Raw genomic sequence first — 144179 nt, 5'->3', positions numbered from 1 at the left:
TATTATCCACCAATATATCAATATGTGGTAGAGGGAAATTGTCATTGGGACTAGCTTTGTTGAGGTCCCTAAAGTCGACACACATGCGAACTCGTCCATCCTTTTTAGGGGCTGGGACAATGTTCTCTACCCTTTCTGGGTAATTACATATGCGAATGACACCTGCGTCCAACTGTTTTTGTACTTCTTCTTTTATTTTTAAAGCAACGTCAGATGTCATTCGTTGAATTTTTTGTTTACTGGTTTAGAGATAGGGTTCAAGGGAATGGTATTTTCCGCAATTTCCCTATCTATTCCAGGCAAGTCCTTGTATGACCAAGCAAACACGTCTTCGAATTCTTTAAGCGTCGATATGAGATTCGATCGCTGTTCTGGAGTTATGGTTAAGCCAATTTACACTTCTTTCTTTTTTCATTTGTTCCTATATTGATCGTTTCAGTTTCTTCGATCACATGATTCTTTTGTTCTTGTTCATTCTTTAATTCATTCAACTTATTAATGTCATCATCCTTGTTAGATTGATTATTGTAGCATTCAAAAGATTCAAGAGAAGGCATATACTCGGAAATAGAGCTCATATTATTGAAATCAAAAGAAAGTACATCAAGTGAGGAATCCTTTTTGGGATCCTCGTCCTTGGAACTAGAAAGTAAAGACTCAGTAATGGCCACAAGGCCTAAATTCTTAGCTTCCTTAAAATATAAACAAGACTCGTCGTCAGATTCTTCAAACATTTGTCCTTCACCTGTGGTGATTTCTAGCTTATCACCCTTGTGGTTAGTCCACTTGAAGGTCTTTCTCCATCCATGCTCGAAAGTATTATTGGAAGGGGTGATTAGTGAAGTAGGGTCGAAAGCTTCGTCTTGGATGGCATTTTGATTGGTTATGATAGCAATATGGTTTTGCTATAGTCCAAATAGCAAGTTAAAGGCTTGCCTATCATAGCACCCTAGAGTTGAGTGTTTTTATTGAGTGATGTTTAAGTCATCATTAAAGAAGTAGCAATCGTGAAACATCTCGAATCCAGGCTTCTTGATACCTTCCAATAGTGGTTTTGGAAAGTCGTAGCATGGGTAATTATCCCCCTCCCTAATGAATTGCCCATTAAGGGTTTGATTGTAAGATGGGAGTAAGGAAATTATCCCTTTCTTATTGTTGTTCCTACGTGCCCTTACTTTGGCATAGTGAGCTTCGAGTTCTTCCTTGGTTGGTTTATATCCCAATCTAAAGGAGAAGCTTTTGTTTGGGATAGGATGTAAGATAGATTTCTTCATTCCTATTCCCAAAGGCATCCCAAGAAAGTAACTACTCTTGAATAAGATGTTTACTATTGGGGTGGAATATGGATCAAGTTCGAAAGGTACTTTAAGATCTTCATCCATTTCTAGTGTGCATATTGCCTCTATGGCAAATCCCCACACATCTTCTTCATCATTGTCATGATTTATCTCAAAAAGAGATTAATCGTTTATTGTGACTTTTAGAGGAGAAGCATGTATAGTCATAGGAAGACCTTGATAGTTCAACCTAATCATTTGATGGAGCGAAGATGGTATTGCTCCAAGTTCATGTATCCAAGGACGTCCAAGAAGAAGGTTGAATGTAGGTTTTATTTCCATGACATGGAATTCAACCATCCTTTGTATTGGGCCTGTGGTAATTGGTAGCTTAACAATTCCACACACCGATCTCCTTGATTATTGTAGGCCCTAATGCTATGTGTTGTTGCAAGAAAATCTTTTTCTAGGTCTAGGCATAGATATTTTGCGGTTCGTAATGGGAACACATTGACGATGAAACCATTGTCAACTAAAGTAACGGGGATGTTGTATCCCTTGAACCCTACAGTTAGATATAATAAAGTATTGTGAGTACTATGGTGGCGCAGCAGCAACGACACCACCATCGCACAACAACAACAACAACAACAACAACAACAACAACAACAACAACAACAACAACAACAACAACAACGACACCACCAAGTTAATCTTCTCAAGGTTTTTATTTTGTAGATCTTGTAATTTAGGTTAGAATGTATATCTAGTTAATTTTGTATGTAATTGTAATGTTAGTTTATAAATTTTATTACACAATTGTATATTTATATATTTCTTTTATTTTTTGTTGGTTAATTATCGTTTTTTTTAAAAAAATTTTAATGAAATTCTGATTAATATGTAAATCTACTGGTTTTGTTTTTTTATGTGGTATTTTTTTTTATTCTGTTGTGTTAATTTTCGTATTTTTAGGGTTAATTTTTTATTTTTGGGGCTTTTCGTTTTTTTGGGGTTGATTTTCCTTTTTATGGGTTAATTTCGGTTTTTTGGGTTAATTTTTGGAATGGTGGTGGTGTGTGGTGGTGTCGGTGATGGTGGGGTGGGGGCTGGTGTTAGTTTGGTGTTGGGTAAGTTAATGGTTGGGGTCGATGTGCAGTTTGGTGCTGGGTAAGTTAATGGTTGGGGTGGTTTCGGTTTGGTGTGGGTGGGGTTTTGGTTGGGGTGGTTTCGGTTATGGGTTATGGGTTTTGGTGGTGGATCTGGGTGGTGGGGGGGGTTTTGATAGTGATGGGGTGAATTTAGGCAGCCGTGGTGGTGGGTGAATTGCAGTGTTAGTGAGGTGAATTTTGATGGTAGCTTAGGAGCGGAGGGGGTACGGTTTAAAGGTGGGGCTGTTTTTTTTTTATTATTGACTTTTTCGACGGAAATTTGGTCGGAAATTTTCGACGGACTTTTCCAGGCCAGAAAATCTGTCCCGACACCTGAATTTTGTTGGAAAGTGTTTCCGACGGAATTTCCATCGGAAAAGGTGGTTTTTCCTACAAAATCTTTTCCGACAACCGGTTCCAACGGAAATTCCGTCAAAAACGCGTTTTCTGACGAAAAACAGGGTGTTTTCGATGGAATATAGCCTATTTTCTAGTAGTGAGTGGTGTCTTTTGATGGCAAATCTTCACTAGGAAAGATGATTGGTTTGTCGGATTTTTCGCTAGTAAGCAACCTAACGAGATTCTGAGGAGTTATGTCAGTACTTACAGACAAAGCAGTTAGAGCATTCATTAGAGAATTCCTATGTTCTTTAGAGTTCTCAAATGCAAACGTTCGCCTTAGATTGACGAAGTTGTTTGACCAAATGGATCTTCTACCTCAGGTGGTGATGGTATTGGATTTTGAGTTTGACCTTGATTGGTTGTAGATCCATTTGGTTGTGTTTGATAGACTCGCCCAGAACGAGTTAGGTGATCAATCTCGTTTGGATTAGTCTTAGTACTCGTGAACCAGTTTTCTTCTAGAGACGTTGAATGTGCCTCCATTTCTAAATGTTCCATGAGTTATGCTTGATGCCATTGTTCATCTAGGAAAGGTTTGACAAATCTTGTGATTTTCCCAAAAAAAGATCCCAATCAAGCGATCCACTTGTTTCAACTTGGAGACAAGGTGGAGGTGGGACGGCGGCATATTTTGAGACATATAGGTCTTTAAAGTCATCGTCCCATAATCCACACACATCATTATTTGCCCCTATAAGTGTTGTGGCTAGAGGTTTCCCTATGGAAGTTATGTAATCCAAAGGATTGAACTCATCACTCCTCACGTGGTCCTCATCGATATAAAATATTCCCAATGGAGAAACATTATTATTAGGCTTAGGCGTGTGAATTTTCCCATCGTCCACTGGATCTTGAATCTTGTGTTTCAAAACAAAGTAACGTTCGGTACCATACCCAGCACCCCTATGATAAGTACAATAAGCATTGCCATCCCATTGAAGATTTCTTCTTTCTATGGGAGGAGGAGGCATTGGCCCAGTTGGTCAGAGTAATCCTTTTTCATTTACTTTTTTCCAAAAATCTTTATAAGCTAAAGGGTATTGCGTGAATTTTCTTGTCCACCTTTTTCGAGGATCTTGTTATTATATTGTGTGGATGTTGAAAAAATATCAATAGAGGATGAAGTGTTATCATTCCCCTTCTTGTGGTTGTTCTTAGGTTGATGATGATGAGGCTTGTTTGCCTTTTCTTTGGCAAGATCATCTTCAATCCTAGTGGCCACGGAATAGACCTTTTGAAAAGTGTCTAGACCAAGGTAGCGTACGTAGATGTTTGTTGTACTTTTCATGACAATTGTTAATGAATTTTTGTACTAACTCGAGTTCGGGCAGCCTTTGGGAAAGGTGAGCCGCCTTTTCACCCCATCTACCATAGAAAGCAAGGAAACCTTCATCGTCGCTTTGCTTAAGCATTTCAAGTTCACGCAAAGTTGATTTGAACTCTACGTTACTCTCATATTGGGTGATGAAGGCCAAAACTACATCTTCCCATGTGTTTTTGCATTTGGCATCTAGCCCATAGTACCACTCTCTTGCGGCTGGGTCTAGAGATAAAGGGGATGTCAAAGCATAGAGCTTAGGATCAACTCCCTTTAGAGCCATGGTGCCAGTAAAACTCATTAGATGATTTTTTGGATTATTGGTCACCTTAAATATTGGTAAGTTTGTAGCTGCAAACCTTTCAGGTAAAGTAAGCCCCATAAGAGGAGCAAACTTTTTCTGCGTCAAAGTACTTGTTCCCCATAGTGGAGCAAAGAACAAGTTTCTCCAACGTCTTCTCTCGTTTGGCTAAAGCATCCATTTTTTGTTTTAGGATTAATACCATTTTTTAATCCTAACTTTCACCAATTTATTTTTATTAATCCCAACTTTCGATTATTCCTCAATAATCCCAACTTTAAGGTGGGTTATCATTCTTCATACCCAAACCGGTCAACAAAAGTCAATGACCTCTTATTCTAGGTCACTTGACACGTGTCAAGTTGTAATTGGTTCAAAAAAAATATTAAAAAAATTAAAGAAAAATTCAATAAAAATATAGGAAAAAAAAAACCCAACCAAGCCACCACCAGCCCACAAACGCTGGCGGTGGCCACTCACCCAAAACCACCATCTCCATAGCCCCAGCCCAAAAACCTCCCTAGGTTCGCCCTACCCCCGCGAAATCGGCCCACCTTTACCTTCCTCCATCCCCTGAACTAGCCATAGCCAGAACCCTTGCCTTGAAACCGCCACCCATAAAACCTGAAACCACCATAACCAAAGCCCACGACCTCGAAACCGCCACCCATAACCCCCGATACCACCTGTAACAACAACCCTGACCTTCGAAATCACTTCTCCAACCCCCAAAACCACCAAAAATACAGCCCCCTCACTTTCTTTCTCCTCCAATTGTCGGAAAACGCAAACGATGGTAAGTTGAGGGGTGGCCGATTTTGGGTTGTCATTGTTGGTGGTGGGTTGAGGGGGAGGCTTGGTGGCCGATTGTGGGTTGTTGGTGGTGGTTGGTTGAGGGGGTGGCTTTGTTGTGTGGGTCGAAAATGATGGTCGGATTCAGGGGTGGTGGTTTCAGGGTTTCAAGGGTGGTTAGAGTTTCAGGGTTGCTGGTTTTAGGTGGGTATGTATGGGAGAAGGGAAGGGGAGGGTTGGTCTGAAAAGGGTGAAGGGGGTGGTCGGAAGGTAAGGGGAAGGGGGAGGGGAGGGGCGGTCAGGAAAGGAAGGGGAAGGGGAGGGGTGCTGTGGTGGGGTGATGGTGAGGGGAGGTAGGTTGATTGGTGGTGGTTGCCATGGCAGCTAATAGCCATGGATGAACAACAAAGGGGAGGAGAGAGAAAATGGGTCTTTGGGTTTTTTTTCTTTTTTTTTTATAAGTTTATTTTAATTAATTTATTTTTATTTTGATAAACCAATTAGCATGCAACACGTGTCAAATAAATGGTTTTAAATTTTTTTTAACCCTTTCTTCAAGTAACCGGTAATCCGGACCGAAGAATGAAAACGTACCCTAAAGTTGGGATTATTGCGGAATAATCGAAAGTTGGGATTAATAAAAATAACTTGGTAAAAGTTGGGATTAAAAAATGGTATTAATCCTTTGTTTTATAGATAAAGCCTCGGCCTCTTTCCTTTCTGCCTTTTCAATTTTCTTGATTCTTCTAGCCTCGGCTTCTTGAGCCTTTTCCTCACTCATGCGAATAATCTCTTCTTGGAGTTGTTCGATGGTTGACATTGTTGGACTAGGATAAGTTGACAAAAGGAGATGGTTTGAAAGGGGTGGATTGTTTGATGGTAAACGTAGAACGTGAGTGTCCGGGTGTCTTTGTTCCCAAGCTTGGTAACCAACCCTAAAGGAAGTATGAGACGTTAAGAAAACTCACACGCTTGTTTAAAAAAGAAAGAAAAGGAAAGAAAGTGAAAAGAAGAAAAAAGACGCAAATTACGTTCAAAGAGACAACATCGCCTTACAACAATTCATAAATAACGATATTGTTTGGACGAGAAAATAGTTCACGAAGAATCTAAATGGTCTCGCAGCAGAAGGCGCGCGCAAGCTACTGGGTCTCGCGCGATAGGTGTGCGCGGCCCCAAACTTGCACTGGGCGTGGTTGCGCAACTCATTGAGTTGCGCGCGCCACCTGTTCGAGCAGGATTTTTTTTTCAAACGATGGTATTTTCTTTATTATGTTTTTTTTTATTGTTTTTTTTAATCATATGGTATCCATTGAACGTGACTCAAAACTACGAAGGGAACCTAAGTTAAGACTAAAAAGGAGGAAAAAACTATCCTATACACGTGGCAAATAGTCATGTAATCAAATAAGCATACGAGAATACCATTAAATCACATAATGTCATTCTAAGGTCAAGGTTTTAGGTGTCCAAGGGTACCATATCTTAAGAAACGATACACAAATCAATCACTCAAGGTGTTGACCCATGACATAGCTCTCCCAACATTTTGTTGGCGATATGGGTGGGATGATTGTTATTGATTTTCGGATAGAAGCCTGGTGTTGGTGACCCCCAGTCAATGAGCCAATCCCCAATGGTTAAAAGGTGTTTATGATTATGCATGATGCAATGTTGCTTGTTTGGCTTTTACTTTCTTGAAAAAGGAAGCTATTATGCATTCAAATCTCGCTCTCTAACTAGAGATTATCCAAGTTATCCCTCGTTACAACTCATAGGTAACCTAAGTTGGAAACCTTGAACCATAACTAAGAACTAATCTAGTAACCTCTAAGTCCTCAGTGGAGTTGTCATTGTGAGGAGGGTGTGCCCATCGTAGGGATCCTTCTCCTCTATGCCCATGGCCCTTTAAAAGCCTAGGACTTTACAGTTTTTAGGGTGTGTTAGGATTTGAATTCCTGACTGTTTGGGGACCTTGAACAAGAGTTGATCCTATCTACGCTTTTTTGTAAGAAACTAATAAGGAGTTGCCAATGAGTTTAAGGAAAACTCATAAACCACGTTCATGCCTTTCGCCCAAGTAGGGTTCAAGGGATATTTAGCATGAATAATAACTTTACCCATGCCCAAATTGTTCTACTTGTACAAGAAATAATTTCGGGAGCGAGGGTACTAAAATAACGTTCCTTTTAGGGAGGAATCACTATTCTAGCCCAAGTGCGGCCTCTACTAGCTCTTTCTTTTTCACAATTTCATCACCAAACAATATATGCAACGTAATACCTAAAACTAAGTTAGTTGATTTTATTTACACACGTCAATCACATAAAGATTACATTACAACCAATGTCGTTGTTCTTACTTAATTCAAATTCGTGAAAGGAACAAAATAAACAAGATTCGCCTTGACTTAAGTGAAAAAACAACAATTAATTATTCCAATTTTAGTCTTTAATTAAAGCAAGATACTATGTGAAATTAATTAATTAAAGTTTATTTAAGGTGATCAAGAAACACTAATTAATTGATTAAAAGTTGTTTAAGCAAGAAAAGAAAAGTGATTTATCTAAGTGCTCAGGAATTTACCACTTTTCCTTGCTAGATCTTCATTTAGAACACTTATGGACTTCTTCTTGTCAGGGAACCTCCACCGTAAGAATAAACAATAAAAGGGGTAAGTGTTTGGGACAAGGGAATGATTAGAGCATAAGTTCACAAGTTTCTGCTGACTTTTTAGGTTAATTTTTGTGTCTTTCAAAGCTCGTGTTAAACCTCTATTAATAGGGAATGGGTGAATTTAGGGTTTTGAACATTCTGCCGCAGTAGGTGGTGCGCGCAACTTAACAGGTTGCGCTCGGCTGCTACACGTAAGTGATTAAGTCGCATAGCACTAGCAGCGCAACATATGATCTTGCTCGTGGCTTTATGGTAAAATTCGATTCAGTATTTTTATGAAATTATGAATCTTCCGCAAGCGCATCACTGGAGGCTACGCTGGGTGTTGCGCGCAACTTTGTGAATTGCGTGCGCCAGGCCAACGCGACTCCTTGAATAGCGCACGGTTTTTCCTGCGGCAGCCCTAGATTTTAACCTAGACGCTTCTAAATCTGTCAAAATTAGGTTTAATTTCGGGATTAGGCCTAATTGTTTATCGGGCTTAGTATTAACAAGCTTTAGTTCATTTCGTTTTTGGTCAAGCTAGTTGGTTTATGTGTTTAGGTTATAATTAGTAGTCCATAAGAATTCTTCACTCCAATCCAACACAAAGATGGAATTATTTTATCGTCACAGCAATTATGGTCGGGACAGGGGACCAAAGAAGATGTATACAGCACACGTGCGGGAGGAAGGGCGAGAGCGACGTCATCACGAGGAGTTGGTGTGGGAGGCTCCTCCCAACTGGGATCCACAGGTCCTTAAATAGGACCCGGATCACCATGTCTCGATTCGTGGTTGGCACAACATAGTGAGTGTCTAGTGTTTTGTTTATACTTCATTACTTCTTTTCAGGCCTGTCATAATCGAGCTTCTATTTTCTTTATTTTCTTAGAGTGAGACTAGTATGTGCCTGTACGGTTCTGGTACTTGAATAGGTCGATTTGACTCCCTACCCGAGGTGGCAAAGGAAGTTATTGAGCTTTCAGGGGTCGATCCCCAGCTAGAAGCTCTTTGGGATTTATCGAGTTAGCATGCGTCACTAGCTTTCCTCCGCGAGCTGTTAGAGTTTTGGTGGGATTTCACCAACACTTTCCATTTTTCGTGGAGAAAGATGACGGCTACCCCTTACGATTTTTCCATGATTAGTGGCTTTCCCTTTAGAGGCGAGCCTGTGATTTTGGGGAAAGTAAAGGGGTCAAACAAGAGACTGCATGATCTCGTGGGGGATCGTCTTGCGGCGTCCCTAAATGTGTACGCGCAGTCTTGTCCTTACTCGTTTCTTGCCGATGAGTTGTCGGCTTATGAGGTTGATCGGCAGTATACTCCTGAACAGCTTGCTCGGATATACATTACTCACGTTCTTTCCGTCACCTTTTTAAGTGATCGGGACAACGTTTCGTTATCAGGCTACTCATATGCCTTAGTGAGTTGGGGCGGGTGGGTAACCTAAATTGTGCGAAGGTATCGTATACTTACTACTATAGGAAAGGCAACATGAGTGATGGATTCCGTGACAACTAAAGAGGTGCTTCGGATCTCCATTTCATGGAATGGCCGTATTCTTGAGGTACGTGTCTAATTCATTTGTGTTTTATCTTTGCTATCGATTCTTAAGCTAATCACATTTATTTTTGTTTGCTCCTTTAGGTCTGGGGGTATGCGTACATGCCTTTTCTATCCCTTAAGACGCTCGGGCCGACTCGCTTCCTTATTGGCCACCTTATCGATGAGTATATGTTTACAACATATGTTCGTATCATTTTGTTATGGTCATTTTTTTTGTTTTACATGACGTTGTTTTTTACAGATCGACCTTCACCCTTGGGGCTTGGTCGTGGGAGTCCTAGAGGTTGTCCGGGCTGGCAGCGTTCGCTGTCGTTTCACCGGGCAGACGCGTGGTTTTAAGGCGAGCGCATTGTCTGGCTGTTTTCGTCCGAAGAGCCTTTGGTTCCTGTGGACCTTCTCCTTCGGATGTTGCATCCAGACTTGCTTTCAACCGAGGACCGAGCTCAGGCAATCCTTGATTATCTTGCGGAGCAGCTGATGCTACATGGGGTTTCTTACCAGGCCTTTGTTGTATCCAGGCTGACTCCTTTTCCACCTTTTGTTCCGGTTTGTCTTTTCTTTCTTTAGATTTTATTTTTCTTTTGACGTTCGGATATTGACCTTGTTTTGTTTATGCTGTTTATTTTTTGTAGAGGGTCGTGCTGGGTGGTTTGGTGCTTCCTATGGCAAAGATCTTGTACACTGATGCTTTTGGATTAGTGATCCATGAGCTAAGACTCTTCTAGCGGCAGAGGATAAGGACATACCGTACGTCCCAGAGACAATCAAGTCGGTTTGTTTTGTTGAAAGGAATGGTGTACTTCCAACAAGTGTATAATTCCGATAGAGGGTTCAGAATTATTGGATAGCTAATTCTTCAGTAAGGTAAAGTGATCAGAATGCCTTGGTGGAGGCCGCTTCCGATCAGTAATATTAATGTACAATTAATATTACAGCTTAATCTTGACTGAACCCTTCGGGTCGAACCTAATCGAACAACCAATCCGAGACGACGAATCATTCCGAAGGATTTGATGAGTCGTCGGAGTTTTACGAACAAAGACGTCAGATATCGAGCTTAGAGCGTCGAGATCGAGCGTCGAAAGTCGAGTCGAGTTTGGAATTCGATGAGACATGAAATCAATCAAGTTACAAGTACAAGAGTAGTCGTAGCCTCGCATTGGCCTAGCCATGTGAGTGCTAGACTAGGCAAGACCCATTGCAAGCCTAGCATGCTAGACGTGCTAGGCTCATGTAATGCATGCTAGCTAGCCACCGCAAGCATCGTAGCCTTGCGTGTGTGCTAGCACACCATGCGCCCAAGCATCGCAAGGCTAGACCTTGCTTGCATGTTAGGCGCTGGCGCAAGGCATAGGCTGGCACTGCTCGCCTAGCCATCGCAGCCACGCACCATCACATAGTAGCATGCTAGGCGTGCTATGCTATGCGTGGTGCTAAGCACTGGCAGCCTTGCTAGCATGCTAGGCAATAGCAGCGTCCAGCCATCGCAGCCATGCACTGAGCATCGCATAGCAGCGTGCTTAGCATGCTTGGATGTGCGTGGTGCTAGGCAGTGGTGCGCACCAAGCAGCTAGCCTCTCGCAAGCACGCAGCATCGTAGGGCTGGGCCTTGCTAGCAATGCGCGCTGTGCGTGCGAGAGCTGGGCTGGGCATCTTAAGAGGATAGTAGTGGCTTGCACTAGCAGCCTTGCTAGGCAGCACCCAGCACATGCCATGCTATAGCAGCAGCTCGCATGGAGTGCGTAGCTTGCTGGCTGTGCACATACGAGTGCTGGTTGGCTTGCCAGCACAGCCAAGGCGTCAGGCGCCAGCAAGGCTGCCTTGGCAGCCAAGGCTAGCTGGCAGCCAGCTGTCCCGGCCAGCTCACGGTTTTTGAGTGGGGACCAAAGCTTGGTCTTTGCCTTGGGGAGCAAGGTGGAATGGTCCCCTCCCTTGGTGGTCCTCACCTTCTCCCTCTCCTGCTCTTGCCACTTGTAACTTATTGATTGCACGGCAATTTTATTTTGTTTTTGAATAAAATAAAATAAGGAAAATTGCAAATCTCCCACATTGATTGAGAATGGGAATTCAAGGTTCATTTCCCTATAAATACCAAGGTTTTGGGATTTGGGAAGAACAGTTGAGTGGAACTAAAAAGGCATCTCCTTAGAAAAGTGAGAAAACCTTAAGTTCGTAAAACTCTAGTTTTTATTGGTCAGGTCTAGACTAACCTTCGGGACTTGGATCGTTCGGGTCGGGTTCGTGGGTACGATCCATCGGAGGCCTTGCATTTGCGGGGTTCAAGTAAGAGCTCGGGATTTGAGCAAAGCACGCGACAAGGGTTAAAATGTCTTTTCTTTCTCTCTCTTAATTGTTGTTTAATTAGTGACTGCATGCTTAGTCACTTTAATTAGTGTGCGGGTCTTGGGTGGGTTTCCCTTCCGCGTAGAGTCGGACTCTACGAAACCCAACAGCTGTATCGAAGCCGCGCTCACTTTAATTATTGTGACTAATAATTAATTAAGGTGATTTAAAATGGATTTAAATTTCTGGTTGTGCTTTCTAATTAGATTAGAAGCTCGTTTTAATTATTTTTAATCTCGTATTTTTTTAATTTTGGCTGACGAACCCAGATTTCGACTCAATAATAGTCATTTTTGGGTGGAATCAATGTTCTAAATCATTTCTGAGTCTTTTAGGATTGTCCAGAAGCTAAAATCCACCCAGAAATATGTTTTTCGAGGGGTTTTTTGTTTTTTGACGAAAATTTTTAAATCTTTTTACCTTGATTAATTATTGCATGATGAAGGTAGATTAAATGTATGGTTGCATCCCTAATCTACTGAAATTATAAACCTCATTAAGCATATTTATGAAGTCATAATTGATGCTTAATTTGGTGTGTTCACTTTTTTACATAAACTTGTATTTTTCACATTATTGCAAATAAATTGCTTGAAGGGTGAATGTTTATGGTGAACTTGCAATTTTGAAGCCCCTAAAATTTCAAAGATTCAATCTTTAATTTTTTATTTTTATTTTTATTTTTTTTATTTTTTTTTTGTTGGAACTTTGATTGCTAAATTCCATGTTGAACTAATTTTTGGATTTAATTATTTTTGTGTTGTTTAAAGTCCTTAAAGTTCAAAACTTGTGATTGAATTTTGATTAATCTTCATATTGGAAGATGTAAATTTTTTCAATTTTACACAAGTTATTGTTGGGAAATTTTCAATTAGATGAAAGGGTTTATTTTTCTAACTCCCTATTTTGTCAAAACTCATCATTAATGTGAATTTTGGTTAAATTAATTATGGGTGTAGCCCTTCAATTTTAAAGCATCAAGAAAGACCTAAATTATTTCAAAGGTAATTTTGGATGATTTAGGCTTGTGCAGCATTAAAATTCAATTTAATTAAGTTGGACTTATTGTATTTCATTTTGCCCTAAATTGATTCTAAAATTAATTTAGAATTAATTTTATGTCACACGTACAACGAGATTAAAATCCCGAGAAAAGGCACGTAAATCGAGGCAACAACACCCAAGCGCCACCAAGGCTAGCCGGGCTGCCCACGCAGCCCACATGTGGCTGCCTTTTGTGTGCACAGGGGTGATGTGCCTTGAGGTGCTGCTGCTATGTGGCGAGGATTTGTTGTGCGATGATGCTATGTGCGTGGCCATAGGTTGCTGGAGGTGCTTGTGCGTGCTGATGGGCAGCGAGGCAGCAAGCCCCAGCCAACTACTTGCTGCCAACGCTAGTAAGCAGCTAGCATGCGTAGCGTGCTGCTGGTGCTAGCTAGCGTGGCGTGCTACACTAGGCGAGCATGCTAGCACCCAGCATCATCAGACGCAACACCAAGGGCTGCATAGCAGCCATGGTGCGCAGCCCACGAGTTTTAGGGCGGGCTATTTTGCTTAATCTTGGGCTATCACTTTACAATTTTTGTCTTTTTTAATTTATTTTATTATTTTAACGAGGTTATACCTCTGTTTTTCCGGCTCTTGCAAAATTTTATTTTTTTCAAAATTTGGGTTAACCGGCTTAATCAATTAGATTAATTAAGTTGGATCCAGAATTTAGTGGGAGCTTCGTTAATTGCATGATATAATTGCGTCTTAATCACATAAAATGTTAAACTACTTGGCTAGTTTTAATTAGGCATGTTAATTGGATTAACCACCTAAGTTAGTTACTAGTTCGCGCGCGTTATGCATTGTTACTTGTTTTCCGTTGTAAAATGCATGGGCCATTCACATATAGTGAATGGATGAATGGAAAATTTATTGTTTCACGAGGTTCGTGAAAATGGCAACTAGTGGGGCCCGATTAGGATAGTAAATACGGACTGCGATCCATTATGTATTTTTTTAAATCTAAATACGATCTGCGTACCGTTGAGTATTTTTGTACCTTAATATTTAGATTAATCCTAGTCGTAGTAGCTAGTAATTTCGTTTTGGCGAAGATGTCTCAAGACGGCGTTTCTATGAAAAAGAGCCAAGATGAAGACCCTTGAGGATTTGAAGATTTCAAGGGGTCATGCTAGTTGCCAAATGCATCTTATTTCATGTTTTCTATATATAATTGTTCTTATATATTAGAATGATATGTTAGGTGCATGTTTAGGATTTCAAATGTTGCGATGATTTATTAAGTTCACTTAAATCAACCAACATAGAAACCCTAGGTCCCTAAAATATTGAGCTGAAATATGCCATTCCAAGAACAACACTTACCGAACTAATGCGCATATGTGATGGGCTACGCCAAAGCGAGGCATCACTACTTCCCTAGGAACGTAAGGTATACTAGGTATACAAGTTGTCTTGGTTAAACTCAACGATATCGGTAAGGAGTCCTTGGATGTCGTGGCAATGGAGATAAAAATGTCAAGAAAGCATTAGATACGACGTTTTATCGAACCAAGAGTAGCCTAGAGCTATTAGCAATTGGATTGCTTACCCTAAAATATTAAGTGTTAAGACAAGCCAAAGCATGCTTAATCACTTTTTGATTTTTGGGATCTTGGAATCATTTTATTCTCGTCTAAAAGGGACTAACGTTAATGCGTGGATAAAATGCTCAATAAAATTGAAAATTTGCATGAACGCTTTAAATTTCAAACTTATTGGTTTATGAATGGTTTTTCATTTCAAATTCTTTCAATTGTAGAAACATGTCTTCAAGTAACTCAAACAACCAGTATTCATTACGCTAAATTCTCAACAAGGAGAAGTTGAGTGGGCCAAATTTTCTTGATTGGCAAAGGAATTTGCGTATTGTTCTCATGCAAGAGCAAAAGGAATACGTCCTTGATGAGGAAATGCCCGACACTCCCAATGAGGAGGTCACCCAGGCTGCCTTTAACTGATGGCAAAGTGCCAATCAGGATGTCAAATGCATCATGTTGGCCACTATGTCTCCGGACCTTCAAAAGACTTTCTTTGAAAAGGAGACGGCTTTTGAGATCATTTCTGAGCTTCAGAATATATTTCAAGAGCAGGCCCGAACTGAAAGGTTCGAAACCCACAGGCAGATCCTTGAAAGCAAGCTCAAGAAAGGAGAGCCAGTCAGCCCGCGTGTTCTTAAAATGATTGGATTATTTGAGAACATGGAAAGGCTCGATGCTAGGTACTCAACCGAGATGGCAATTGACATCATTCTCCATTCGCTGCATAAAGGCTATGATTAGTTCAAGATGAACTATAATATGCACAGCATGGAGAAAACTCTCGCCGAGCTTCATGGTATGTTGAAGCAAGCCGAGCAAACCCTCAAAGATGAGGGAAAGCATGACATGCTCATGATGAGAAAGGGCAAGCCATTTAAGCGCTCGGGCAAGAAGATAAGCTTCAAAGGGAAAAAGAAGAAGAATTTTATGCCTAAGTCAAGTGCTGCTAAGAGTGGCAAGGACAAGAAGGTAGCCTCTTCTAAATCCGATTTCAAATGTTTCTACTGCAAGAAGAAGGGACATTAGAAGCGGGATTTCCTCAAGTTCAAGGAAGATAAGAAGAACAGCACCGTTGCTTCTTCATCAGGTATTTTTGTTATAGACTTAAACTTCTCTAGCAAAACATCATGGGTATTAGATATCGGATGTGGCTCACACCTTTGTTCCAATGCTCAGGGACTAAGGATAAATAGGAGGCTAGAGAAGGGAGAGGTCGAGCTTCGGGTCGGCAATGGAGCAAGGATGTATGCCGTATCCGTTGGAACTCTCAGTTTGTCTTTGCCCTCTGGGCTTGTTTTAGAACTTGACAATTGCTATCATGTTCCTAGAGTTACCAAAAACATTATTTCAATTTCGGCGTTGGACGCCAAGGGTTTTGAATTTCGAATTAAGAACAATAGTTGTTCATTTTATTTCGACAATGTTTTATATGGTAAGGAATATTCAAAAAATGGTCTTTATGTGCTTTCTCTAGACAAACAAGTTTATATCATTAATGATACCGCCAAAAGGGCTAAGACCATCGAGTCGAATCAACCCTACTTGTGGCATTGTCGTCTTGGCCACATTAACGTCAAACGCATCAAGAAACTTCTTCAAGAAGGTGTTCTTGACTCATTTGACTTGGAGTCGTTTGAGAATTGCAAAGGATGTCTATTAGGCAAGATGATAAAGTAGCCATTCTCCAAGTTGGGAGAAAGGGCAAGTGACTTATTGGGTCTAATACGTACAGACGTATGTGGACTAATGAGTACACCCACAAGGCAAGGTTATCGACATTTCATTACCTTCACGGACGACTATAGTAGATATGGTTATGTCTACCTTATGTTGAATAAATCTGAATCCTTTGAGAAATTCAAAGAATTTCAGAGTGAAGTTGAAAATCAACTTGGCAAGAAAATAAAAGCACTTTGATCGGATCGAGGTGGCGAGTATTTGAGCCATGAATTCGACGATCACTTGAAAGAAAATTGTATTCTTTCATATTTGACACCTCCCGGAACTCCACAATGGAACGGAGTATTCGAACGGAGGAATCGAACCTTGTTAGATGGTTCGATCAATGATGGGTCTTAGTGAACTTCCTATCACTTTCTAGGGACACGCACTTCTAACTGCGGCACTAACAATGAACCGTGCTCCATCAAAAGCTGTCGAAAAGACTTCATATGAATTATGGACCAAGAAACCTCCGAGGTTGTCTTTTCTTAAGATTTGGTGTTGCGAAGCATATGTCAAGAGATTAATTTCTGACAAACTTCACCCAAAATCGGACAAGTGTTTCTTTGTGGGCTACCCAAAAGAAACCAAAGGGTATTACTTCTACAATAAATCTGAGAACAAAGTGTTTGTTGCTCGTGATGGTGTCTTTTTGGAGAAGGAACACCTTTCCAAAATGACAAAGGGGAGGAAAATCGAACTCAACGAAATTCGAGAGGTAGAGCAATAAAGTCAACATGACAAAACTGACAATCAAAGTGCTTTAGAAGCAGTTGTTGACATTGGTCAGAGTCAAACCGACAATGTAAATGCTCAACCTATTACCCTGCGTAGGTCGCAACGACCAAGATCTCAACCAGACAGATACCTTGGTATTGTCTTAACCGAAGATCAAGACATCCTAGTTATGGATGGAGATGAGCCAGCGACGTACAAACAAGCTATGATGAGCCCCGACTCTGCTAAATGGCAAGAGGCCATGAAATCTAAGCGGACTCCATGTCTGAAAATCAAGTCTGGGACTTGGTTAATTTTCCCGAAGGTTATACACCTATCGGTTGCAAATGGATATTCAAATTGAAAATAGACAAAGATGGAAATGTATCTATATACAAAGCTAGACTGGTGGAAAAATGTTACAGGCAAATTTACGGAGTTGATTATGATGAAACCTTTTTACCAGTTGAAGTGCTTAAGTCCATCTGGATAATCCTAGCAATTGCTGCATATTACGATTACAAAATATGGCAAATGGATGTCAAAACCGCCTTCCTTAATGGGATTTTGGAAGAAACTGTGTATATGACACATCCGGAAGGTTTTGTTAATCCAAGCAATACTGGGAAGGTATGCAAGCTTAAGAAGTCCATTTATGGACTAAAGCAGGCAAGCAGAAGTTGGAATCTGCAATTCGATGAAGCCATTAGCAAGTTTGGTTTTATCAAGAATCCAGATGAGTCTTGTGTCTACAAGAAGGTCAGTGGGAGTGACATCGCATTCCTAATCTTATATGTCGATGACATATTACTCATTGGAAACAGCACTAAACTTTTAGAGTCCATAAAGGGCTGGCTGGGAAAGTGTTTTTCAATGAAGGACTTAGGAGAGGCACAGTACATATTGGGCATCAAGATCTATAGGGATTGATCTAAGAGGATGATTGGATTGAGCCAAAGTACTTACATAGATAAGGTACTGGCACGATTCAACATGGAAGGGGCCAAGAGAGGGCACCTACCCATGTCCCATGGCATAACTCTCAACAAGAAACAGTGTCCACAGACACCTAATGAGCGAGAGAGAATGAGTCAGGTTCCATATGCTTCGCTTATTGGATAGATCATGTATGCCATGATATGTACTAGGCCGGATGTATCGTATGCCTTGAGTGCTACGAGCCGATACCAATCAGACCTAGGAGAGGCGCATTGGACTGCGGCCAAGAATATCCTAAAGTACCTGAAAAAGAACAAGGATAAATTCCTGGTCTATGGTAGCTGTAACGAGTTGGTTGATGAAGGTTATACTGACGCGAGCTTCCAAACTGACAGAGACGACTCCAAGTCGCAGTCGGGGTACATATTCTGCCTCAATGGAGGAGCGTTTAGTTGGAAGAGTGCTAAGTAGAGCACCACTGCAGATTCTACAACTGAAGCCGAATACTTGGCAGCTTCAGAAGTAGCTAAGGAGGCAGTTTGGATTCGTAAGTTCATTGGTGAACTTGGTGTTGTACCCTCAATCAAGGGTCCAATAGATCTCTATTGTGACAACAATGGAGCTATTGCTCAGGCCAGAGAGCCAAGAGAGCACCAGAAGGTCAAACATGTCCAAAGGCGATTTCACATGATAGGGAAATGGAAATCCGAAGGTGAAATCAGAATTTGTAAAATTTGGGACGGATGACAATGTGGCCGATCCTTTGACTAAACCTTCTCCTCAAGTGAAGCACAATAAACACGTCGAGGCAATGGGAATCAAGCACGTTGGAGATTGGATTTGAATTCCCTATACATGTGTATTAATTAAACTAGATGTCTTAATGTAAAACACTATGTAAAAACCATTCATTTTTGGAGTAATAAATTTTTATGCAAAATTACTATTTACTCCATTGCTAATTAATTGTGGTTTAGAATTAAATAATGAGTCCATTCGATTTCTGAGAATATTCAAAATAGGGTATCAAGACCATGTCTTGGATAAATAAACAACTATTAAGTGAACATTGAATATTTTAATCGAAAATTGTCCCTAATCGAGGTCATTTAAACGATGGACGATTAATGACCACTTGAGATTAGTGTGTAGTATGATTTATAGCACCGTTTCTTATGCTACGAGGACATGAAATTCATAAATCATTTGCACATATACTAGTTTGGAACTATACCGGATATGTAGGGTTTCGTAGAGATCGTCTCTACGCGGAATAGAAACCCCCCAAGACCCACCCCAATAATTAAAGCAATTAAAGCATGCATAAACTTAATTAAACAATAATTAAGAGAAGGGAGAAAGAATTAATACCCTTGAAGCGTGCTTCGCTCGTAAACCGAGCTCTTAATTCGAAGCTTAAAGCCTCACAAGCATGACGGCCTCCAACGGCTCGTACCCACGACCCGACCCGAACGATATTCGTCTCGAGGGTTAGTCAAGACTTGACCAAAGATAAAACTAGAGTTTTACGAACTTAAAGGTTTTCTCAGTAATAAGAGATGCCTTTTTGAGTTCCACTCAAGTTGATTTCCAAATGCCCAATCATGGGCTATTTATAGAGAAATGCAACTTGCACTCCCATTCATGATCAATGTGGGATAGTTTGCATATCCAACTAATTTATTTAAATCAAAAATAAATTAATAACCAATGCAATCAACAATCAACAAGTGGCATATGGAGAGGAGGGGTTAGGTGAGGACCAATACTAAAGGAAGGACCATTTCCTTTCTCCCTAAGGGATGGCTCCAAGGTTTGGTCCCCACCACTCCAAACCGGCATCAAGGCATAAGCAAGCTGGAAGCCTGCCTTGGCTTCCAAGGCTGCCAGCTGGCGCCTGGCACCGAGACTAGGCAGCCTGCCTTGCTAGCCAGCCAGCCAGCACAGCACAGCAAGCAAGCACAGCCCAGCCAGCGCATGCGTGCTGCTAGCGAGCCACGCATGCTGCTGTTGCTAGGCAAGGCCTAGTGTGCTGTGCTTGGTGCTGCCATGCGAAGGCACACACACGCATATAGTGCAAGCACGTACAGCGTGCTGCTATGCTAGCAAGCACGCACAGCACGTTGCTACGGCTGGTGCTGCTTGGCTAGCACGCACGCATGCATACTGTTGCGATGGTGGTGTGCTAGCAATGCACGCACACACGCACACGCATGGTGCTGCGATGGTGTTGTGCTAGCGATGCACGCACACACGCACACGCATGGTGCTGCGATGGTGTTGTGCTAGCGACGCACGTACACACGCACACACATGGTGCTGCGATGGTGTTGCGATGGTGTTGTGCCAGCTCGAGCTACCCTAGCAACTACATGGCTAGGCCAATGTGATGCTACGACTTTGCTCAAACTTGTTGCTTGTTGATTTTGTGACGCTCGGTCTCGACGCCCTAGGCTCAATATCCGACGTTTGTGTTCGTAATACTCTAGTGACTCATCAAATCCTTCGGATTGATTCGTCGGTTCGGATCGGCAGTTCATTTGGGTTCAACCCGAAGGGTTCAGTTAAGACAAAGCTGTAATATTAATTCTTCACTAATATTACAGATCGGAAGCGGCCTCCACCCAGGCATTCCGATCACTTGATCTCACTGAAGAATTAGCTTCCTGGTAATTCTGAACCCTCTATCAGAATAATACACTTGTTAGAAGGACACCATTCCTTTCAATCTCCCACTTGTCCTTCCGGACAAGTGTGCATATAGTGTTTAGCCAATTCCTATGTCGCTTAATGTCTCTTCATGAACTATAAGGTTAGAATCTTCGTCATCCTTATTACGTCCAGAAGTGTTTCTCGATCTCCGAGTTCAACTGTCAATAAGCAGATGATTTCTAAAATCCATCTGAGCACGATCATGCATTTTCATAGTCTCGCTCTTCGAGCGGCCTTGTAAACAACAATGACATATTCCCAATTGTTAATAGGGGGACATTCCCAGTCTTACTGTAAGCCTCTCTTACTAAGAGGACCTAATCTCCCGAGTGTTCCCGTTATAGTCCCCAGTTACGGCAGACGTTTGACAACATCAAAGAGACTAGTACTCAAACAAGAGAACTTCACAATACTCATGGTCGAGCAAATAGGTTCCGATAATTATAATGAGAAATGTACTTATGAAGATTTTGAATCTCTTAAAGTACTCTCTTAGGTCAATCTGTTGTAGTTCCAAACTAGCACCTGTGCAAATGATTTATGACTACTATGTCCTTGCAGCACAAGAAACAGTGATGTAAATCATACTACACACTAATCTCCAGTGGTCATTGATCGTCCATCAGTTAAATGACCTCGATTAGGGATAATTTTTTATTAGATATTCAATGTTAACTTAACAGTTGTTTCTTTATCCAAGACATGGTCTTGATACCCTGTTTTGAATATTCTCATAAATCGAATGGACTCATTATTTAATTCTAAAAAACAATTAAATAGCAATGGAGTGAATAGTAATTTTGCATAAAAATTGATTACTCTAAAAATGAATGGCTTCTACATAGTGTTTTACATTAAGACATCTAGTTTAATTAATACACATGTATAGGGAATTCAAATCCAATCTCCAACGTGCTTGATTCCCATTGCCTCGACGTGTTTATTGTGCTTCACTCAAGGAAGAGGTTTAGTCAAAGGATCGGCCACATTGTCATCCGTCCCAATCTTACAAATTCTGATTTCACCTTCGGATTTCCATTTCCCTATCATGTGAAATCGCCTTTGGACATGTTTGACCTTCTGGTGCTCTCTTGGCTCTCTGGCCTGAGCAATAGCTCCATTGTTGTCACAATAGAGATCTATTGGACCCTTGATGGAGGGTACAACACCAAGTTCACTGACGAACTTACGTATCCAAACTGCCTCCTTAGCTGCTTCCGAAGCTGCCAAGTATTCGGCTTCAGTTGTAGAATCTGCAGTGGTGCTTTGCATGGCATTCTTCCAACTAAACAGTCCTCCATTTAGGTAGAATATGTACCCTGACTGTGACTTGAAGTCGTCTCTGTCAGTCTAGAAGCTAGAGTCAGTGTAACCTTCAACAACCAAGTCTTCATGGCCACCATAGACCAGGAATTTATCCTTGTTCCTTTTTAGGTACTTTAGGATATTCTTGGCCGCAGTCCAATGCGCCTCTCCTGGGTCTGATTGGTATCGGCTCGTAGCACTTTAGGCGTACGATACATCAAGCCTAGTACATATCATGGCAAACATGATTGATCCAATTAGCGAAGCATATGGAATCTGATTCATTCTCTCCCGCTCAACAGGTGTTTGTGGACATTGTTTCTTGCTGAGAGTTACGCCATGGGGCATGGGTAGGTTCACTCTCTTGGCATTCTCCATGCTGAATCGTGCTAGTACTTTATCAATGTAAGTACTCTGGCTCAATCCAATCATCCTCTTAGATCTATCCCTATAGATCTTGATGCCCAATATGTACTGTGCCTCTCCTAAGTCCTTCATTGAAAAGTATTTTCCCAGCCAGCCCTTTACAGACTCTAATAATTTTGTGCTGTTTCCAATGAGCAATATGGCAGCGACATATAAGACTAGGAATGCGATGTCACTCCCACTGACCTTCTTGTAAACACAAGACTCATCTAGATTCTTGATAAAACCAAACTTATTGATGGCTTCATCAAATCGCAGATTCCAACTTCTGCTTGCCTGCTTCAGTCCATAAATGGACTTCTTAAGCTTACATAGTTTTACAGCATTGCTTGGATCAACAAAACCTTCCGGCTGTGTCATATACACAGTTTCTTCCAAAATCCCATTAAGGAAGGTGGTTTTGACATCCATTTGCCATATTTCGCAATTGTAATATGCAGCAATTGCTAGGATGATCCAGATGGACTTAAGCATTGCGACTGGCGAAAAGGTTTCATCATAATCAATCCCATGGATTGTCTGTAACCTTTTGCCACCAGTCTAGCTTTGTATATTGATACATTTCCATCTTTTTCTGTTTTCAATTTTAAAATCCATTTGCAACCGATAGGTGTGTAACCTTCGGGCAAATTTACCAAGTCCCAGACTTGATTTTCAGACATGGAGTCTATCTCAGATATCATGGCCTCTTGCCATTTAGCAGAGTCGGGGCACTTCATAGCTTGTTTGTATGTCGCTGGCTCATCTCCATCCATGACTAGGATATCCTAATCTTCGGTTAAGACAATACCAAGGTATCTGTCTGGTTGAGATCTTGGCCGTTGCGACCTACGAAGGGTAATAGGTTGAGCATTTACATTGTCTGTTTGATTCTGACCAATCTTAGCAACTGCTTCTAAAGCATTTTCATTGTCAGTTTTATCAGGTTGACATTGTTGCTCGTCCTCACCAACTTCGTCGAGTTCGATTTTCCTCCCACTTATCATTTTGGAAAGGTTTTCCTTCTCCAAAAAGACACCATCACGAGCTACAAACACTTTGTTCTCGGATTTGTTGTAGAAGTAATACCCCTTGGTTTCTTTTGGGTTGCCCACAAAGAAACACTTGGCTGATTTCGGGTGAAGCTTGTTAGAAATTAATCGCTTGACATATGCTTCGCAACCCCAAATATTAAGAAAAGACAACCTTGGAGGTTTCTTAGTCCATAATTCATATGGGGTCTTTTCGACAGCTTTTGACAGAGCACGGTTCAATGTTAGTGCCGCAGTTAGTAGTGCATGTCCCCAGAAAAAGATTAGGAAGTTCACTAAGACCCATCATTGATCGAACCATGTCTAACAAGGTTCGATTTCTCCTTTCGGATACTCCGTTCCATTAAGGAGTTCCAGGAGGTGTCAGCTCTGAAAGAATACCATTTTCTTTCAAGTGATCGTCGAATTCATGGCTCAAATATTCGCCACCTCGATCCGATCGAAGTGCTTTAATCTTCTTGCCAAGTTGATTCTCAACTTCACTCTGAAATTCTTTGAATTTCTCAAAGGATTCAGATTTATTCGACATAAGGTAGACATAACCATATCTACTATAGTCGTCGGTGAAGGTAATGAAATATCGATAACCTTGCCTTACTGGTGTACTCATTGGTCCACATACGTCCGTATGTATTAGACCCAATAAGTCACTTGCCCTTTCTCCAAACTTGGAGAATGGCTGCTTTATCATCTTGCCTAATAGATATCCTTCGCAATTTTCAAACGACTCCAAGTCGAATGAGTCAAGAACACCTTCTTGTAGAAGTTTCTTGATGCGTTTGACGTTAATGTGGCCAAGACGACAATGCCACAAGTAGGTTTGATTCGACTCTTTGGTCTTAGCCCTTTTGGCGGTATCATTAATGTTATAAACTTATTTGTCTAGAGAAAGAACATATAGACCATTTTCTGAATATGCCTTACCAAATAAAACATTATCGAAATAAAATGAACAACTATTGTTCTTAATTCGAAATTCAAAACCCTTGGCGTCCAACGCCGAAATTGAAATAATGTTTTTGGTAACTCTAGGAACGTGATAGCAATTGTCAAGTTCTAAAATAAGCCCTGAGGGAAAAGACAAACTGAGAGTTCCAACGGAAACGGCAGACATCTTGGCTCCATTGCCGACCCGAAGCTCGACCTCTCCCTTCTCTAGCCTCCTATTTATCCTTAGTCACTTAGCATTAGAACAAAGGTGTGAGCCACATCCGGTATCTAATACCCATGATGTTTTGCTAGCGAAGTTTAAGTCTATAACAAAAATACCTGATGAAGAAGCAACGGTGCCGTTCTTCTTATCTTCCTTGAACTTGAGGCAATCCCGCTTCCAATGTCCCTTCTTCTTGCAATAGAAACATTCGAAATCGGATTTAGAAGAGGCTACCTTCTTGTCCTTGCCACTCTTAGCAGCACTTGACTTAGGCGGAAAATTCTTCTTCTTTTTCCCTTTAAAGCTTATCTTCTTGCCCGAGCGCTTAAATGGCTTACCCTTTCTCACCATGAGCATGTCATGCTTTCTTTCATCTTTGAGGGTTTGCTCGGCCTGCTTCAACATACCATGAAGCTCGGTGAGAGTTATCTCCATGCTGTGCATATTATAGTTCATCTTGAACTGATCATAGCCTTTATGCAGCGAATGGAGAATGATGCCAATTTCCATCTCGGTTGAGTACCTAGCATCGAGCCTTTCCATGTTCTCAAATAATCCAATCATTTTAAGAACATGCGTGCTGACTGGCTCTCCTTTCTTGACCTTGCTCTCAAGGATCTACCTGTGGGTTTCGAACCTTTCAGTTCGGGCCTTCTCTTGAAACATATTCTGAAGCTCAAAAATGATCTCAAAAGTCGTCTCCTTTTCAAAGAAAGTCTTTTGAAGGTCCGAAGACATAGTGGCCAACATGATGCATTTGACATCCCGATTGGCACTTTGCCATCAGTTAAGGGCAGCCTGGGTGACCTCCTCATTGGGAGTATCGGGAATTTCCTCATCAAGGACGTATTCCTTTTGCTCTTGCATGAGAACAATACGCAAATTCCTTTGCCAATCAAGAAAATTTGGCCCACTCAACTTCTCCTTGTCGAGAATTTAGCGTAATGAAAACTGGTTGTTTGAGTTACTTGAAGACATGTTTCTACAATTGAAAGAATTTGAAATGAAAAACCATTCATAAACCAATAAGTTTGAAATTTAAAGCGTTCATGCAAATTTTCAATTTTATTGAGCATTTTATCTACGCATTAACGTTAGTACCTTTTAGACGAGAATAAAATAATTCCAAGATCCCAAAAATCAAAAAGTGATTAAGCATGTTTTGGCTTGTCTTAACACTTAATATTTTGAGGTAAGCAATCCAATTGCTAATAGCTCTAAGCTACTCTTGGTTCGATAAAACGTCGTATCTAATGCTTTCTTGACATTTTTATCTCCATTGCCACGACATCCAAGGACTCCTTACCGATATCGTTGAGCTTAACCAAGATCAACTCGTAAACCTAGTATACCTTATGTTCCTAGGGAAGTAGTGATGCCTCGCTTTGGCGTAGCCCATCACATACGCGCATTAGTTCGGTAAGTGTTGTTCTTGGAATGGCATATTTTAGCTCAATATTTTAGGGACCTAGGGTTTCTATGTTGGTTGATTTAAGTGAACTCAATTAATCATCGCAACATTTGAAATCCTAAACATGCACCTAACATATCATTCAAAAATATAAGAACAATTATATATAGAAAACATGAAATAAGATGCATTTGACAACTAGCATGATCCCTTGAAATCTTCAAGGGTCTTCATCTTGGCTCATCTTCATAGAAACGTCGTCTTGAGACATCTTCGCCAAAATAAAATTACTAGCTACTACGACTAGGATTAATCTAAATATTAAGGTACAAAAATACTCAGCGGTACGCAAACCGTATTTAGATTTACAAAAATACATAACGGATCGCAGTCCGTATTTACTATCCTAATCGGGCCCCACTAGTTGCCATTTTCACGAAACCTGTGAAACAATATATTTTTTATTCATCCATTCACTATATGTGAATGGCCCATGCATTTTACAAAGAAAAACAAGTAACAATGCATAACGCGCGCGAAAACTAGTAACTAACTTAGGTTGTTAATCCGATTAACACGCCTAATTAAATCTAGTCTAAGTTGTTTAACATATTATGTGATTAAGATGCAATTATATCGTGCAATTAACGAAGCTCCCACTAAATTCCGCATCCAACTCAATTAATATAATTAATTAAGCCGGTTTAACCCATAATTTTGTCAAAATATTTTGCAAGTGCCAGAGCTACCGAGGCCTAGCCTCGTTTAAATTTAACTAATTAAATAATTAAAACGGCAAAATTTTTGCAAAATTCATAGCCCAAAATTAAGCAAAAACGACCCACTAAAAATTTGTGGGCTGCGCACTAAGGCTGCTATGCAGCCCTTGGTGTTGCGCCTGCTATGCTGGGTGCTAGCATGCTCACCCAGCATGGCACGCTACGCTAGCCAGCACCAGCAGCTTGCTGCGCATGCAAACTTGCTTGCTGGCGCCTGGCAGCGTATGGCAGGCAGACTGGGGCTTGCTGCCATGCTTCCGAGCATCATGCCCAAGCAACTCCAGCAGCCAACCACGCACATAGCAATAGCGCGCAACACAGCAGGCCTCGCCACACATCAGCAACACCTCAAGGCGTAAGCACCCTTGTGCGCACCTAAGGCAGCCACATGTGGGTTGCGTGGGCAGCCCGACTAGCCTTTGGTGACGCTTAGGTATTCTTGCCTCGATTTGCGTGCTATTTCTCGGGATTTTTATCCCGTTTTATGTGTGACATAAAATTAATTCTAAATTTATTTTAGAATTAACTTAAGGCAAAATTGAAAATAAAACAAGTCTAACTTAATTGAATTAAATTTTAATGGTGCACAAGCCTATATCATCCAAAATTACCTTTGAATAATTTGGGTCTTTCTTGATGCTTAAAATTGAAAAGGGCTATACCCATAATTAATTTAACCAACATGCAAATTAATAATGAGTTTTGACAAAGTAGGGAGTTGGAAAATAAAACCAATCATCCAATGAAAATTTTTTCCAACTTTTAACTTGTGTAAAATACAAAATTACATCTTCCAATATGAAGATTAATCATGATTTAATCACAAGTACTTGAACTTTAAGGATTTTAATCAACTAAAAAATGATTAAATCCTACATTAGTTCAACATGGAATTTAGAATTAAAGTTCCAACCATTTAAACACTTAATGATTGGATCTTTAATATACTAGGAACTTTAAAATTTCACATTCACAATAAACATTCACTTTAATGCAATTGATTTGCATGATTGTGAAATAACAAGTTTATGTGAAAAAATGAACATACCAACTTAAGCACACATTATGACTTCATAACCATGCTTAAAAGAGTTTAAAATCGCTGTAGATTAGGGATGCAACAATGCATTTAATCTACCCTTGACATGCTTAAATTAATCAAGGCATAAAGATTAAAAAAATTTCGTCAAAAACGAAAAATTCCTCGAAAAACATATTTCTGGGTGGATTTTGGCTTCAGGACAATCCTGAAAGGGTCAGAAACGATTTAGAACATTGATTCCACCCAAAAAACACTATTTTTGAGTCGAAATATGGATTCATCAAAAAAAAATACGAGTTTAAAATTAATTAAAACGAGCTTCTGATCCAATTAGAAAGCACAACCAGAAATTTAAATCCATTTTAAATCACCTTAATTAATTGCTAATTGCAATAATTAAAAAGGGAGCTGCTCCGATACCGCTGTAGGGTTTCGTAGAGACCGTCTCTACGCGGAATAGAAACCCCCCAAGACCTGCCCCAATAATTAAAGTAATTAAAGCATGCATAAACTTAATTAAACAATAATTAAGAGAAGGGAGAAAGAAGTATTATCCTTGAAGCGTGCTTCACTCGTAAACCGAGCTCTTACTTCGAAGCTTAAAGTCTCACAAGCGTGATGGCCTCCAACGGCTCGTACCCACGACCCGAACCGAACGATCTTCGTCTCGAGGGTTAGTCGAGACTTGACCAAAGATAAAACTAGAGTTTTACGAACTTAAAGGTTTTCTCAATAATAAGAGATGCCTTTTTGAGTTCCACTCAAGTTGATTCCAAATGCCCAATCATGGGCTATTTATAGAGAAATGCAACTTGCACTCCCATTCATGATCAATGTGGGAAAGTTTGCATTTCCAACTAATTTATTTAAATCAAAAATAAATTAATAAACAATGCAATCAACAATCAACAAGTGGCATATGGAGAGGAGGGTTAGGTGAGGACCATCACCAAAGGGGGGACCATTGCCTTGCTCCCTAAGGGATGGCTCCAAGCTTTGGTCCCCACCACTCCAAACCGGCATCAAGGCATAAGCAAGCTGGCAGCCTGCCTTGGCTGCCAAGGATGCCAGCTGGTGCCTGGCACCAAGGCTAGGCAACCTGCCTTGCTAGCCTGCCAGCCAGCACAGCACAGCAAGCAAGCATAGCCCAGCCAGCGCATGCGTGCTGCTAGCGAGCCACGCATGCTGCTACTACTAGGCGAGGCCTACTACGCTGTGCTTGGTGCTGCCATGCGAAGGCACACACACGCATATAGTGCAAGCACGCACAGCGTGCTGCTATGCTAGCAAGCACGCACAACACATTGCTACGGCTGGTGCTGATTGGCTAGCACGCACGCATGCATGCTACTGCGCTGGTGTTGTGCTAGCGATGCACGCACACACGCACACGCATGGTGCTGCGATGGTGCTGTGCTAGCGATGCACGCACACACATGGTGTTGCGATGGTGCTGTGCTAGCTCGAGCTAGCCTAGCAACCACATGGCTAGGCCAATGTGATGCTACGGCTTTGCTCCAACTTGTTGCTTATTTATTTTGCGACGCTTGGTCTCGACGCCCTAGGCTCGATATACGACGTCTGTGTTCGTAATACTCTAGTGACTCATCAAATCTTTCGGATTGATTCGTCAGTTCGAATCGCTAGTTCGTTTTGGTTCCGAAGGGTTCAGTCAAGACAAAGTTGTAATATTAATTGTTCACTAATATTACAGATCGGAAGCGGCTACCATCCAGGCATTCCGATCACTTGATCTCACTGAAAAATTAGAATCCTGATAATTTTGAACCCTCTATAAGAATAATACACTTGTTGGAAGGAAACCATTCCTTTCAGGATAGACCTACGAGAATAGTTTAAGAGATATCATATCGTCATAAGTATATTTCTCATTATTGTTATCGGAACCTTTTTCCTCGACCATGAGTATTGCAAGTTCTCTTGTTTGAGTACTGGTCGTTTTGATGTCAAACGTCTTCCGTAAATGGGGATTGTAACGGCAGCACTCAGGCGACTAGGTCCTCTTAGTAAGGGAATCTTACAGTTCAAGACTGGGAATGTCCCCCTATTAACAATAGGGAATATGTCTTTGTTGTTTACAAGGCCTCTCGATAAGCGTGACTGTGAAAATGCATGGCCGTGCTCAAATGGATTTTAGAAATCATCTGTTTATTGACAGTCGAACTCGAAATCGAGAAACACTACTGGACGTAATAAGGATGACGAACAATCTTACCTTATAGTTCATGAAGAGACATTAAACGACATAGGAAAGGGGCTATACACAATTTGCACACTTGTCCGGAAGGACAAGTGGGAGATTGAAAGGAATGGTATCCTTCCAACAAGTATATTATTCCAATAGAGGGTTCAAAATTATTGGATAGCTAATTTTTCAGTAAGGTCAAGTGAATGCCTAGGTGGAGGCCGCTTCCGATCAGTAATATTAATGTACAATTAATATTACAGCTTAATCTTGACTGAACCCTTCGGGTCGAACCCAATCGAACAACCGATCCAAGACGACGAATCAATCCTAAGGATTTGATGAGTCGTCGGAGTTTTACGAACAAAGACGTCGGATATCGAGCTTAGAGCGTCGAGATCGAGCGTCGTAAGTCGAGCCGAGTTTGGAATTCGACGAGACATGAAATCATTCAAGTTACAAGTACGAGCCTAGCCGTAGCCTCGCATTGGCCTAGCCATATGAGTGCTAGGCTAGGCAAGACCAATCGCAAGCCTAGCATGCTAGGCGTGCTAAGTCATGCAGGCTAGCTAGCCACCGCAAGCATCGTAGCCTTGCGTGTGTTCTAGCATGCCATGCGCCCAAGCATCGCAAGGCTAGGCCTTGCTTGAATGCTAGGCGCTGGCGCAAGGCATGGTCTGGCACTGCTCGCCTAGCCATCGTAGCCACGCACCATCGCATAGCAGCAAGCTAGGCGTGCTATGCTATGCGTGGTGCTTGGCGTTGGCAGCCTTGCTAGCGTGCTAGGCAATAGCAGCGTCCAGCCATCGCAACCACGCACCGAGCATCGCATAGCAGCGTGCTTAGCATGTTGGGTTGTGCGTGGTGCTAGGCAGTGGCGCGCACCCAGCAGCCAGCCTCTCGCAACCACGTAGTATCACATGGCTGGGCCTTGCTAGCAATGCGCACTGTGCGTGCGAGAGCTAGGCTGGGCATTTTGCGAGGTGGCAGTGGCTTGCACTAGAAGCCTTGCTAAGCAGCACCCAGCACATGCCATGCCACAGCAGCAGCTCGCATGGAGTGCGTAGCTTGCTGGCTCTGCAAATGCGAGTGCTGGCTGGCTTGCTAGCACAGCCAAGGCGCCAGGCGCCTGCGAGGCTGCCTTGGCAGCCAAGGCTAGCTGGCAGCCAGCTGTCCCGGCCAACTCACGGTTTTTGAGTGGGGACCAAAGCTTGGTCTTTACCTTCGGGAGCAAGGTGGGTTGGTCCCCTCCCTTGGTGGTCCTCACCTTCTCCCTCTCCTCCTCTTGCCACTTGTAACTTATTGATTGCATTGCAATTTTATTTTGTTTTTGAATAAAATAAAATAACGAAAATTGCAAATCTCCCACATTGATTGAGAATGGGAATTCAAGGTTCATTTCCCTATAAATACCAAGGTTTTAGGATTTAAGAAGAACACTTGAGTGGAACCTAAAAAGGCATCTCCTTAGAAAAGTGAGAAAACCTTAAGTTCGTAAAACTCTAGTTTTTATTGGTTGGGTCCCGACAAACCTTCGGGACTTGGATCGTTCGGGTCGAGTTCGTGGGTACGAGCCGTCGAAGGCCTTGCATTTGCGAGGTTCAAGTAAGAGCTCGGGATTCGAGCGAATCACGCGACAAGGGTAAAAATGTCTTTTCTTTCTCTCTCTTAATTGTTGTTTAATTAGTGATTGCATGTTTAGTCTCTTTATTTAGTGTGCGGGTCTTGGGTGGGTTTCCCTTCCACGTAGAGTCGGACTCTACGAAACCCAACATTTGTTTCATATATGTATATAAATTTTTATCTATCACATACATATCTATAACTTTCCTTGTTCTGTTTGGAACGGGTTTCGCACGAGACCGTGAATGGCATCGTGAAGACTCTTCAAGCTTTCCGAGCTGCTAATCGGAGAGCCCTCGTGGCTTTGTTATGCTTTGATCATCGGATGATTGCGGTAAATTTTCTCTTTCTTTATTTTTTATTATATCAAAGTTATCACTGATTGTTTATTAATCTTTTATTTATATCAAAGTTATCACTGCAGCAACCTTCTGGGAGTCGTTGAGCACCGCATTTGCGTTTTATCATATCTTTCATTTTCCTCAAAATTTTAGCGAATAAAATTTTGAGGGAGGGAAAGGGTTCCCGACTTACCCCCTCGTAAAAAGAACGACTGAAAAAAAAAAGGTAGAATTTATTAAAAAAGGCAAGCGTGTGAGTTAATCATAATAACCGTAATAAAGCTTCCCTTAATCACGTAGTGGAATAAGGAAAAAAAAACTTTCTAATGCGACGAACTGGGTGCGCGCAACTCTCAAGGTTGCGCGTGGACGTTGCGTGCAACTCCATAAGTGAAGACAAACTAACTTTTAAAATATACCATCCAGATGCCCTACTAAGTTATATGGAACTTAATATTAATTTTGATTTTCTTCATGCTGCTGTCAACCATTGGGACTCTAACCATCATCTTTTCCTCTTTAAATAGGATGAAATAGTGCCTCTACCCGACAAGTTCAATGCTCTACTAGGTTTCCCTGCAAATACTCTCCTCGTGACTTATGCCCCTAACTTGTCGGATTCCAAACTTGCTTTTTAGCGATTTTTTGGCTTGAATGAATGTGATATGGCCAAACTTGATACGGAGCATGGCGTAAATTTAATTTAATTCATCGAACATTTGTGACTCCTCGAAACAATTTGACTAAACCACGTTTTAAAATTCGCGCTTTGTGTTTTTGTCTTGTTGTGAATTGTTTACTTAGGATAGGCAAAGAATATGGAGATTATTCAATGGTGTCCGTAGTAGAGCAAATAGAGGGGTGTCATTCATCCGCTCCACTAGCAATGGCGAAAACTTTACTTTTCTTGATTGGCCTTAGAGGAGATCCAAACGAAAACGGTTTCACCGAAAGTCCACTCCTATTACACATACGTTTTTTTTCACGTACACATCAGCAAGCGCAACTCTGAAGGTTGCGCTGGTATGCCCAGCACAAGTTTCAAAGTTGCGCTTAGAAGGCGCGCGCGACTCCTTGAGTTGCATGTGGCACCTGCTGTTGTAAAATTCGCAATCTGACATTCGTTCATTTTTTTTTTTTAGATTTGGCTCACGAAGCACTTGCGAATTGTCGATCAGCCACAAAACCATGAGGCTAATAGAGTAAAATTGTTCCTTAGCCATCACATCCTTTACAAACATAAGAATGAAGAGGATGGACGGCTTTTTTCCGTTACAGGTTTCCTAATATATGCTTTGAGATTCCTTGGTAGAACATAAGTAGTTTGATTGGGAATAGTCCAAATTGTCCTTATATTCGCCTCTTGGGTCTTTCTAGTACTATTTTCATATTTCCTTGCTGGGTTATGAGGCAATATGGAATGAACCAACTTATCCCTCCACGAGATTGTGATGCTCCAGCAGATGTGAATTTCAAGGCCGAGAGGATTCCCCGTTGGATTGAGTATTCGACTAATCTCCCTAAGTGGGTAGTGCAAAATCCCACTGGGAGTATAGTCTTATCTTCATATTACAAAGCTTGGATGAATGCGGCCGACAAGGGAGGGTTGGAAAAGGCTCGTCAACAAAACCAAGCCGCCTTGGCTCGCAATCCTCCTAAGCTTCTAGTGCAATCGGCCACTACTACTCCTACTAGTGATCAAAACAAAAAAGTGAGGAGGAAGTTGGATTTTTCCCCATCTTCTAAGGCTCGTCCAAGAGAACCTAAGAGGAAGGTTGCTCCCAAACTCGCGCAACAAGACATAAAAATGAAAGAACCATCCTCGGATCCTCGAAAAAAGGCTCCATCAAATCCCAAAGAAAATGGGAAAAAGGTAGACAAGTCCCCCATTCCCAAGTTAAAAAACAATTTGTGGGTTTTGAAGAAAAAAGGAGTAGGTGAAACTTCCAAGACTGCTGCGATACTGCTATGGACACTACTCCTCCTTCGACTACATTGATTGAGTATATAGTAAAACCTTAGGGTGTTACACAATACTAATAATTCTTGTTTCGAATAAATTGTAATCACTTACAAGTTTTTTTTTTATTATTATTATCTAAGTCTTTGATTTACTTTTGAATGCATCTATATTTTTAAATAAAAGAGCTCTTATTTAATTTATTGTTTTATTTGACCGAATCAAAAATTTCCTACGTATTCGTATTACAAAATCAGGTCTCGCGTAGTTCTTGTTCAACAACAGTTTATATTATTATTTTTATTATTTTGTTTTTCTTTAATCCTTTTTGTAGGAGTAAATCAATTAAACCTTGTTTAATAATTCAAATCAAAAATTTAATTTTTGTTTTCCGAATATATATGAGAATGAGACATTCTTTCGTTTTATCGCTATTAAAAATCGTAGCCAACTTCTGTCAAACGTAAAAATTAAGGTTTATAGTGGGGAATTTGATGAGCGTCATTTATGGATCTTTCCATTTTAATAACTCATCTTGATTTTTGATTATTTTTTATGACTTTTTCATGTTTTCAGTTCTTAATTCGTAGTTTTAGTTTATTTTTTTTTATTTTGTTTTCTCCTCACGATTGGTGTCTTGTGTAGGTGCTTGTTCGAGGTCGAGATGCATGTTTCAATTTCATTTGCAAGTCAAGTTGCCACGCTCTCGTGATTGCGCTCTCATTATTTTTGGTGTTAAACCTGCTGATATTTACTTTAGGGGCTGCCTTACTTGTAGGCATCACATGAGCTTGACGCTCGAGAGCGCAGACGAGCCCTCCACACCTTCAACCGCAACTAAAACCAGCCAATATCACCAACTCCAACCCTGCTATCCGCATCAACTAAAACTCCAAACAACAACACATAGCAGCGCAACCCAACAACAATAAACCGCAACAATTACCAAACAAAACACCGCACCTTCCCCTGCGCAACCAATTGACACCAGCTCTACCGCGATCACTAGCAGCCCACATAACACCAAGCACAACGCCTCGTTGCCGCCTACACAGCAGCCCCGCAACCATAATCACCACCTCACGTCTCCAATCGCAACCCCTACAGAGATAATATGAGGGATGTCAATGGTGATGTGAGAAATTGAAGATGCAAGGGGGACAATTGTATTAAAGATCTTCTTAATTATCAATGAGCATTTCTTACTCTATCTCATTTTATTGATTTCTTTAATTTCATGTTTGTTTGATTTAGTTTTGTTGCTTGATTCTTTTTAGATTAGTTTTTGTCGATGTTTGATTGATTCTTAATGTTATTCACTTGCTTGTTTGATTTGATGATGATTGTTAGTGAGAAGTTTTGCTAGGGTTTGGGTAAAACTTGTATGATTGATTGATTGTGATTAATTTAGGAATTATGTTGATTGATTGTTGAGATTAAATTGATTAATGGAAATTTACATGTGCTTATTTTGATTAGGCCTTGAGAACTATGCTAGATTGCATTGTAATTCCTAATGACATGACCACTCGATTTAGGATGGAAATTATCGATTGGTTTGGATTGTGACTCTCCTAGTTTGTTATTGATAGAGGAAACCTAGCTTAACGATTAGGAAATAGCTCTTTGATCCCAATTGATAGTTCTTATCATTAGTCTTCACGGCCATTGAGTGGCTTAACCTTCCCAAGTTGTTGCAATTGTCATGATAACTTGTTGATACCCATTCCCTAGTGTTTCATTTCTTTTATTCTTGTCTGTATTGGTGGTTGTATATTCTTTCCTCACTTTCAACTTCGACCTAGCTTAGGCATTGATTGAAAGCACTTGCACATAACCGTTTTTAGTGGTTCGACCCTTAACTTACCTCTAACTTGTATATAGGTTTGTAAAGTGATTATAAAATTTGTTTGGCTCTAGGGAAGATCTTAGTCAATGACCTAGTTTTCCCTACGTCAAAATGGCGTTGTTGCCGGGGAACGGTGTCTATGTTTGAGTTTCTTTGATTACTTAAGTCTAGGTCTTTTTATATACTCTTCTTTTGTTTGATTTTTGCTTGTTTTGATAAAAAAATGGCACGTTTCTCATTTCCTCAATATGACAATGAGCCTTTTTGTGATATTTCAATAAACTTGAGGGATTTCTTGATTATAATCGTTGTAGTCTTTGGGAGGTATGTGAGATTTAATTTTCTATTTTGGCTTAAATGAGCAAACAAGGGATTTAGTTGAAAGCATGCATAATGGTAAATTTAGAGCATTATCAATTGATAATGCTTGGGATTTTTATGTTTGGTTTGCTTTGGATGTTTATAATAGGGGTAATAATGATTCTAATATTGATGTTCAATATTTTGATTCTTCTAATATTAGCATGAATTTCCTTGATTTGTCACATGATCCCATGATTGAACCTAGAACAAATAATTTTAACCCTATTTCCTCTTTTTCTCATGATGATGAGGTACATGCTCAATTTGATGCTAATGGTATGTTTCAATTTTCTTCATTATTTACCATGCCTTTTTGTGATGTGCTTTGCTCCCTTTATGATGAATCTCACGTGCTTGATTGGGCCCACACTCCCCAATATGATGAATATGCTCATGATTTTAATGTTGATGCTTCCAATCTTGGTTGTGATCTTTCTCCCCTTGTTGATGCTTCACCGTTTACACCTTTTGAGTCTCGTATTGATTACCTTTAAATTTTACATTAGGCTTGTTGAGCTTGATAATGATCTTGGGCCTAATAAGGAGTTGTTTCTTAATTCTATGAAAAATCAATTAGAGATGGTGAAAAGGAGTGAGGAGCGTAATGAGAGAGCAAGAAGGAGAATAGGAGAGCTAAAAAGCCAATTGTCATCTTTGATTCTTATTTGTGAAAATTCCAAATCCAATGTGTGTGTTGAGGATGATGATGGTTTTAAGCAACCAAGAGTTTGTGAAGAACCTGTTAGTGAGCATAGGAGTGAAGTAAAGGGAGTTGAGAGTGATGATGATGATGATTTTGTAAATCTAAACTCCTCTTCCTATGTTGATTGTGATGAGTCTCGAATGCACGATTGTGACTCTTCTTTCCATGAGTATTTGGACTCGTTTGAGGTTATGTCCAAAATGTTCCTTGAGATTCAAATGAAAAATCATAGCTTTTTGAGTGAGTTCATTGCGAATGCTTCATGGGATAGAGATGAGTTTAAGATGAATTTGCATCCATTCATGCATGGTTTTGAGACTTTGGGCTTTCAGATTTAATAAGGGAATTGTTGTTCATTGTTGTGATGGAGAGGATGATGTAGTTTCTCTTGGAAGTTTGATGTTTGATGAAGATGGAGATCATGAGTGTTCTTCTTTTGAGGATTCTATGATTGATTTCTATGTGCTTATTAGAGATGTGAGGAATGGTGGAGAAGAAGAGACCGTTTGTAAGACCATTGCTCCTATACCCTCTTCTCATGTCCCTTTTTTCGAGAAAATTCAACCATATTCCCTCCTACCCTAAGTCCCTCCCTTATTTTCTCAAAGAGCCTCTTAGGGACCCTCCTTCCATTCATGATCTTCAAGATCCCAAGTCCTAACTCATTGATTGTTGAGGAAGAGAGTTATTTTTTCAAACAAAAAGATTTTTGTGAAGAGAGCTTGTCTTCTTCTTCTTCTTCTTCTTCTTCTTCTTCTTCTTCTTCTTCTTCTTCTTCTTCTTCTTCTTCTTCTTCTTCTTCTTCTTCTTCTTCTTCTTCTTCTTATTTTCTTGAGTTTTCTTTTGATTCTTCTTTTTCTTCTTGGCAACTCCCTCTTCACTTTCTTTTGCATGCACTAATCTTGTTGCATGCTCCTCTCTCCTTATTTGCCTACTTGTTATCTCATGAGATGTGTAGTAGTGCATTTGACAATCTCTTGCATTCATTGCAATATTATTTACTAGACCGGTCAAACTTGGACCTTAAGCAAGCTTTTCTCTGGAAGTAACTCGTGTTTTATTGCTTTCATTTTTTTTTTATAGTTTTTAGTATAGATTTTCTCTCATGGAAATGTTTGTACGCCTTTTTCTAGGTACATGACGTGATATACTCTTATGCATTGGTTTGAATCAAGAATCAAGGAAGTTTGACTCCTCTTTCCAACATATGGCATATGAGCAGTGGCGGATCCAGGAATTTCCGACTGGTGAGTCACAATCGATAATCAAATATGTAAAACAAAAATTTTACCAAACAACCAAATAATAGTACTAAAAAATACATCTAAATATTCAAATAGTACAAAATACAACCAAATGTTCATATAATACTACAAAAGACAATTAAATAGTAATGCAAACTTATTACAATAGTTCTCGATGAGTTTTCATGTTTTGATATCGATTTATGATATCTTCCATACTAACATTCAAAAAAAAATCATTCTCCAAATAAGTAATTAAACAATCATTCAACATTTGAGTTGAATAATGAGATGGAGATGAAAGTTGTTCACTTTCTTGAGGTGGAGATATAGTTTGTTCATTTTGTGTGGGATGTGGAAGAGAAGTTGGAGTAGGATTCTTTTTAGCAAAGAAGCTAGTAATGTTTTGCATTTCATTTAGAATGTGTTTTCTCTTCATTCTGAAATTTGAATAAATATTCAACTAAATCAAGCAATATTCCCCAAGAAAATTATTTACAAAGATCATCTAAATAGAAAATTGACAAGATTACGGAACTTCCAATCTAATATCTCCACTAGTCTATACGGAACTTCCAGTCGAATATGCGACTAGCACCACTAAGCACTAACCAGTCCACACTGTAATCTAATTATAAATTTATAATCCTCCTTATACTAATACTCTAATAGTCTAATTGTTGTCTTATGCAATGTCCGACATCACATATTCACAATTTCACATAATGACATAAACAGATAAACTAATAAGTTCAATTTAACAGTCAAAACACAATTTACACAAATAATGCAAATTTAATGAACATTCACCGTATATACTAATTTTAAGAGACAAGTAATGCAAATTTGATCAAAAATTCACAAAAAAAAAAAAGAATCAATTGATGATTACCTACCTTGCTAGGCGGAGGCGGCAGGCGCTGATTAAGGCGAGCAGCGGAGCAGGCGGAGCAGCACTACAGCAGGGCCACGGCCAACACTCAGCAAGTCATCAGCACAACCCGCACAGGCGGCGCAGCACTTGAGGCGAGTAGGCGACGAGGCATGAGTTAAATTGCGTTAACTACAAATCAACCAAAGTTTAAACCAAAAGTTTAATAAAATTAACTAATTAGACTGAATTAAATTGAAGATTAGAAATTAAAAATAAAAATTAGAAATCAACTTACTAGGCACTAGCGATTTCGAAATGCGAAGACTAGAGGCGCTGAGGCAAAGAGGACGGAGTCCACCGTCCACGGAGACGGAGCAGGCGACTGCCGACTAGACGGAGACGGAGCAACCAGATCAGCAGTCGACAGAGAACGGTGGCTGGGTGGAGAACTAGAGATGAAGCGAAGAGGCAAAGAGAACTAGAGAAGAAGGCTAGGGTTTGAACTTTGAGGAAGACAGTAACTCGGGAAGACGGGAAGCTAATGTTAGTTTTTTTTTTTTTTTTTAAAAAAAATAAAAAAATAACTAAAAAAAAATTTTGGGCCCTGGTGAGTCACTTGACCCACCAGGCACAAGCCTAGGTCCGCCACTGCATATGAGGCATAGCTTTGGAGACTGGCTTTGAAAGGTTGAATTGGGTCATTTGTGGGCATTTACACCCACCTATATCCGGTAATATCTTTCCATGCTCTTTCTCTATTTGTTGGTTTGTTGGACCGAGAGAAGCCTATGACTTTAAACTTTTTTTGGGGTCTGTTAGGATTTGAATTCCTAACTGTCAGGGGGACCTTGAATTAGAATTGATTCTATCGTTACATTTTTTTTAAAAGAAACCAATAGAGAGTCACCAATGAGTTTTAAGAAAACCCATAAACCTCGTTCATGCCTTTCTCTCAAGTAGAGTTCAAGGGATACTTAGCACGAATCATAAGTTTACCTATGCCCAAATTGGTCTACTTGTACCAGAAATGAGTTTAGGAGCAAGGGTACTAAGATAAGTTCCTTTTTTAGGGGAATCGCCATCCTAGCCCTAGTGCGGCCTCTACTAGCTCTTTCTTTATCACAATTGCACAGCCAAACAATATATGCAACGTGATGCCTAAAACTAAGTTAGTTGATTTTATTAACACGTGTCAATCACATAAGGATTACATTACAACGAAGTCGTCGTTATTCTTATTTAATTCAAATTCGTGAAAAAACAATAATAAACAAGATGTGCCTTGGCTTAATTGATAAAACAATCAATTAATTTATTCAATTCTAGTCTTGTTTAACAAACGAATACTATGTAATATTAATTAATTAAATGTTTATTTTATCGTGATCAAACAACATTAATTAATTAATTAATTTAAGTGATCTAAGACAAGAAAAGTAAAATGATTTATCTAAGGGATCGGGAATTACCACTTTTCCTTGCTAGATCTTAGTTTAAAATGAAAATGCACACCTTCTTGTTGGGGTACCTCCACCGTAAGAACAAAACAATTAAAGGGTGAGTGTTAAGGACAAGAGGGTTTTATTACATAAGTTCACAAAGATGTTACTACTGACTTTCTGGCTTTTTTTTTGTGTGTTTAAAGCTCGTATTGAACCTCTATTTATAGGTAATGGTTGAGATTAGGGTTTTAGAGATTCTGTCGCAGCAGGTTGCATGCGGCTTCCGCGCGCAAGTGAAGGAGCTGAGCTGCACAGGGTAGCGCAACATCTAATCTTGCGCGTGGTTGTATGGTAAGATTCGATTCAATATCTTTCTGAAATTCTAAATGTTCCGCAAGCGCATCACTGAGAGTTGAGATGGCTGCTGCACGCAACCACATGAGTTGCGCACAGATTTTCCAGCGGTAGCCCTAGATTTTAACCTAGGAACTCTAAATCCGTTCAAAATTATAGGTTTATTTAATCTTTGGATAAGGCCTAATTTCTTATCGAGCTTTACATTAATGAGCTTTAATTCATTTTGTTTGGGTCAAGCTAGTTAGTTTTATGTGTTTAGGCTTTAGTCAGTAGTCCATTAGCATTCCTTTCTCCAATCCAGCTCAAATATGGAATTATTTATCGTCATAACACTTCTGGTCGGGACAGGGGACTAAAAGTTGATGTCTACACATCATGTTGTGGCTACTTGTCTACTTTTGCATACCTTCTTTGTGATTAAACTAACCCTTTTCTTTGACTTGTTTCTTGTACATATTTCTGTTTACAACCGATATTTACTAGCCCGAAGCTAAGAGGACTTTGCTTAATTAATTTGCTTAATTAATATGAACCCATAAAATATAAATTTGCTCGACCTAGAAGACTTTAGGCATAAACCTTCAAAAAAAAAACGACTGAAAACAAGTCACTGTGATGTTCCGATATTGGTGAAGCACCTTAGACTAGTGGCGCATGACGATGGTGACCATCGTGTCGCGACAAGTTTGGCGCGTCATGATGAAGCCATCGTCACGCGATGGTTCAGTCCTTCTTTCATCATCTTCACATCGAGTCCCACTACCATGATTAACCAGTTAACCGTTAGTATACGATCTTTCCCTAGTCTTGTATGAGTCTAACCACATGTCTAGTCACTTGGTCATGACGGGAGTCATGTAAATATCAATTACACCCACAAATCTTCACACACACTCTGTACATATTGTCTACCATGACCATGTCATGGATCCATGCACGAGTCATCTTTTTCTGTCATTTGAGGTGAGAATCGGTCTTATTCCCGGAAATTTCCATGTCTTTCCGCAAATACATCCTTTCCCTTTACATGAGTTTCCAAACATTACATACTTCCCTTCCTTCTAAAACACTTTCCGCATTCACATACTTTCCCTATACGTATATATCTTCTCGCATACTTTCCTCCAACATACTTTCTCCATACATATCGTTCTCCCTCATACATTATTCTCTTTCGGGAATTTTCCTCATATGTGGATGTTGAATCGAGTTTGAGTCATGTAATTGACAAGAAATGTCCATGGTTTCATTTTCTATAGTGTTTTGTCGAGGAAAGAAGGACGATTAGTTCGAGATAACTCCTACATAAAAGTGATCTTCTTCAGAAACACGGTTCGAAGGAAGAAGAAACCAATGGATACTCTCGCCAAGCTTGTCAAGGGACTCTCCACTCTAGTGGAGAAAGTTAAAGATAATGATAAACAAGTTCTGCCTGAGACTATCAAGCGCATCCAAGAGAAGCTAAGCTAAGTTTCCAATAACTATAAGTATCTTGATATGAGTACCAAGGGAATACCACTAGATAAGGAACTTCTTCTGAACAAGTTCTCTACCACTGGCATTCCTAAATTTAAGCCCACAGATAACCCCTACTTTCACTTGAGAGCTTTCGAAACAGTTATGGAAATCAAGGGGATTGACAAGCAACTCTTCCCTTCGATCTTGTGCCTTTCATTAGAACCGGTGGTCCAATTTATTGTCTTTATATTATTAAGTTAATTTCGCATCTAATCATGTAATTGGGGTATTAAACTTGTCCTTTCAATAATTTTTAGTAGAATATACAAGTATTAATAATTAGTTATTGATCTGATATCAATCCATTATCCATTATATAATCATGAATCTCTATGTTGAGTTTTTGCATTATCTTAGAGCATCCACAAAAGCTAGTTATGTACGGTAATCTCTCTTATTTTAAATGCACCAATTGGTGATGCGCAGAGTTTAAGGAGAGTAATAAAATATTGTGAGTGGGTGAATAATTTATTATAGTACAAAAACGGGGACCATGAAAATGAAAGTATGTGAGAGAGTAAATGAGGTTTAAAATAAGAGAGAGAATTTATAAAATATAGTATAAAGTTATCAAATATAAAAGTAACACCCATAAAAGGGAAGTGATGCATTTAAAATAAACAGAGGGAGTAGTTCCTACCAAGTACAATATGATAACTATAAATCAAGACTAATTTAACTAAAACACATAAATATAGACATCTAAAAATATCTCTCCAAATAAAGCCAAGTGACGAAATAAACCTTTACTGTCTATTTTGGTCTGATTCGCGTAATGTGTTGAAAAATTACTTGAATAGTCCTTTTATGCTAGTCCATTGTCATTTCCTAAGCCATTTTACTCATTTTAATAACCCACCCACTTTTTCTAGCCCAAAATCCACAAACTTTAACCCGAGTTTCTCTTTTCATAACAGCATCCCGAAATCATGCAAATCTGATTTATGTGTTTCATAAATTTTATGCAAATCCTACATCTTTGGATAGCCTTTGAAATAAGCTTTCCAACGATAGATATATCATAAGCCCAATTATATTTAAAACGAATAATATAAAAAAGTATGAGTCAAATACTAAATTCGATTCAAAATCGACACCCTTGCACTATTTTGTTGGAAAGTAGACTTTTAGAGATTTCAAGAATCAAGATATATTATTTGAAGTTCGAACCAAAAGTTATGATAGAAACAAAAACTACAAAACAGCCGACCCGCTCGGTGCGCTTTCGAAATAAATTAAAGAAAATAATCTTAGAAACATCTTATACATTAAAAATGCTTCTTCCGTTTCAAATTAGATGATATCTTTTGACTTTTAACACTATTCACATATTTAAGTTTGATTAACCTTTTGAATTTATAGATAAGAAAAAATATTATCATGTGAGATTTTGTTGCATTCCCCTTAATGTGTATTTTCAAAATATCAACTTTTTAGAATTTTTACTTATTGATAATTAGAGTTAGGCCAAATTAGAAAATAACACCTGTAAAAAGACCCGATTTTGGTTATAACACCTTAACATTTCGAAATTTTATTATAACACCTACAAAAATCCCAAAATTTTGGTTTCACCACCCACTAACGGATTTTTGGATGGAAACCGTTAGTGGGACCCACTAGGGACACGTGTCAGCTGTGTATTGGCTTAAAAAAAAAGAAAAAAAAAAAACCCTAACCCCCTAACCCAGGCAGCCCCACCATCGACACCACCTACCCAGCCGCCGGCATCACCTGCCCTCGCATAATCCGGCGATACCAGGCCCAGCCCAGCCCTGAAGTTGAGCAGCGAAAAACCTTCCGGATTAAAGCTTGCAATTGACGGTTTCCTGAGCAGTGAAATCGCCAGAACTTCACCGACGAAACTCACCAGATTCTGCAGGATTTCAGCCCGTTTCTTGAGCCACGAAATCTTCCGAACAACCACCTGCGAATTGACGGAGAACCACCTGCGAATCTGCTGAATTTCGCAGCGATTTCAGCCGGTTTTTGCGAAGCAACACCACCGGAATTTGGCTAAGACAACTTCCCGTTTGACGCCTGAAATTGATGGAGAACCACTTGCGAAATTTCGATTTGTGCTTGTAGCGGTTGTTGACGGTGGTTTGGTTGTGGGTCTGAAAGAGGCGAAGGGGCTAAGTGGTTTTCGTGGAGGGTTGTGGTGGGTTGGGGTGATTTTTCGGGGAGAAGGAAGGGGGAAGGGGATTTACGGGGGGGCTGATGTTGGTGGGGGTGACGGCCGGTGGTTTCGCCGGAGAAGGAATGGAATCCAACGACAGTGGGGGGTCTCCGGCGGTGTAGTGACAGTCGGCGGTGGTGGGGCTGGTGGCTGGGTTAGAGTTTAGGGGTTTTTTTTTTAATTTTAATTTTTATTAATTTTTATTTTTAAGCCAATAAACAACTGACACGAGTCCCTAGTGGGTCCCACTAACGGTTTCCATCCAAAAATCCGTTAGTGGGTGGTGAAACCAAAATTTTGGGATTTTTGTAGGTGTTATAATAAAATTTCGAAATGTTAAGGTGTTATAACCAAAATCGGGTCTTTTTGCAGGTGTTATTTTCTAATTTGGCCCACTTAGAGTTATTTATAGCTGAATTCTCCCATTGACAAACATGATAAAAGAAACCTATCAGTTAAGTAACTTGGAACGAAAAACGTATCTACACTACACCTACAAAATTAAGAGTACTCGTAGTCTCGTACTATTGACATTGAATCAATAGTAATAAACTAACAACAAGTAGCCTCGCACTCAAATGAAAAATTCTATACCTCTAAAAGCTTGAAGCAACATTGACTATAATAATGCTCGTTGGTACTAATAGAACAATTGATACTAATAAAAAAGTATTTTTGTATCGAGGTGAATTTATCTCAAACGAACATTACTCATTCACTTATATTAGAGTCATAGAAGACTTAAGATGTTAGAGGTTGAGAAATTAAGGATAACAGATTATTATATGGACGTGTCTTTTTTTTTAATGATCTTCCGTTTGAAATCTTAGCACTATTCATAAGATGGGAGAATCTTCTAAAATAACATAGTCATGTAATCATGTTAAATCATATTTGATTCGTCTTAATGAGTAGTTTATTAATATTCAATTGTCATATATTTTATTAATATGCAATTAAAGATATTTGTGGTCAAAGTAATTCATTGACAGACGTATACAATCAAAGTAGGAAGATCATTTTAAAACGGAGGGAAGATTATTAAAAGAAAGGATAATTTTAGGTCTACTAAAATTAATATCATGTTTTCTCTTTACTACCCTTTATACACTCTCCCTTTTTTTTTTCTCTCTAGGGTTTAATGTTTTATATAAACCAATAAAATCAAAATTTGGCTATTTTCAACCCTCTCTTTTATTTTCTTCACTCATATTTTTGTTGCTAATATTAATAAAACTACATTATTTAAGTGTAGTAAGTGCCTCTGTGATGGGTTTCGTCCAAATTTTATTTAATATAGTAAAGAATTTGTGAGAAATACTAAAATATTTGTGAAAGTGTGATTAACTTCAAAATTTTGAGAGAAGTAATAAAATATTTGTAAAAATAGGGTTAGTACGAGAGAAAATTAATAAAATAATAGTGGATATTTATGAGATAAACAAGAAAATACAAGTTGATTTTCATGATAAACAAAAATAGTGTTTATCTAGTGGCATTTTTATAAATAAGTTAACAACTTTTTTTAAATACGGATTCCATAAATGTTAATTTATTTATAAAAATACCATGTTAACTAGAATATTCTGTTGATTTATTTACTTAAAAGTCACTAAATAAACAATACGGAGTATTTATTTATCTTGAAGATTAGACGGGGCTCCCTCTAAATAAACCATTTACGGAGTACAAATTATAAAAAGTAAAATAAAATGAACTCCTTACTTGCAAATGTCACCTTAGTTTAGATCCTACTCAACCAAATTTTCACTAAGAGTCTAAGACCATCTCCATTTGTGAAACTCAAGTTTGAGTATTAAAATACAAAATGAGTTGTTTTTTACCTCAAATGGTGATACCCAACACACTTCTCAATTTAGCTCCTCATGTGAAGTGTAATTTCTCAATGGTGAGACTCTCTAAAGTATACTATAATCACTTTCAATTTATGGTCCATCAAATTTATATCGTAAGTTTTTCAAAAAATAATAAAATTAAACTTAAATAAATTACAAAATATATTATAATATTAATAAAGGATCCACACTTTTTGTCAAATGATATTCAAATTTGCCAAATTTAAATATCAACTTATTAGTATCCTTTGGAACAAATACTCTCTCTCTCCTAAAAAAACTCCCTCAAATCTCACGATGGTCTTAAGACCTGTCCCATGTCTTTCCCTTCTCTCTCCACCCAACCTCATCACAAATCTCAACCCCCCAACTTTACAAAATAAACACTCATTTTTTTTATTTTATTTTTTCACGGAAAAAAATCACTCGTTTTAAGAACAAAAACAAAAACAAATTCTTTCAATAAAAAAAAATTAAACCACCCGATTTAAAAAAATAAAAAATAAAAAAACCCCCATTTTTTTTACCAAAAAAAAAAAAAAAAAAAAACTGACCACCTTCCTTGTGAATAATCTCATCCCCAAAAAGGCACTACCTTGACCCATCACCCACCTCCATTTGTTACACTAACATGCGCCATCACCTTCACCCACACCCCATTTTCTCTCTCCTCACTTCCTTCCCCACCACAATTACAACCATGCCTCCTTCTTCCTCCTCCTCTCCTCTCTCCAAACCCCGCAAACCATCTTCCTCCTCCGCCGTCAACCACCACTCCTCCACCCTCTTCTGCCGCCACCACTCCCCCTCCGCCACCGCCACCCTCGATCTCCTCATCCTCATCCTCGTCCTCTTCTCCGGCACCTTCCTCCTCACTTCCTACTTCTCCTACATCTTCAACTCCCTCTCTCTCCTCCTTCCCCCCCTCTTCATCTCCCACTCCTCTCTCCTCCACCAATTCCCCCTTATTTACCTTCTTGGGTTCCTCCTCTCTTTCGCTCTCGTTGCTGTTTCTTTCGAGATTTGCTGTTGCGGTGGATTTGGGTTTGGGTTTCGATCCCGGAAATGTCATAACCCTAAGTGTAAAGGGTTGAAGAAGGCTTTGGAATTTGATTTGCAGTTGCAGATTGAGGATTGCTTGAAATCGGGGCCCAATGATATTGATAAATTGCCGTGGAAAGGTGGGACTGAGTCTAATCCTGATTATGAGTGTCTTAGAGCTGAGTTGAGGAAGATGGCGCCGCCTAATGGTCGTGCTGTTCTTCTTTTTCGTGCTAAATGTGGCTGCCCTATTGCCAAATTGATCGGTTGGGGACCTAAGAAAGGGAGAAAGCATAAAAAGTAAGTGGAAATTTTCTTTCTTTTTGGTTTTTGATCATGGGTTTTTGTTTTAAATATTGAAATTGTTATTGATTGGTTAGTTGACTATTGATATCATTTTGGTGTTTTTGATGTATTGAAGAATCAATGGATAGATAGAATTGTGTGATGATTGATATTTGGTTAGTAATTAGAGTTTTCCAATTGAAATATATCTTGCTGTGATTGTAATATCATATTGAGTATTATTGAATTCTCTGTTGATTGTGTTCGAAATCAATAATTTACGGGATTCTTAGCGGATTATCCATTCATGATTGGCCTGCTTTTATGAATCAGCATGAAGAAAGCCAGAAAACTTGTGTCATTACTTGTGTTTTGTTTTTTGATATATATTGTTCTGTGGTATTACAATAGTTACATAGGTTACATAGTTTACTTCTGAGCTTATCTAGCTCCAATTCATTTGGTAACCTGTAGAGTGGTGTAGTCTAATTATAGGGGTTGCCATTAGCTGTATTGTTAAACTCAAAGTTGCAGTTAAGACTCAGGATGTAAAGCTTCTAATTGGTACGGCCAATGATGTGTTGTACTTCCCTAAAGCAATGCTTTGGCAATTTCATCACTGGAACTATCTGCTATCAGCTTGTTGGCTTAAGTTTTGTTAGCCTATGTAGATTAATCACTGTAGGATTGGCGTTAGGATTCTTCATCATCACATCCATTTTACTTGCAGTCGGTGCAGAGAGGGTTTGGTGGAGCCAGAGAACTACCGTATTTTGTTCAATCAATCTTTATCATTTGGATAGTTAGTTTTTAGCCTTCTGTTTCTGTCTTCAAAATACCTAACTCATTCTAGGTGAACGATTCCCTCCCTTGTGCCCTCTTTATCTAATGAAACCAAGAAATTCATTTTCTTTGTTTTTTGAACTATTAACTGGCGTATCATTTCATTTATATTACTTGTTGTGGTCGGTTGATGGTAAAACAGAGTTGCAGAAGCAGATTTAATAGCATATTGTACTTTGTAGAAATGGTGTTCAAGTGAAGTGGTTTTTGTTGATTGGTTTTGACTGACTACTGGCCTTTAGAGCTATTGTACTGTGACCTACTGGCTTTTAGAATTATTTGTGGACTTCTGGTGACTACTAATAATCGTTAGTTTCTCTATCCCTTAAAGTTAAGGTGTTTATGCCAGTGAATTGGTGTGGAAATCAGAGACTGCAGATGACAAATGAGCTTTTGCTATTGCCCTTATCAGTTATCACTCATTACATAGCTTAGAGAAAGAGACTAACTGGTATAGCATGGTCTTAACTAATCAGCAGTCGCTAATATTCATGGGTAGAAAGGATAATGCTATAGACTCTCTTAATGCCTTTCTTGTTGTCTATTGTGTGCATTTTTGGTTCTTCAATGCTGGAATCAGGATTGGATATAATACTCCATTATTATTTTGCACTTAGTTATTGTTTCCTTGTTACCTTCATAGCCTTTTGGTTTAGGCTTAGGTTATGCATGGAATTAATTTGTTCATGTTTGTTCCCTCCCTTATGCTTTTGTCATATGTGCTTCAAGATTACCTGCTGTTATTCATTCCACCAATCTTCAGTTACTTTTAAACCTGTCTTTATCTCACTCTCAATTCCATTTCCAATCCAGATCAAGTTTGTAATAACTTGATTGCTGTCTGTTACACTGCTCCCCAGGTTTCCTTGTAATTTTTTTTTTTGGATTTTAGAGTTAGGTTGTGCTTGAAATAATTTTGTTCATGCTTATTTCATCCTTTGTGCTTCCGCCATATATTCTTCGAGCTCATCCATTGTTGTTCTTCATTCCAACACCCATCAGGGCCATCACCTATCAAGTAAACCTGCTGTTATCTCAGTCTTACTTCCTTTTGCCTCCTGAGATGTGAGATGGTCTTTATATCAACTCCATCAGTGTCTAAGAACAACACAAATTTCTTTCCCCTCTTTTCTGATGGTGTAGTCAAAATCTTGCTGTAAAAAAATCTGTTTTTGCTTGTTCACTGATATATAACAAAATACAAATTAAGTAATTAACCTTATTTCTAAGACCTCTATTTTTTTTTATTTTATTTTTTTTTTAAATATGTGCTTTGTTGTTATCTCATATAAGCTTGGATCTCTGTATTTTGTCAAGTACTGTAGTCACCAGGGCTCTCCTTGGTGTTAAACTAATGGAAGGGATATAAAAGGGAACTCTCTGACATATCTACTTGAAACACAAATTCTTGAGTGTGCAATTTTTACTGCTCCCTGTGATGGCATGATCAATTGAAATTTTGGTTGTGGCTGTGTCTTGAGGTCCAAGGCTGGACTGTCAGAAATCTTATTTTTGGTGGTTAGCTCAGGTATCTTAACTACTTGTTAAGAAACTGTGAGTTGTTGGAGTGCTTGTGGATTGGAATGAGATCATGAGAGGAACAGAGAATGGAGTAGTCAAAATATTGATTGAACTGGTTGTTGAATGATGAAGCATCCAGGGTTAGTGGGGGATAATAGCCGAATGAACTGCACGCAGTCACTTGATTATGGGCATGTGACAGTTGTATTTAAAGGGTATGCAGATGATGAAGGATTGCTTTGGGGTTATTTTGCTGTAGAGCCTGGTGGGTTATGGTTTTGTTTGACTTGATAAAGTATGGAAGTTGCATTCCATCATGTAATAATAACTAATAAGAGCTATCAAATGTGGTTTGGGGCAATGATAACTATTCGCTCTCGATGATGTATGGATAAAGGTCATATCTCCAGTTTGCTTCTACACTCGGCATCATGCTTCCAGCTTATCTTTATGTGTTACATAACACATTTCAGACTCGAAACTGTATGCTCTCTTGATGCTAGGAAAAAACTTCGTAGTCAGGTAAGATTTCTTGAATGAGTTTGGTACCTTAACTTATGGAAATAACTATTAGCTTTAGGATATATCATCTTCTGAGCACCATTAAGGTGATCCTTTATTTGAAACTGCCTGTGACTAACGGAAAATTTAAGTCCTATCATATATAAGGTTGTACATTGAAAAAACTGGAGGATGGGGTTCTGGCGTTCTGCAGTAACTGTTTTTAGTCTTAGTTTTTGTATGTGTGGCTGTGTGAGTGGGGATGTGCCTACATGCATATGTCTGTGACTGTGGATATGTGATTTTGAATTAGGGTGTGGAGGAGGGAGGCATTAGCTATTTCTAGATGCAGTTTCTGTTTCTTAGTCTTAATATATGTGCACATGCATCAGAAGATGTGTTCGTGTATGTTTGTATTATTTGCATCAGAACTCCTTTCCAGGACTAATACTTTGTACTACATAATTTATTTGGCACCAGTCTCCTAATTTTCTTTTTTCATATGTTATCGATATAGGAAGCTTTTATGTCTTTGTAGTTTTCCTGTCCTCTTTTATGGGTAGCCTGAAAGTTATTCTTTTCCCTCTTTGTTGGATTACCCATTCCTCCTGGGGCAAAAGAATATGTTCTTTTGCAATCTGTAAAGAAAGGTTATTATTCTCCTTTGGGCTTGTCAAATCAAAGATATATTGATGCCTTTTAGTTGCTGCTAATTGATGGAAACCTGATAAGGCTCCAATATTCTTTTAAAATTAGGGACATACTTTTTATTGAATGTCAAACTAAGAATGATGCAATAATTGAGTATTGATTAGTATGATAAATCTCGTAAGTTAATATTTGTTGTGGTAAAGTATCATTAGCCATCAGCTGGTTGAACTGTTGAATGAAATAGCTGCTGTAAGGGAAGTTGTGTTTGATGTTAATAGCAACTTTTACCTGTTTGTATGAGAAGTAATATGTTAGAATGGTGGTTCAGTTGAGTGCTACTTGTGCCTGCTTTGGTCAGAGATGCTAATAGTGCCTTGTAATATAAGGTAATTACTGCTATAATACATTTTAAGAGGCTGAACTTTATATTGGCAAAATCTGAACAAGTTTTGTAGCTGCTGGAATCTCTTTTCTATTCGCTTATGAGGGCCATACAGGCCAACAATCATAGTGTGTACTGTGTAGAGCTGTCAAAAGTAGACCCGACCTGTAAAATTAACCCAAACCAGACTTGGACCTTATCTGACTCACTCAACTTGAAATCAACCTGAGTCCTGGGTTGTCATCCGCACTCGAGACCCAAACCTGAACCTGATTAGACCAATCAACCTAATCCAAATTACTGATTTGAACCAAATCCAACCCGAACTCAAGGATGACCCAAACTTAACCTGTTGAATACTAAATTCAACCTGACCTACTCAACTTGTTATTGACCCGATTCAAATTCAACATGGCCTATTATTGACCCAACTCGAATTCATCTGGACTTGTCAATAGTACAACTTGTATTCAACTCAACTCTAATACAACCTAGATAGCCTTTATCTTATACAATTACATTACTTACATACATGCCCCTAATAGAATCTGTTTAATACTATATGAAATGTACATGGATGATGACCCATACACAAACATGCTAATAACGCTACCTAAACTTGACCTGATCCAAATTTAACGTGATCTGACAATGACCCAACCCAAAATTGACCTGAACCCGATGATGATCTGGCCTTAACTAACCTGCTACAAATTCATATCATACTCGAACTGAGTCAACCTTAGCCCAATTTGAACCGGACCCGAACCCGATAGGATACATGAGCTGAACTCCGCATTGATGAACCCAATAATTGAGGAGGTGTTTGACTGGTTAATCAATAATTCAACATCTTGAATTTTAATGTTCTGATAAACGCTACCATAATTAAAGTGTTTCGTGTTACATCAAATTCTAATTTCATTCAATTTTCATAAAGTGACTGAATTTTGTGAATTTGACCACCACCCCCCCCCCCCTCCCCACCCCCAACCCCTCTCACTTTTCCTACCATCATACATAATCAGAAAGGTGTTGGTTGAGGTTGACAGTTGTGATTATTTAGTCAAATTTAATCAACTTTTTTTGTGGTCTAGCTCTAGGAATCCCATGGTTTGGCTGATATGTCTTTCTGCTCTTGTTAATTTGCAAATCTGTTTGTCACATCCTAATAGCATCCTCTAATTTCGTTGTCTTATAGTTGATAAATTGTTACCTGGTATTCACATGCCCTTACATTCTCAAGATATTATCACTGGCAGTACATTGATAATTTTGTTCATTTAAATGCTGATATCATCAGTGGTACTCGATATTTCACAGGTCAGGGCTTTTCGGTGACACTTTTCTAAAGATTTTTATTTCTATGTCTGTGGTAGAGACTGCATTTAAGATCCGGTTGTACCTGGATGAGCAAAGTTGATAGCCTTTACTTCTTACTTCATATATGTACCCTTTTGTGTGTGTTTGTGTCTGTTATTTTTTTACCCCGAAATGGATGTTTGATAATCTTGATATGTAAAGCAATAAATTCCACTTTAGTTGGACTGTTATCAGACCTGTTTCCTGTGGTACTTGGACTCTCTATCTCTTAAGATAGCTTGACACATTCCTGTGTCTGGCATGATTTAGCCCAAGTAACATTCTACTGACTTTAGGCTTCACCGGCATCTTCCTTTCATGCAAAGTAGCTCATAATATATAATGTAAATAAATTGATGATGTGTGGTTCTTGCAGGGCTTTATCTAATTTAGCAGCCAACGGAGATCATCGCTGATGGTTCATTTCAAGATGGCTGCGGCCTGTGGCTGTACTGATACATAGTTGATATAATCCTTTCGTGCTACTAAATCAGCTGATTTGCCATTTCGATGGAAGTTGGATGTTAGAGGACCAAACATTTAATTGAAACTGGCAGAGGACAGCCTTCCATCTGAATTGCATTTTCTGTATGAATGTCATTATGTAGAACTGAAAGGATAAAATACTGTTTAAAATTTCATTATGTTATGGATTGTTAATATCAATTTAATGCCGATAAATAAATGAAAGTTTATTTCCTTGTTACTGTCCATACCTTTTGATCCACACCACATATTTGACTGAACATAATCAGAAATTATCATCGATAAATAGCCAGGCCTATATCCACATATTCCAAAAAATACAGGGTAACAAAACTTTAGATTTTATCATTTCATCATTCAGGGAATCACTGGCTTACAGCTGTTTCTTTTGAAAATGATAAAGGTGGTACTTCTCCCGTTTCAAATCAATTACTAGTACTCCGTAACATATTTTGACTTTTATTTATCTACTAGTACATACTATGCCTGACAAACTTCTGGGAATTATAATAATAATAAAAAAAAAAAAACATAGTTGTGTGATATTTCATGTGATAAAATATGTCATTTAATTTGAAACAGAGAAATATTACATCTGTTTTCCTAAATTCCACTCTCTTCGTCACTTCATGTACACGGAGTATATTACTTTTAATTTATAAGGTAATTGTATTGTTTATGACATCTTTTATTTTATTGTTATCACCTACCCAACAAAAACCATTTTGTTCAGTTTGAATGGTTATCTTTGCAATTTTGCTAGTAAGATTCAAACAAGAAATGATAAGAATAAAGGTGATATTAAGGCCTTGGTATAGTATTTGCGGACCAAGCCTTGCTTGATAAACAGCATTAAATGGAATATTGAAACATTTATATAATTAGAGAGAGTATATTGTCCTCAACGTATGATCAATTGATCATGGAGTGGTTAATTTCACAAAAATCCTTGTCATCTGCTGAGACATTTTCAACTTTCTGAATTATGATATACTCTCTAGATATACATCGTAGCTCACTTAGAACATTCAAGATTGCAACTTCCAAGTACACTTTTTTTTTTTTTTTTTTTTTTTTTTTTTTTTTTTTTTTTTTTTTTTTTTTTTTTTTATATCTTGCGTTTTTGAGGATAGGACATGGGAACTAGGGGTGTCAGTGGGGCGGGTCAAGTAGGAGACCCGCCTCATCTCATCTCCGCCCCAATGGAGCGGGGATAGGTCCCGGTTTGGCGGGTGGTGTGGAGGGGATGGGGATAAAAACCATACCTATCATGGTGACGGGGCGGGGGTGGATTTTAGGTTGTACCCACCCTATCTTCGCTCCGCCCCACCCGCCCCGCTTTATACCCGCCCCATCCCCACCCCATACCCATCTATGTATTTAAAAAAAATTATATACTTTTACACTATTTCATATAAAAAATTATGTAAAATAAAGTAGTAAATATAATTCATTATAATATACTTATATTATAAAAAATAAAAAAAAAATAAAAAATTATAAAAGTGTAATATAAACAATGAATTTTTTTGTTATTGTAATCTAAATTATGTAGTGTTGTTGTATTTGGAGGCGGGATTAAGCGGGTCTTGGGTGTGGATTAGGTGGGGGTGGATATCTAAGTGGGGGTGGGGTGGGGATGGTTTTAGAATTGGACCCGGTGGGGCAGGGATGGGGATGGGGATGGGAAAGCCAAAATCCGCCCCACCCCGCCCCGTTGACATCCCTAATTGGGAACTTAAGGTAAGATGAATAGTACGAGTAACATATGTACATACTAACATAAGGCTTGGTTGATGGTTTTTATTAGAAATACAATAGAAAATCAATCAGACTAGAATGCTAAATCCATCAGTTCTGAATCTTTCTGATGGAGTAATTTTAGGAAGCACATAGGAAAAAACATAGGAAAACCTTGGATAGTCATAAATAGAATGCAATTGTGGGTCTCTCTATTCAATCTGATGCTCGTGAATCGTGATAGGTTATACATAGCAACATAGCCCGAATGTAAGCCTACAAGTTCAAGACATGTCTACACCATTAGACACTACAAATTCAATATCAGGCATTACATAAAGCAATATTGCTGTATTGATTTTCTCACCAGTACAAAGCATCAGAAGGACAGATAACCCACCTTCTAGGAAGGGTTGTCAACTGCCCCCACATCATGTGCTAAGGTGAGAGCGTACAACTAGAATACAAGCACATAAATTTGCAAAAAAATTACAGAAAGTTAAGCTAAGGTAACTCTTTATCATCTGATAGGGACTGATACGGTAGCATCGCGCAGCAACAGCTCAACCATGATCCACTTCAAATGAAAACAGGTAATCGTGCATTAGTGAACCATCTCTTCATCAGGTACAATTTCATCATGTAGCAACAGGTCACCATGTCCATCAACACGAGCAAGCCGGCCAATAACATGAGCATTCAATGTCAGAAACACGCTGCTAGAACCACAGTTGCTGAGTCTAAAATTGTTAGCACTATGGTCTCAAGTTTGCAACATGATCTCCTAGGTTATTAACAGAGCAGTAATTAGCAATTCCATTCCATTATAAACTGTCTAGGGCAGGGAGATTGCAATCCATCACCTGAGTTGTCAGGGATTTCTGTGTGCATGCAGCTGGACTGTCATTGTTCAAACGCATGTAAATAATTAGCCATATTTCACATTATAAACTGTTAAGTAAATATTAGACAGATAAAAAAAACAAACATTGAGAGCTTCTTAACCTGCATGTTTTCGTTTATGTTAAATTTCAACCCGTCCAGTTATCATGTGGCAAGAGCATAAGCAAAACCGATAAGAATCCAATGCTTCAGGGCTTCCAATATAAGTATGGTAAAGACATCCACAAACCAGCATTTGCAAGAGTTATACCCCGTAATGCGGAGATGAATATAGTAGAAGTGGCCAGAAAATCAGAGTCAATGTAAACAAATGAAAACCAAATTCAAGTGAAAGGTCATGTTCTTTGGACTTACATAAGCTCAAAGGTTTCGAGCATATAGGAGCATCTGGGTTAAGGCACTGCAAAATTTAGAAATTTATTTAGTATGAAGTGTTTTCAGTTGCTGCAATCATTTTTTTAAAAAAAGAGAAGCCTACATGTAAGAAAGAAACATTTATTTACCTGCATCGCGCATCTCCAACTCATTCTCTTTGGAATAACTATAATCACAATAGCAACTTGCAGCCAAAAAAAAAATGTCATTTTTCCTCCAGTTTTAAGGCTTCATTTCATATTACAAATGGAATACCATTGCATCAAGAAACCGCTGCAACATAATGTTCCTGCAAAGGCTCGCAAAAATAAAAGTTACTAAATAATTACTTATACAACAGAATACTCACTTACACAACAGAGAACAATTAAACAGATAATAGGAGCTTATTATGGTGCATATGATTTGCAAGGTTCCCCATCATATCTTAAAAGTCATTTAATTATGCGTGTTTGTGTTTTTCAGTAAGGTTAGAAATCCTTTCAGGCTTAAAATGAGAGTGAAGAGATTTCCATGGTATCCATTATATTTTCCATTAATACGAGAGATTTCAATTTGGTGAGATGCTCTATTCCCAAATTCTCCATTCCTTTGCAATCCCTAATGTCGAGGTGTTGAAGAGAAGAGGCGCAGCTTCGAAATGCCTCCGTAATTGTTCCCAAATTTTCTAAATTATTCAAATTGATACGAACAATTAAGATCATATTTTATTTTCAAAGAATCGAGTTTTACTGTCATACATTTATCAAGAAACCCAATGCTTGAGTTCAAATTCCTAATTTCAAGATCACCTCTGAGGTTATTGATAAGAGCTTTCAAGTCTATCGATTTAGGAAGCATCTTCAAATTATAATGTGAGAGTTCAAGGTGCCTCAAATGTAACAATCTACCTAGTGTGTCTGATAAAGGTCTAGAGGCAGAAAATTGTATAGACAGTACCCTTAAAACGACTATATTTTGAAATAATTGGCTGCAAAATCCCTTCATTCCCTCCATCATCACCCATAAAACAACTGAACTTCAAGAATAAAGTGCGCAATGTTTTACTGGTATAATTACTTAAACTTGACCAGTTAGCCGGGCATTCTTCACCATCAAAAAACAGATGACGAGCTTTCCCTTCAATTTCACGTGTACTACAAGTACTCAATGTCAAGGTCTCCTTCCCAGCTATCTTTTGAGCAAGGTCATGTATGAGATCATGCATTTCAAGTTTCTAGAACCGTGTAAAATAATTAACATCTTAAATTATATTTATGAGTGAAGGGCAGCCACCCGATGTACAGTAAACACTAAAACTATTATGTATTAACAGAACATCAGAAGCCACAAGAATAAGTTTATAACTCACCATAATCATGAGCAAAATTGAAGAACTACTGCAAGAAAAGAGATTTTATCATATGATTTGCAAGGTTTCCCATCATATTCAATGCTTTATGTTAGAAAGCAAGAGTTTCTTACCATGTTTTATCACTAGAAATCTAGAATATTTTATTTCTTTGCTGCTCGATCAAAATTTTTGCGAATTCAAAATTTAATGTCCAATAACCATTGCCAACAGAGTTTCTGCAGAAAAATAAAACATTCAGTTTGATAGGTGCATCAGAGAGAAAATGGATATGTCATACTTATGCAAAGACGTATGGCCCATGTAATCTTCTCAATTCCCATGGTTAATTTCTGAGGCAAAACAAATCTTAAACTCAATTAAATTTGATTGATAATGAACCATGTGTTTAAATACCTTTAGACATCAGAACATCATCTCTTTTGGAGCATGAATTGCAACCAATACCACCAGCTAATTACTCAAGTATGAAGACTGCCCTTGCCTAACTCATGCAAAAAAGAATAAAGCAATATTCAACATCAACATAGAACTTATTCGAGGAAGACAATAAATTAGCTAAAAACCCAGCATTCTGTTTCATTTTTGTTCCTGCTAGTAAAGGCTAAAGGGTATAAAAAAAACAAAACACTGCCTGAGATAGTATGCTAAGTATGCTAGTGTATATTAATTAGGCACCATAACAAGATATATCTTAACAGTATTTATAGTGCTCATTAAATTAGAACTGAAGGGCTAACTTACCCCATGTCCGCAGCTACTAGTCCTAATCCTGCAAAACTGTATTTGCTTAAGGAGTTGATTGCCTTGTTTAAGATATACAGAGCAGACGTAGGTGTTATTGGAGGCTATGTATGACATCCATGAAGAGGCTCTGTTTAGACTGAGTGGAAATGTGCATTACCCAGTCAACAAGTGTACAGACCGTCCCTTGTCTGATTCAGAGTTGAGCGACATTCAACACCAAGTAGCTACGGTGTCTCTGATATATCACAAGGAATTATCCATTTATACAAAAAAGAGGACATATATTTTCAAAGTTAATATCCCCCTCTATTTATAAATTTTAAATTTTTTTTCTTTTTCTCCCCTTTCTTGAGGGTGATAAGGATTACATACCGACATAATCTCATGGTTTTTGCTTCAAGCAATAAAATTTGTGATCATTTAAGCACATCTCCTTTTAGAGAGCTGCAAGAAAAGGACATGCATACAGTATAATCTCAGTTGCAGAAAAAAAAATTGATAAAACAGCTTTTATGTGAGAAAGCAAGAGCTTCTTACCATGTACATCACTAGAATTTATCTCTTTACTGCTCAAAATTTACTGCCAAATAACCATTGCCCACAGAGTTCGTTTCTGCAGATTCATAAAACAATAAGGTTAATTGATGCATCAGAAAGCAAATAGAAATGTTATACTGACACAAAAACATATGACATGAAATCTTCTCAGTTTCCTTGGTCAAATTTCCAGGGAAAAATAATCTCATATTCACTCAATTTTGATTGATGAGGAGTTAATATATTTAAATACCTCTAAATGTCCGAAATTCCTCTCTTTTAAAGCATAAATTGCGATCAATAGCACCAGCCAATCAGTCAGGTATGAAATGCACCCATCACCTAATTCATGCAAAAAAGAAGAATATAGTAATATTAACCATCAACAAAATAGAACTTATCCGACATAAAAATTTAAGCTTACAGCCCAACATACTTAGTTAGTAGTCTAGTGTACATTAATCAGGCAGCACAACAAGATTTATATTTACGTGAAATTGAACTACAATATCTAGAATCTATTACTCTATTTTAAAGCAGAATCTTTTTTGGAGGGGATTTTCTCTCCTAAACTTTGTTTTGTTTTATTTTTTTTGGAATTGTACGTAATTATTAATTTTCCTTGGAGCATTATTATCTAACTATTTATTGTTATGTATTTTTTTCTACACACTTCAAATAAATTAATTACTCCGTAACAAACTTCATTATTAATTACTGCATAAACCATTAACTTTAAACGAACACCAATTATTTTGACAATTATAGTATTAAGTGTACCTAATGCTGCATAAACACTGGATTTCTGGATAGAAAACTTAGTGTTGTAAATAGATAAATCACAAATCTGAACATGAATAACTCTAGAAGTGATGAAGAGATTGTTAAAAACATAAATAAATTAAAAACATAATATGTTATGTTACCTTAAATCAGATATGAAATTTTTATATTAGGGAAGTGGCATATTTTGAGCCTGTCTTCCCCTCCTGGTTCCTGGCATCTATCCTTGAGCTGGACTGGGCAATGGAAGTCTTATTGCTGGCAGTAATCCAAGTAAAAGCTTCTGGCAGTTTCAGTTTAGGGGAGTCTTTTATTTTAAGTGTAGTGAGGGAGGTGAGCTGCCTTATTGCTTCCGGCAGATTCTCCATTCCCCTGCAATTCTGAACTTCGAGGTGTTGCAGAGAAGAGGCGCAGCTTTGAAATGCCTCCCTAATTGTTCCCAAAATTTCTATATTTCTCTATTTGATACAAACTGAAACAGCACTTCCCACAAACTCCCTAATTAGGGAATTGAAAACGCATGATTTATTTATTGTCAACATGTTCAAATAGATTGGATTGCTTTCAACACTGCCTCCTTTCTTACAAAATGTCAGTGCTTCATTGACTAATTCAATAACCAGTTCTTGTACATTTGGACATTGAGGAATGTATGTCAATCTCTTGCAATCCCTAATAGACAACTTACAGAGCCGAGGAAATGATGGAATGAAAACAGTTTCATTCTCCATCCATCTTATATCTCTCCACCATCCCTTTAAGTTTAACATATTAACTAGCGATAAATGTTCAAGAGATGGGAAGAATTCCGATAGTGGAGATGGTGCATCACTCTCTATATACTCCACATTCTTCATACTTTCAAGGTGAAGATATTTGAGATAGAGAAGTTGACTCAGTGATGATGGCAGATATTGCAATTCAAAACATTCTGTCAAGTAGATACTCACAAGCCCTGACGCCCAACTTGGCAATTTGGTACTCTTATATCTCTGAATATATAACTCTAGAGATTGGCTGATAAAGAACAGGATCTCCAGCAATTTCTTCAAACCTTCGTGATAAGAATAAAAATACCTTATATTTAAAGAATCGAGTTTTACAAACATACTATTCTGCACATTGCTTGAGTTCAAATGCCGAACCAAAGATCACCTCTGAGGTTATTGATAACAGCTATCAAGTCTATGAGCTTGCCTTTTTTATCTTGTTTGAGTTCATCATCCTCACACACTACAAACATTGTTAGTGTGTGAAGACTTGTTAACTAAACATCAAAGTTGGCATCAAGTAGTCATCCTCACCTCACGCATTTTAGCCAAATCAATTCTTCTGTACGACTGCCAAGCATTTATATCTTGACCACGCAACAAACTAGCGACCACCCTCATGGAGAGGGGCACATTAGCACATTTTTTCACAATATCTCTGCCGATTTCATCAAAACCAGCAATGGCTTCGTCTTCCTTACCTCCAAGTGATATTTTTCTAAACAATTCCCAAGAATCCTTTTCAGAAAGACCTTGCAACTTGTGCAATGGATAGTTTCCAATAGCTGTTGCCACCTTTTGGCTGCGACTGGTCACCAAGATTCTACTTCCCTTTCCCTTCTATCTGCTTTCGAACTTTTCTCTGCAGATCCTCGAATCCAAGCTCCCTCTCACTAATCATCTCACCTACGATAAAATAAATTAGTAATGATTGACATAATATTAAAATGGGGTAGTTTACAACGAAATAAATTATAACATATAAAAAGAGACAACATTTAGTAAGTATAACATTAAAAAAAAATGGAGGGAGAGAGTAAGTGAAATCTTGCTAGATACATTCAAACTTGTACTTTCAAAATATGATCATGCTAAAATAAATTACTGCCTCTCCAAGGTTCAAGTTACGTCCGTCCAAGAAGCAAAACCCAGAGGTCTTTATTCCAATTACAAATTAAACCTAAACAAATTCATAAAATCATGTTTGCACAGGTGCAGACGCCTGTTGGAAGTGCGATTCTATTTTTAAATTTTCCAATGAAAGGATACACTACTCTTAAAAAAATTCATCTGTGGCAAGGTCCACCATATCAATGTCAAGAATGCATTGCTGAATTGCAGTTGTTCAACAGTCTCATATTTGCAACATGACCAACTTGCAAGTGATCAGAGAAAGACTTCTCTAGCAAAATTTTAGTCACTGCACAACTGGCCGCAAATTGTCATTTTTTCTCCCATCATACTAAAGGCTTCATTTCAGATTACATATGAAGTCTCTGTTTCATCAATAAACCATTGCAAGAGAATGTTCCTGGCTTCCTGCAAAGGACCACAAAATTAATATACTACATACTAATAGTCTCTGATCATACAACAGTCAACAGAGGTAAAAAAAACATGCACATAATAGGAACTTATTGTGGTACATATAAACGAGGGAGCCCCAGTTCCTCATTATGAGAAACACTTTTGTTTCTCATAATGACATTTTGGAAAATAATATGATGTTTTTCACTGGTGGAGACCGCGTATGTGTCATGAGTGGGAGCCCCATATCTTGACACGTACCCCATGAGAAACAAAACTTGTTTCTTACAATGAGAAACAGAGAATTACCCCATATAAACTGCAATGGTATCCCGTCAAATTCAATGATCAAACAATCTCTTAAAGCTCAATCAGTTAATGCATGTTTGTGTTATGAAGCAAGCTCAGGCAAGATTTTTTTTTTTTTTTCTTTTTTTTTTGTAAAATTAAAAATAAATAAAATTATGCCCTTTGTCTGATTTATATCTAGCAACATTCAATGCTGCCTAGCTAGGGAATTTCTCTAAAAAAATTACGAGTCATCATACTTGTATTTTGAAACAAAAAGGACATATTTTTTAGCTCAATATTCCCTCTCTATGTTTTTTTTTTTTCCTTTTTTCTTCCCTTTCTTGAGAATTATAAAGCAACAGATTACCAGGCACTAGAAACAAAGCACTACATAATTCAAATAACTCGGATTACTGTTTAATTGTTTATTCCTGCCCCTTGCACCAATCACAAGAGCATAAAAAAGTAAACACTGATCAACAGTAAGCTATTTACATTAATTAGGAACCACAGCATTTATTTTAACATAAGATTGAACAACAATATCCAGAAAGTTCTCTATGTTAGGACTCAGTGACTGACTTTACCTCATGTTTGGTTTACTAGCCTCTCTTATAAAACTGTAATGGTAAGGATCCAATTGCCTTGTTGAAGACTATTTCTCAAGCAGCTTCAACCAGTTCGCCCGAGGCACCCTTGGAGACCTCGGCTGCCTCCTGAACGGGGTAGCTCCAGCATCTTCAGTGTTGGCCGCCTTGGCATGGGGCTTCTTTTTGGTACCCTCTCCTTCTTTCCTGGGCAGCTGCCTAGAGGAAGAAGGTATCCTGCCCTCAAACTCCTTTCGGAACTAGGCCAAAGCAGCCTGTAAAGAGCCAGCCGTCAAAGGAGGATCCTCGACCTAATGGTACGAGGTGGCCAGAGGATCATTGTTGTTGATAGTAACCTCAATATTCTCTACATGTCCGTCCTGACCAAGACCGGGTGTCTGACCATCTTTAGCCATTTCAGACGCTATCCCCACAGACGGCGCCAAATGTTTCGGGGTTTTTTGGAATCCCTCAGGATACAGGTCTTGAATATAGCCGGATAACCGCAGACACCTGCAAAAAAACGAATATTCCGTTTGACAGAATACGCCTCCAACGATCAAGTTAGTGATCAAAAACGAAAGTTTTTAGAGAGAGAAAGTAGAGGGAAGTTAGAGCAACTCTTATGCAATAAATGAGATTCCTTAATCCACTCCTCCCATCATAAATGATTGGGGTATATATAGGGGTTAGAATGTGTGCACTCCAGGGTTGGTGCTCTAAAAGGGAATGATCTGATTGGCGGCGCAATCAGAGTAGGACACATGTCCTTTAGGGGCGCCATTATGACGCCTTTCTCGGGATTTGGGCCTCCTGATATAATGAGGTCTTTTTTCTTTCAGGTGCTCCTTTGTTTTTGCACGTGTCGTCTTCCCATTGGGACACGTGTCACCTTTTATTGGGCCACGTGTCACTATAGGATTGGACTCTTTCAGGTACTCCTTTGTTTTGCCACGTGTCGTTTCCTATTGGGACACGTGTTGCCTTTTTATTGGGCCATGTGTCACTATAGGATTAGACCACGTGATGGGGTATTTTTACTCTAAACAGGTATTGCTTGAGCGACAAATTTTAGCAACACCTCCCTTCCTGCTCTAGATAGAAGTCTCTCCTTCCACCGTTTTACCTTCTTCCAAACTCGATCTTGAATAGCCTGAAAAACGGTTTTCTTTGATCTACCTAGGTAAGTAGGGAGACCCAGGTATTTATTGTGTCCCTCAACCCTCGTAAAGTTCAACTTTGACCGAAGAGTTTCGTGCGAATTAGCACTAACATTACGACTGAAAGACACCTCCGATTTTTCAACATTTATTTTCTTACCCGAGGCAAGCTCATAAATGGACAAGATGTCAAGAATCGCCTCCGCATCAGACTCGCTTGCTCTTGTAAATAAGAGGCTATCGTCTGCAAAAAATATATGTGATATAGCAGGCACATATCTTCCCAATTTCACCCCATGAATGCATTTTCGGTTCTCAGCATTGCGGAAAAGGGCGGAGAATCCCTCTGCGCAAATTAAGAATAAAAAAGGGAAGATTGGATCCCCTTGGCAAAGGCCTCTGGTGGGAGAAAATCTGTTTGAGGGAAAACCATTTACTAGCAAAGAGTATGAAACAGACGATAAGCATCGCATTATAAGGGCCACAAAATTCACATTAAACCCCAGTTTCAACATCATACCCTCAATAAAAGTCCACTCCACCCTATCGTACGCTTTGCTCATATCGAGCTTCAAAGCTATATACCCTTTAACCCTTGTTTTCTTTTTCCTCGAATAGTGGAACATTTCATAAGCAATGAGAACATTGTCAGTGATAAGCCTACCAGGAACGAAGGCACTCAACAACTCACTAATCACACTCGGAAGAACAGTCTTAAGTATATTCGAGATCACTTTAGACACTAATTTATAGAGAACATTGCAAAGACTGATAGGTCTGTAATCTTTTGTAGACTTACATTATTTTATTTTCGAAATAAGCACAATGTTGGTGTAATTTATTTGATCGAATGGGCTGCCATTGTTAAGAATATTCAGAACATATTCAACCACATCATCTCCAAATACATTCCAGAACTTCTTATAAAAAAGAGCAGGCATCCCATCTGGGCCGAGAGCTTTTGTGGGGTGCATTTGTTTCAGAGCTTTGACTACCTCCTCCCTAGTATATGGCTTTGTAAGTTCCTCATTCATCTCATCTGTGACTCGGCAGTCTACTACATCAAGCACCTCCTGCATTTCGTTATCTCCATAGGAAGTGAAAAGGGTCTTAAAGTATTCCACAAAAATAGCTTCCATCTCCACCTCCGCGTTTCTTCAATCCCCCCCCCCCCATCGAGAATGCCTTTAATAGTATTCCTTTGCCTGCATTGCTCAGCCTTTTTGTGGAAGAAGGCTGTGTTTTTATCACCCTCCCTTAACCTGACGACTTCGTGTAGCCCAATAGGCTTCTTCTCATTTTTCGAGCTCATCGATCTCACTGTTAATAGCACGAATTTCGTCCAGTTTTTCTTTCGTGGGATCTTTTAGCATGGCTTGCTTCATCTTCTACCTTCTTAAGCTTATCTCATTAGCAAAATCCCTGGGTCGCTTGCTACTCCACTGTTTCAGATTGTTGGAGAATCTTTCAACTTTTTCTCTAGCATCAAACCCCTCTAATATACTCCAAGACTCCGCCATAATATTTCCACATTCGTCATCTCGTTAAGGCTGGCCATTTCGGATATCCGATCCAATTCGAAATTTCAGATATCGGAAAATTTTGGATCAGCAAAATTACGGTCCGAATCCGTTTCGAAAAAAATTAGATATCCGAAATTTCGGATCGGATTACCAAATATCCGATCCGTGTACTAATATTGAAATTTTTGTATTTCTTTTAGTATAATACCCCTGATTTGAGTGGTTTAAAATCTTATATTTTACAAACTTTCATAATAATTATAAAAAAATTAAGTGAATGCAACAAATTCAAGCACAATGATGCAATAAGGTTCACTTGATTATTAAGGCAACGAAAAAATACTTGTAAAAATTTAGGAAAATCACTTAACTAAAAATCTAAGAATACAAATAAGTATTACATTATTAGAGCTAACATTATAAGTGGGAGTTTGTTGCAAAATTAGTTAATTTTTTATAAGTTTTTTTTTTATACTAAAAAAATCGGATTGGATCGGATCGGATATCCGGTATTTTTAGATTCGTGATGCGAATCCAATCCGAAATATCCGAAATTGAAAAAACTAGATCAGATATCCAATTTTTTGGATCGGAACAACCGGATCACGAATCGGATCGTTCGGATCGGATTTTTTGCCCACCCCTACATCTCGCAACCATTCCTTCTCAAACTTGAACCCCTTTACCTCTTCTTCTTTTTTTTTTTTTTTTTTTTTATTTTTATCAATAATAAGCTGCTCTTGAATTGTGATTTTAAGTGAGATATGGTCAGAGCGGCGTTTAGGGAGATGCTCCATCATGGTACGAGGGAAGAGGGTAAGCCATTCATCAGTTGCTAAAAAACGATCTAACCTCTCCATAATATTATCCTCGGCCACTCTATGATTGCTCCAAGTATAAGGTGGGCCTTCAAAGTTGATATTCACCGATTTACATTTTTTTATGGTTTCACGGAAACCATCAATTTCACATTGCTTGGTAGAATTGCCACCCTTTTTCTCATCATGAGCGAGGATACAATTAAAGTCTCCAAAACATAGCCAAGGATTTATATTTGCATCGCCAAGTCTTTCCAGCAATTGCCATGTCTCGTGTTTCCTACCATCGTTGAGGTTGCCATATATGCCAGTTAATCTCCACACAAAAAGGTCATCATCACACACCTCAAAGTCCATGTGATTCAAGGAAGAAGATGTAAGCGTCAAATCAATTGAGTCACTCCAAAACATGGTTAATCCGCGGCAACGATGTCTTCCGGTTCCTTACAGTCAACTCTAAGAAAATTGTTAAAGTTTAATTTTCTTTGGGAAATTCTACATGGTGGCCTCATGGTTTTGAGTTTTCTACGTGAAAGACGAAGTTTTTTTTCAGCTCTCTGTAGTGGCACCAAGGTTTAGAAAAATTGACTATAGTGACCTTTTTTAGGTTTATGGCTAACCTTTTTAGTTAAAATGGTTAACCTTTGATTTTTTTTTTATTAAAAAATTATTTAAATTATATTTTAAAATAAAAAAAAAAACAAAAACCGAAATTATTTATGCTGAACTGAAATTACATTTACTGATTTTCTATTATATATCTTCTTTAATTTTACTGATTTTTATGAAATTATTTTTATTGAACTGAAATTACTTTTGGTGAACTGAACTTATTTTACTAAACTGAAATTATTTTTACTAAATATTATTTTTTTTAAGGTGAAGTGAACAGGGTCTATTTCTATTGTATTTTTTTAGAAAAAAGTATTAAGTACTTGTAAAATCTAATGTAATCAACATTTTTATAGTTTAACTAATGTTATTTATGTGATTAAGGGTTAAATAAATAAATAACATTCTTTCAAAAAAAGAAACAAATAAATTATGGAAAATCTAATTTTAAGATGTATAACAATGAAAAACTAAACTTTAACTAATTAGCAGGAAAAAAAAAAAAACTTTCTATGAGAAAGCAAAGATAATATACAATAATACAATGTCATAGTTTCATAAACTCCACTGTGATCCTAACATCCTTTCTTCACCTCCTTGGTGGCAAATTAAAATTCAAACCAATTTATGCACTGTGAGACAGTATTGGCAACCTCATTATTAACAATGTACTATCCTTAAAAATATGAGGCATATTATATTGTCATACTATGAATTAAATAACACAAACGCAAACAAATTAATAAAGAACAATGGCTTTTTCTCAAAGAAGAGATGCAAAACTTAAGGTTTCTTTTTACGTTCTTGTTAGTCTTTTTATTATAGGTGTGGTTGAAGGGGAGAGCTGTGGGAGTTCTTCATTTGGTTCAAGGCGTAAGACATCCACCGGAAACCCTTCGAACTCTCATGTCACCCCGACGATGCTAGGGTCTTCGAAGTTTCGTACGACCATTCGAACAAGCAATCCTAACCATGGAACAACAATAATATCTCCAAACTCCACAGCTTATCAACAATTTGTTAAACTAGTTTCGTTCGCTTTTGCTTTTTATACATTTTGGTTTTTGGTGGTATTAGAAGATCTACATAGTCAATTGCAAATTGTTATAGATATTTTGTTATTATTATTTGTGTATCTAACATACGTATATGACTTATGATGTTAACTGGTAGCTTTCCAATAATTATGTACATATATTATGAATCATGGAGTATAAATCAAATGTATAATAATGATGCCTTGAAAAAACTTAAAACTATTGTTGTGAATTGTAATCTTGCCTTTTAGTCTAGCTAATAGCTGGTAAAACAATTTAGCTGAATTAGTTACATTGGTTGTTTGACAGCCAATATTTAGCTTGAAAGAGAACGAACATAATTTTATTTTTATTGTTCTTTTCACTTTTTTTTTTGCTTTAAACACGAAAGAGAAGGAAAGAGCGAAGGGGTATGATGGTCTTTTCCATCTACATGTGAGCTTATTGAAGCTTTGTTGGGCAATACAATCAAAGGGATGATCAGAAAATTGCTCATAATCTTGAAGTAAAAGATTAAACTTCCATTAAAGGATTCCATAGCATAATGGTTTGCAATAAAGTATTAATAAATTCAGTTAAAATGAGCAAGGGGGATTGTTATTTTAATTACTGCAGTCGTCTGACCCTTAAAACATAATTACAGCTGTCATTTCCGACTTCTGAGAAGAGTAAACAGGAATGTCTTGAAGAGTGTAGCAGTAGGCTTATTACAGTAAATACGAAATACTGTACAAAACTGTGTCTCCGTATAGATAATCTACTTCTCTCTCTGGAGTGAGATTAAAGCTGACTTAAACTTCGGAGGGGTTTTCCTGAGGCTGCTCTGCCATCGGATGGCTAACTCTGATACCTTCAAGGCGTATGCAGCCATCCGGCGCAGGTTTGTACTATTCACAAGCATGACTCTTTTATGGTTCTTTAATTCAAACAAAGAAACACTGTGCAGTACATTACTACATTACTATCATTAAATGACATCAGGATTCTATGGAAGACACCCACACCCAGCTCCTGCGTAGAATTTGCAATCTGTTTACAGTATGTTTGTCAAAAACACTCAAGCTGTTGAACACAGATCATAAACTTAAAAACTGGTCACTGTTTCTTCAATGTAAACAAGTAGCACATTTTATTTCTGAATTGAGGTGTGGACATTCATACCACAAACTATTTAGGTTCAAAAAGAAGCTCGACGTTTCACGGGAAAGAAAGTAGGGGTGCTTTTTGTAGAGGCATTCATGTTCCAGGGCAGAAAAAACAAGGGAAAGCATAAACTGAACCATAATGTCCTATCTCAAAAACTACATTGTACAAACAGCTTTCAAAGTCATCAGACGTAGAGGACCATTGACACTATGCCAACACCAACTAGCATATGATAAAGAATTCTAATTTCAATTAGTATCAACTACAAGAATCAGTTTCTCACAAGATAAATGACAAAATATACCTAACTTCAAGACTATGAAAAAGAAAAGGAAAAAGAAAAAAAATAAAAATAAAAATGGAGCATTTGATCTGCTCAGCTTTCAACTCCATGGGCATGAAACTCGTACATGATAGCCAGAACGATTGATAGAAAAAGTTAATAAAATTGCACCTTTCTGGAAGTTGAGCAACCACATGAAATGACGTGCCAGGTACAATTTGTCAAAATCTGGAGCTGAAGCTATTCGATGCAAATGTGTAGAGCTCTAAGTTTTCAAGGTTACCTCCAAAATTAACCATAAAAATTATCTCCAACTGGCTGAAGCCTTTGAATTTGAATTGCTCCGAGAATCCTTTAGGCTCTAATCAACAACGGAAATCAAATCATCAGGGCAAAGTTCTAACTTGCTGATACTATCATTTTACAAAAACAGCAGCGCAGGCTTACCAGTCGCTTAAAGGATGTTTTAGTCCCAACTTTCTTAGTCTTCTCCGGATCTGATTTGGCACAATCAAGTGCCTGAGACACGAAAGTTATATGTTACTATGCATGCGAGAGAGAGAAACTAAACATAACTGATTACTTCTTAAGCTGTTGACTAAAAAGAACCAAAATGATTGCAGAACAAGTAGACATCTTTACAGCAGGGTCTACTAATTTTCTCCCCCTGCTCTCGGTTATTTATGAGCACTGCCCTTGCAGAAGCAAGGGTGCATGCATCAAGGCCATCAACTCCTTTTTGGCTTTGTGCCTCAACATAGGTGCCATCGTGCCAGGTGGTAACTTTGTAAGAGAAACCATTCAGCAATATGCAAAGCTAGTACGCTAATATCAAAATGCTACCCTGTGTACTCATACTCTTTATTATACCAAAAACCTGTCAGATTCTCAACACTCCGACATCAGTAGGACTGTCGAGCACGTCAACAGTTCACGTTAGACCAAAATTAATACTTTCTCCATTTTAATTAAACAGTTTGACTTTCACACTTGTCAACATATTTATTGTTCCCTTAGTAAAAACTAAAAAGTATTAAAAAGCTGATATTCTAAAAATATACATTGTCACTGATCCAATATCATTACATATTTACATTTGTTTTATATGCTAGTAAAAAATCAGTGGCGGACCTGGGCTTGTGCCTGGTGGGTCAAGTGACTCACCAGGGCCCAAAAAAAATTTTAAGTTATTTAAAAAAAAAAAAATTTCTTTAGCTTCTCGAGTTACTGTCTTCCTCTGTTCCTCAAAGTTCAAACCCTAGCCTTCTTCTCTAGTTCTCTTCGCCTCTTCGCTTCATCTCCAGTTCTCCACCCAGCCACCGTTCTCTTCGCCTGCTCCGTCTCCGTGGAGTCGTGGACGGTGGACAATAACAGGAAAAGGGTAGTGAAGGGCTGAGATTTTTATTGCTCGAAAGAAAAAGGAAAGAAAAACAGGAGGCCTGATATTAGAAAAAAGATTAAAACCAAAACCGACTCCAAATACTTGCAGGTTATAAAATTGCAGTTTAGATTACTGAATTGCAAACCTCTTTCCTCTCAAATTTTCCAGAAAACCCTAATCGAAGAGAAGTAATAGAAATTGAGAAAAAACTTTAAAGAAAAATGGATGACTCTATCCCTGTTCGTCTTTTTTGTTCTATTCCTCCTCTAACTGAGTTTCGGGATGCAAATCCATGGGATAACACTAACCTCGATAAGTTTACGGACGATCTTCTAGCGAAGTGGGACGAGTAAGGTTATAATTTTCCAGATTTTATCAAACTTAAGCTTTTCTTTGTCTCTGCTATTATTTAGTTTTCACAATTATGATTATTATTATTTTAAATCTATATTGTTTGAATTCTAAGTTTTTGTTTTAGGGGTAATAATGATAATAATGATAATGCTGAAGTGCTGACTTGCTGAGTGCCTGAGTGATTATTTTAAATCAAATGTTGAATGATTGTTTAATTACTTATTTGGAGAATGATTTGTTTTTGAATGTTAGCAGGGAAGATATCATAAATCGATATCAAAACATGAAAACTCGTCGAGAACTATTGTAATAAGTTTGCATTACTATTTAATTATCTTTTGTAGTATTATATGAACATTTGGTTGTATTTTGTTGTTTGAATATTTATATGTATTTTTTAGTACTATTATTTGGTTGTTTGGTAAAAAAAATTTTTTACATATTTGATTATCGATTGTGACTCACCAGTCGGAAATTTCTGGGTCCGCCACTGTAAAAAATACGGTCAAAGCTAAGGCAAGTCCGACACGCATTGTTTTCTGATATGATTTTTCAAGTACTGGGGTAACATCGATGTTTGTACACCGCATCCAACTTATAAATAAAATTTAGCAAAGAAAATGCAGGGACATGGAAGTAATATAATTGCCCATTAATTCCAAAAGAATCCAGTGTCAATTGGGAATGACTCCTCATACTAGAAAATTTTAGTCAAATAACATCCTATCACAATGACTTGAGGAGATAAGTGGGACTACCAGAGTAAAAGGAGTGCTACATAAAAAGGATACCTCAATCAAAGATTCCACGCGAGATGATGACAACTACTGTTGGTAACTACAAACTTGAAATTTTCAATTAAAATACAGCAAAGTAGTGAAAACTAGGGGCATAAAAGTAGATAAAGTTGGACTTGAGGATGAGGAACATTACCTTGACATGGTAACTAACATATGCATGAAAGGTTGACAAAAGCCATACAGTTCTATCTATCTTCTTGATGTCGACATGGCGTGGGAAAATGACTAAGCATTAATGAGGAATACAGTTAGACATAAATACAAGTATAAGAGTGAAATGACACATGTTATGTAGCTAATGTGAACATTACCAAAAGAAACAAAGCCAGCATTTGCGGATAACGCTTCTGCAGGCACTCCTGCAAGTTCTTCAGGTGGTGAAGGTGACCATTGACACGAAGGAGCATTATTCAGTCCAGCACTAGCACTACGATGCGCTTCAACGAATTCCTGAACAAGATCAAAGAGTATCAAGCAAGTCAAGAGAGTCCAATGCACTATGGCAATATTTTAGTAAACCACGACGTCTCCAACACCATGTACATTCCTGCATATTGTCTAGTTTCTGAAAAATGACAAGCAGACAACTGTCATAAAAGTATCACTGAGAAGATGGAAAAAAGAAAAAATCATTCCAGATGGACTTGGAAGGCAAACCGAGTTTCAACCAAGTCATTGATGGTAAACGTTCACAGTGAACAATATCTTACATTTGAAGTTGAGACCAAAGCATGTTAAAACAATTATTCTATTTCATGATGGTGTTCATTGTTCAATATATTTGTGCAAGCAGGATATCATTCTCATTGCTATAGACCAAACACACATATTCTACATTCTCCCCCCCCCCCCCCCCCCTCCCTTCTCATCTTCCCAACCGAAAGTGCTAGTAAAACGAAATTAGCACTGAATTTTCTGTCTACATACCACAAAGCTTTTATCTTATAAAGGCTTTAAGACCCTATCCAAATATTATGCATGCAATTACTTCTAAATTGAAACAATACATGCACACCCCAAAGACATGCATATATACGAGTATGGTAAAACATAGCACATCAAAAAAAAAAAAAAAAAAAAAATCAGGCTTTGTAATTCTATTCATGGTACAGTCTTGCTTAAAAAAACAATTTTTAATAGCTGCTAGACCATATTCTATTACAGCCAGGTTATATAAGGTGATTAGGAAAAGAACAGAACCAGTGTCCTCTACCTCTCCTAAGAAGCCTCTAGGATTATAAAACTCTAGCATAAAAGTAAATACTGAAGTGCACACTATTCAACCAAAAAGTGTATTTCTTTCCTAAATGTAATCTAAGTTGTTGTGAGATTTGAGAACCTTAAGCAAGAAATATGGGATGTAACATTTGAGTAATGTATTGTATATATATGCAATAAAAATGTTCCTTTCTACTCAACTTTCTATACATTACCAACTCCTTGGGACCAAGAGACTTTATATGGTGTTAAAAACCAGCTTCCTGATAGCAATGAGGCACTTTGAGTTAAGGAAAAAAGTGAAGAAATCATAATCTAAATTATGCAGGTCAATACGCAAAAGATATTTTGACAGGGAATTCACTGAAATGTAAAAGACCATATGATTCAGCTAGTCACAGCAAAGATCATAATGACCTTAGAAAGATGAACTCGTAAGACTTTCATCAGGAGAAAGCTTTGAGAAATTCAGCCTTAGTGTGAGATTAAATCCATCTTTTGGAGGGTCAAGCATTTTCACCACTGTTCCATATGCAGCTTTTATAGCTTCTATAGCCCCACTAGGCAGCCCTCCAACAAACATAGCTCTAGGAGGTGGTGTAGTGATAGGCATGTCGCGTACCAACAAAAATAACCTAACTATTCCTCCTAACTATGTAGTCGGGCAAGTAAGGGCCGAATCCCAAGAGACTAAGGTCTACCTAATTAAATAGACTCGAGAAATCACTAAGCAAGTAACCAAATCAAGAATAAAGAACACTAATAACTAATAAACTAAATAACACAATTAACTAAGAATGAGATAATCAATGAATTAAAGCATCCAAGATCAAGCATTACCACGAATATAATCAAAGCATAAATGAACCTACCCCCAATAACAAATCAATTGACAAGAGAAAAAGCATTCCCTAAACAATACCAAAGGTCTCTTCCGAGTTATCAATGGCTTCCCATATCAACTATCAAGCCTATTTCCATGGAATCAACCAATAAAGGACATTAAATACAATACTTAGCTTCCTAATCATCCAATCACCTACTTCCGTGATAACCTTCAAACCCTTAATTGAAATACCCAAATCCCGTTAATACCCAACTTCCGTTGCAATAAGAACAAAGGGATAATAACAATACTAATTATTCCTAATCTAGTATTGGCATAAACACAATCAATTAAGCATGTCAATTGGGATTATTATTGGAGAATTTAAAGATTCAAATCATGTTTCAGTCATATTCGAGCTTTGCAAGATCCCGGATTATGAATCTACTCACACGTACTAACAAAACCAATAACAAGATTCAATAGACAAGACATAATCAATAAGTAATAAGGAATAAAAGAGAAATGAGATAAATGAATACCAATTGCTTCAATTGAAAGAACTTGGATTGTTGATGAACAATAAATCAAAACTAAGAGTAAAAATTAAATGCTAGAGAGAGTAACTAGGGTTTTTAGGTAAAACTAATACTAGAGGATATAATAATCTGTCTTTTAATTGTGATTACAAAGGGTAGTTATATCCCTAAAAAGATAGAATTTCGAAATTAAATAAAACGACTTCAGCAAAACAGTGCCCGGTCCAAACTAATACTACATGCTCGATCAGGCGGCCAGAGTACGACGACGTTTCTTCTTCGTTGTTCTTCTTTTCTTCCTCTGCCCGGTCTGACCGGGCAAGCTACGCTCGGGCGCGCAAAGCAGCTCCAAAAGGCGAGTTTGCTGAATTCTTGCTCTTCAATGCCCGATTGGGCATGTAGAAACTGCAGCAGTACTTTGTAACTAGATTGTCCTTCTTCGCCCTGTCTGCCCGGGCAAGCTATGCCCAACAGGGCATGGGGGAAATCTTCATTTTCACTCACTAACCTCTTCTATAACCATCCAAAATACGTCCGATTCATCCAAGAAACACCGTATTCCTGTGAAACTCACTAAAATAGATCGAACACACTAGAGAAGAGATTGTTAGCAAGAAATGACTCCATAGAGCCCAAAACCATGCAAATATATATTATAAAACCGTGGTAAAACATGGTATAAAACACATACATCATGTAGGTAATGATACCGACAACAACAAGATGAGTGGATTCGTCATAGAAGTCTGCAAAGACAGCATAGATAATATAGTGAAACAGGAAGCATAAATAAGCCATAATTTCTCATCACTGACTGTTATTCTGGTAAACAAGACAGTTCACTATAGACAGATAATATGATACAGTACTAGTCTATGCATGATATAATATCTATCAAAACATATAAGGCCTTAAAGTAATTAACTGTAATGAAAGACCAAAAAATATACCTGGACATTGAATCGCACATCATCAAAGTCAAACCATTGGCAGTCTAGTTCAACACCTTTGTCAAGGCTGTAGAGCACCACAGTAGATATTAGACAGCATGAAGGCAAAGCAATACAAAAAGAGTCATAAAGTTTGAAGTTCAAATTACACGGAAAACATATATTTCCTCCGTTTCTTTTTAGATGCACAACTTTCTAAATAAGGAAATATCAGTTTGGCTCATGTCATGGGATGTGACAAAGTTTTACACTTGTTGTCACTGGCTTACCGAAACCCTCCTCCTTTATCCAAGCTTGGGACTGGCAGTGGGAAACCCATTGGCGGGAGACCGAAAATGACTTGGTTGGAAGGAGTTCGGAAGGATTATGAAGTATATGGATGTACATGAGGATGAGACATTGGATCCTAAGGGTTGAAGAAGGAGGAGGATCTTTGTTGATGATTACACGGAATAATCAAATTTAGTTCATATAGCCGACCCCCCTTATGGGATTAAGGCTTTGATTGATTGACTGACTGACTTTCTAAATAAGGAAATTTCAATTTAGATGCATCACTTTCCTTTTTAACTAACTAATTCTTTTTAAATCTCTCCTATCACATGGGCTCCATTTATATTTCTCTCTAACTCTATCTACTCCAAAATTTGCCTAGGAATCCATAAAAACCTAAATGACGCAACTAAAAATAACGGAGGAAGTATTGGGTTTAGCCCCTGCTTTACCCTTCCCATGTCCATCCATAATAAGAATTGTAGCTACCAGTTAATTCATGGGAAGACTAATGGTGTTTTCAAAACTTAGGGACATTGGTAAACTATGATTGAGCATACAAGGACATGGTACTAAATCTCGGCCACATCATTGCTTTTTTAGACTACAACAGCCGCAAACCATCCAGTCCCACAAAATTGGTTCCGCAATCATTATTGTGATTGCAACTGTGACTACATCAGCATCCTAGATTTTAACCATGTCAAAGGGCACGATCAGCTATCTTTGTACAATCCTTAATGTTCTGGTCTAATTTCACCATCTCATATCCAGGGTTTCAAGCACCAGAGGTCCATATCACAATTTACATTAGGTTGCAGAAAAGTAAGCATTTACGACATAAAACAGGATAATTGTGATCCGTTCGGAGAATTAAAAGCAGCTCATATTTGTCTAGTAAAACCAAAAATTGCTGAAGATTCAAAAACATAAAGTGTATGATCTTAAAATCAAGGTAGAGCAATTACAACTTACTTTTGAAGGCGATTTGTGAGGAGTTGGAGAAGATACTTTGAATGGGATTGCAGGAGTATCATTTGATTACAACCACTGCCAATCTATAGCTCCTTCAAAAGCAAAGATAGTGGATCAAAAGAGGCCAAGCTTGCAAAATTTGGTTTCAATAACCTAATCCTCTTCTAACAAGCAAGCTCATTATGCTTGTCACCACAACTTCATAGGTTAAATTATCAAAAATTACAGCCCTATAAATTAACAAAGTTTGCAAAGGTCAGTATAACTCCCATATTAAGAGCATAGTAAGAATATTTATCTAATAGCATATCATAATATATTACAAATACCACAACAATTGTTTGCAAAATTTAAGTGTGGCATTTTTAAATGTCTTTTTTAATTTTCATAACGCTAGTTAATTTTTCTGGGCCCAAACCAAGTTCATACCACAGCCATTACAGAATTCTATCTATCAAAAGCATATTTTTTTTTCACCACTATCTATATAAAACTTCTTTAAGTCATGTAATAAAAAGGCTAATGGCTAACCATGGTATTTAATCTCGGTCGCATTGCCATCCATATTTCCCACAAAAGTGGTTGCATCCGAGATTTTAATCAATGATCCTATTTAGTAGTAATATCAAAAGCTTCTAAATAAAGACAATAAAGCAACATTTTCATCTAAATACTTCGTAAGATTTAGGGATTCATACAGCCAATGTAGATGCTCTTATTAACATATATATAACTACATAAGACCCATAATTCAAGGCAAGAAAATAATCCCAAAATTTCTTTCAGCTGAATTAAGGGTGTATATAATTATACAGAGTACAAATTTGACTTTGCCACACTCAAATATTCAACTTGAAATGGAACCTCAACCTGATAAGAGTGCTTCATCGTCATGTTCAAAAGAAGAACCAGGAGTGTGTGACCTCTCACGTTCATCACATTTTCAGATAAATTTTCAGCTGGGCTAATGTGCCGAGAGCTAAAGCTCCCCAAAATTCAATTTTTCAAATAGAATCACAAGCACTCCTTCAAAAATAATGCTTGTTCCATAACAAACAATTACAGTAACAGCCAATTTCAAGAGATATGTAAATGATGATTATCATAATTTCACATGCCCAATTACAATTTTGAGCCCATATATAATAATCATAATTATTTCACAATTCAGATATAATCATACTACAAAACAAAATCTGAATCCCACAAACTAATCTATCAATCATCTAAAAGTCTAAATGCAAGAACCCTAATTTCGGAAGTGCATCGCAATTCCCTTGCATAAATTAGTCAAAAATTGAAAGTCCTAACACCCAAAAATTCTGTTGATTAGGCCAAATTAGCAAAGTATTTATCCCCATTTAACCTTCAAAATCAACCAGAAACCAAGTAATCAACATGTTAGAATGATCTAGGAGGCGAAATTGAAAATGCAATCGATAAATAAGAACATCACATTTAAATTTTCTTTAAAAATAAAATTAAGGATTATAATGATTAATGAACAGAAAAAACAAAGAGCTTACCTTGGGAGAAGCAAAGAGGTTGTGAGAAAGAGATACGATGGATTAGAGAGATAATGAGGTATGATAATGACACTATGACCGTATGAGAAGAGAATTAGGGGGAAAAATAACCTAAGGAAGCTTTATCGAGAACCATACTTTAAAGTAGACGCGTGGCAAAATTATTTACCAAACTAAACTTCCAAGGTAAAATGCCATCCAGCCCTGGGCAAATTTTTTTTTTTAAATTTCAACCAAAGCAAAAGCGTCATCCAGGGTGGCGTTTTTACCCTCACTGAAATTTTAAAAAATTTGGCCAAGGTAAAAACGCCAGCCAGGTTGGCGTTGTACCCTGGAACTAAAAACACCATCCTGGTTTGCATTTTTCCTGCAACACCCTGCAAACTGCAAGCACCACACCAGCCACAAACACAGCAACAACACCACACCAGCCACAAACACAGCAACAACAACAACAACATCAACATCAACAACAAAAGCAACAACCACAACAACAACAACAACCACAACAATAACAACAACAGCAACAACCACAACAACATCAGCAACAAAACAACAGCAACCACAACAACAACAACCAGTTCAATGAAAGGAATGAATGTGTATGGTGAAGTTGATAATGGACAAAAAGCAATTAAAAAAGTCAGTAATATTGATAATATTTGTTTGGATACAAAGTACTAGAGAATCTGATTACAACAAACTAACAAAAGAAATTCTAAAATCCTGATTCATCTATTCGACGTAATTGCTGTCTATCAACTCGCGGTCTCCGACGGCGATAGTAATGAGATACCGTTATGAAAGGATCTAGGGTAGAAGTCTGGGGAGGAGTCTGTTGGTTGGATGATTGTCCCTCCTGTGATGAGTATGGCGCAGACAAGGGTACAGCGAAATCCTCCTAACTGTAAAAAAACTGCGAGGACGCTGTAGGGGACGTGTGAGTTTGTCCCCTACTACTTTCGCCTATCTCACAGTGTGAACGCTGCTGTGATTGGTCCCGCCCTTGGATAAGATGACCATGACCATGTCTTTGTAAGCTACTCACAGTCATTGCTTGAATTTCATCTATCTGCGGTATGGTGGGATATGATATGCTCAAGACTCCCGGTGCATCATGTATAGCTAGCATATCAAACGCCTGCATAAGTCAACAATCAGTCAATTTAATAATATTAGAAATTATAAATTGAAAAAAAAAAAACAAAATCCAAACTCACATATCCACTAATGTCTCCAAAAGCTGGTTGATAATGAGTTGAGGGTGGGGTGTAGTTAGGGTTAATGAAGCGTCGGTAATGCTCATGTACCATACCATGTATGGATCGTGATACTCCATCTGGCCATGGAAAGGCGCACCATCCACGACGTGCTGCAACCGCTGATCCCACATGTCAATGAAAGGGGCATACTAAACTGCCCAGCTCACGTCCCCCTTTCCTCGTCGGTCTGTCCAGTCTAAGTGGACACTCGTGTTACACGTGGCGGGGATAGCCTGACGAAGGCCGAACTGTCGCATGACTCTATGGGGGGGGTGAGCCTCCACTACCTCAAAACGAATGAGGACTATCATGGCACGCCACTCTATCTGATGATCACGTAGATATGGGGGCATGGCATCGACTAAGTCAGCGACGTACGGATCCCACGTCATCTGCATTAACACGTCGTCAGTAACATCGTAATTAACTTATTGAAATAATGAACGGGGTGTTAAATTAGTTTTTATAGTGTAATTGATCACCTGAGACTCGTTCTGTCGCGTCTCTGTAATACGGTAGACCCCTCGCTGCATGCACACGAGTAAGTCTCCGCACCAGCCACCTATTTATATATAATAACAACGTTCATGAGAAATTATTAACAAAATAAAGCGGTATGTGGAAAACTTAACAATAAGTTATACATACCTGCAACTGTATGCCACGTCTGGTGGCGGGAGTGGCGAAGCCTCATATGCATGCTCGTGATCGTCTTCCTCCTCTTGGCTATCCTGCCGTCGGCGGCTAGCAACCATAGCTGACTTACCAACGTGGATATGCTCCTAAGCCTATAACTGTAATAAAAAAACACAAGTTAAGTTTAGTCACCGTTAAGTACGTAATAGTTAAAAAACACTACTAGAAAACAGTCAATCAACGACGGAAAAAATTCGTCGGAAAACCCTGAAATTCCGACGGAAATGCCCATTTCCGACGGAATTCCGTCGGAAAGCACCGTCGCATTACACTTTGTAGGAATTTCGCGACATTCCGTCGGAAAGGTCTATTCCGACGGATTATGTTCTGTTGACGCTATTGTTGACTTTAAGTGAAAATCTGTCGCAAGGTTCCGACGGAAATTTCCGTCGGAGTCGGATATGTTCTGACGGAAATTTCAGTCGATGGGGGCGATGTTCCGATGGAATCTTCCGTCGGAGGAGGTACATTCCGACGGAAAAGTAAATAAAAAAAGCACCACTTTCCCCACCCAGATCCACCCCCGCCACCAGCCCACCCCTTGCCCCCCACCCATCCATACCCCCCTGCCCCCATAATAACCCATGACTGCCCACCCACACCATCAGTCCACACCACAAGCACCAGCCCAGATTCACCTCGCCACCCACTCTGCCTCGCCACCCCCACAACACAGATCTACCAAGTCCTTTCCACCACCACCACAACAAACCAAATAGAAAAAAAGGAAAAAAAATCCGAAAAAAAAACGGAAAAAATCCGAAACAATAACCAAAAAATCGAAATAAACAATTTATAAACTTACATTACCAAAAAATCGAAAAACCAGATCTAAAAACGTACATTACAAAATTTATAAAGTTACATTACAATTTCATCAAAAATATAATTATAATCATAAATTTTGTGAAAAATAAACCTAGATCTACAAAACTAACCAATAGTTAACCTATATTTTCGGCCTTCTACGGTGCTTGACGGTGGACGACGGTGAACGGTGCTCCCACGATGCTGACGATGCTTGACAGTGCTCGATCTACCCGTTGCGGTTGTGTTTGTAGATGTTAAAGGAGAAGAGGAGAGGAGAGAGAAAGAGAAAGGGGAAAGAGAAGAGGAGAAGAGGCGGTGAGGGAAAGATGCGAGGAGAGAGAAAAAGAAAGGGGGAAAAGAAGTGGAGCAAAGAAAGGGGGAAAAGAAGTGGAGCAGAGAAAGGGGGAAAGGAAGAAGACGAACAGAGATGAGGAAAGAAGAGGAAAGAGAAAGAAAAGAGAAAGAGAAGTGGAAAGAGAAAGAAAAATCTCCGGAAAAAGAGAGGAGGAAAGAGAAAAAGAAGAAAGAGAAAAAGAAGAGAGAGAGAATAGAGAAAAAGATCCGGTTTTTTTTTTTTTTTAATAGTCATAATTCCGTCGGAAATGCATAAAATCCATCGGAAAGGTAAATTTCCGACGGAATATATTCCGTCGAAATATTCCGATGGATTTTATTTCCGTCGAAAAATAACTGTTTCGACAGAATAATCCGTCGGAAATTTCCGACGGATTTAATTTCCGTCGAAAAATTAAGTTTCCGATGGAATATTCCGTCGGAGATCCCATAAATTCCAACAAATTTGTATTCCGTAGGAAATCCGTCGTAAATTTTCGACAAAATAAAAATCCGTCGGAATTTACGACGGAAAAACATGTCCGTCGGAAATGGTCCGTCGTAAATCGGCCTATTTTTAGTAGTGAAATGGTATGAAATTAAATGGCTACCTGAAGCACAATCAAGGGACCGCCGATCTCCCATCTATCTCGTTGGGATGCTCTACAAAGATGGCGATACAAGGTCGCCAGACACGCACTACCCCAGCTGTAGTCGCGTATCCGCTCCCAGCTGTTCTCTAACAACTATAGGTAGATCAACTGTATGTGACTACCACTCTTATTACTAAATTACAATCCTATCAACATGAACAGGTATGCTCGAGCGTATCTCTAAACGACTCCATCATCAGCATCAGGAGGCAACACCCCAAATGTCTCTCGTAACCACATGTGTCTCAGCCCTGTGCCTCTAATATCAGCGTCCTCAGGCCTCGCCCGTAACACCCTTTCAACAAGGCCACGAGGGTCCAGTATAATAGGCCCTGTCACTGCCCTACCACGTATTGGGAGTCGTGTCAGTATCGCCACATCTCAGAGCATGACGGTGGCCTCCCCAACTGGTAGATGGAAGGAGTGAGTCTCTTGTCTCCATCTCTCAACGAGCGCAGTAATTAGTGCTCGATCTATAGGTGTGAAGGCCATCCTATGAAATCCGTGAAAACCCACAAAATCGATGTGATGTAGTACACGCGGCGGAACTTCAATTCATTCACGCAGTTATCACGATGTGGGCCCTTGTAAGATACTATCTTAAAGGCATGTGTGTTCAGATTTGTTTTTGTACCACGTAGCGACCAACCACACTCCCTCTTGCATTTAAGATGAAGGAAATTCTCATTCGATGTCACTGTGGTGTAGAACTGATTCCGTTCTATGGAATACAATTTCACCATTTCCTGGAGCACTTTCTTACTGTCGAAAATCATGCCCTTCTCATATTCTCCCCCGACAACAAACGAAGTCTGGCTCCCCGAACCAGCCCAATACATGTCCACCTAATAGTTCTCGTTTATTTGAGTGAACCAAGGCAATGGAGTTCTAGCCACAACATCATCAACAGACAATTCGTTTTTTATAACATCATCCTCATCTCCGCCCTCACCCTTGTCGTTTGTATCCTCATACATATCAAGAACAGACAATTCGTTATTTACAACAGGTTCAGCAGTCACCAAAGTTTGAGACGGTGTTGCTTGAACATGTTCTTGCGTATGAGAGTAACTATGCAACTGCATAGGTGATGAAAGGTCATTGTTTGAGGTAGATGGACGAGGTTGCTGCAACATTGACATCAGTGATGAAAATGGATCGTCGTGTAACATTCTACTGAAAGATCTCATTCCATATTCAAATGACGAAATGTTGTATGAGGGCATTTGTAACGAGCTTGTATTGTATGAGGAAAGATATGTAGGTTTTTGCATTGTCAATCGAATAGTCTGTTGAGTACATATAAGCACCATTTCCACATACAAATCAGTGGGAAGAGACCTCATTGCAACAACACCCCTCAAAACCTCCAAATGGTCATCATTCAAAACAAGTAAGATTTTAATCCCATTGACACTCTCAAACCTCATTTTAATGTTCAGTTCAACATTCGTTGGATTTGAACCAGTTATAGTATAAACCTTCTTCAACAAATCATTGTAAGTCATACAAGGTTTCAATGCCAACGGTTCCATTTTTCCTCCTCTATACTCGACGTTCGATCTGACACACAAAATTTCAGCCCCCCAACAGCATAACAAAACAATCAATTGTGAAGCCATGTTCTACATAACAATCGGAACACATATTAGATGACACAAATACACAACAAAACTAAAACCACAACGTTTCCATTAAATCCTCAACCTAAGCGTATATAAAACGTAGTGTTCAACAATGTACTTATTTACCTAATTAATCAACAATGTAGTATATATTTAAATGTACCTAATTCAACAATGTAGTTCGTAAACATATTTGAAATTTTCACACTAAGTATGAAGAATAATGTATGCTTCATATACATGATTTGAAATTAAACAACATACATATAAATATTCTTAGTTTCAATAATTAAACAACAATGTATTATGTAGTTATACTTATTTCGCATACTTGAACAACAATATAGTACACCATTGTAAATTACAAACATAAATTCCTAAAAAACATCATAAACAAGTAAAGTAGTTAAGTTCAATACATACCTCAAATACGATCTATTTACTGCGTAAAAGTGTTAAACAAAGAAGGAGGAATGATTTTTAGTGAGTATGATGAAGATTTAAGCAATGGGATGTGATGAATTTGCTGCAAATATGGAGGATTGAGCGAGCAATGTGGCGCGGGTTAGGGTTTGGAAATTGGGGCTTTTCGTTTTCTTGGAGAACAATGAAAAAAATAACATTACATTGCCTGAAATACCCGATACAAAAATGCCAAACAGGCTCGCAATTTTGGTACAACGATAAAACACTAGGCTAGCGTTTTTACCTTGGCCAAGTTTTTAAAAATTTCAGTCAGGGTAAAAACGCCACCCTGGATGGCGCTTTTGCCTTGACTGAAATTTAAAAAAAAAAAAAAAAAAAAATTGGCCGGTTAAAAACACCAGCCTGGTTGGCGTTTTACCCTAGAAGCTTAGTTTGATAAATAGTTTTGCCACGCGTCTACTTTGGAAAATTGTTTCTATTAAAAGCTCACTTTGGCAATTTTTCTGAGTTAGAGATGGAAATGGTGAAAGTTTTATTTACCAAAAAAAAAAAACAAAAAAAAAACCCTAAAAAAAGAAACGGCTATTTCACCAAATGCCATTGAGTAATTTTAAAATTCACCAAATACCAAGTTTTTCAAAATTCACTTAATGCCACTGAGGTTTAGTACAATATCACCAAATGTAATTTTCGTTAGTTGACCGTTAGTTGACCCCACCACTTGTCACGTGTCACCTTATAATTGGTCCGTTTTTTATAAAAAAAATTAAACAAAAATTACATAAAAAATTTTAAAAAAAACCAAAAAAAATTTTAAAAAAAATTTAAAATAAATAAATAAAAGAAAACCACCAAATTAAAACCAGTTACCCTGCCCCCACCTCCGCCACCCTGCTCCCCACCCTGACCACCTCTCGCCGGCGCCGTACTACCCCTGAAAACACGCGCCAGATTCAGCGACTACTACCGCTCACTCCGCGTCACCGGCGACGCTCTCACCGACTTCGCCGTTGGCAAACTCCTCCTCGTCGTCTAGTAGTGTCCCTTCAACCCCTTCTGTTCTCCTCAACTATATCCTGATAAATCTCACTCTATCTCACTCTATTTCTCTCTCCTCCCCTCACTCCATGTTCAACCCTTTTTCCCATCCCAACCCCACTACAACACATACACCCAAAATCCCACAAAGCTATGCTTTCTCTCTCCTCAATTCTACTATTGTAAAAGAAAGATAGTGGACTTAATAATTTATTAAAAACTAATGAATGTGAGAGGAAAGAAATAATAAAAAAAGTAATGGTGGGTTTGGGTAGGGACCATGAGAGGAGAGAGATATGATATTAAAATGTAGCTTTTTGCCAAAAAAGGAAGTGTAACAGTTAATAAAACACGGCTGCTTTTGGTAAGTGTAACACTTATTAAAAACACGGAGGGATATAAGTATCTTAAATTATCTTTACTAAAATGAAAGTTTTTTACCAAATTAAAATTATTTTTACTGATTAAAACTTATTTTTACTAATTCTCTACTCCATATTATTTTTAAAATAAAAAATAATTTATTATAAATGGATCTTATTTTAAGGAACTTTTTAAAACGAATTTTATGATAAAAATAGAACTGAGTTATTAGATATTTATTAAAATTTATATTTAATTTGTATATATGAAGTATTAGTAGCTAGTTTATCGGTAATAAAACTCTACCCAACATTTTAATCTTAAAAAATCTATCCAAAATTCGCTTACTTAGCATCATATGTGTCACAATAATACCTTTTTATCACCTACGTGGCGCGACACTTGGCGAAAATCTAAGATGCCAAGTGTCGCTGTCTCGTAGCCTGGCTGCGAGATCGGCTTTATTTATTAATGACTATTTTTGTGCCCGGGCGATGCCCAGATGGTTGATAAAATTTTAAGATAACATTTTTATTTTAATGTTAAATACAGTCAAATAATTCGTTCTAATAATGTAGGATGTTTAGACATACGATAATGGCTTATATTTATATAATAATACTTTTTGTAGTTTTGATTGTAAATAGATATCCATGTTATTATTGACTTGAAATTATTTTTACTCAACTGAAAGTATTTTTACCAAATTAAAATTAATTTTATTGATTAAAACTTATTTTTATTGATTCTCTAATATTTTTTTAAAAATAATTTAAATAAGAATGCATTTTGTATGCGGCTAGCCACATCATTTAGCTGAACAAAGTAACCCTTATAAAATTGACAGAGTAACCCCTATAATACTAACTAAGTAACTAATTAACCTCTAACACTGACTAAGTAACCCCTATCTATAACACTGATTGAGTAACCACTATAACACTGACTAAGTAACCCCTATAGAACTAACTAAGTAACTCTTGTAATAGTTGGAGACACAGTTTGGCCAGTTACGTATAAAAGTTTTGTGATTAAAAATATTATAGATAGATCTTATTTTAAAGAACTTTTTAAAACGAATTTAATGATGGAAATAGAATGAGTTATAAGATATTTATTAAAAGTTATAATTAATTTTGTATATGAAATATTAGAATTCTATCAATAATCAAATCTCTACAACAATTTTATCTTAAACATCTATAAAAACACCACTTACTTAGCATCATATGTGTCACAATAATACCTATTTATCTCCTACATGGTACAACACTTGGCGAAAAACTGAAATGTTAAGTGTCGCTGTCTCATGACCTGGCTGCAAGACCGGCTTTCTTAATTAGTGATATGACATGAGATATATATATATATTCAACAGCTTTAATCAGGGGTAGCACACAATTGTTTACGAAAATTTAAAACCGACAAAAAAGAATTACTAGAAAATCAAACTAAATTTAAGGTGGACATTATCGGAAAATTTCACCAATTATTGTTAGCAAAACAACAAACTGATTTAATTTTTTAAGGCAATGTTTTGTGTTAGCACACTGTTGTATTAAAATTAAACGATCGAATGTTGACCATTCATATATGTTTGAGAACTTTCACTTCAATAAAAAAAAATATAGCTTAATTAATAATTAGTATAAATAAATTATGTTTAACAAAAATAATTTCAGCTCACTTAAAACAATTTTTAATCAATAGAATAATTTCAGTTCAATAAATAAATTTCAGTTTAACAAAAATAACATGAAGATAACAGGTTTAGCACACTAGTAATTTTGTATTACAATTAACAAAGAAGTATTACATACTTCTTATATAAAGTACGTAGAAAATTAAAAGTCAATGCACATAAATAAGAATAGGAGGTTCGAACTAGGGGTGAAAGTTCGGTTTTCGGTTTGGTTATTGCCCAAACCGAAACCGAACCACAATAATTCGGTTTTTGGATTTTGCAAACCACACCGCACCATATTAATCATGAAACCAAACCAAATAAATTTCGATTTTCAAAAAAAATAAAACCAATCTACACCCATTTTTCCCATCAAGGCATCATAAAATAAAATATTGCACATAAACCGAACCAAACCAAACATAAACCGAACCAAATCGAACTAAACAAAACAAAACCAAACAAATTTGAAATTGTACCATATAATAAGCAAACATTAAACATAAACAAGTTCTAACTTCAAGTTACAAAGCCTATGAATTGGCCAAAAAATTCAACACTTCAGCAAAAAAATAAAAATAAATAAATAAATAAAAAATTGTTCAACAACAATCTGAAAACAACACAGCAGCAGCAGAAGATGCGAGCAGCAGCAGAATATACGAGCAGCAGCAGAACAACAACAGCTTATAATATGTAAATTGAACATTTGAATTTGAATTTAAGCAATTGAACATTTGAATTTAGCAAATATCAGTAAAGATTAATAGCAACAACAAATAGGAAGCATACCTTTGGGCTTTTGATTTGAGAGGGTGGACGCCGGTGGACGGTGACTGTCGGATGCCGGTGAACGGTGGACAGTGGAATGAGCCAGTGAGGGATTGAGAATGAGTATTGAATTGAGAGAGTGAGAGAGGCGGAGAGGAATGATAGATTAGGGGGTTTTTTTTTTACACTTTATATACTTAGGGTAAAAACAGAATTGGGCTAGGTTATATTTAGGGTATGGGCTGAAATTTCGGTTTGGATTTCGGTTTTTCGGTTTTCAATACCTGAAACCAAAACCAAACTGAAAACCAATTTTATTTTATTTTTTTAAACCAAACCGAACCATATTAGAAAAAAAACCGCATTGCATTTCTAATTCAGTGTGGTTCAGTTTGGTTTTAAACCAAATTAGTTTCACCCCTAGAACTCCTAATTGCTCACTACACAGTTAAAAAATTTATATCAAAATTTTGGGGGTAGCATGTGCTACCCCTCATAACTACGTGAATCGATCATTTTTATAATAATTAGCATTAAAAAAATGTACTGTTGATTGTGAATGATGTGGCATGTTTCTAGTGTTTGAGAAAAGTGACACATGGCACATACACTTTCTTAAGAATGCTTTTTAATACTTCCTCTGTTCTTTATTACTTGACCCGCTTTGGCTTTTACACTATTCATCAAATCATCACCGCTCTTTTGACTGTCTTTTGTGAATTATATGTAAGGAAAAACACATTCATGTGGGATCTTGTTAGAATCATCTCAATAAGTACTATCACAATATATAACTTTTAGGGTATTTTCATTTTTACCACCTTCAAATAATGACTTTGTCGAATTTACCACCTCCAAAAAAAACATTTACTTTACCACCTCATAAAAAAATTAAACATCAGTTTTACCACCTCATCTGAGCTCAGGTGACGGAAAACGCTTGTGGGGCCTAGTTAACTGTCACTTCCCTCCAATTTAATTCTTTTAAAATCGATTTCCCTCTGTCTCCTCCTTTTCTCACCTTCCACCTTCCATAATCAATGTCTCACCAAATTTCTCACTTCCTCATCAATTTTCGTCTCTCTCTCCTTTGATTTTTCTTGATTCTCACTGTAACTGCTTCTCTCTCCTTTGAATTTTTCTCTTTCTCTCTGTAAAAACTGAAACCCTAGATCAATTTGGGTGGTTGAAATCGAGCTGGAACCACAAAATTGCAACACATCAGCTTCTCTTGTCATCTTCCACAGGGTGAGGGGACCAAAAGCTTGGTAATTTGCTGACAGAAATCGAGATTCCTGACTACAAGAGGTACTTTAAACCCTTTATTAGTACATTTTGTTGGATTTATGGTTGTCAATTGGGGTAAAGTATGCCTTTTTTGGGAATCTGTGAATTAAAGTATTATAAACCCTAATTATGCGAATCTTTGACTGAATTAGAGTGTGCATTTGTTAAATAATTAGTTAATTAGATTTACTTGTTTACTGTTAATTTAGTGCATAGTCAATGTGAATTGCTTTTACTTGCTGTAATTGGTGAATTGGTTGTTGTTGTTTACTGTAATTACTGAAATTGGTTATTGTTGTGTGTGCTTTTGTTGGTGTTGTTACAGAATGGACACAGTGGACTTAAAAGTTACAGTAGGGGGTGCCTTTATACCTTCTTTAGCTGGTAAAAATAGGAGGGTGTTAACTTGGTATGGTGGGTGGGTTTATTGGATGAGAAAAGTGGAAAAAAATAAGATAGATGTACACTTTTTGAGGCAAGCAGCTATACATGGGTTTGTGTATGTGAATGTGAAGGTTCCTAGGGGGTTTAGTTGCTGGTATAAACAAAAGGGCAAGTCTTGGGTGAATGGTAAAAGGGAGCTTGTTGATGGTGAGGTGAATGGTTTCCTAGAGTCTGTGAACAAAGAGGGGGCATGTGAGATGTATGTTACCAGTCATGAGCCAATTGAAGGGACTAACAAAACACCCTTCAAATGTATAGCTGGGAATGAGCTAACCCCTGCACAAAGGAAGGAACTGAAAAAGAGGTTTGGTGGGCCTAAAGTATATAAACCCAGCCCAGAACTTAGTAAGCCCACTGAAGAAGAGCCATTTAGGAGAAGCCCTAGGTTAAAAGGCATTGTTATACATGACAGAGAGGCTGAGGAGAGGCTTCCTAGGGCAGAGAAAGTGAATGCTAATACACATAAAGGGAAGGGTAAACTCACTGCTGCAGATAATGGTAAGGCTAAGGTTGGGGATGAGACTGGAAATTTTGCTAATTTAGTGAGAAAAATAAAAGAAAGAGTGAGGAGATTAAGGGATGACAGTGATGTGTTTAGTGATGAGGATGGTGATACAGAGTCTTCTGATTCTGAGTTGAGTGATTTTGAGTTAGAAGTTGATGAGGGAGAGGAGGACTTATACTCTGATGATGATGAACAGTGGTTGAAGAAAAATTTAGACCATATTAACAGTGAGGTGAAAGGCAGTTTGAGGGGAGTTACTGAAGGAGGGGATCAAAGTGATGATGAGGACACAGGGTTTGACATAGAAAGAAATCTATAGAAAATTGAAGTGAGGGTTGAAGAGGAGGCAGCTTGTGATTCTGATGAGCTAAAGAGTGTGGAAGGTGATTCAGATGATGATCAGGGTAGTGTTACTTGGTTTAACCCTGAGACAGACTTTGAAAGGGCTATCAAATTTGTAGTTGGTCAAAGGTTCAGTGATGTGCAAACAATGAGAAAAGCTTTGAGACAACATGCAATTGAAAATAGGTATGAGTATTACCTTCTTCACAATGATTCAAAGAGGCTAACATCATATTGCAAAAGGAAATGCAAGTGTGTGTATAACAAGAACAGTTGTAGGATAGTGAAGTGTACATGTAGTAAGGGTGTTAGGTGTAGGTTCAAGTTTTATGAAACAAGGCTTGTGAAATCAGAGGCTTGGCAAATTAAGACACTAAGGCTGCATAGGTGTGTTAGGAGTAAAATGAACAACAAGGTGACAGCAGAGTTCCTTGCTGACAGGTACTTGGAGGAGTTCAGGGGCAACCCCAGATGGAAGATTAAACAGATTCAGGACAGGGCCTTGAATGACTTGGGGATCAAAATTACATACTCCAAGGCTTGGTTGGCTAGAAGCAGGGCAAAGCTTATAATATATGGCTCTTCATCAGAGCAATACTCAAAGGTTTGGGACTATGGGAAGGCACTGCTGAAATGGAACCCAGGGAGTGAGTGTAATGTGGTGGTGGATGATATTAATCAAATTGAAAGACCAATTTTTATGAGGATGTTTGTGTGCTTATCTGCACTTAGGGATGGATTCATTTCTGGTTGCAGACCAGTAATTGGGGTGGATGGGTGCCATCTAAAAGGGGCATACCCTGGGCAGATCTTGGTTGTAGTTGGAAAAGATGGAAATAATGCCATCTTCCCAATTGCTTGGGCAAGTGCAGAGATTGAGAACAAGGACAGCTGGTGCTGGTTTCTAGAGAGCTTGCTCAAGGCACTTTGTGTGTATGACCAAGGAGATGGCTTGACTTTTATGTCTGACAGTCAGAAAGTAAGTGGGTTGTGTTTGTGTTTAAATTACTTTGCTTTATTTGAATTTTCCGTACACTAACTTGTTAGTTTTGCCTTGTGTGTAGGGTTTCATAGAAGCATTTGCAGATGTGGCCCCCAAAGCTGAGCTCAGATTTTGTGTGAGGCATATTTGGTCAAATTTCAAACTGAAATTTCATGGTGCAACTTTCAAGGAATTGTTCTGGGCTGCTGCTAGGGAAAGCACTCTGGTAAGCTTCTATTTAGGTTCTTTTATGTCAGTTTTATGGTGAACTATAATGTATGCTAGGAACATTTAGTTTTGCACATATTTGCATGTCTTTCTATTTTGTGAAAACTGTATGTCATGTGTCTATGTTGTGTTGAATGGTTGTCATGTGTGTGGTTGTATCATTTTGAGTTTGAAGTTGCTATGGAAAGTATCAATTTTTTGGATGAAGAAGCATACCAGTGGCTGTCAAACATTGACCCCCAGCACTGGTCAAGGCATGTTTTCTCTACAAACTGCAAGTCTAACATGTTGTTAAACAACATGTGTGAGACATTTAATGCAGTGATTAGAGATGCCAGAGACAAGCCTATTCTAATTCAAATGGAATGGCTTAGAATATATATGATGAAGAGGAGTAATGACAAATGGGAGGCAGTAAAGTCTTGGGAAGGTTTACTAACCCCATTTGTCAACAAAGTCTTTGATGGGTTGGAGAAGTATGCCATGACATGTGAGGTTACAGCTTCAAGGGATGAAATTTATGAGGTGAAATACAAGGATGATCAGTGCATTGTGGATCTACAAGAGAGAAAATGCACTTGTTATAGATGGGAGTTGACAGGAATACCTTGTGTCCATGCATTTGCTTGCATAATGGACAAAAGGGATGATCCTGAGTTGTATGTGCACCCACATTAAAATAGGGTGACATACTTGGCTGCATATGAGAACCCAATACAGCCAATTCCTGGCCCTAAGAATTGGAAAAAGGTCAAGCTCAGACAGCCTTTTCCACCTATGCTGAAAGTGCAGCCAGGAAGACCTAAGGAAAAAAAGAGAAAGCTTGAACTAGGGGAGGGCACTTCTGCAGCACCTGAGGGCAAGAAGCCAAAGGTGAAGAAACAATGCAAGAACTGTGGTGGATTTGGCCACTTTGCCAAAACATGCAAGGCTGAAGCAGCACCAGAACAGCCTAACCCACCTACAACAAATCCAAAGGGTGGGAGGCCACAGATGCAGACTCCTTGGCTTAAGGAACAGAGCAAGAAAAGTGAAGAGAAAGCAGCAAGACAGGTATTTTGTGTATTTTGTGACTTGAGTGTATTTAGTGGCTTTGTTTCTGAGTCTTGTCATACTGTGATTGCAGGCTGCACTGAAGTTGCCACAATATCAGCCTCCAACAACAGCATAGGCTGGGTCAAGTAATGCTGCACCTGCAACTGCTGTGTCAAGCCAGCCTGCAACAAGAACAGAGCCTTTGCTGACTCAGCCTGTTACCAGGAGCAACAGGAGCCTAAGTCAGCCCACAAGAGTGCCAACAACTACTCCTCCCAAAGTCAAAATACAGACCAGGTCCAAGCTTCATGTAATGACAAGCAAGAAGGACAAGGATCTCAATCAACTGTGACCCTAGGTCTACTCATTAGTATTTTGTAATAGACAGCCAAGTTTATTTGGTAGTTGAACAATGATTTTGCACAAAGGTGCCTTAACTTTTGTCTCAGCCAATGTAAAACAATTAAAAACATTGTGTTGCAAGTACTAATACGAAATGTGATATGTTTCTACCAAAAAGTTCCATTTCTCATTGATTTAGTTAAAAGTAGTACAAGAAATGTCATCCCAACATCCATACATAATAATTCAACAAAACACAACATAAGTTGGGGATTTTTTTTGTTTCTAAGCATTCCTAAATGAACCTAAGATCTAAAATACATAGCCAGTACCAAACCAAAACAACAAAACACAACAATAGCATGTACTGTGAGCATTTTCTTTGTTGTTGCATTGCTGCCATGCACTTCCTTGATCATCTTCTTCCTGTCTGAGCTAAGAGCTTTGCATTTCATCTTCAAGCTGTCAATCTCATTGAGCAAGCACCTCCTTTGTCCACTAACATCATCAACTTCCCTCTTCATGTCATTCAGCTCTCCCTTCATTAGTTTCTTGTCCAGCAGAAAGTTGTTAATCACCTCTGTTTGCCAAGGTGTTCCATCTGGTTGATCCACCCACTCAAAAGATTTACACCCCCTTGACTCAGTCACAGGATCATAGAATTTGCAGGTCCTAAACTTGCGTCCAGGGTTCTCCCTAGTCCAAGCAGTCAGCCTAGACATTGGAACTCCACATTGGCATTTTTTCTCCTTTGAGGGTGACATGCTAACTGAAGACATTCCCTTCTGAAATTCAGTAAGAACAAGAATGAAATTAATTGTATTCGAACACAATCACCATAATATAACCCTAATTTCAGTAGCCAATTCACATAACAAAAATCCCCAATCTAATTTAATCTTACATGAACCCTAAGTATTTTAATTGAAATTGGGGTTTAATTGACCTCACAAAACGCCCAATTTCAATTACTCTTAGCAAATGCAACATAATCACGCAACGAATTGCCAAAAAATTACAACAGAAATCACGAAAATTGCTAGAGAATTAACGACAATGGCTTACCTTTTTGATGCTTGTTGTCGAGGAGTTCAATTGATTGTTTGATAATTAGAGGGTTTGGGATTGTTAAGGTTGCCCAAAAATACTGATTTGTGAAGAAAATCGCAAAAATTAATCTCCAATCTGCAAGAATTTGGTGTACAAATGAAGAACTAGGTTTAAATAAAAGGGAAATCGAGAGAAATTTGGGAAAAAAATCAAAAACTAGCCGTTATGCTGGGCCCCACAAGCGTTTTCCGTCACCTGAGCTCAGATGAGGTGGTAAAACTGATATTTAATTTTTTTATGAGGTGGTAAAGTAAATGTTTTTTTTTTGGAGGTGGTAAATTCGACAAAGTCATTATTTGAAGGTGGTAAAAATGAAAATTTCCTAACTTTTATTATATTTACCTATAGAGAATTACAGTTATCGATGGTTAAAGTTGTGTATTGGCAAACGTGATAAAAGAAACAGGTTAAGTAGATTAGAACGGAGGAAGTAGATTATTATAGATTGATCATAGTTCATGTTACTAGAGAACTAGACTACTAATAGTACGTGTAGGGATGTTAATGGGGTGATGACCGGGGGATGTTGGCATCCCAGTCTCCGCCTAACATTTTCATCCCCACTCCCGTCCCTGCCTAACATTTTCATCCCCACTCCTATCCCCGCGGCGGATCCAAAATTCATCCCTGCCTCGACGGGTACAATTCCAAAACTATCCCCACCCCATCCCCCGGCCACTTGGATATTCACACCCATCTAATCCCCATCCAAGACTCGGGCCTAATCCTTGCCTCTCAAATACAACAATATTACATGCATAATGTTGATTACAAAAAAAATTAAAAAAATCATTGTTAATATTACACATTTTTTTGTTTATATTATAAGTCTATTATAAAATATTATATTTACTACTAAGTGCTTTATTTTACTGATTTTTTTTATATTATATATTATAAAAGTATATAAATTAATTTTTTAAAATATATATGTTAGAGATATGAGATATCGAAAAATATATGTGTGATATATTTTCTGTAGATATCATTAAGAGAATAATATATTTAGGTTTATTTATGTTAAAAATATTAGTTAGAGAATATATCTTTAGGTTTATGGTTATGTTAGTATATCTTTTAGGAAGATTGTTTCCTGTCTTATGAGCGTAGGTTTTGTATAAATACTCTACCTGAATAATAAAAAATAGTCATTCATTCTCTCTTTCACCCCAATTTGTCAATATATATGTAGGTATAGGGTGGGCACGAAGTGAGGCAAGGCGGGTCTCCTACTTGACCCGCCCTATTAACATCCCTATGTACGTGTTCAATTATAAGAAATTGCGACAATAAGACAATTACAGAGTATTTCTTAACCTAGGGCCTAGGGGGGTATAACAATATTTTGGTTTAGGATGTTTATGTACAATATTCTATCCCTTTCAATTTGTTTTATCATTCAATGTAACAAAATTATAAGTATTTGATAATCAACCTCGACAAACGTTATAACGATAGTACAAATCATCGATTATTTGTACAAATCATAGATATCTAAAAAGTAACTCTTAACAAACATTACAACATATGGAGTAATTAATTGATGTAACATTTCCCCAAAGTAAGCCTAAAACAAAAACTATTTTGCAAAATGGTTGCGTGGCAAAAGTATTTACCAAACTAAGCTTCTAGGGTAAAACGCTGTCTCGGACAGCGTTTTATCCCCTGGATATTTTAAAAAAAAAAAATTCAATTTGTAAATCGTTGTCCCACACAACGTTTTACCGTTTGACTTTTTTTTTTTTAATTTTTAAAATTCTTATGTTCTGTTTATTTTGTGGGAAAAATCAAATGCACATAAGACGCTATTTAGGACAGCGTTTTATGTACAATTTTTTTTTTGTACATAAACCGCTGTCTGAGACAGCGTTTTTCTACTGGACTGCAACACCAGCAGCCAGCAGCCTTTCTTCTCTTTAATCTGCCCCATTTCTTCCTCCAACACACCACCCCCAGCCTTCAATAAGCCACCACCCTCAACCACCACCCCCACCACCAACCCCTACCGTCGACCACCACCTCCCACCACTTTTGACCACCCTTATGCACTTCAAAACTCTCCAACCACCCCCAACAACACTACAACCAGCTCCACCACCAGCCCTGTGGAAGGTTAACTCAACAAGGGACATGATCGGTAGAAACCGAGCTCCCTTCAACACATTGTTAAATGTTTCCGAGAAGTTTGTAGTACATATCCCATATATACGACCATTGTCGTGAAAGAGAGACCACATACTGAACAGGACTTCAGCAATGTACTCCATGGTCTTGGTACATGCCTCACCAATGAAACACAAATCAGCTTGAAATTTTCTCTCTTGCCTTTGGTACGCCGCAGCCTTGAACATATCTCTTATGTCGTTACTTCGCACGTGAGTCTTCAAAATGGATGCTATGTGGCGGACACAAAACCTGTGATAGGCTCGCGGCTGGGTGAATCCTACATTTGGATCATTCATTGCTGCAATGATCCCAGGATGTCGATCAGATATAACACAGAGGCCATCCCGTTGCGTGACACGATCCCGAATACAACCCAGGAACCAAGACCAGCTGGATGTGTTTTCCCCTTCAACCACCGTAAATGCTAGAGGAAATACTTGGAAGCTTGCATCAACACTTGTAGCAACCAACAGTGTTCCTTTATACTTCCCGTACAAGTGCATCCCATCGATACAGATAACAGGCATACAATGTTTAAAGTCGTCGATACAAGGACCGAAGGCCCAAAACACTCGTTCAAACACTTCCACGTTGTTGTAGTATACACCGTCCACTAAAGCTTTGTGTTTCCATACGACACATGTACCCGGGTTTGACCGTAGGAGTGCTTGCATGAAGTGCGGAAGTCTGCCATAAGAACTCTCCCAATCCCCAAATATTTCAGCTATAGCTTTCTCCTTAGCATACCACGCTCGTCGATACGGGACATCAAAATGAAATTGCTTGGAGATGAGTTCCTGTATGAATTCAACTTTCAAGGACAGATCTTTCCGCACAAAGGACTCCACATACTCTGCTATTATGGACGAATCCAAGTATGGGTGATCAGTATATAGTACTTCAGTGACACATGTCTCCCGGTGCGGCCCTTTGTACGTGACTATGGTAAAACCACGCGAGTGCTCACTGGATTTGAAACCCCGTAGCATCCAACCACATTTCTGCTTGCATCGCAGATGTAGGACACCATCATTCGAGGTCACTATGGTGTAGAATTGATTCCTCTGTATAGAATACATCTTCACCATTTCTTGAAGCATTTTCTTGCTTTCAAAATACATTCCCTTCTGAAATTCTCCCACGGGAACAAACGATGTGTGGCTACCCGATTCGGCCCAATACTGATCAACTTCATAGTTCTTGGGTACCTCACTAAACCAAGGTATGGGAGTTCTAACCAAGGGCTCGCCAACTTCCATCTATGTAGGTTCATCATCCTCCTCTCCGTTCTCGTCCTCATCATCCATTTCCGCATACACATCATACACCAACAATTCATTATTCACAATATCATCAAAATGATCTGGCTCTTCTCGAGACGGTGATGCTTGAACATCACCTTGCATAGGCGAATAACTATGCAGTTGCATCGGTGAAGGTGCCACGGTGTTCGATGACGAAGGACCGGGTTGGCCGAACATTGTCCTACATCCCCCAGCATGTACTGGTGAAGCTATATGAGAACTGAACGACATGTGAAATTATTCGTCCCGCAGCATTCGACTAAAGGGTGCCATCCCATATTCATTCGATGGAATGTGGTTTGAGGGCACTTGGAAGGACGCGGTGTTGTAATTAGAGACATATGTAGTTTGCTATTCTGCCCGAGTACTTTGTTGGGTACATATAGGCACCGTTTCTACATATATCTCATTGGGAACACCCTTCATTGCAACAATGCTCCTCAAAGCTTTCAAATGTCTGTTCGTAGAGACATGTAACACTTGAACCCCGTGACCAGTATCAAACCTCATTTAAATGTTCAGTTCAACATTCATTGGGTTGAACCAATACTACTATGAACCTCGTTCATCAAATCATTAACTGTCATGTTCGGTTCAAGTGTTACTGGTTCCATATTTCCTCCACTATACTCAACATTTGATCCATCACACAAAATTTCACCTCCCCACCGGCATAACAACACTACATTTTGTCCAGTCATATTCTACATAACCAAAACACATATTAGGATAATTGAAATCTAGAGCGAGGTAAAAATAGTTGCCCACAAACTACGCAGTAACTCCATTTATAAACTCTTAGTTTAGGTTTCAATGCAAAACGATTACTAACAAACTAATATTATAAACAATAAACTAATATGAAATGGTAGATAAATTATCAATAATGAAATAACCGTCTTCTCACCAATAATCTATAATTATCAACAATTATATTACACATATTACCATCAATAATTTCAACTATTTCGCATATATGTACCACATTACCATCAACAATTTCAACAATTTCATGAACAATTTCATCAACAATGTACCACATTACCATAAAAAAATTATCAACATTTTAAAACATTTTCATTAATTATTAGCAACAATTTGATACAATTTGAACAATTAAGAGGGGCAGCAATTATCAACATTACACTAGTTTGAACAAAGCAGCAATTTGAACAATTTGATACAATTTGAACAATTCAACAATTATCAACATTACACTATTTTGAATTTAGGGTTTACCACGAAATTGAGTGGAGAGGGGCAGCAGCAACTTAGTGGCGGCGACAGCAGTGGTGGCGGCAGCAGTGGTGGCAGCCCGGTGGTTGACTGTGGTGGCGACAGCGAGATAGAGTGAGAGTGAGAGTGATGAGAATGAGCTGCAGCCTGTGACGCACAAAAACAAAAACCATAGAAACGCTGTCTGAGGCAGCATTTCATTTCAACAAAAAAATCACTAGAAACGCTGTCTCAGGCAGCGTTTTTAGTAAAGACTAAAACGCTGTCTCAGACAGCGTTTTAGGTAATTTTTTTTTCCCCAATTTATTAAAAACCCAGAATTTAAGAAAATTTCAACAAAAAAGTCAACAACTAAAAACGCTGTCTCAGACAGCATTTTTAAGTTGAATTTTTTTTTTTTTACAAAAAACCAGGCATAAAACGCTGTCCAAGACAGCGTTTTAGCCTAGAAGCTTAGTTCCGTAAATACTTTTGCCACGCAACCATTTTGGTTAATATTTAGCAAAATTGGCTTAGTTTGGGAAAACGCCCTGATTGATGGGTGCAAACTAAACCAACCATATTATTATTCATTGTATCATTATTTATACATATTGAAATGAGGGAGTTTAGTGGGTACGGTGAACAAGCTGATTAAAATCATTGGATTAGTTACACATACTGTATAGTAGTACTACATAGATTTATATTAATCATTTATTCATACAAAATTATAAGCCTTGCCTTAGCTTCTAATCAACCATTTGGGATCATAGATGATGAACCTAGCTAAACTAATTATACTGCCATATCCGTAACTTCATTCATCAAAATTCTACTCATTTACTATTTATGTGATCAATGATTTTTTTTTCTTTGATCGTGCTTAGTAAACTATATATTACAACGTAAAACAAAATCAAATGAAATCTAGGTTAGATTCATTTCAATGTATAGTTTTAAAAAAAAAATCATATATATCTATTTATATATAGTTCTCGTAAGTCGTAACTGATTATAATTATAGTACTAATACTACCTCCTTTTCATATTTTTTGCAACTTTGAAATATTTTATATCTCATAAATAATACCCCCAAACTTACAAAAAATATAAAATGGAGGTAGTAATCAAAATTATGCATTATTGGAGATTGTGTAATATGGAAATGAGTATATCTATTCATAAAAGGCAGGGAGTAATATTAATTTCATTTTATATACTTGTATGCATGAAGAAATCAAAACTAATTTAAAATGAATTTCAAAAAAAAAAAAAAAAAAAAATTGAAGCTGGCAATCTTTGAAAAAACTAAGTATATGAATTAATATGATATATTATATTAACCTATGATTTAAGAAAAATGCAAAGAATTCATAAAAGTTACCCAGCTCTAGGAGAGCTTTTGATAACAACATTAGAATCTAAGCTAAGCCCTAATTGCGGATCTAGAGATTTACAGCTTTGTTTGTAACAGGTATCACTACAACAGGAGTACTATTTTCTGAAGTGCACCTGCTGCCACCATGCGTTACCGTAAACTGCTGGAAAGCCGCCGCTACCCTCGGCTTCTGATGATCGTGTTCGTGTTCATGTTCGTGTTGATAATCAAACTGGCCGAAGCTAATCTGAGATTCTTCATAGAGTGAAAAATGATTTTGAGCTGGTTAATAAGATTTAGGATCAAAGTACCATAAAGCACCCGAAGAAGAATTATTGTTTTTCTGTTGGTATGGTTGAAGGTAAAAATTAATACTCGCTTTTCGAGCTTGTAGTTGAAGCCTCTTCTTCTTCATCCTCTCCTTTTTTATGGGCATTTTGATGGCCACCTAATGCTTGAGAATTTGCAAATTCTTTGCAACAATATTGACACTCGAATTTCTTTCCGATTTCAATCTCAATGTTGTTGTTGCTGCTGCTGTTGTTGTTAGTTACGGATGAACTTCTTTCACGATCACCCTGGTTTTCTTTTTTATTAGAACCAGAGGAGATTGTATTGGATGACTTCGTACTTTCTTCGTGTTCGTTCATGTTCTCGGGATTTTTGTATAAATCGACTTCAAACCCGAACAATTTTAGCTTCTTTTCTACATAATAAGGACTACTCTCCATGTTATTAGTAGTTTTTTTTTTTTTTTTTTTTTTTTTTTTTTTTTTTTTTTTTTTTGGGGTGTTATACAATAACAAAGGAAAGTTTGATTAGTGTTTGTTTTATTGTTGTTTCACTAATTTGGTGTTGTTTGTCCTTTGGTATAACCTTCCTTATATAGGACTACTTACGAGGCCGGTTTCGACGATGCGTTGCATCACAAGCAAACAGACCTTATGTTAGTCTTTTTGAGAAAACGTTGTCCTTATGTTAGTTTAATTAACATGAATAGCAAAGGTCAATTTAAAAAAATAAAAAGATAGAGGAAGGTAGGAAAAAAAAAACAAAAAGTCGTATAAGAGAAGCTCATATATGCATGCAAAATGGTATATTATATAGTTATTATACAATCTAAGGAAAAAAAATTTGAAACTTTTGTATAAAATATTAGTACACCTCTAACTTTCACTATCAAAAGAGATTCAGTTGGTTTAATAATGAAGAAGAATTATGGTAGATAAGCATTATAATTATGAATTGATTAAACTTGCAATTATGGGACATCATGTGGAATAATATAAGCTAATATTCCATGTTTAAAGATGTGAGAATGGTAATATAATAATCATATTATATAGAGAAGTCAAAGAAAGATGGGGATGTAATCACCCTGGTTTATAGTTTAAGGTTCCTGTTGGTCTGTAACAAATCTAGCATACTGTACTTAACAATGTAATTAAAAATTAATTATATATATCTTGACCAACTAACAAGCTAGTGGAGTCATTATATAATGTCATCTACCGAAAAGCTTATTATAATATATACATAAATCTGAAATTAATTAATGATACTTAGTTAAATAATTTATTTGATTAATTAATAAACATCTACTTTAATTTGGTCTCTAGTCCCTGTAGGTTGGAAAACTGTAAAATCAGAAAATAAAGATTGAATGTGGGCCGAATTTCTTAATGTATGAATGACACTGTGACGTGTTAGAAACACTGTCTTAGAAGCAAAATTCGCCCCGACTATGGTGCAATCGGAGATGGCGTTGCCCCCCAAGATTTAACACAGTGATCTCGATCCTTTAATGTGCACTCAAAAAGAGAGATTAGGAACTCACAATATGCTCAGAACAACCGTAGAGGAAAACCGAAAACAAAAGAGGAAGAAGATGAAAAAAATTCTGTGTGTTTTAGAAACCACGAAAAATACCAGTTTTTAAAAGAAGAAGAAAACCGTAACTGCTGGAGAAAATCAAGCCACGCAAATCATTGTGGAGGAAAATAGCAAGCAAATACAATGTTTAAAAGACCGAGTCAAACGTTGTTGTGGACTTTGTAACTGAACAATCTCATAAAAACTGGAACGTCAGTTATGACTTAGCCCAAAAAGGTAGACACACCACACCGCGCACGTGCCACGAAGCGAACCGAATCGGCCGGCGGCCGCGGCGCGCATGGGGATGCCTCTTTCTAGCCCACAACAATAGGGAAAGCACTTCAAACATCAATGTATAAACACTCATGTTTAAAACATGTAAAATATACTTCTCCCACCAATGTGGGACAAAACACCTTTTCTCCCAATATAACAAGTAAATCCTTCCTTATCCCACCAATGTGGGACAATGGGTTTTCCTCCAAAACAAAAACACTTCCTTAGCATTTATTTCCAACAATCCCCCACAAATGCGAAGGAAAAAGAGTTTTAAGACAAATAAAAACACCTGTTCTAAGCATTTCAATAGGTTTGATACTTAAGTACTGGTATCTTTCGATTGAACCAATACATAGTAAAGATTAGGCAACTCCTTTGTTAAGTGAGTGAACGAATCTAGAACTCACTCAACTCAGAAGTTAAAACCCAATAACACATATCTTACCTTAAGACATTGTGAGTTCCGCGATAAAAATCAACCACCAAGATTGGCCATCAAACTTGGGATACTTATGAGTGCCTTAGAAAGACTGCCCATGTCTCTCATAGAAGGTGGTCAAACCTTCACACCCACGTAGGTAATTTCATCAAGTCTATCGCATAGACCACCCAGACCCTGGGATATGAAATCATTAAGAGGCTTTGCTCAACCTCGCATTATCAAAGCGGTGAATTCATCAAGTCCGTCTCATTAGGACCACCCAAATTCTGGGCTATGAATTCATTAAAAGCTAAGAGCTTAACCTCACTAAATGTACAAGTCATAGGAATGGGAAGTGTACAACTATGAGTCTTTCTATGGCTTCGTTAGTCCACATGAATCCTTGTGTGAACAAGGTCGGGTATCCACCATGAATTCCTCAACTAATGGGCTTAAGCCCCATTCACCTCGACGTATCAAGGACAAGTCTCCTATTTAGTCCTTTGGTCAATGGATATGCTAGATTCCTCTCAGATCTTACATATTCCATAGTGATAACACCACTTACTATCAAAGTCCTCACAGACTCATGTCTCACATGAATGTGCCTCTTTTTGCCGTTGTAAGCACTGTTTTTGGCAACACAAATAGCAGCCTGTGAATCACAATGTAAAGAAATAGGTGGAGCAGGTCGCCCCCACAATGGAATATCTGCTAATAAGTTTCTTAACCACTTCGCTTCTTGCCCGACCAAGTCCAAGGCAATGAATTCAGACTCCATAGTTGATCGGGCAATACAAGTCTGTTTTGAAGATTTCCAAGACACAACTGCTCCACATAAAGTGAAAGTATATCCACTAGTGGAGCTTACCTTATCATTGTCAGACACCCAGTTTGCATCACAATATCCTTCTAACACAGCAAAAAAACAAACATAATGCAAACCCCAATGCATAGTGCCTCGAAGATACCTTAATAGGCGTCTAAGGGCATTCCAATGTTCTCTATTAGGGTTATGGGTATACCGACTAAGTCTACTAACTGCATAGGCTATGTCAGGTCGAGAGTAGGTCACAAGAAACATTAAACTCCCAATTATTCTAGCATACTCAGTTTGTGACACACTATTGCCATTGTTCTTTTTCAAGTGAATGCTAGCATCATAAGGAGTTTTAACAGGCACAAGGCACAACATCATAACTGTTAAACTTTTTTAACACTTTTTCCACATAATGAGATTGAGACAAAGAGAAACCATTACTAGTTTTAATTTGGTACTTTAACACCCAAAATCACATCAGTTTCACCTAAGTCTTTCATCTCAAACTGAGAGGAAAGAAATTCTTTTGTTTCATTAATAACATCAATATGTGTACCAAAAATCAACATATCATCTACATATAAGCAGACAATTACACAATCAGATCCAAACATTTTTTAGTACACACAAGTATCAGCACGGATTGCTATAAACCCAAAACTAAGTATTGTTTTATGAAACTTTTCATACCACTGTTTTGGAGCTTGTTTTAATCCATACAAGGATTTCTTTAACTTACACACTTTTCGTTCATGTCCGGAAACCACAAAACCTAGAGGTTGAACCATATAAATTTCCTCCACTAAGTCGCCATTTGAAAAAACAGTTTTTACATCCATTTGATGCACAATATATTATATATATATATTTATATATATATATATATATATATATATATATATATATATATATATTATTCCTCATATTATTACTTTCATACTTTGTATATCATACGATTCCTCAATCCTCATCTTTTAATATGACAATACTTTATTCCTTAAAAGAAATAAAATAAAATTGACAACCCTTTCATATGCAGTATTTTATTCCTTTAAATCTACAATGTATTTTATATGCAATAATTTTGTAATAAAAAAAATGATGTGTTTTTGAAACATTTGATTCATTTTATATTATTATTATTATTATTATTATTATTATTATTATTATTATTATTATTATTATTATTATTATTATTATTATTATTATTATTATTATAAAAATATTTGTTATTTTTGTATTCTCGATTTAGAAATTTCAAAATGTTTTTCTTATTAGAAAACGACTTACTAATAGCATTTTTTTTTGATAATATTAATCTTATTAACACCTTAATGTTTCATTTCATAATATACATTAAAAAAAATACCATTGTTATATTTTTGTCCACATGCATTATGTAAAAGATTTGCTTTTATTTGTTTAATAATAGTGAAATTACCGTGCCATTGCACGGGACCTAAGCTAGTAAATAATAAAAGGATTAAAAGCCATAAGACTTGATTGTTTCCTTTGAATGGCAAAAGTTGAAGATTTAGGGTTTCATAATCTCTACAAGTCTCTGGAGGATCACATGAATATTTCACTCAAACGACTACGCATCACTGGATTTCAAGCCGAATCAGTGCGAACTCATATATTATATTGTTTCAGATGAAGTTTTTTATTTAGGCGATTGTTAATTAAATCTAGGATGTATTTAGTTTTAAGGTGTGTACTTGTGTTGAAATTCTTGATTTCGTAGAAATTATATATAAGTGTCGTTTGACTATATTTTATTGATGAAATCCCTTTTTCTTCTTGTAAAAAAATAAAAATAAAAAAAAGACTTGATTGTTTCCTGTCTAAAAAAAAAAGAAAAAAAATAATAAGACTCTCGAGATTGTTTTCCCTCCAAAACACAAACATTAACATCTCTTCTATGATCACATCTCATGTACCTGCCACTGAAACCCAAATCATTTCTTCAATTTCTACCACCATTTGCTTCTTTTTCTTCTTCCAATTTGATATGGGTATCTCATTTTTCGTCGAAATCCCCTCAATTTTTATCAGAATCGAAAACCCATCTCGCAAATTTCTTCAATTCAATCAACATTCAAAGTGGAAATCGAAATTCAAACAAAGAATGTATTGATCATGAACTTGAATTGGTTTCCGCTCTGAAATCTTGTTCTTTCCTCCAATCAATTTTTCAAGGTCAGCAAATTCATTCCTTAATAGTAAAATCAGGTCTTGATTCCAATATTTTTATTCAGAACAGTATAATTAGTATGTATGTTAAATGTAATCAGATTGGTGTTGCTAAAAAGTTATTCGATTCGTGTTCACGATTGGATTCGATTTCGTGTAATATTATGCTTGGTGCTTATTTGAAATCTGGTATGTTGGGTGATGCCCTCCAACTGTTTGATGTAATGCCTGACAGAGGAGGTGTTGCTTACACTACCATGATAATGGGTTTGGCTCAGAGTGATAGATGGAGTCAAGCAATCTCAATTTTTAAGGGTATGAGAGTTGCAGGTGTTGCTCCAAATGAGGTAACTATGGCTAGTGTCATCTCATCGTATACTCGTGTTGGTAGGATTTCAGATGGTAGAGCTCTCCAGGCATTGACTACTAAGTTAGGACTCAAAGATTTTGTTCTTGTTTCTACTAATTTGTTGCACTTATATTGTGTTAAATCTAGTTTAGAGGACGCTAGGCGCTTGTTTGATGAAATGCCGGAAAAGAATATAGTTTCCTGGAATGTGATGTTAAATGGATATTCTAAGGCAAAGTTTGTTGATTTAGCCAGGGATTTATTTGATAATATCCCTGAAAGGGATCTGGTATCATGGGGCACAATTGTTGATGCTTATGTACAAGTAGATAGGCTAGTTGAAGCTTTGACACTGTATCGTTCAATGTTAAGTGCAGGATTAAGGCCCAACGATGTTATGGTTGTGGATTTAGTTTCAGGATGTGGGCGAGTAGTAGCAATTGGTGAAGGTCAGCAATTGCATTCCACAATAGTAAAAGCTGGCTTCAACTGTTATGATTTTATTCAATCTACAATTATTCACTTCTACTCAGCTTGTGGGAAAATTAATCTTGCTTGCTTACAATTTGAGGAAGCTTGTCAATCCCATCTTGCATCCTGGAATGCCCTTATATCAGGGTTTATAAGAAATGGAATGATTCAGAAGGCCCAAGAACTCTTTGACAGGATGCCTGAAAGGGATATTTTCTCCTGGAGCTCCATGATTTCAGGTTATTCGCATGGTGGACAGGCTAGTATGGCTTTAGAATTGTTCCGAGGAATGGTGGCAGTTGGTGTCCAGCCAAATGAGATCACTATGGTGAGTGTTCTTTCTGCCATTGCATCTGTTGGTGCATTGAAAGAAGCCAAGTGGGCCCACGAGTTTATCAGAAATAATTCAATCCCTCTCAATGACAATTTAATTGCAGCGCTTATTGATGTTTATGCAAAATGTGGGAGCATCAGCAATGCATTGGATGTTTTCAATCCTTTACGACCCAAAATCACTTCAATCTCCCCATGGAATGCAATGATTTGTGGATTGGCAATGCATGGGCATGCTACCTTGTCATTAAGAATATTTGAAGACTTAGAAAAAAACAGGTATTCAACCCAACGCGATTACTTTTATCGGAGTTCTGACAGCGTGTTGTCATGCTGGATTGGTGGAAGCAGGAGAAAAATATTTTGAGAGCATAAAAAATGTCTATCAGATTGATCCAAATATTAAGCATTATGGCTGTATGGTGGATCTCCTAGGTAGAGCAGGGAAATTGCAAGAAGCCGAGGCAATTATAGAGAGCATGCCAATGCAGGCAGATGTTGTCATATGGGGTACATTGTTGGCAGCCTGTAGAACACATGGTAATGTGGAGGTTGGAGAGAGAGCAGCTAAGATTTTAAGGAACTTAGATACCTCTCATGGGGCAAGCAGGGTCCTGCTTTCCAACCTTTATGCCGATGCTGGGAGGTGGAATGATGCGATTGGGGTTCGGAAATCGATGCAAGGTGAACAAATGGTAAGGCTGCCTGGTGCTAGTTTTGCATGAAATTTTTCTATAAAGAAGCTGGGAAAGTTTCTCTGTTAAAGTTCTTGAGTATTAAAAATTATGAAATGTACTTAGAAGGAAGTGATAGAATTGAAGTACTCTGTAATCTGTAGTAACGTAGTTGATGACTTGATGATTATGACAAATATAATGTAGGCTGTTTTTTGATAGAATATTTTTATTGGATACTACTCATATTAGTATTAATTAAGCAATGGCCTTCTGTTATTTGATGATAATGATGCTAGTTTAAACGAATTTTCTGCCAAGTGTTTTGAAGACGGATCATGCAGCGCGCTCATCTATTGTACAAGGATGCTGGTATAGAAAAAGCTTATGAGCCAAAGCATCAATAGAGGAGACAAGTTTGAGTCCTTTGATTAAGGAGCACTCTTGCTTATTAATCAGGGCTTATGACGACCAATGAAGTTGAGGGTAGCACAAGCAGGTCTAACAATGAGATTAATCTGTTTCATATATGTCAAACACACGGATATGAAACCATGACAGTACTGTATTCTACCTACGTCCAAAACTTTTATAATCATGTACAGTATTTTAAATTGTCTAAAAATAACTATTGTCGCAGTTCATAAGCAATAATGTGACTATAAGTTCTAGACAAAAGCCATATGGAAGGAAAACAAGGGGTTTATTACTACATCAAGACACCTGGGAGCTATCAGTAATTAAGTCACCTGAGAGCTGCTTCATTTATCTAAATACATGCATAAAATTTGGGAATACGGAGTGCATAAAAATAACTTGTTTGATACCAAACAGAAAAAAATGAATAAAAGCCCTGAAAAAATCATCACCGAGTTCATTGGATAAAAAAAAAACCAATACTATACACCTCTCCTTAATTAATACTCGTAGCAAGGTTAAAAAAGACAGCTATGGTACAAAGATTAGTTGCATAATCTCGATATGAGTGAACTTCAAATAAAAAAAAAAATACAATGTGGTCATGGCTGCACAACTACCCTACATGAAGATGAAACTCATGTACAATTCTACTAGAAACTACTAAACTAGCAGGCACCTTTTATAGAATTTCAGGTGCAGCAAAAAGAAAGAAAGAAAGATGTATGTTATCTTTCACTTTCTACTATGAGCTTTGCAGCTGCACCCATGGTATTCATCCCACCAGTCGTGAGCAATGCAAAAGCAATGTCCTCTTCTTTCCAGTGAATCAGTCCGTCACTCAATCTCATCAATACATTCACGTCCATTTCCACCACCCAATTTGGTGTGCACCCTACCATCAAGTTTATGAACCTTGAAACATAGGCCTTCCATACAACTGAATCACAACCCAAAGAGATCTTACCATCCAAAGCACTCGCTAGAAATTCCAAGTATTGCCCAAGAATTCTAGGGCGTCGTTTGGATGCAGGTGATGATGAGTCAACACCCCAAGCAAAGGCTCCACAAAGGACTGCAAAATACGCCAATGCATGACCTCTAAATGTTGAAACTATTTCTTCTGATTCTTCTTCTAGTGCAGATCTCTGAACTGATATGAACCAAGAAGGTAGAGTTTCTTTTAATAGACACTGAACCAAGCACTGTCCCCCAGATAACCACAAAAGTGTAGCAGCAAGAGAAGCTGCCAATTTCACTTTAGTCATTACCACATCGAGTGAGACCTGCCCGTATATTGGTCCAATTTTTGTCCTTTTAAGTTTCTTTCTTGATTGCTTAGATATCCCAGCACCTACTATCTCTCGTACAGACTGCATTAAGAGAAATATTATTTCCTCTGCCAAATACATGATCTCTCTGACAGAACGATATACACGCAAGTATAGGATTCCTGGAGCAACAGGAGATATCCCCCCATTAAAATGAGACCCAAATCCATGGCCAAGAAGGGCAGCAACCCCACCTCTGCTTGAAGAAGGGTTAGTGCTCAGGCCAAGTGTGGTGGTAAAGCAACTCCGGAGAAGCTGAACCACAGCATTGTTGTCATGGAGGAAGACGGTACGTGATGCCGAGAAGACAAGGAAATCACTCCAACGTTTTGCCTTTTGTGTCCATAAAGAAGCCACAATAGGCATGCACGGCCATGGGCAGTCAGCTGCAAGGGACTCAAGAGCTGGTCCCGCCAGATTGAGGAAACGCTGCGATACTTTGTCAAGTTTATAGGTTATAGTGAGGCTCAAAAATGCAGCCAATGGCAGGGGAAGAGTAGCTGGAGAATTTACTGCTGTAACAAAAGCAAATATTTATTAATAGATTATTGAGAAGAAATATATGGGGATCATGATTTTGACTCATATGACAATAACTCCAAAAAACACAGAAAGGTGCAAAACATTCTAGATCAAGCAATTCTAACCAACCTTTGAGATGATTATTAATTGAAGTTGCTAAGTGCTAAATTGGCGGACATGTATGGGAAATAAAAACTGAAGCAAAGTAACAACTTTGCCAAGAGATGCAAATATGGTTCATGAAGCATTTCTACCCTTTCTTACAAGTTATAATTACATATCAGTTAATACCTCTAAATTCTGAGTGGGGAAAATGCAGGAGACAACTCTGACATTACAATTACAGAAGCATTCCTAAATTCTTCGGTGTAAATTCAAATGCAATTTATAAATCTCAAAATTTGTTGCCACACAACACAAGCCAACCAAACCCATCCCATTTTGAAAGAAATGTTCACAACCCATATTATCTTGGATGTCAAGGGACAAAATTTAGATACCAAATCAGCAATATACTAACAATGGATAACTTATAAAATTGCCAAGGATGGGAATGCTACAATTATATTACCTGCAGCAAGGCTTGGAACATCAACCCCAGTTGCAGCAAGTATTTTCTTGATTTGTTCCTCAACATTGGATAAATTTGCAGCAGGACTTGGCCAATCTGTTCCATTCATAAGAGCCGGTTTCCATATTCCCCGAGTCACTTCAGCAGAAAAGTAACTCACTATTGTTGCCAAAGACGCAGGAAGAAAATCAGCAAGATCTTTAAGACCTACAGTAAGAAAAAAGTTATCAGGTTTATGTCATCATTGCACAAAACCACAAAATCCTATGTAAATGTAAAATATCTGTGTTACAAATTACACACAAGAAAATTAAAAGAGTCAGAGTAAATAGGTATATACAATCACTTGAAAAGGGACGCTTCTTATACACTTTCAGCATAGAAATATTACATGTCAAAACTGTAGAGACATTCACTAGAATCACAGAGATTGAATGAAACAGGATTTACCTGTAGCTAGCTCACGAGGAGTGACCTGTCCATGAGCACAGGCACTTAAGGCTGCATCAACGACATAGGGAACAGCTTCCAGAATATCCCAAGCAGGCAACTGGGGTCTTAAAGAGCTATCTTCACTAGCAGGCCCAGAAGAATTACTACTTCCAGAAGTTGCAGAAGATTGAACTCCTTTGTTGATCTTTCTGAAAATCATATTTAAAAGTACCTCAACAATCTGATGCACGGGACTTTCAGGAATTAGACCAGAGAGAGGTGCAGCAATGCATGCTTGGTGCTGACGATACCAGACTTTCAATTTTGGAAAGGAATCAACAAATATGGGTTTTGGGCATGATGCACTAAAAACAGCTGAAAGTCTTCTTTTGTTACGATCCTTGAGCACATATCCTGCAGATGAAAGGAGAGCGTTCCGCACTAATAAGAGGTACTCTGGTGTAAGTTGAGACCCAACTGGAGGTACATCTCCCACACCATAGTCGAGAGGCGGATGATTGAACCGCCAGAGCTTCAAAAGGAGGGCAAATGCATTTGAAAAAACAGCATGAGCAGAAATTTCTTCCTCATTTACTGTCCATGAAACATTAGGAACACATGATCCAAAAACTTCACAGATTGTCATTAATGATGCAGCAAGTTGAGGCACCTGCAAAGAAGCAGAAGACTAAATGAATAACCAACAAATTCTCTATATCCAAGTACAGTTGAAAACAAAATAGCCATGCCCCAAATGCCCAAACAATCGACACTGCTTAAAGCAAGCACTTGCTTCAAAAAATTAATTAAATACTTGTAGAATTTTATATTTACCACAACTAAAAGTATTCCAGTCAACAATCCTACAAGTCCCTTCTTTACATGTTTACCAAAACATAAAGAAAATTATGTCAACTTGTTCCGGTGCTCAGCAGTTTATTTGCTCATTTCGTCAATACTACTCCCTCCGTTCTTTTTTTATCTTCCTACTTTCCGTTTTGATATGTTCTTTATTTATCTTCCAACTTTTACTTTATTCCTTTTATGGAAAAGAATACTCGCCTTTTCACCTCCTTACCCCACCACATGGTCCACATTTAATTATATAATAATACTAATGTCTCTACACAATCTTCTCTTTCCTACCCAAAAAGTAAAAAAAAAGGCCCACTTTCCACTAATTCTCACTTTTTCATGTTCCAAATTATTAAAATAAATGAGAAGATAAAATTAAAAAAGAAAAAAGAAAAGAGGGAGCGCCTCCGTTCCTAAAAGTTCTTTACAGTTACTATTTGCACACAAATTAAGGCAATTGGAGAGAGAGGGTCAATGTGGTATAGAAGAAAAAAGTGGAAGATTAAGAGATAGTATAAAGGTGTATATATTGAGGGGTCAGGGGGATAAGGTAATAAATGTAGTTTGTTAAACATAGAATAACACAAGAGTGTAATGAAATTTCAGGAACAGACTTAACGAAAAGCGTAAAGAACTTTCAGAAACGAAGGTAGTATTTACTAATAACTCCTAAAAGAATACAATAATGTGAACTTATTAGATAAGATGCCTTAAGAAGATATGCAAATTCAACGAGACAGAAAGAGAGTCAAAGCCCAGCATACCAAGCCATGTAACGAGAAGATCTGGACACAGTCAACTGGTGCTATTCCAACCAAGAGCACAAAAAGCATTGGTGCATATGCTATAAGATGGCTGTCATTACCCAGAAAATCAGCAGGAACTGGAGGAGACAGTAACCTAGTTATAAACGACACAGTATGCTCCTGCAAGACAAGACATCAAATGTAGCAATAACTCAATGTTCACTCATAAAGTGGCAACACTAGGTTAAAGTTTGAATGTCTAATTTATTACCTGCACATTCCATCCCTGAAGTAAGGATGCCCCACAAAGAATTGTGGCTGCATAAATCTTTTCATCCTCTGATCCGCTCATTGCAAGCTCAAATACTTTCTCCAGCTCTGCTAAACTTCCATCAAGTGCATGAGCTTAAATTCAGTTGATTTACCCTCGAATAATTTACTAAATAGAATATCTGATACACCTGACTTCAGAAAACTATATGTAGCAATAGGCCAAGTATGATATATAATGAAAAAGAGCCTTATAATGAATACTCTTGTAAACTCTTAAATAGACCTGATTCACATTAAGTTATTGTGGACCACTTATATTAGGGTCACTATGCTTAAATGTTGTTGATGGTCACTATGCCAAAATAAAGGTTATTATGTTAAAATAAAAGTCAGTGTGTTATAATAAAGGCCATAAGATATTAATATACATTAAAATGAGTTTTAATATACTGGTCAATTTGAATAATAGGTCATTATGTTCATCATAAGCCAGTTGGTTCGTGTGGACCTGAAGTCTAAAATAATATTATGGTTAATCAGGTCCACATAAATTTTAACATAACGGCAGTTGGCACGTGTGGACCTCAGGTCCACAATAATACTATTGTGAACCAGGTCCACGCAAGTTTTTTTTCCTCCATCAAATCTACACAAAAGAGAAGCAATGGAAGATGGACTAAAAGAAAAGAAGACATGTCAGAACTCCAATGTGTGAGAGTTCATAATTTAAATCACATAGTGCTCAGCTCTATGATAATTGCACACTGCTAGCCAGAAGCATCACACACTACCTCAATTCAGTAAATTGTACTCCCACTAAACTCATCTACAGAATAAATCTGAGTAATAGCCAAAAACATGCTCTATCAGTTTCAAAATTAACTTAACACTTTTTGTACGGATCTCCAAGACCAACCTTGTGATGACTTATTATTAATCACACACAAAGAAAGAATAGAATTTTTTTAAAAAGCACATTGAAACAAATTTAATAAGTTCCCAATATGTAATTGTCACATTGTCTCAACTTTCACCTCATAACTAAATAAAATAAATGGTGAATCACTTAATTAAGGTAGTGGCGCATTCGGGAATTAAATCATAATAAATTACGACATTAGAAAATGTGACCTCTCAGTCTCACAAGTCATTAGACATCCTAAAATAGTACATGAGATCATGGTGCAAAGTTCAATTCAGTAAGGGGTGTTTCCAAAACCCGCTATCTCTAATCAAACTTTCCAGCCCCGAATAACCCTGAATTGAACATGACAGGATTTACAGCTTATGTTTCAGACTTTCAGCCAAGTTACTTGCTATTCAAGAATAGAGTGATAGGTTCCCCAAGTCTCCCCAGTGATTGCTCTAAGCCTCTAATACACTACTCCTAACTCTAATAGTGTACAATCATCATAAAATCCTGAAAAGACTTTGATATCAAATTTGTGTTGCAACAAAGAGAATTCAACTCAATTAAGAACCAGTCTTCACAAAAAAAAAAAAAAAAAAAAAAAAAAAAAAAAAAAAAAAAAAGAAAGAAAGAAAGAAAAAAACAACCTCCACAGACAACAAGTAGGAATAGATAAATACATAGAAGCTTTAAAGTTAATCTAGAGGAAGACTTCTCAGGTAATTCTTAGCATACCTTGAAGCAGGAGCAACAACCATAGAATTGATCATCACAGGTCTAAGTGAAGCTCCTTGCATAAATGATGACCAACCAGGCACTTGAGAAGGAATACGACTAGGAAATTGATTTATTTGACCATTCACATAGCCTGGCCAAAAATATGCCGATGTATCAAGAAGATTCCTAGCTATGCAAGCTTCAACTATTAAGTGGCGCATATTCCCAGCTGCAAGTGAGGATTAACAAACAGATCAAAAACAGGCAGTAAGATCAGCAATAACCATGCAAACTTTCACAAGTGTCATCAGCAAAGCATATGCACACAAAGTAACTAATCTGATTATTTGCGGTGCTGACACTAATAAACTATGTATCCACTGCTGTTTGGGTATAATGTGAAGCAAGTATCTGTGCCTCCCACCCATCTTTTTCATATGAGCTCCATTAACACTTGGTTAATCTATTTAAGTAAAGGATGGACAAAAAAATCAGACATCCTTATCAATTAAGTTTTTCCAATCACATAACTTAGAATTAGATATTCAATAGAGTGCTCTACAAAACAAAGATGCGTAATCATAAACAAAAATTTTAAGTAAACAAAAAAATGGTAAAATAAATTACTCTAACTTTTCCCCTTTCCATCTTTCTCAGAGAATAACAGCAACGTTGATAATGTCCAATACCCTTACTCCAAGGTCAAACAATTTGAAGTTTGACTGAACTTGAGGTGGGGGAGCAGAATTTCGCATACCTCAGTTCCCTGATGAATAATGATCACAGGAACCATGATCGCTCCATCCAGGTTGGCTAGTCGGAATTTACCCCCCCCCCCGGGTTCCCTGCCTTCCAAATGTAGAAAAGATCACATTACTTGCACTTTTACCGAAGGCTATTTAATTCTTGAGCTTAAATTGTTCTCTTTTCCCATATGAGTTGTACACCAAGTATACAGCTATTAAAATATTACAAAAATTATCGTCCCCCTTTAAATCTTTTTTGAGAAGAGCAACAAAGTCGATAATATACACCACTCCATTTCAAAAAACTCAAAATTTATTACACCTGAATTACTCAAGTTCTGTCATTGTTATCAGATAAATGGGAATAGTGCGTCCACAAGAATTGTAACACAACAGAGCTACAAAATCAGTTAATCAAAAGTTAAATTTAGGAAATATGGGACTATGAGTGAAATTCCTATTGCCTTAAAGACGCTGAATGAAAGGAACTACAAACAATAATGATAAATATCTATTACTCTATACTAAATTGGAGTTTTTTTTGGAGGGAATTTTCCCTCCTAAACTTTATTCTTCTTGCTCTATTTTTTTTTTTTTTTTTTTTTTGCATAGAAGCAGTAATTTGCATGGGAAATTCATTATATTTATTTATTATTATAATTTATTTCGAAGACTATATTATAATTGACTATTATGCTATATTTCTCTAGAAACTTCGATGTTTCAATTATCAATAATTTTAAAAAAACCGAGCATGGCTCGGAAATTATTTAGTAAAAGATTATAACACTAAAGAGGCAGGCACAAAAATTCACAGAGGCACCCAGCAAAATAGGAAGATTGGCACTAGATTCTGGCAGTTTTGCTTATAATAGATGATTGTCAGGCAAAGAAAAATATAGGGATTTCATTAAAATAATGAGGCAGACAACTATGAACCAAGTAGGCAGACAGAAAAATAGGAAGACTGACACTAGAACTTGACAGTTCCACTTACAGGAGAAAACACCTTAGCAGTCAAGCACAGACCCATAATCCCATATTCTTTCTTTTTCATTAAATTAGAAAATTTCTGAAACGTTGTAAATTTGTAATTCACTCCTGATAAATACTTACCGCAGTTAGTTGGTAGATCATCCACATTAATGCACTCAAAGTATCCACCAGAGACATCAATGCCTGAAACAAACATCATTGCTTTTGCAGCAGCCAAATTGGCTGCAGGAACAACAGATTGAGGTGGGGACAGCAAGGACTGATAATCGCCAAGTATCTGCAAGCAGGAAACCAAATCTTTGCGACGGGTGTAGGTATCACATCTTTTATTCCAATTATTGATTAACTTACTTTCTGATTCATCGAGTGGATTTTCCTCTTCGTCTATAAGATCAGCAACCACTAGAGGAGTGATCGACAACAAAACACACATCCGGGTGTCAAGGCAAGGAACTGGCCCTTCCATTGGATCCCTTTCCTAAAAAATTCAAGACAGATCAAGAATGTGAGCCCTCCAATTTATATTTCAACCAAAATAAAAGACACAAAATAACAAAAACAAATTCAGTCTGTCTCTTGTGTAATGCGTTCGGCGTTACACATGCAACATATTCCCTTTTGGGATGTTTTGCAATACATGCATCATTTCTTTCGATGGAAAATTTAATTTGGTGAAATTAAATCACTTCCCAAATTATATAAGTGGAGACCACCCCACTTTTGTAACTTTGTTGTGCACTCTCTGTTAATCAAATGTCTTTCTCCACTCAATTGATTAGCTTGCAAAAAGTGATCAAGTATCGGAAACGATGATAGTATTGTTTAGGGAATTCGCTATAAAAATATTTAGGAAACTCAGCACCTCAACTCATAAGCCGATTCCGAACATAAGATACAAGTTTTTGGCTGAAGGGAAACTTCACTCAGCCATGGCTTAAAGATAAAAATAAAAAATAGACGAGTAATAATATATCCATCTTCAATGGAGATGAAAGATTCACCATTCTTAGGCTGCAGAGTATAGCAGAATGAAGCAAAAAGGCATGTTAAACTGTCAATGTTACTATTTAAGGTGAAGTAGGAACAGTATTGGGTTTCAGTTCAAGGTTTAAATGCAACACCCACTAATATTGCTGGAGTGTGGATGGAACTCTTCAGCATAAGTGGATAGCATTGATGATGAATTAATTAAATCAATTAATGCATGACATTTTAAAACAAAACAGCCTCCTTATAAAAGATGCTTTGGAATCTCAGGGAACCAGATGGTCAGATGTCTTACCCTTTGAACGAAACGTAGAGCACCAATCCACAAGGCTAGAAAGGTATCATACCAGGAGGTATTGTTAATCCCTTGAAGGGACTTCACCAGACCTGTTAAAAAATGTGTCATTAAATTGTCACCTTTTCATAACAAACTCAACATATAACATATCTTGCAGTTCTAATATCGCCTGTACCAGTAATGATCTCGACCGCACTTGTTGCTGTAACTTGAGATCCATCCATGACATCCTCCAAAATTATATCAAGCGGAAGCCACAAACCCGAATGGCTAGTTTCTTGACCATGAGCAGGAGAAGCCAGTGATATGAAATCCAAATCACCAGAAAACTCTTCCGACTTTTTGTATTTCCAGGATGAAAATTTTCGAGCACCAGAAGTCAATTCTAAAAGCATTTTGGGACATAAAATCTTTGGATTCCTTGACGTTAATGAGTTTGTTGCAAGCAACTCTAATCTTTCAGTAAAAGCTGCCCATTGTTTTGGCCTGAAGCAGAAAAAGACAAAAGGTATTGAGCATCTTTAGCATAACTAAATGTAATAAGGCAACATAAAGGTAATTATGTCTGGGTTCCATGATTACATAGCTGGTACATCAAAACCGATCCAGCACAAAAGCATGAGGTAGGCAAACAAAATCATATGGAAGTTTAGCATCAAGCTGAGTTGCCTTCTATATGTCCAACATACATCTGAGACTCCATGCTATTATGGTAAAGTGGTAAACAGTTCATAATTAAATGTTAAATGGAGCTTTGAGGGATTTTTGTGTATTATATGTTTTTTTGGCTGGGAATGGAGGGGTGGTTGTGGGTGGGGGGGTTGATAGGAACTAGGAAGTGAAAATGGAGTTCTATGAAAGGCACTAATAAGTGCTGCCAATGAGACATAGATTGAGATTAATTAAAACTAATGAGAAAGGAACTAGGCACTTACGCAGTGAATAATTGAATATAGAGTTCAATCAAAGGCGCTAAGAAGTGCTGCGAATAAATCAGAGTGAGATCAATAAAATGTAGCAACTAATGACTAAAACGATACGATCCTTGCAAATTCAGCCATCAAAATGTCACAAGCCAGCATCATACTGACTATCGTAAGTAAGGATGGCAATGGGTAGGGTCTGGGTAAGGTCTACTGATACCCGGACCCGTACCCGGAATTTTCAATTCATACCCATACCCTACCTGGAACCTTGGGGTCTAAAATTTCAAGACCCTTACCCGGTCCCTATGGGTAGGGTCCAGGGTCCAATATGGGTCCTTCACTAAAAAAAATTTCCAAATATTAATCGTCTATTTTTTATTGTATAACTAGATTAGTGCTCGTGCGATGCACGGTAGTAATAATCATTTTCCCATAATAAATTGTGCTATAATATAAAAATAAGGCAATTCATGTGGAATAAGAAAAATGCAATGCATATAGAAAAATAAAATAATAACGCAAAAATTATTAAAACTACAATTTAGAAAAAAATTCATTGTTGATTAGTTGTGTTGAAAATATTTAAATGTAGTATACATTATATTACATTAATGATGCATATTATTTCCAATAAAACTATACAATCTAGTGACTATATGACTAAAAACTTATTTATAAATGCCTTTTTAATAAACATGAAAATATTAATAAAAAAAACAAAAGAAAATCTACAGTAAAACTATTAAACTATTAGCACAACATACATGTAAATATATAAATTACAAATAATATATCACCTTCATATCCAATAAAATAATTTCAAAGGAAATAAATACTACTCGGATCATTAAAGGCAATTATAATCAACAATTAGGCAACACTAACCTATTAATAGTACATTTTCTATTTATAAATTAATGCTCTACATGATATCGTCGCTCTTTGTTATTATATAAAAATGTGTTTGAAACTATTTAATAATTGTAGTATAATCATTGTTTATTTATTGGCTTAAAAGTTTATTTGCTGATGATAGTTATTTATCGAAAAAAAGAATACACATGAAGATGTCACTTGTCACTATGTCTAACGTGTCTTTTACTATGCATCTTATTTATATTGTCGAATGTAATAAATTTATCATCTCAATCACATGTTTCAGCAAAAGACAATAAATTTTTTTGTATTTACTAAGATATAAATTTATTTAATTAAGTAATAACAAAAAAATTGATTAAAATTTCACATTTTCCTAGAATTAGACATATGATATAGTTTGTCGAACACAACAATTATTATATAGTCATGTAACACTCCATTAGTCTAAGAAACAAAATATTAGAGGTATTTGAAAAAAAAAAATGATGTTTTAAAGTAATTTCTTTCATATAAATTATATGAACCAATTTTTTTTATTACTTTTAGGGCAAAATTTCAATAATACTCTGGCTAAAAGATATCAAGGCGATAATGATAGTATCTTGTACCAGTGGCTCACTTTTTCTATAATTAAAAAAGAGTTAGAATAATATTTCAAGTGAATGTGTAATAGAATTAAGAACACAAAATAAAAAGAAATACATTTTTATGTAAAGATAATATATAAGATTTGGAATCTAATATATATATATATATATAAAGGGGAGTTTTTTCCCGAGATTTTAGAGCGCCACGTAGGATTTTAATTTTTAAAAAATTATTAGAGCGCCACATAGAATTAGTATTTTTAAAACGTTACAATAAGATTATGCCACGTAAGATAATTTTTTGTAAAGCGCTATGTAGGATGTTAATAAAAAAAAGGGCCAAGATTAATATTTTCAAAACGCTACAATACGATTATGCCACGTAAAATAAGTTTTTTAAAACGCTACGTAGGATTATAATAATAAATTAAAAAATTAGCAGAGCGACAAATAAGATTATTATATTTAAAAAATTATCAGGAATAAAATTAAATAATTTATTTCGGTGATTAATGGAACCATTATGATAAAATCTTACAAAAATTAAATATATGAGAGTTTTTCAAGATATTTTAGAGCATCACATAGAAAAATATCATATTTTAGCCAATGAAAAAAAATTGCAATTTATTTTAGATCTAAAATTTTATATTATTATAATAATAAAATCAGCACATTTTTCGTGTGGCGGGTCACATCGTGTGACCGGCTGAGATATACCAAAACATTGACCGGCTGACTGTAGTAACCCTTGACGAACCGAGTAACCCTTGACGAACCGAGTAAACCCTACCAAGTAATCCTGACCACACGATGTGACCAGCCACATATGAAACTTTATGAAATTAAATAAAAAATTCAAGTAGTAAGCAAACGAATATCACAAAGTTTAGGAGATAAATATATATTTAGTAGAATACTTTATTTGAAAAAATACAAACAAATCGTGCATCGCACGAGATTCATCTAGTATTATTATATATTATATAGTTGTATTATACAAATTTTCCAAAAACAAAAGTTTTTTGCTAAAAGGAGAGGGGGAGTTTTGGAGGGGAATAACAGCACCAAAAAGTAACACGTATTATTCCTGGTATCTGTTTTAGTATTATGTTATTGATTGCATGTATTACGCAAAAAACAAATAAACTAATACTCCCTCCATCCCATAATACATAAGACGTTTGGACTTTTTTTCACTATTCATGTATTAGGTTTGACCATAATTTTTTACTAACATAATAAAAAAAATATATTTTATCATAAAATATGTTGTTAAATAGGTTTTAATATAAAGTTCATAATATAATTTTTAAAATAATTTTCATTAATATTTATTTATATAAAAATAAAGTCAAACTAGTGCATTGGCATGTGTGCAATGTTTGACTGTGTCATGTACTATGGGGCATATCGTAAAATAATTAAATAAAAAAATATTAAAATGATAGATAAACAAATTATTATTGTCCATAAGCATATTACAATTTAAATCTTGTAAAATTAAGTGCACAACTACAAAGTTAATACCCTACTATGTATAATCGTCTTTCATACCATACTCGATTTCATCATTAACATCCTACAAAATCAACATCCTTAAGATTTTTTTCTATTGGATTTTGAAACTTTGTCTAAGTTAATATATTATGCAGGTCTATGTACAGGTGTGGGTAATCGGTCTTAAGGGTCCGTGGGTAGGGTTTGGGTCTGAAAACATCATACCCGGACCCTTACCCTACCCGATGCCGCCTAGACCCTTACCGGTACCCATAGGGTCTAAAAAAAATAAGACCCATACCCGTATTTAAGGGTAGGGTCCGACAGGGTCTGGGTAGGGTCCCGGACCTATTGCCATCCCTAATTGTAAGAGATGAAAATGAAGATTTTGTCTAATAAACAATATGAACGGGAAAATTGAAGCAGCATTAAAAGGATGATGGAAAACGATGAAAATTTCTATATATATAAAAAACAATAAAATTAAAAATTAAAAAATAGTACAAACTTTCGAGAGGCTTGTTCTCTTCTAGCCAACATTCTAGAGGTTGGACTCTACAAAGTGTTTCCACTCTCTAACAATATTCAACTTCCCATTTCCTATGCATACTCTCCCTGTGACTATTAACAGAATCATATTATACTACCCATAATGCTCCTCCTAAGGTCGGTTCATCACACAAAACTGACCAAAATATTCTATTTGTTTGACAAAACCTGCACCAGGAAAAAGCAAGTTGTACAGTGTAATCATAGTTGGTGCAATCACTTTAGTGTTGTTTTTTTAATGAAGGGTGACTAAAGAGTGGAAGAAAGGGGAATACTTAATAGCTCAACTTGTAGTCTACTGGCCAGAAGAAGAAACAAGAGCTTCCCTTTAAGGGTTTTACAAATACAAAATAGACTTCTAAACATAAATTTAAGACTTACATGTTATGGCGTACCAAGCAAATCATTCGAGAGGTGACTCCATTTTGAAAAAATTGTCCAATAATCTCAAAGGCCATCTCAGTATTCATTCTTCTCAATTTGTCAAGTTGTTCAAACTTCTTCTCGTCATAATTATCATAAGGATCAATATCCATCTCTTGAGTAGTAATAGCCCAGAAAGATTTCTTCTCTGTGGTAAGTTCCAGTAACCCCTCATCATCTAGTAATGCATCAAGCAGCTGCCACATGATAGTAAACACAAATTCAACCAAAAGAACATTTGGTTCACTTGCTCGTGAACCAAATATCTGAGAAAGACACAGGGCATGCTCAATTGACATCATGACTCTGCAAGAAGAAAGAGAATGAGGTTAAGATCTTACGACAAAAAAGGATATGTAATAGTAAATAATCATTACAATTAAACACAATCCACGCAATGAAAGAGAAAGTCGAACAGCACATGGAAAGCACCATTTTAAAAATATGAAAGAAAAAAAGAGAATGAAGAAAGTGGGTCATTTGAAACAAGTAAAATAAGAAATATCAGTTCTATATAGATCATAATTCAAGTGCTGCACGCTTAATTTCATGGAGATAATAATCCAATAATAGCCATGATAAGGGTCTGCAGCTCTGCTATTTGCCTATCAGGGCTACCACTAATTTCTTCTCCTAAACAGTCTACGTCTTTCAGCACACAAGAAGTGACCACACATTTTATTACAAAGTTCACATTAAGGTTGAAACTCTAAATTTACTGGAAAAGGGCTAAAATCCAAATCAGCCATCCCATTTAGTGTTTCTAACCCAAAATTGTACATAAATACTTCTTCTGTTTGTTTTTTTTAGATGCATCACTTTCTAAAAAAAGGAAGTTTCAATTTAGATGCATCACTTTTCTTTTAATTAATAAACTCTCTCTATCTCTCTCCTATCACATGGGTCTACATTCTTCTTTCTCTCTATCTCTCTCATCTCCGAAAATTGCCAAGGAGTCCGCAATTGTTACAGTGATGCAACTAAAAAGAAACGGAGGAAGTATTAAACTAGTAAAGCTCCTCTGAGAAAAACAAAAAGAAGAAAGAGGAACAGAGGTAAGTAGGTAACTGTAACAGCATTAACAATAGCACCAAAATGCACAAAAAGGATTATTTCAGCAAATATACGGGTAAGCAGCAGCAACTACTTATACCACCCAGCTAATCACACTTCTCATACAAATAGGGTAGTAAAATTGACATCTTGAGAACTAAATAAAGCCATTTTCAATAGGCCAGCTAAGTTGAGCACAAATCAATTAAATAACCCATAGAATCCCCAAATTGTGCCACTATATAGCAGAAAAACCTGTGACACCAATGTGACTGAATAGAACAAGAAATGCCTATATACAGGTAGCTTCTATTCATAAGACCACCCCAAGATCCAGAAGCTAACAAGATCTTTGCAAATAACAGGAAGTTAACAGCAAAAAGCATAGCTAAACAGACAGCTGTAGGTAAATGATTTAATATGGACAGAGAGCTGAAATGTTATCTTAACAACATTAATTTAAGAGAGGGAGGACAGCTCATAGGAAATGTTAGTGTCAGGAGCTCTGAACGTGAAGAATCTTAGATTACATTTTGATATATACAAAGCAGGAATGACATATTTCAAGCAAAGAAAGCTAAGTCTGTACATAGTAAACACACACAACCCAGTTCTACCTCAAAGCAACCTGTAAGAGCTTATATAACGAACTGCTAGCATCAGATTTTCCAGCCAAGTATAAACACCATCGACTTTCTTTGCAATCCATTCAGAATTCATCGGATATGTAAACATTATTTGTGCACGATTCACTTAAAATTGTTATGAAACACAAAAATTGAAAGCAGCACAAAACTAGATCATGAGTTGAAGATAAAGGTGATGAGTATACAGACCCCTGCCTCTTAAACCATCTAAATCAGAACTTACTTTCCAAAATCAGGCACACTGATCTGAGACTTCAACTTAAAAGCATATCTCTTCAAAAATTCCATGTAAAGCCTATATCCAGTGGGTCGAGAATGTCGGCAAGGAATGACCCTGTGGAAAAAGAAAATTCAAGCAAAGCATGAGTATAAAACAAATTCAACATGCGTCAATGGCAAAGATGGGATGAGAAAATCAGGTAACAATCTGGCTTATAAGGTCAGGGAATTGTTAGATATCAGAATAACAGGAAAGACCACAAAAGTAAAGTGCAATATGAAGTCGGAAAGCTACAATCATCACTACATGGAGCAGCTAACTACAATGCACATCAAAAGCTAGAATCTAACCATAACTTAGAAACAAATTAGCCTTCAAAAGTGAAGTTAACATGATAGAAATTTTAGGGGGGGGGTGTGGAAGCTAAAAGTGAATAAGAAAAGTATTCCATCTAATCATGCAGTTTAGTAAAAGTCAAACAGAAGAGCTTTAATTTAACAGCTTGTCAAAAACAGCACCAAGAATCATCATTGATATAGAATTACCAACATGAGCAAAAGTACAATTACTTTATTTTGAATCAAAGTAAGCAGCGCTCATGCAAAAACCACAACCAGTTTTATGTCCATTTTTTTGTAGTAAAGGTTCTCTGATGAAAAATGAAATACAAAGTTTTTCCTCGTTTTTTCAATGTTCTATAAGACTCTGATCCCCTTATAAGACACGTCATCTGATTCGAATCATCATTCGTTTCCGAACACATAGAGAACATCAATACACTTTCTGCAACACCCCTCAAAAAACCACCAGCTTGAGTAAACTTTAGGCAAAAATTAACCACAATCCAGAATTCGAGTAATTTCCTCCAAAAATTAGACCTGCTGTACAGTCTTGCAGAACCCAGGGATTATCACTGTAATGCATGCCTCAATTTTATCCATCAAAATGAATGAATGAAAAAAAAAAAAAAAAAAAAAAAAAAAAAAAAAAGGAAAAAATGACAAGATTGACCATACAAGATCAAAAAGCAGTAAATCTCAGACAAATACAAGCATTGGATAACCGATCTAAGATAATGACACATAGATTTGCAAAAACCATCAAACATAAAGAAACTTCAATCACCAACCAATTATCTAATTTCATGTAAACACGTCCACTTAAACTGAAAATTCCAAATTCATCTCCTAGTAAAAAAAGTTGATTCCGGGTTATAACCGGAAAATGTTTGGTTGACACTGAGAATTACCAACCCTTGTGAGAGGTCATAAAACAATATGTTAATACAATAATGGATAATCACACTGTGAGATTCGCTAACTGTATCATTCATCAATAAAAAAAAATCCATAGTTCAATCCAAATTACCAATGATGATTATACAAACATCATGATGCAAAAAAGACACCCACAAATTCCTACAAATGTAAAATAACCCACAACATAAGAAGGACAAAATCAATGCAAAATTCAGATCAAATCAACAAAAACCAATCAAATAATAATCAACAAATATTATAAACAATGCAAAACAATAGAATGACACAGAACAACAAACAATGAAACAAACCTAGTAGAAAGGAGAGCAAGAACAAGCAAAGGAGGAACCATGTTCAACATAAGGGCTTTTTCCAGAAACTTCCAAGCAGAAGGAACGTTGTTGTCCCAAAAAATGTAGGACACCATAGTATGAGAAAGTTCAATAGAAGGCAAAGAAACATTTACAGAGTTCAAATTTGAGGAAATTTGAATTGCCCACAAAAAAGGGTCGGTACCCTTTTGTTGGGCAGTTTTGGTAAGCTCTAGGACAGTGTCCCAAATGCTATTCTTGTGTGTTGAAATCGCCATTGAAGAGGAGAAGAGAGAGAAAAAAAGGGACCCCAGAAATGGGAGGGAAGAGGTTTGTTATGCTAACTTTGTTGTGGTTTGTTAGCCTATTATTTTTGGATGTTTTTTGGTGACTAATTGGACCAACAAATTTTAAAAATTACATGTATATTTGAATAGAAGTCAAATTAACTTTTCCATTTTGGTAATTTGATAATTACTATGGAAGTGTAGGACATTAGGACATGGGATTATTATTATAATATGAAGCTAGAGTTCAAACTTTTAGAGTTGGATCAGTAATTATTCTTGTTAGTGTTATGTGTTAGACTTGTACAATGATGTCTTGATTTATCAGTAATTAGGGCTCCTGATGAGTATGTCATAGCTAATCATGTTTGAATAGTTTTTTCTATATGTCACAATTCTAGTTGTTGGTAGTATTAATGAAGGAAAATATGTAAACAAATATTTTTAAGAGTATAAAATGTCTGCACATTATTATTAAAAGTTCAAAAAAAAGTGTAAAATAATATTAAAAGGGACAAATAAATAAATAAACTTTTTGGATGGTGTGGTTATCCAAATATTATTTATAATAGTTATATCAAACTTTTTAAAAAGTACGGAAACTTGAACAGTTAACTAATGTAATGTATTAACACTTGTATACATTCAAATTTATAATGATTTATGTCTGAAATTGCAATCCTAATAAATACGTATTATATTTTTAGAAGTTAAGACATTGTTAAACAAAATGGTCTGCAGATTATAAATAAGGTAAGGGACAACCTTGAAGGATATATGTTAGAAAGGTCAACATAGAATTTAATTTAAGCTAGCTTAGCATGTTACAAGAATAAATTAAAAGTTTGCAATAAATGATTCCAAAGCATCGACCACAAAATTTGAACTCATAAAGAGTGGTTTAATTGTTAGTTTAAAGATCAGACAGCTTCATAAGGATAAATAAAAAAACAGTTAATAGTGTCGCAATGTCCATTTGAAGTTGAATATAAAGTAGTGCTTATACTTCACTTGTTTTCTTTTAAAATGAAACACTTTAACTTTTACATTATTCATATACTTCACACTGACTAGCATAAAATAGTTAAGAAAAAGTATAGTCATGTGAAATCTTGTAACATTCATCTCTATTTATACTTTATGAATATCTAGTTTTTATACTTTTTGCACATAACTAATAAAAAGATATTAATGATTGAAATAATACATTGAAAGTAATGAAAAAATGTTTTAAAAGTAAACAAAGGAAGTACTTATTAAGCTTGTTAAAGTGTTACTCCCACAATTTGGAGTAAAAATTAGGAGAAGTATTGGCGCATATGTATTTGGCATGCAAATAGGATGACATTTTTGTGAATAATGAAAATCTAAGAAAAAGCATCGGTGGAAAATATAATGGCAAAAAATACCACTACACGCATAATAGTACACAAAAGTACTATTCAAAAAACTATCTTTTTAATTTTGTTTTACGGCTATTTCATGAAATGCCACTGAGTAATTGCAAAATTCACCAAATGCCATCCGACTTTTCAAAATTCACCAAATGCCACCGAGTTTTAACAAAATTCACCAAATGCCATTAATGACTGACAACCGTTAGTTGATCATTAGTGGACCCCATCACTTGCCACGTGTCACTTTTTGATTGGTCCGTTTTTAAAAAAAAATTAATTAAACAAAAATTTAAAAAAAAACATAGTTAAAAAATTAAAAAAAAATAAAAATAGTAAAATACTTTAAAAAATTAATAAAATAATTAAAAAAAAAACAAAAAAAAAACCTGCTGCCACCACCAGCCTGCCGCCGGCCAGCCCAAGAAGTCGCCGCCGCACCCCTTTGCCGCCGGGGCTAGCACCGGCAGGCGCGCCGGCGACCCCTCCCCTAGCCTTATCCCGTCGCGACCCCCTCCCCTAACCCATTGTGGCCCCTTCCCCTCCCCTTTCTCGTCGCAGCCCCCTCCCCTTTCCCGTCACAGCCCCCTCTCCTTCCCGTCGCAGCCCCCCTCCCCTTCTTCTCCCCCCGTCGCAGCCCCCTCCCCTTTCCCATCGCGACTCACCGGCGAATCCCACGGACACCCCCTCCCCAGCCCCCACTGAATTTCGGCCCAAAAACCCCTAGCCCCACTGAATTCCGACCCCAAATCCTTAGCCAACCCTAAGTTCCGACCCCCCTCACTAAGTCGGCACATCCCCGGCGGCAGGGGGTGGTGGTGGCTAGGGTTTTGGGGTGGGCAGGGAGTCGAGCTTGGCGTCAGGAAGGAGGTGGTGGCTGGCCACCTCTTAATTTCTTTTTTTTAATTTTTTTTTACTATTTTTAAAAGTTTTTAATTTTTTTTTTGTTATTTTTTTAAAAAATATATATTTTTTTAAAAACGGACCAATCATAAGGTGACACGTGGCAAGTGGTGGGGTCAATTAACGGTCAACTAACTGACCTTGACGGTCAACTAATGGAAATGGCATTTGGTGAATTTTGTTAAAACTCGGTGGCATTTGGTGAATTTTGAAAAGTCGGATGGCATTTGGTGAATTTTACAATTACTCAGTGGCATTTCATGAAATAACCGTTTTTTTTAAGAAAGACAACTTATACTTTAATGGTACATTATAAATAAATAGATAGTACACAAAAAATGTACCATTGTACTATTAAGAGAGAGAAAATGTATCACTGAACCCAGATTGCCCTCCTATGTACATGCGAAATATATACCCTCTTCGTGTTTTAAAAGTGTTACACTTACCAAATACGACCGTATTTTAATAAGTGTTACACTTCTTTTTTGGCAAAAAACTGCAATTTAATTTTATATCTCTCTCCTCTCGTGGTCCCACCCAAACCCACTACTACTTTTTTTAATTATTTTTTTCATCTCACATTCATTATTTTTCAATAAACTATTAACGCCATTATTTTTATTTTACAATTTTTTAATATTCCAACTACCCTACTTACCTCTTATTTTATTTAAGTCAATTAAATTACTTAAAAGTGTGTGTCGATTAAAGTATAACACTTATTAAAGCACGGAGAGAGTAGGCCTTATGCGCCTAGATACACTCTAAAAATTAAACAAAAATGACAAAACTAAAACTAAAAAACAAAATAATCTTATCTACTTCTCGTAGGTAGTATAGTTGTAAATCACTTGGTATAAACGTCAAATCATTTAACTAAATTCAGAAAAAAGTCATTTCAACGTGCAAGGGAGCATGGAGACAAATGGAGTGCGCTTGGAGTGAGAAATGAGGCCCAAAGATGCTCTCACGTGAACTCGGCTCCTGCCTGTTTATTAATGTATTTTTTTGAAGATCGATACTCCAATATTAATCTTTATAATTTATGAGTAAGATTAAAATTAAAGGTTAAATAACATTTTGTAAGATACATTTATCAATTATCAACAAAAATAAAAACCTCCTGTCAAAAAAAAAAAAAATAAAAAAAAAAATCCTTTCGTAAGATATATAATGACGAGCATAAAACTCCAAACATCGCAATTAAAAACAAATAATTAAAATTAATCACCTCAAATTATATAAAGTTAAACAAATTGGGATGATCGATATTATTATGATAGAATGAATATCATCATACTTGATTGTCTAAATTGATTCTTCAAATTCTATATATATTTTGCAACCATTTTGTATATTACAACAAAATGGTAAGATTATCAAAAATGAAAGCGTATAAGATGTTCAATAAGTCGTGTGTAAAGTGGGTGTACGTTAATTTTATTGTAAAACGGTCATTTTGAGGGCAACTCTAACTATTTTTTTTGGTAACTTTAACCCCTTAAAGGGTAACTTTTAATTTGTAATTGGTTTGAATTTTCTATTAATGTGTAATTTCTTATATATTCATAATTACATACTATAAAGGCTAATATGATTAATCTAATACATTATAAGTTTTTTTTCTAAGATAAAACTTATTATTGAAAAAATAATAACTTTTGTAGTATAAAGGGTAACTTTAAGTACTTTTAAAATAACTTTAACTCGTTTTACAATAAATTAACTTATACCCGCCTTTTTGGTTTTTGGAGAATTTGTTTTAGACCCTATTCACTTTACCTTAAAAAAATAATATTAAATAAAAATAATTTCAATTCAGCAAAAATAAGTTCAGTTCAGTAAAAATAAGTTCAGTTCAGTAAAAATAATTTCAATTCAGTAAAAATCAGTAACTTTAAAAAAAATTATATAACAGAGAATTAGTAAAAATAATTTTAGCTCAGTAAAAATAATTTCAGTTCAGCAAAAATAATTGCAGTTCAATAAAATTAATTTCAGTTCAGCAAAAATAAAGTGAAGTGACAGGGTCTTACTTTATTATTTTTTTTTTCAAAATATCACCACCTCCTAAGATTTTAATCAATTTAGTATTTTATAAAACATTTGAAATCCAATTGCTTATACAGAAGGATTTAGACTTTTTCTACAACAAAATCAACCAAACAAATGTAATGTGCATCAAAAAATAAAGACATAGACACACCATATACCACTTCCCAAAACTTTAACGATGATTGATCCATCCGCAACCGGATTTTATCCACAAGACCACAGCAGAGGATTATATGATGAACCGATGAAGATAGCCACCCTAACATAAGTGGTTAGAGGGTAGGTGAAGAAAATGACATGAGTTGAGATCCCCATCACAACACCCATTTGTGAAATTGTGATAGTGATGATGTTTTGTTTTCATTAGGTATGAATAAAAGTTCAACTTATCCCTTACTTCCTCATCAAACTGCCTACTTTTTTTAGCAACTTTATTCCCAATTTATCTTTTGCATGACTTTTTTGGTAGGTGAGCACTAGTGGATGATTCTGTTAGGGTCTTCATCATTAATTGACAATGAACTATGTATTAGCATAAAAAGTCTAAGTTTAGTGATTAGATTACCTCATGTATTATTAAGGGCTAAAGACATGTCATAAAAGTCAGCCATAAAATTAGGGATAATAGATGATTATGATGATTATGTATGAGCATTTTTTGTACTAGTGTTCTTTTTTGGGTGATTGCAAAATTTCACCTTTCCCACCAACATTGAGAAGTAAAGCTTACCTACTAATTGGTGCTAATACAACTACTTTAGGTTGCATGCATAATTTTACTTGAGTAATAGTATTAAGACTGATTAGCTACCAGATGATTGCCACGTAAATCGAGTCAATTTGAGTTGTACCTTGTTAAGAACCCCCCAACTTTATAAAGAAAAGTTGACTTGCCAAGTAGTAAATGACTAAATGTATCAAGCTAGTTTATTTTTCTAAGCATGAATAGCTCGTTTGCACTGCACCCCTCAAGAGTCGACCCAATCCTATCTTTAAAATCTAAACCTTTAAAAGTTGGAAGACGAGGGCGGGGCGGGGAACATAAGGAAAAGCCCCACCTAAAAGGACAAGATAACAAAATTCAAGATTCCAAGGTGGGAATCCTCCTAAACCAAGCATGCTTAGCAATCATACCAAACTCATTATACAAATAGTATTGTAAAAGATAGATAGCATATTTATATCTATAATATCCAAAAGGTTTACACATCTAAAAAGTATATATAAAAATACAGATACCTTGTCTTCTAATATAAGGCTACTCCAGACTAACAACATACAGCAAATGTTCCACTACTATAAACAAAATAGAATATACCCAAAAGAATTGTATCACTCTTTCCCAATATCAAACGCATCAACTCTAAAAATCTTCATCCAGCTTGAACACAAAGTTCTTGTTACCATCCTTTAGATTAGACATCACAGATGCCTTCTGATACTCACCCACCCTTCTCTCAAAGAAGTTCGCCTTTCCCCTGCATAAGTTATGGCAAATCAAAATTCGAAGTATAAGCCGTATACACACTAAACAAGTGCTCAGAATATATTACAAGCACACTTTTATTCCATGATCTTGATTTAAAAAGGACTTGTGATTATATAATTGCCCCCCACAATTTCCAAGTACATAACATGTCTCGATCAATGTTACAACACATTGTCTCTTATTCTAAACTAAATTATCCGTATATACCAAGAACACTAAACGATTGAATTTTACGTGTTCATGACGTGTCAAAGATTAGAAGGAAGTAACAGTGCAAGGCTGCAAGACACAGGATGACATTTAAAATATGACATATGTCATATGTCACAGATTCAGCAAATTTTACCTTTGGCTCTTTTTTGAAACAAAAAGTAAAGATAAAACCTGAGTAGGAAATTAATCTTAATAATAGGAAGAAAAAAAAGTTCAAAAGCAAAAAACCTTTATTTTAACAGATCAAGTAACTAGCACAGAACAGCTATACACACATCAAACAGAGCACATAGACAGTTCAGCTACCAGAGCAATTTCAGCTCCTTGAACTCATGTAGACGACATAGTCACATGCCTTAATTAAAATATCATTCATAGTAGTTACTCTGTACACTGTTAAGTAGTTGTTATTAGCTCAAAAAAATTCATCAAAGTAAATAATACTTACGTTAATGATATGAACTCCATCCAATCAAAAGGGTTTGCCACATTGTATTTCTTTTGGCTCCCCAATGAAACCTGAAAGAGTAAGAAGAGCAACATCAATCAATGATAATTGGCACCCTCATATGTATCAACTATATTTTCCTAAATACTTTGTTAAAAAAATCCAAAAAACCAAATTCAAATGACATCAACTGTACCAGAAGTCGATCGGCAACAAATTTTATGTACTGCCTCATGAGCACAGAATTCATGCCAATCAAATCACACGGAAGTGCGTCACATACAAACTCTGTCTCAATTTCAACAGCTTCATGCACAATCTTTTCAACTGTCTCTGGCTGCAATTTCTTACGCAGCAAACTGGAAAATTGTCATTACATTGAGCACAGGACAAAGGGAAAGCATCAGTTACATGCACTTAAACTTCAAACTTAAATGCATCAAACTTGAAATGAATTCCACGATTAAATAGAGGAAGAAACAAGAGTTTCAAAAAGGAAACTGAACTGGAGAGTAAATAGGCCATAAGAAGCTCAGAAGCAACAAATTAAAGTTTAGAGAATAGAGACCTGTACAGAAGACAGGCAAAATCACAGTGTAGGCCTTCGTCCCTTGATATAAGCTCGTTTGAATAAGTTAAACCAGGCATCATGCCTCTCTTTTTAAGCCAAAATATGGCACAAAAGCTGAAATTTATAAAATAACAGTTCACTAACCACAGTGTGAGTTGCACAATGAATAAACAGCGCAACATTAAATCAAGTAAAAACTCACCTTCCTGAGAAGAAGATCCCTTCAACACAAGCAAATGCAACAATTCTTTCTGCAAAAGAATTTGTACTGCACAACAAGCACATGTGGACAATATTCCAAAATAAGATTACTAATTGTTCAGTCTTAACAAAGCAAGAGAATATATACAGTTTGACTTTTAGCTTCCAAGGCCATGAGATTAATAAAGAGAAACTTAAGTATCAGTTAAGTGACAAATCATGCAAATTTTTATAAGAGCTCTTTTCCTGAATGGAACTTATACAACAGCTTAACTGCTTAAGTGCTTAGCAGCTCAATCTTGAACCCAAGTCTAAGCTTCAGATAAAGTTTAGGTGTATTAACCAGCTTGCAAGTTGAAAAAAGAAAAAAAAATCTAATCATAAACAAGCAGAACAAGACATACACCAATGACCAAGTAAGAAGAAATATATATGAACACAACGATCTGATGGCTAGCTGATATTCCATAAACTTCTTCATCATTACTAAAACCTACAAACTTATACAACTTTTGCTGCAATACCTACAAGCATTAGCAAACTGAGTAGCAAGGTCCAAAACCAAAAGGCAATGCTACCTCTGAATCCAATTTAAAGCCCAGTTTGCCTTCTTCTTTATACATGGAATTGTCTCAATAGCATTGAACAAGTGGTTCTTCTCTTTAGAATCCCTAATATAAGTCTCCAACAACAAACTGTACATCTCTGTGAACAGGAAGAAATACACGCACCTTTAATACTCAAGAAGAATACAAATTAAACACTACGAGTCTAGATCTTACCAGAATGTATGTTCTCCATTGCAATTTGAAATCCGTAGAAAGCTCGAGCCTTTATAAGTTAAAAAGCAAAAATTAAAAAAGACAGTCAACCTCAACAAAGAAAGCATCATACTATCATACTATATCATTAAAGCAAGGATAACAAAACAAAACACCAAGAGGATACACAGAAAAAGAAGAAAGCCTCCATTCATGTCTTTCATCACAAAGAGAAGAACATTCATCAACAAACATCACAAATATCTAGACCTTTTCATAGTTCAAGTGCCTTTGTATATAAATCTTCATTAGTGATTTGTATGGAAAAGGACCAAGAGACCTCTGGCCAAATATAAATTAAATCACAAAAACAAACTTTAAAACATTTGTGCCATCATGCCCAATAAAACAGGGTATTGAAATTTGGATACAGTTATCTCACCAAAGGAAACTTCAAACAGGTGCCAATTAATAAATAAAATCTACCTTTTAAAGAAAGCTGAAAGCTATTGCATTAATAGCATGACAGTAAGACTAGTAACAAAATATTTAGCTGAGCATTACTTATAATAATAAATTAATTACATTCAACCGAACACATAATAAATTCCATGTATATCTATCATGGAACTATCACAACAAGGAAACAAATCTTGTCTGGTTATTTGAAATCAATCAGAGAAATTCACCTCTGCAATTTTAACATCATTCAAAAATCTTGCAGCAAGGTTCTCCAGAACAATCCCATCAGACGCAGCAAAAAAGGCCAGTACATGAGTTATAAAATGTCTCTCTGAATCTGATAAAGAGTCCCATTGCTGCACGTCATAGGAAAGATCAACCTCCTCAGCTGCAATTAAACATAAAGAACAGAATTGTTGTTAACAGAACTATCCACAACAGACAAACAAAATCAAAGCTTAACAGAACAGACAAACAAAATCAAAGCTTAACAGGAGAAAAAAGTAAATAAATAAAGATACAAATTCTTCATATCTACAACAAGGCTTCAGTGAACTTCTTTTAAGTCACAACTTAATATTCTTTATCTCAAAGCTGAACATATGAAAACTACATTTTTTTTTTTTTTTTTTTGGGGGGGGGGGGGGGGAGGGGGGGGAGTGAAAAGAACAAAGCCTAAGACCAAAAAACACAAATACAAGAAAGACAAACTACATTGCAAAACCACATACTTAATAAAATATGTATAAAGTTACAGCACTACAAGAACTTGAACAGTTGCATAATTTAACAATATATGAACATAATAGATGTGAATCTAAGACAGCCAAATGTAGCATATTAATTATTGGAAATTAATTAGATAAAGTAGACAAAACATTGGATACAACAAGCTTGGTAAATGGATAGAAATTCATCTATGCTACTCTATGAAATAGCCTACACAAACACACACTAGAATCTTGGACAATCAAATCAAATCATCAAAACGGGAAAAATGCGATCTTTAAGAAACATTTACCTTCACAAGAAAGTATAATGCAAACATTTGTAAACCTAAGCAGGTTTAATGAAGGACATTCAGAGTTCAAAGTGCAGTATTGTATGTAACATTATACAGAAATTGAGTTCAGAGCATCATTAAACAAATGGTATCTTTTCAAATACTGTCTGAATCTACTGATTCTCAGTTTGAGATCATCGTCATGATCTCTGCTTCCTCCTAAGCATGGACAAATGCCAAAAGAGACTATATTTATTGTCAACTAAGCCAATTATTGAGGCTCCAAAGTCCAACAGAAAATCTATCCCTAGATTCTTCCTAAACTACATTGAACGATTTAATTACAAGTTTACCACTTGATTTACATTTTATCAACTTGTAATTTCTCGAAAAAAAGAGATTAATTTTCAGTCATCTTTACAAATACCAAATCATTCCAACGCTTGAAAGACAAAAGGCAAATGCTGACCAATTCCTTCCCTCCTCTCTTCCTTGCTCTATAAATACCTACCAAACACACTATAATATCCAAAAAGACCTCTCCACCATTTTCAAGCATGCAGAATAGTTAAGTCACTGGACTAACAATACAATTACGAAAAACCGCCTCACCAATGTAGTCCTGATTTCATCCAATTTAAGACTTAGCAAACAAAACAATCCCTATATATTGATCAAATTCTCAACAAACAGCAGAACATTATCACCCACATTTCACACAAAACATGTAACTAGCAATAATCACAATTTTTTTTAACGAAAATATCTCAAATTTAGAAACTTTATCAACACAAAACCAACCAACATGACCAGCAATTGGCAATAAAACCAACAAAACTCCTCTGACTACATTTAATTGTCGCATTACTAGTTCAAATTTCACTATCGAGCATTCCGAACAGAGTTTACACATATTAGCCCAAAATTAAATCAATAAAAATCCGAAAAAACAACATTGAAAACATAATTGAAGGAAATGTGGAAACAAACCAGTCCAAAAACTAGCAACAGCTTTCTTATACATCTCCCAAAGTTGATTATAACGAACAGGAAACATACAGAACCTTTCAGATTGTTCCATTAATATGGGTTCATCTTCTTCTCCACCAAATTCAACCTCTCTTTCTCTCTCCTCCCCATTATTCAAAGAACCCATTTCAATTCTGCCCCAAAGTTGGAAACTTTTTGATAAGATGGGTTTGAAAATTAAAATTGGAAGAGATAACAAAAACCCTACAAAAACCCTATTCGAAGAAGAGAAAGAAAGTGGGTAAATTTGTCAGTACGTTAATGGTGGATTTTTGTGGAAGTTTTCTTTTTTTGAACTTTTTAATTCACGAGATTGTTTTGATTTTGTTTCAATTGAAATTTGACGACGTCGTTGTCAGATGAGGAAATGATATGATCATCGTTGGAAGTGTAACCGCCTCTCGTGAAATTCCCGCGAAATGAATGGGCTGAAATTTGTTTGGGTTTTATGGCTAGAGAAAACTGTTTGATATCAACCGAAATTGGATCCAAGTATATTTGAAAAGTTTGGGCTCTCAAAACCAACCTAATTGACTTGATGTTAGCTAGTCATCCAATTTAACCCACGAATTTAAGATTCGAACCTGATTTACTGTCGACTTGAGGAAGTCAGGGACTCGATTTGGATCCGATAACTTTAAAAGGAACCAATTCTACGTTTGACTTAATAGCAACCTACTTTGACTCGATAACAATTTCAAACAACTCTACTATATGACTCGACTATAAATGGATGTGAAAAAAAATTGTGTTATGCTTCGTTTGAATAATGTAAGTGTTACAGTCAAATATCATTCTTATCTTAATTCGTGATCTCCTTGAATCATATGTTATAACACAAATTCATAGTTATGGTTAGTTTTTTTTTTTGCCTCTTATGAACCTTATTTTGATTTGATCATATCAATAAACTTTGAGTGATGCAATTAAAAACAAACAGAGGGAGTATGTCATACTTCCATTTCTCAATATTTGCATCAAATGACTTTTTACAATGTTCATATACTAATTTGACCATATATTTAACACTAATGTATATAAATAAATTTTATTATATTAATTGTTGTTGAGTTAATCATGTTTCGGGGTTATTTGTGTCCTACGGGAGAGTTATGTCACTAAGCCTGATTCCCCGCCGGCTGTACCTACAAAACAACAGAAGCTCTGGATGGTCGGAGTTCCGCCTCCGATGATCAAGTTAGAAAGTGTTCGGAGTAAAAAGGCAGAAAGTAAAATATCTTCTCGGATCCCGAGATCAGGTGTTTTCTCTGTTGTGAGAAAATAGATTATAGGTAATAAATGAACGTGTCCCCAAAATGGAGTAAATCTCCCTATTTATAGGGTTATTGGAAATTGTGCCCTTACCTAGGTCACTCTGACCTAAGTTTGGTGGGCTGCGCCGTTTTGCGGCTCTCTTGAGAAATGGGCCCTAAAGGTAGCCATTTCCTTTGGGGTATCTGCCTGCCACGTGTCATGGCTTGGTAGGTCCACTTTGGACTCTCCCTAGAGTGACACGTGTCACGCTCTAACTAGACCACGTGGCTGGGTAAAAAAAATACTCGAGGCGGACAAGCCGCCTAAGGTAAGCATTCTTGATTCTAATTGAATTTAACCTTGATTGAATTATCTCTTCCGCCTGCTGCTAACATGCTCTTGCTTTTATGCGTAGGGGGAATCATGCAAACCTCCGTCCTCTTCTCAGCCGGACCAGAAGCTTCAAAAGCAGACAACCGACGATGTCAAGACTCCTGGCAAGTCCAAGAAGCATGTGGCGCACAAGCCGCGCCCCTCCGCTCATCTGAAGGATGACTCTCATCCTTCAATTGCAGGAAAGTCTCCCGCCAACCTCGAAGCAATGAAGAAGCCGGACGCCTAGAATGTGACGAAGAGTGGCAAGAGTCCACTCGGCGCTGCTATCGGCTCAGCAGCAGGCAGGAGCAAACTCCCCAAGGACAAGGAGGAGGTGGATGCCCAAGGTATCACAACATTTAAACCTTTGCCTTACCCTTGTAGGGTTAAGTCATATCATCAATCACCCAACACTTCTGAAGACACCCGGTCTATTGGCCGGACTTACGTCAAATTCTTACAAGGCGTTGATTGTGCAGATGCTAGCCTGAGGCCGGATCTCCAACTTTATGCTAAGAACATGCTTAAGGCCGTCTCCCCCGAAGAGAGGGAGTTTGTGAGAGGAGTCGGCACCCTCAACTTCGACGCCATCCTCGCCCTTCTCGCTGAGGTATACTAATTACTAACTTTAACTTGTAGTTATTTATACCTTTCAGGACTCTTGGTATTGAAGTGTTTCTTGCCAGATGCAAGCTATGCTGCGGGTGAACGATCTTGAAAAGCCGTTCAACGAGAAGTAGAAAGAGGTAAAGGTTGCTAAAGACCGGGCCGCCTCTTCTCTTAATACAACCATGTTTGAGATTTCTCAAAATGAGATACTGACTCGTGATATCATGTATTCTCAGGCGACGGCCAACCTGCAGGTCAAGGACGACTTGGATGCGGCTAAGAGGTGAGTGACTGAGTTGGAGGATGAGGTGAAAAACCTCAAGTCCAAGCTTAAGCCACTTGAGGAAGCTGACCATGAGGCCGAGTGTAACACCCCAATAATTCTCTCTTTAAAAACCTGTAAATACCTTTAACAATCTGCAAGAGAATTACTGCCGTGCTACCGCCACATGTTCAAACGTTAAGGCTAGTTCAGAATTTAGCAGCGGAAAAACTAACTTAGTTATCAATAAGTTTCAAAACAAAAAATCAAAACCAAATTTAGTCTTACAAGTTGGAACCATTAATGCCCTTATTCAAAACCAATAAAAGTAGTAAATAAATCAAACCAGAGTTTAATTAAATCCAAACTTATGAAATGTAATAAATTGTGGAAATATCCAACACTCCACTCAAAATCCCACCACCTTGATGCAAGTTCTAATTATGTAAAAACCTGTGATTAATCTGCTCCCCAATATTACAAGTGTAAAAATTGGATCATTACAGGGTCATTGAAGGGTGAAGGCCATGACCAAGAAAAAGACACACAAAAGCACGCAATCAGCAACGCTAAGTACATACAAGCTACGAAATATATCAAAGAGTCCCTAGCATGTTACCAAAAAACAATCAGCACACACAATTTAATTATTGACTCTAACACATGCCTCAACTATTAACATTACTAAGACTTCACTAATTACTAACAATAATTCATTTCATTTCATTCATTGATTGGATTTAGCAATAGACAAGGTTGTCTCCCCATGCTCCATTTCGGAACATCAATAAAAGAAAAACCCCATGCCTCCTTTCGGAAACATCAATAAACATCCAATGGCAGACGGGCGCGACTCCATGGCCATAACTAGTATGAGATCTCATCTAACTCCTTATAGTTTTAAAAAGTATTTGAAAACAAGAGACTCGTAGAGCAGACAGCCTCTAAAAAGTACACGGCTAATACCCCGTGAACCCCAACCCCTGATTGTCAATACTCTAGATGTGCACGAATCCAGAGTTTTATTGTTCATCCATCTTGCACTTTACGTGATTTACAAGTTTAAACTTGGTGATGACTCAAATGCAAAACAATACACCCAATCATACATCAATCATTCAAACAATTCAAATTTTCAATTCAATTCTTGATTTATTAGTGACAAACAATATTTAGTATTGAATCCTTTAACTACCTCGGTGTATAAACACCATAAGTGCACAAGACACCTCAAATCCTCGACCCCGTCTTGTAAGAATTTAATTCTCCCTTTACCCATTTCAATTCATAAACATGAACGAGTAATAAGATAATTCATTCCACATATTTATGTACCTTAGCCTCTTAGCTCATCTTGCAAGTTATTGCATAGATAACACTTACAATGCAAGAAAAATCAATACGCATTTCTCATACATGAATCAAACCAATCATCACATTAATCACAATCAAACTCACTACCAAACAATTTCATCCAATCTACAAGTTTCCTAACATGATTCTAAGTTTTCCAAGTCCTTTAACATGCTTCTAAAGTCAAGGTTTTTGTATCCTTGTACGTACCTTGAGTAAACGAGTTGGTTGGTCACTTTAGGAACTAGAAATCGTCTTCTACAAAGTCCTCTCCTAAACCAAACAAGAATAATTAAATAAATTTTCAAGTAATATAATTTACAGCAATACTAACTTACTTTAAAACCTTCAAAATTTAATTAAACAACACTTTAAAACCTTCCTTTTTGCTAGAATTAAAAACTTATATATTATACTTAAAATTTCCTACATAAAAACTTTAAAATGCATACTAATTCATGAAATTACAGCTAGTTTAGAGCTTTAAAAAAATCTGAAAATTTATTTTACACATGAAATCTTGAAATTATAGAATTCTTTATCACTACATACATTATATAGAAAGTTAGTAGACTTTAAACCCAAAAATTTCTCAATTCAATGTAATTAAAGACTCCAAAAACAATAACCAAAAATCTAAAAATTTATTCTTGCAATTAAACTTTAAAGTTTCAAACTTTATAATCATAAAACAACCACAACCTTTGTTTAATAAAATTAGAGACTTGAAACATATGAAATCAATACAATTTAAACCCAAGATTAAAACTTTAATAATCTAAAAATTTATTTTAAACATTAAACCTTCGTTAAAAATCAAAAACTGCCCAAAAACCATATTTAGAGGCTGAATTTGGCCACGAGAGGGTGGTGCTGACTACCTAAGGTAATGAGTTTTGATTAAAATGTCGTTTACACACGAAAAACACTACTTTTTTTTTGTAAAAATTGGACGAGTTAGAATTTAAACATGATTAAAAGAAAAAAGAACGGAGATCATAAGTTGATTACGAAAAATTGAAATTTTGTTTTTATGCTTAACTAATCATTAGAAATTCAATAGGAACAAAAGCCCTAAAGTAATTGATCATTAGAACCCTAAAATCCCAATTTAACTAAATTAAAACCCTAGGTTTAAAATTACAAAATCTGAAAATTAAAACAACAATTATAATCTAAAATTATTAGTTTAAAATATCAAAAACATGATTTTCATACTAAATAAACTAATTTCAAGCAATAAAAACCAAAACCCAAAAATCAATTACATAAGCTTTATGAAAATAATAAGAAATAAAGAAGGAAGAAAATAAGACTAACCTTTTTGTGTGAGGGAAAAATTTGGGGATTCATGGGGTACTTATAGGAGAGAATTGTAGGGTAGAATTGGGCCTCATGCAAATAATGGGCCAATTAAATAAACAAATGGGTTAGGCTTTATTTTTATAATAATGGATTGTAGGATATAGGTTCCTAAAATAATTTAGCCTAAAATAATTTTTGACCCAAATTAATAATTTCTAAATTAAATTCTGGAAAAATACAAATAAATATTATAAATAAAATAAAATTTCATTTATAAAATATTTAAAAATATGGGGGATTACACCGAGGGACTTTGCAGCTAGTGCAAAACCCTTCAGCGCAAACTGGCCAACCAGGAAGCGCAGCTGCAAAAGAAGTTCAAGGCCAGGGCCGAGGAAGAGAAGCTTGAAATTGTGAAGCAGATGGAGGCCGACTGCGACACCCGCATGCGTAAAACCTGGAGGTCCCTCTTCCCAAAGGAGGACTATGGCGGATGGAAGTTCCAGTATGAGGCGGCCACTGAGCAAAGATGAGGAAGAGGAGTCGTCCGACTCTTCTGGGGAGGAGACGTCCGAGTCTAATCAGGAGGAGCCGGAGAAGGAAAATGATGCACAGCCGACTGGGGTTGATGAGGATGCGGCTGCCAATACTGTAGAGCTCTCTCCTGATACTTAGCTTTTATATCTTTTTTCTGCGGCCGAATGGCCAGTTATTATGCTATTTCGGCCTGTGTGCTGAGTAATTCTATATCTTTATCGACCATGGGGCGGGTAAATTAACATTTTTGCTGGTTGTACCGGTTAACAATTCCTCCTTGGCCGACCATAGGGTCGGCTTTATTTATCAATGAATCATCCGGCCATGGGGTCGGTTATATATCACGATGTGTTTTGCTTTATAATTTTTAAAGTCTTTAAATTTTTGTTATGCGTAAATTTAGCTAAGTATTTAACTTGCCTTGTTCTATGCAATTTTTCGTCATAACAGATGTTCTTGCCCTAGGCGACTGTTCGCTTGGTTTCATAGAGAAGGTTGATTGGACTTATAAATTTTTTATACTTGAGAGAGTATGACTGATTTCTAAGTCAATCAATCCCTATGGTGATTGCCTCAAACCAGGCGGACAATCGCCCATTGATCAGACAAGTAAACTTTTAGTAGCAACGGCCATTGGCCATATTAAGTCATCTTGGACGAACGATATTTAGCTGCTAAGTTTTGAGACTTAGCTTATAATCTTAATGTTGGCCACCTGCATTGCCCCTGAGCAATAGCAAGCGTTTATCAGTGTAACCACCGAAGTGATAGTACTTTAACCTAAATGAAATAATAGCCGGCTAACGGTTGTTATAGAACAGGCGATAAGCTTAAGCTACTTAGGTCTCATATTAGATTATTCAAGTTAAACAACTTCGAACTAGGCTTTATCCAGACAGTCGGTAAGGCCGTTTGTTTTTGAGTTTATAGAGCAATGTGCCACCCAAATGGAGATGCTATCTGCGACGAATTCACCCGGATGGGCGTCGCCGGATGTCGTACTCTTGTAGGAGCAGACGGTTGGTTTAGATTTTGCTCCCAGCACATTGCACAGGCGGTGTTCCCATTTGGAGACATATCTAATAAAGCAAAAATAATCAAATGAAAATAAAAAGCAACTTTTCATTGATAAGCTTCTCAATTACAAAAATTTTACAAGTCTTAGAAGTAGTACTTTTTTAAGTTGTCTACATTCCAAGTTCTGGCTAGCTGCCTACCGTTTGGAATTTCCAAACGGTAAGTACCGCCTCTTACTTCTTCATAGATTCGGTAAGGACCTTCCCAATTGGGAATCAACTTGCCTTGCTCATTGGCCCTATCGGTTGTCTCCATTTTCCGTAACACAAAGTCCCCAACTTTCAAGGGTCGTTTGTGTACTCTCTTGTTGTAGGCTCTTGTCATTCTCAGACGGTAAATCTCATGACGTAAGGCGGCATTGCCCCTGCGTTTTGGAAGTGAGTCCAATGCTAGCCGCATGGCATCCCATTTTGCCTCTTCATCATACAACGTGACTCGAAGAGTCCGCTCATAATGCTCAATAGGTAATGGCTTCAGCACCGTACAACATGAGAAATGGGGTTTCGCCGGTTGCCCTTTTTTCTGTTGTTCTGATGGCCCATAAGGTGTGAGTTAACTCTTCTGCTCATAGACCGCCAGTTCTTTCAATTTTCTTTTTTATGCCGTCTGAGATTAGCTTGTTGAAGGCTTCAACCTGGCCGTTTTCTTGGGGTCGGGCGACTGATGCAAAGTAGTGAGAGATTCCTTGGTCTCCCAGCCAATTCTTGAGGGTAGACGTCTCAAAATGAGGGCCATTGTCAAAGAGCATAGACATAGGTACC

General features: G+C 37.1%; 6 protein-coding genes, 3 long non-coding RNA genes and 1 pseudogene across 11 annotated transcripts; 2 read left to right on the top strand and 8 right to left on the bottom strand.

The window, feature by feature from the left end:
• Positions 1–46664: 46664 nt before the first annotated feature.
• On the top strand, positions 46665–53450 carry LOC110717636 (uncharacterized protein At5g19025-like). Its single transcript, XM_021896384.1, has 2 exons — positions 46665–47492; positions 53114–53450. Exons 1-2 carry the CDS (start codon positions 46783–46785, stop codon positions 53151–53153), a joined length of 750 nt encoding a protein of 249 aa, XP_021752076.1. The 5' UTR covers positions 46665–46782; the 3' UTR covers positions 53154–53450.
• A 15805-nt stretch (positions 53451–69255) lies between these two features.
• On the bottom strand, positions 69256–69963 carry LOC110717789. The gene is made up of 2 exons (XR_002510793.1): positions 69861–69963; positions 69256–69774 (listed from the first exon to the last, which is right to left on the bottom strand). It is a non-coding gene; the product is annotated as an uncharacterized LOC110717789 (long non-coding RNA).
• A 2022-nt stretch (positions 69964–71985) lies between these two features.
• Positions 71986–73779, bottom strand: LOC110718077 (actin-related protein 2/3 complex subunit 2A-like). Its single transcript, XM_021896878.1, has 5 exons — positions 73599–73779; positions 73423–73529; positions 72492–72513; positions 72260–72445; positions 71986–72173 (listed from the first exon to the last, which is right to left on the bottom strand). The coding sequence occupies exons 1-5, from the start codon at positions 73777–73779 to the stop codon at positions 72007–72009; spliced, it is 663 nt and encodes a 220-aa protein (XP_021752570.1). The 3' UTR covers positions 71986–72006.
• Positions 73780–74523: 744 nt separating this feature from the next.
• Positions 74524–78480, bottom strand: LOC110717788. 2 transcript variants are annotated; one of them, XR_002510792.1, is made up of 4 exons: positions 78256–78480; positions 76730–76821; positions 75482–75548; positions 74524–75277 (listed from the first exon to the last, which is right to left on the bottom strand). It is a non-coding gene; the product is annotated as an uncharacterized LOC110717788 (long non-coding RNA). The 2 variants fall into 2 exon arrangements; XR_002510791.1 differs by having other exon boundaries at positions 76730–76959; positions 78256–78342.
• A 423-nt stretch (positions 78481–78903) lies between these two features.
• Positions 78904–88314, bottom strand: LOC110717939. Its single transcript, XR_002510823.1, has 5 exons — positions 87938–88314; positions 80166–80311; positions 80000–80079; positions 79476–79909; positions 78904–79396 (listed from the first exon to the last, which is right to left on the bottom strand). It is a non-coding gene; the product is annotated as an uncharacterized LOC110717939 (long non-coding RNA).
• Positions 88315–96167: 7853 nt separating this feature from the next.
• On the bottom strand, positions 96168–97616 carry LOC110718076. Its single transcript, XM_021896877.1, has one exon. It carries the CDS (start codon positions 97614–97616, stop codon positions 96168–96170), a length of 1449 nt encoding a protein of 482 aa, XP_021752569.1.
• Positions 97617–100229: 2613 nt separating this feature from the next.
• LOC110717814 lies at positions 100230–101422 on the bottom strand (annotated as a pseudogene).
• Positions 101423–105172: 3750 nt separating this feature from the next.
• Positions 105173–107932, top strand: LOC110717925 (pentatricopeptide repeat-containing protein At5g19020, mitochondrial-like). Its single transcript, XM_021896720.1, is given in 2 exon segments — positions 105173–107269; positions 107271–107932. Coding segments are annotated over 2 exon segments (2136 nt in total). The 5' UTR covers positions 105173–105586; the 3' UTR covers positions 107724–107932.
• A 594-nt stretch (positions 107933–108526) lies between these two features.
• On the bottom strand, positions 108527–126313 carry LOC110718156 (mediator of RNA polymerase II transcription subunit 33A-like). 2 transcript variants are annotated; one of them, XM_021896958.1, is made up of 12 exons: positions 125828–126313; positions 124261–124371; positions 122296–122643; positions 117649–117959; positions 117471–117562; positions 116309–116666; positions 114465–114675; positions 112818–112932; positions 112565–112726; positions 110964–111615; positions 110514–110720; positions 108527–109935 (listed from the first exon to the last, which is right to left on the bottom strand). In XM_021896958.1, exons 1-12 carry the CDS (start codon positions 126103–126105, stop codon positions 108818–108820), a joined length of 3963 nt encoding a protein of 1320 aa, XP_021752650.1. In that variant the 5' UTR covers positions 126106–126313; the 3' UTR covers positions 108527–108817. The 2 variants fall into 2 exon arrangements, with proteins under 2 accessions (XP_021752650.1, XP_021752651.1); XM_021896959.1 differs by having other exon boundaries at positions 108527–109932; positions 125828–126312.
• A 5314-nt stretch (positions 126314–131627) lies between these two features.
• Positions 131628–137034, bottom strand: LOC110717748 (ribonucleoside-diphosphate reductase small chain A-like). Its single transcript, XM_021896511.1, has 9 exons — positions 136608–137034; positions 134842–135002; positions 134174–134222; positions 133970–134096; positions 133393–133458; positions 133188–133304; positions 132816–132978; positions 132620–132690; positions 131628–131947 (listed from the first exon to the last, which is right to left on the bottom strand). The coding sequence occupies exons 1-9, from the start codon at positions 136771–136773 to the stop codon at positions 131833–131835; spliced, it is 1035 nt and encodes a 344-aa protein (XP_021752203.1). The 5' UTR covers positions 136774–137034; the 3' UTR covers positions 131628–131832.
• Positions 137035–144179: the final 7145 nt, after the last annotated feature.

Source organism: Chenopodium quinoa, unplaced genomic scaffold, assembly GCF_001683475.1.
Source record: "Chenopodium quinoa cultivar QQ74 unplaced genomic scaffold, ASM168347v1, whole genome shotgun sequence".
In the NCBI taxonomy this organism is placed as follows: Eukaryota; Viridiplantae; Streptophyta; class Magnoliopsida; order Caryophyllales; family Amaranthaceae; genus Chenopodium; species Chenopodium quinoa.
Note: the sequence above shows the minus strand (reverse complement) of the source record. Positions and strands in the feature narration are given on the sequence as shown.

What these genes read in the sequence shown, in the direction of transcription:
- LOC110717748 (XM_021896511.1), bottom strand. Translation starts at nt 136,773, where the DNA reads ATGGGTTCTTTGAATAATGGGGAGGAGAGAGAAAGAGAGGTTGAATTT. An exon ending in ATGATGTTAAAATTGCAGAG is followed by an intron (nt 134,223 to 134,841) that starts GTGAATTTCTCT and finishes TAACTTATAAAG; the next exon opens with GCTCGAGCTTTCTACGGATT. An exon ending in ATGGAGTTCATATCATTAAC is followed by an intron (nt 131,948 to 132,619) that starts GTAAGTATTATT and finishes TAACTTATGCAG; the next exon opens with GGGAAAGGCGAACTTCTTTG.
- LOC110718076 (XM_021896877.1), bottom strand. Translation starts at nt 97,616, where the DNA reads ATGGAAGTTGGCGAGCCCTTGGTTAGAACTCCCATACCTTGGTTTAGT.
- LOC110717636 (XM_021896384.1), top strand. Translation starts at nt 46,783, where the DNA reads ATGCGCCATCACCTTCACCCACACCCCATTTTCTCTCTCCTCACTTCC. An exon ending in AAAGGGAGAAAGCATAAAAA is followed by an intron (nt 47,493 to 53,113) that starts GTAAGTGGAAAT and finishes TGGTTCTTGCAG; the next exon opens with GGCTTTATCTAATTTAGCAG.
- LOC110718156 (XM_021896958.1), bottom strand. Translation starts at nt 126,105, where the DNA reads ATGGCGATTTCAACACACAAGAATAGCATTTGGGACACTGTCCTAGAG. An exon ending in CTTGCTCTCCTTTCTACTAG is followed by an intron (nt 124,372 to 125,827) that starts GTTTGTTTCATT and finishes CTTTTTCCACAG; the next exon opens with GGTCATTCCTTGCCGACATT. An exon ending in TCCTCGTGAGCTAGCTACAG is followed by an intron (nt 110,721 to 110,963) that starts GTAAATCCTGTT and finishes TTCTTACTGTAG; the next exon opens with GTCTTAAAGATCTTGCTGAT.
- LOC110718077 (XM_021896878.1), bottom strand. Translation starts at nt 73,779, where the DNA reads ATGCCTATCACTACACCACCTCCTAGAGCTATGTTTGTTGGAGGGCTG. An exon ending in TCATTGCTATCAGGAAGCTG is followed by an intron (nt 72,514 to 73,422) that starts GTTTTTAACACC and finishes GTCATTTTTCAG; the next exon opens with AAACTAGACAATATGCAGGA. An exon ending in ACTAGACAATATGCAGGAAT is followed by an intron (nt 72,446 to 72,491) that starts GTACATGGTGTT and finishes ATATTGCCATAG; the next exon opens with TGCATTGGACTCTCTTGACT.